This window comes from Oryx dammah, unplaced genomic scaffold (assembly GCF_014754425.2).
Source record: "Oryx dammah isolate SB20612 unplaced genomic scaffold, SCBI_Odam_1.1 HiC_scaffold_2, whole genome shotgun sequence".
Taxonomy (NCBI): Eukaryota; Metazoa; Chordata; class Mammalia; order Artiodactyla; family Bovidae; genus Oryx; species Oryx dammah.
This window is the reverse complement of record NW_024070186.1, coordinates 50,174,377-50,318,555: the sequence shown is the minus strand read 5'-3', so window position 1 is coordinate 50,318,555 and position 144,179 is coordinate 50,174,377. Positions and strand designations below refer to the sequence as shown.

General features: G+C 38.9%; 1 protein-coding gene and 1 non-coding gene across 2 annotated transcripts; both read left to right on the top strand.

Moving 5' to 3' along the window:
- Window positions 1–45,116: 45,116 nt before the first annotated feature.
- KPNA4 (karyopherin subunit alpha 4) lies at window positions 45,117–108,627 on the top strand. The gene is made up of 17 exons (XM_040247946.1): window positions 45,117–45,485; window positions 75,603–75,647; window positions 76,489–76,578; window positions 76,678–76,707; window positions 76,807–76,859; window positions 79,915–80,010; window positions 80,523–80,608; window positions 82,076–82,162; window positions 83,592–83,761; window positions 83,873–83,917; window positions 86,598–86,729; window positions 90,133–90,261; window positions 93,045–93,149; window positions 95,820–95,891; window positions 100,219–100,381; window positions 103,237–103,331; window positions 104,707–108,627. The coding sequence occupies exons 1-17, from the start codon at window positions 45,417–45,419 to the stop codon at window positions 104,803–104,805; spliced, it is 1,566 nt and encodes a 521-aa protein (XP_040103880.1). The 5' UTR covers window positions 45,117–45,416; the 3' UTR covers window positions 104,806–108,627.
- Window positions 90,477–90,819, top strand: LOC120860063. The gene has a single exon (XR_005720232.1).
- Window positions 108,628–144,179: the final 35,552 nt, after the last annotated feature.

Sequence of the window (144,179 nt, the reverse complement as noted above, 5' to 3'; positions counted from 1 at the left end):
AAATGTACAGTGTTGTCCTGGATGGGATCCTAGAACAGAAAAAGGCCATTATAGGAAAAACTAGTAAACTTCAAATAAAGTCTGCAGTTTAGTTCATAGTAGTATATCAATGTTGGTTTTTCAGTTGTGCCAAGGTAGCTTGCTAATGTAAGATGCTAACAATAGGAGAAACTGGGTGAGGGGCAGACAGGAACTCTCTGTACTATCTTTGCAACTTTCTTGTAAATCTAAAACTATTTGATATGCACACTGCTGTATTTAAAATGGATAACCAACAAGAACTTACTGTATAGCGGGTGGTACTCTGCTCAATGTTATGTGGCAGCTTGGATGGGAGGGGAGTTTAGGGGAGAATGGATGCATGTATATGTATGGCCAAGTCCTTTCTCTGTCCACTTGAAACTATCACAATGTTGTTAATGGCTATCAGTTCAGTTCAGTTCAGTTGAGTCACTCAGTCATGTCCGACTCTTTGTGACCCCATGAATCGCAGCACACCAGGCCTCCCTGTCCATCACCAACTCCTGGAGTTCACTCAGACTCACGTCCATCGAGTTGGTGATGCCATCCAGCCATCTCATCCTCTGTCGTCCCCTTCTCCTCCTGCCCACAATCCCTCCCAGCATCAGAGTCTTTTCCAATGAGTCAGCTCTTCACATGAGGTGGCCAAAGTACTGGAGTTTCAGCTTTAGCATCATTCCTTCCAAAGAAATCCCAGGGCTGATCTCCTTTAGAATGGACTGGTTGGATCTCCTTGCAGTCCAAGGGACTCTCAAGAGTCTTCTCCAACACCACAGTTCAAAAGCATCAATTCTTCGGCGTTCAGCCTTCTTCACAGTCCAACTCTCACATCCATACATGACTACTGGAAAAACCATAGGTTAATGGCTATACCCTAATACAAAATAAAAAGTTATAAATGATAAAACTAAATTTAAGGTTTAAAAAAACAAAAATATTCTAGCTTACCAGTTGTGTGTGTGTGTGTGTGCTGGTCACTCAGTCATGTTCGACTCTTTGTGACGCCATGGACTATAGCCCACCAGACTCCCTCATTCATGGAATTCTCCAGGCAAGAATACTGGAGTGGGTAGCCATTCTCTTCTCCAGGGGATTCTTCCCAACCTAGGGATCAAGCCTGGATCTCCTGCATTGCAGGCAGATTCTTTACCATCTGAGTCACCAGCGATGTTCTAGCTTACCAGGTACTTGTAATTTAAAATCAGAAACCAGAAAGGAAAAACATTGTATACAGATTCAGCAGGAGAGGAGAAAAGATATTATTTATTTTTCACATGAATTATTGTACACTTCCTTTTTAAAAATAGTTCTGTGATGATGTTACTGGAATATTGTAAATGAAGAGGAAAGCAGACATACAGGAGAGCAAGAGGCGAGATCAGAGATTAGAGTGAAGGCTAGGAAGCTGGAGTGAGAGGTCAGAGGCTGTGAGCAGGCATCACCAGTTCCAGGGAGCCCACAGTTGCACTGAGCAAAACAACTGCTTCACCTCTTTCCTGGGCAACACCAATCTTGCCCAACACAGTGACTTGGTGGAACTGAGCTTAATAATGCAGAAAGAGACATTTCAGTGTCTGGGGGATGTCATTAGGATATGGAAATCCCCATATCCCAGAATATCCAGAAATGTCTGGGTCAAAATCTGGATATTGGTGAGGGAAGGGAGAAGGCAAGTGACTGAGGGAAAAATTCAGCTTAGATTGTAAGCTGTTACTGTTTTCCCTGCAGGAGCTCACCACGGTGCTGTCCAGTTTTCTCAGATTCAAGATATTTGGAAATGGACAAACTGAAATATCATTTTCCCTTTCATGGAATGGTGGTGCTAGTTCATATTCAATAAACTACTAAGAAAAAGTACTTACTCCCACCAATAACACTGATTTTAATTGATTCTTGTAGCTTGTGTGTGTGTGTTAATCGCTCAGTTGTGTCTGACTCTTTGCGATGGGATTTCTTGTAGCTTAAGTGACTATAAATTCTACTCTGCAAGAAAATATTAAGTCAGAACTTAAAATTTAGTTTATCTTTACTTCCATGTTATAAATGGATCATCATATAAAGTTTATAGTTTAAAAAAATCTTAGCTGATTTTGCTATATCAGTCCAGTGGTAGAATAGATATTGTTTTCATCTTATAAATGAGAAAATGTGAGGATCTGAATAATTAAGTAAATAGCATACAGCTAGTGAGATCACGGTTTAGACGTTTAGGATCCAAGTCACCTGACTTTAGTTCTCACTCCATACTCTCAACCTGCCTAACCCTGCCAGTTCCTTTTATAGGCTCAAAACTTCTAGCTTGAATGGGTCAAAGGTAGATTCTGGTACACTATGTGAATAGGTTGTGCCTCTCACACTGGCGGGTGAGCTTAACCTCACAGTTCATGATGTCCTCATCATATGCTGTCAAGCAGTGGGGAACTGGCTTTTTGTATAGCCACAGAAAACACGGGCTTCCAGGAAAGGCAAAGGAGATTTCTTACATGGCATTAAAGTGTCTCCAGTGAAATGATATGTTGATTGATATTGAGATTTGCTTTAAAATAATTGAGGAGAGAGCAACTGGGGAGAGAGGATGCCAATGACATGGAAATGGTCATAAATACGTAAGAAATGGCGTGCGCGCGCGCACACACACACACACACAGAGGAAATAGGAATGGCCTGATAAACACAGTTTAGGGATGTTCAAAGGCCAGTATATTCCTCTGTGGTATCATAGTCCCAGGTGCCTTCTATTTTGATATCTTTAGCAAGTCCTTCCACCTCATTGTCTCAAGGTGGCTGCTTGAGTTCCAGCCATCTTTCCAGATTCTAGGGAGCAGAAAGTGGGAAGGGACTAAGAAAACTCTTAGACTGTCTGTTAGGGACACTTCCTAAAAGCTGCCGCATAACACTTTGGTTTGCATTCCTGGGGCTGGAATTTAGCCACAGGGCCACACTTGATGCAGGGAAGACTGAAAGGTTTGACTTTTAATGTGGGTGGCCACATGCCCAAGGCACCTCAGCAGTTTCCTCCTGAGGTGTAATTACCTCACTGTACTTCTCTGGTAGTGGTCACTAGACGAGGTTTGCAGAATATCATAATAGTAAATGGCACCCCACTCCAGTACTCTTGCCTGGAAAATCCCATGGATGGAGGAGCCTGGTGGGCTCCAGTCCATAGGGTCGCTAAGAGTCGGACACGACTGAGCAACTTCACTTTCACTTTTCACTTTCATGCATTGGAGAAGGAAATGGCAACCCACTCCAGTGTTCTCTCCTGGAGAATCCCAGGGACGGGGGAGCCTGGTGGGCTGCTGTCCATGGGGTCACACAGAGTCAGACACGACTGAAGTGACTTAGCAGCATAGGGCTTCTTTAGGGAGCTAAAGTGGTGCTAGTGGTAAAGAATCCACCTGCTAATGCAGCAGACACAAGAGACACAGGTTCAATCCCTGGGTCAAGAAGATCCCCTGGAGTAGGAAATGGCAACCTTCTGCAGTATTCTTGCCTGGAAAATTCCACGGACAGAGGAGCCTGGTGGATTATAGTCCATGGGGCTGCAAAGACTTGGACACGACTGAGCGACTTGAACATAGGGCTTTATTATAGGATTTCCTCTAATTTCATATGTTTGAAATTTTACAGAGTAAAAGCTAATAAATTACGAAACAGATACAGAAATAAATAATACCAAGACTAGAGCCTGGAGGGAAAATTAGGTATCTGAGTTTTGAAGAAAATAACTAATTAATTAGGGCAGGTTCACTTCTTTTCAAAGATAGTCACTTAATATAATGGAAGTTTATTTCTAACAAAGTTGTTCAGGGGGTATATTCCAGCCTGAGGGGCAGAGACTGTGCTCTGTGAATTCTTTCAGGGACTTAGCCAGCAGAGCTCTGCTATCTTCAATATGTGGCTGCCAAGTTCCTTACACTTGTCACCATCCTTTCCCGAGGAGAAGGAGGAAAGGAGTGTTAACAGCCACTTTCTTGATTGCACAGTCCAGCAAGGAACCTAGTACTTCTGCTGCATTCCATTAACAAGAGCTTTGCCACGTGAAACATTTAGCTGCAAAGGAGGCTGGACACTCCTGGCTGGATAGGCATGACCTAGTTACAGCCTCTATTGAAGAAAGAACAAATTATGCAGGGAAACCAGCTGTCTTTGCTGCAGCACTTTTACATTCAGAAAACGAAGATCATGGCATCCGGTCCCATCACTTCATAGGAAATAGATGGGGAAACAGGGGAAACAGTGGAAACAGTGTCAGACTTTATTTTTTTGGGCTCCAAAATCACTGCAGATGGTGATTGCAGCCATGAAATTAAGAGACGCTTACTCCTTGGAAGAAAAGTTATGACCAACCTAGATAGTATATTCAAAAGCAGAGACGTTACTTTGCCGACTAAGGTCCATCTAGTCAAGGCTATGGTTTTTCCAGTTGTCATGTATGGATGTGAGAGTTGGACTGTGAAGAAGGCTGAACGCCGAAGAATTGATGCTGTGGTGTTGGAGAAGACTCTTGAGAGTCCCTTGGACTGCAAGGAGATCCAACCAGTCCATTCTGAAGGAGATCAGCCCTGGGATTTCTTTGGAAGTAATGATGCTAAAGCTGAAATTCCAGTACTTTGGCCACCTCATGTGAAGAGTTGACTCATTGGAAAAGACTCTGATGCTGGGAGGGATTGTGGGCAGGAGGAGAAGGGGACGACAGAGGATGAGATGGCTGGATGGCATCACCAACTCGATGGACGTGAGTCTGAGTGAACTCCAGAAGTTGGTGATCGACAGGGAGGCCTGGCGTGCTGTGATTCATGGGGTCGCAAAGAGTCGGACACAACTGAGCGACTGACCTGAACACTGGCAGATACCAGTATCATGTATCGAACCTGGACTGGCGATTCATTTCATATATGATATTATACATGTTTCAGTGCCATTCTCCTGTTTGGGGTTGGTGCACTGGGACGACCCAGAGGGATGGTACAGGGAGGGAAGAAGGAGGGGGTTTCAGGATGGGGAACACATGTATACCTGTGGTGGATTCATGTTGATGTATGGCAAAACCAATACAATATTGTAAAGTAATTAACTTCCAATTAAAATAAATAAATTTATATTAAAAAAAGAATAGCACATTCAAAAAAAAATTGGCAGATACCAGTTTATTATAAAGCTTATGAAATTCAAACTTCTAGGCTTCTCACTTACATGGGCCTCTTCCAAGGCCCTGTGAGGGGCCTGCATTAGTTACTAATTTCTTGTCTTTTTAAAACATTTTTTATTTATTTATTTTTGGCTGTGCTGGGTCTTCACTGCTGCCCAGGCTTTGTCTAGTTGCGGAGTGCAGGGGCTGCTCTGTGGTTGCAGTGCTCAGGCTTCTCACTGAGGTCGCTTCTCTTGCTGGCGGAGTGCAGGCTCTAGGCTTCAGTAGTTGTGGCACGTGGGCTCAGCAGTTGCGGCTCCTGGGCTCTGGAGCACAGGCTCAGTAATTGTGACACAGGGCTTAGCTGCTTCACAGCGTGCGGGCTCTTCCCTCATCGGGGATCGAAGCCGTGTCCCCTGCACTGGCAGGTGGATTCTTTACCGTGAGCTACTGGGGAAGTCCTAGTTAGCAATTTCTGTATAACAAACGACTTCAAAACGTATCAGCTTAAAACAAAACCCTTACTATTCCACACAGTTTCTGAGTCTGGGACCAGAGGGCAGCTTTTCTGGGCTTTTCTGGCCTCGAGAGCCTCATGAGGTTGTAGCCAAGGTTGCAGTTATTCAAAGGCTTGACCAGAGCTGGAGGATCCCCTTCCAAGATGGCTCCCACGGCTGTGGGCTGGAGGCCTCAGTTTCTCACCATATGGGATTCTCCACAGGGCTACCTGAGGGTTCTCACCACAGTGGCAGCTGGGTTACCCAGAGTGAGTGAATGATCCAAGAAAGAGAGAGTCGAATTCATACTGTCTTTTATAGCCTAGCCTCCAAAGTGACATCACTTCTCCCATATTCAGCTGGTCTCACAGACCAATCTCAGTACAGTGTTAGAGAAGAATTATACAAGGGCATGAATACCATGAGATAGGGACTATTGGAGGAAATCTTCATAAGCAGAGGGTGGCTACCACCAGGCCCCCAGCAGTTTGTTCACAGGTTCTTGTAACATTTGCAAAAGATACTTTTATATTCTTTCTCTTAATGAGCCCCACCCTCACCTTAATTATATAAACTTTTGGCCCCCGTATTGGAAGGACTGATGCTGAAACTGTCCTTCTGAAACTTCAGCAGTATTGGATGCTGAAGCTCCAATACTTTGGCCACCTGATGTGAAGAATGGACTCATTGGAAAAGACTCTGATGCTGGAAAAGATTGAAGGCAGGAGGAGAAGGGGACGACAGAGGACGAGATAGTTGGATGGCATCACCAATTTGATGGACATGAATTTGAGCAAGCTCTGAGGGTTGGTGATGGACAGGGAAGCCTGGTGTGCTGCGGTCCATGGGGTCACATGGGGTCACAAAGAGTCAGACACAACTGAGTGACTGAATTGACTTGGGCCCCGTAAAATATGAATGGCCCTTATGTGGCCTTACTTGAACTTTAAGCATCATTTTAGAATTTGGTGAAACTATTCCATAAATCAAAGTCATAATAACTAAATTCTGAAGGGAATGAAGTAATTTTTTAAAATGTGTTTGTTTTGATTACCATTAATTTTACCTGATTTGTGCACTGCTGGTTCTGTTATTGATGCTAGACGAGAAGTTAGGAGATCTGGATTCCAATTTAGAGTCTTCCTCTAACATACTAGATGACCTCTTTTTCATAAGATGTAGCCTACTTTATGAGTTGGCTTTTTGTCAATATAGTGGGATTGCATTAACTAATCCATTCGGGGTACTGCCATCTAGTTCTTTAAAAGTCTTTCATTTAATGATGTCTCTCTGTGCCACAAATTCTTCATCCCTAAAAATGAGATAATAGTATCTACTTCATAGAGTTGTAGTGATAATTAAATGAGGTAGCCTACATAAGGTGCCTAGAATATGCCTGGCAAGCAATGCACACTCAGTAAATATTAACCATTCTTATTATCTTATGCCTAAAAAATAGCCTCAGGAAGCCTATTTTGAATGCTTTTATACTATCACAGTAAGTTCAGTTTTCATCTTAGTTGTATAAGTTTTTATAAGTTGGTAAAAGATAATATAAATATAAAGTAATATCAGGCTTCCCTGGTGGCCCAGTGGTTAAGAATCCACCTTCCAGGGACTTCCCTGGAGGTCTAGTAGCTAAGACTGTGCTCCCAATTCAGGGGGCCTGGGTTCAATCCCTGTTCAGGGAACTAGATCCCACATGCCACAACCAAGAGTTCACATGCTGCAACTAAGATCCAGAACAGCCAAATAAATAAATATTAAAAAAAAAAAAAAAAAAAGAATCCACCTTGCAATGCAAGGGACACAGGTTTGATCCCTGGTCCAGAAAGACTGCACATGCCTTGGAGCAACTAAACCCATGGGCCACAGCTACTGAGCTGACTCTCTAGAGCCCAGGGGCCAAAACTACTAAGCCCATGAGCTGCAACTACTGAAGCTCTTGCTTCTAGAGCCTTCAACAAGAGAAGCCACTGCAATGAGAAGCCCGTGCACCACAACAAAGAGCAGCCCCTGCTCTCTGCAACTAGAGAAAGCCCATGTGCAGCAGTGAAGACCCAGCACAGCCAAAGAATAAAAATAAATAAATCAAATAAAGTGATATCAAGGATGTGGGACAACTGAAACTCTCATACATTTATTGAGTATAATAAATTGGTATGACTTTAGTAAAGTATTTGATAATACATTCACTTAAGCTGAACTTACTACATATCCTGTGATACAGCAAATCCTCTTCTAGCTATACACCCAACATAATAAGTGCTTATGTCGATCAACAGACATATACAAGAATATTCATAATAGCTTTATTAATAACAGTCCAAACTTGAAATAAACCCAAATGTCTTTCAATAGTAGAATGGATAAAGTACCATGTAGTCATACAGTAAGATGAGTACAGCAGTGTAAAAGAACAAAACTCATCAATGTGATGTTGAGAAAAGGAAGCCCCTTCACTGTGTGGAGTTCAAAATCTGGCAAATAAATCTGCGGTGGTAGGAAGTCAGAAGCAGTTACCTGTGAGAGGATGCTCTTTGGCAATGAGGGAACCTTCTGTGCTACTGGAAATGTTCTACATATTAATCTGAGTAGTGGTTACCTTGGTGTAGAATATACAAAGGCCAGTCAAACTTTAGATTTAAGATCTGTATTTTTTAAGTTGTATTTCAATAAAACACTTTTTTTTTAAGTTGCTGTAGAGAAGCACACTGCTGATATCCTTGTTGTAGAAAGAAAGGCTTGGTTATTTAGATTTATACAACTCTGTTTCATTTTAGCTAACTCTTTGATAATTATGTTCACTAGCCAGTAATTGAAGAACAATTAATTATTTATTACTCCCCTGTCATTTACTACCTTATTGTGTCAACTGTTCACTCGTTTCACAAATATTTGAGTGCCCAAAACTCTGCTAGGTGATGGGACCACCAACAGTGAAAAAAAGAGACACAGCTCATGCTTCCACTGAGTGAGGTCTATCCGGGAAAAACAGAAAAGTAAATCAGGAGTTACAATTGCTTGCCACACATGTATGATGGAGAAGTAGAAGGCACTTCCCTGCAAGAGAGAGCAAAGCAGGGGCAACAACCCAGAAAGAAAGACTTGCTAAAGAAAATAATATCTAAGTTGAATTCAGGGCCTTTAGAGTAGGAATACCGTGCTGTTCCTCAGGCCAAAGAGAGTGTGGCATATTCTAGGACCTGAGAAGACTTGAGTAAGACTGAACACAAATTGCTGGAAAGGAAGCAAGCAGTGCAGTAAACGGTGCTAAAGAAGCCAACCCGTGGAAGACCTTACAAGCCCTTCTGAGAAGGGAGTTGCTGCTGCTGCTGCTGCTGCTGCTTCTGCTGCAAAGTCGCTTCAGTCATGTCCAACTCTGTGCGACCCCATAGATGGCAGCCCACCAGCCTCCCCCATCCCTGGGATTCTCCAGGCAAGAACACTGGAGTGGGTTGCCATTTCCTTCTCCAATGCATGAAAGTGAAAAGTGAAAGTGAAGTCCCTCAGTCGTGTCCGACCCTCAGCGACCCCATGGACTGTAGCCTTCCAGGCTCCTCCATCCATGGGATTTTCCAGTCAAGAGTACTGGAGTGGGGTGCCATTGCCTTCTCCAGAGAAGGGGGTTAGAATGTTATTTATTCTATGGACAGGGGAAAGACATGACTGCATATGTTCTGAATGTATCAGTCTATCTTTAATGTGAAGAATGGATTAGAAGGAGGAAAAGACTGGTTAGGAGTAAATAAACTAGGCTGGAGATGATGGAATCTAAAACTAAGGGGGACTTCCCTAGTGGTCCAGTGGTTAAGACTCCATACTTCCAATGCAGGGGACATGGGTTTGATCCCTGGTTGGGGAACTAAGATCCAACACACTGTGGGGAGCGGCCCAAAAAATAAATCCACAGATAAAATAGCCTATTCCCAAGCTCTCTTACAAAAACAAAAGAAAAAAAAAAAGACAACTAAGGCAGTAGAGGTGAGAGATGTTTGAGAAGTAGATTTTGTAGGACTTGAGGAATCATTGGGTAAGCACAGGAGAGTGAAGAGGGAAGGCCAATGCCCAGTTTCTGGCTTGAGCGCTCCTGTTGATGGTGGTGTTGGTGATCAGGGTAGGAAATATAATAAAGAAGTAGTTGGTTAGTTTGAAGGATTTTGAAGACGTGAGAGGAGGAAATACTGAGTTCTGTTTTATATATCTTACGTTGAAGGTGCTTTTGAGCCACTGAGGTAGAGATATTCAGAATGCAGCTGGTCCTGAGGAGAGGTAACTGTCCTGAAGAAATAAATTTGGAAGTCAGCATTGTACAGGAATTCATTAAAGTGGTGGGAGTAGAGAAAATCTAAAATCACCCCTGAATACTATGTAGAGTAAGAAGAGGAGAAGATTTGGTAGAGAACGCTGAGGAATACTCATCTAAAATGATCAGCAGTAGAGAAAGAAAGACCCTCAGAAAATACTGAGAAGGAACAGAGAAAAAGGAAGGAAACCAAATGGCACACACAGCAGTTAAAGGAAGGGAGATTTTTCTAGAACTTTTAGGTGGACAACAGGGTCAACTATTGCCAAGAGATGACATCAGGGAAGTCTGATGGAGCAGGGGAGGTAGATGTGAGATTTCAGTGGTTGAGGACTGAATGGGAGGTAAGGGGGTTATTGTGTCTGAATCACAAACATTCGCCCCCTCTCTGAAATTGGGGGGTTCTATTGCTCTTGCATTGACTGGTTTAGAAACATATTCACTGGAGTATTCATTTTAGACTACAGAGTACACACACTAGGTGAAGCAGAAGAGGATTTATTACAGGATACTGGTTAGTTTACAGGATGTCCAGAAGGCTAAGGAACCAACCTTGGCTTTTGCACAAGTTGTTGAGAGCACAGCCCGCTTTACATCCATGGTTTCTGGACCCATGTATTGTGGGCATGAAAGATATGCATTTACTGCATCCTGACTGATAACATTACCCTCAGAAAGTATTATTTTCCAGCCTGTACCTTTATTGGATTTCCCAAAGGACTGTCTATCTTCCTAAAAGTCCATCCACTTCTAGATGATGGACTACATGATAAGATCAGTGAATCGCAACAGTATTAGTTCAGTGCTTTACTTCATTCATCAATAAACAAATTCCCTGGTTAGAAGCAATGATTAAATGGATACCACAACAATGAACTAGGTACTTAGTAGGACTAGAGATAATGGTACAGATAAAAATCTGGCATTCAGGGTAAGTAAACCTATATCTATAGTAAATACATATTCACAGCAAGGAAATATTGCTGCCCACTCCATGATGGAAGAAGCCTATGTAACCAGTCTGCTACTTAGATGGCTGGCAAATATTCCAGGGCTGGGGCTGGATCAGGGCTCAGTTGCTTATCACTGCTGCAGGTATGTTAGGTACTCAGAAGGTGAAGTAGCCCAATCAGCCCTGCTAGAGGAAGTTGATGTTAGACCTACACGTAATCTCTTTCCCTGCCACTATGCAGCTTTTTTTTTTTTTTTTAACATTTTGGTCATGTAGCCTGGCATGCAGGATGTTAGTTCCCCAACCAGGGATCAAACCTGTGCCTCCTGCAGTGGAAATGCAGTGTCTTAACCACTGGACTGCCAGGGAAGTGCCTATGCAAGCTAAGTCTCTTCAGTCATGTCTGACTCTTTGCAACCCCAGGAGCCCTGCCAGGCTCCTCTGTCCATGGGATTCCCCAGGCACAAATGCAATACTGAAGTGGGTCGCCATGCTCTCTTCCAGGGGATCTTCCTAACCCAGAGATCAAACCTGCGTCTTTGCCTTCTGCATTGGCAGGCAGTTTCTTTACCACTAGCACCACCTGGGAAGCCCCCTTTTATTTTTTTAATTTATTTATTTTTAGTTGAAGGATTATTGCTTTACAATATTGTGTTGGTTTCTACCACACATCAACATGAATCAGCCATAGGGATACATATGTCCCCTCCCTCTTGAACCTCCCTTTCACCTTCCACCCCATCCCACCTGTCTAGGTTATGACAGAGACCAGTTCAAGTTCCCTGAGTCATACAGCAAATTCCCACCAGCCATCTATTTTACTTACAGTAGTGTACATGTCTCCATCCACTCTCTCCCCTGTGGAGCCTTTTGAACAATTAGATGCCTAGGGCAAGGCCGGAGAAGGCAATGGCACCCCACTCCAGTACTCTTGCTTGGGAAATCCCATGGACGGAGGAGTCTGGTAGGCTGCAGTCCATGGGGTCGCTAAGAGTCGGACACGACTGAGTGACTTCACTTTCACTTTTCACTTTCATGCATTGGAGAAGGAAATGGCAACCCACTCCAATGTTCTTGCCTGGAGAATCCCAGGGATGGGGGAGCCTGGTGGGCTGCCGTCTATGAGGTTGCACAGAGTCGGACACGACTGAAGTGACTTAGTAGTAGTAGTGAGCAAGGCCATTTTGTCCGCCTAATTATTGAGAACCTTCTCTGCAGGAGTCCTTGGCAAGCATCCACATGGGACAGGTATTCTCATAATCCAGGCACAATCTAAAGCTGTGTGTCCATGCACTTCCTTCCTCATATCTCTTGTCACAGTTTTCAATCTTCTTTTTCCATGACCTGATGTAGCTCAGGAATCAGTATAGATCCATACCTCAGAACATCTCCTTCCATACAAAATGGACCATGAGATGGTCCTTCTAAAACACACATGTGCATCTGCTTGGCAGAAAGAAGCTTCTTACACAGAAAACCTTGATGATGATTCCTTTTTCCCTGTAAAGAGGCAAAGTCACCTGATAAAAGTGAGGAAGAAAGAGACAGAATCAGAGATTTGAAGAATTCAGAAGTTTTAAAATAAGGAGAGAGTCAATTTGGAAAACAAATGATTTCGGGACCATTTCAAAGGTGCCAAGTTATATAGTTACATCATTTTTCTCCAGAAGCCCTACTGTAAGCCACTGAGAAGCATAAACCATGTCAGTGGATAAGTGAAGCCTGTTTACTGCAACTTCAAGACTATCCATTCACCTGTGTTTAAATCGAATTCCCATTTCACAATATCAATTTACTGGTTCTGACTAAATACGGTTATTATTTAGATATTAGGTGTGGATTTTTAACAGCAATTTTTGTTGACTAAGGCAAGGGGTAATACATAAAAATTATTTTTCTAAGTAAGGACTACTTGGGATAATCATCTTTTAATCTGTAAAATCAATTGATAACGATGGTTGCTTCTGTGGAGGAGTATTAGGTGGTTGAAATATAACAGGGGAGGTTCATGTTTGACGTACATTCCTTTATAGCTTTTGAATCTATACCTTTGAGGTCTGAATTTATATCAAGGTATAAAAATACATTGATAGTCCTTCAATGTGTCCAGCCCCGCTGGATAGAAGTACACTTTTCTGAGAGGATGGCTTCTGTGCACTTGTAGCATTCTGATCCTTCAGTTCAGTTCAGACACTCAGTTGTGTTCGACTCTTAGCAACCTGATGGACTGCAACACACCAGGCTTCCCTGTCCATCAGCACTTACAGAGCTTGCTGAAACTCATGTCCATCGAGTCGGTGATTCCATCCACCCATCTCATCCTCTGTCGTCCCCTTCTCCTCCTGCCTTCAATCTTTCCCAACATCAGGGTCTTTTCCAATGAGTCTTCAAATTAGGAGGTCAAAGTATTGGAGCTTTAGCTTCAGCATCATCCTTCCAATGAATATTCAGGACTGATCTCCTTTAGGATAGACTGGTTTGATCTTCTTGCTGTTCAAGGGACTCTCAAGACTCTTCTCAATACCACAGTTCAAAAGCATCAGTTCTTCAGTGCTCAGATTTCTTTATGGTTCAACTCTTATATCAATACATGACTACTAGAAAAACCATAGCTTTCACTAGATGGAAATTTGTTGGCAAAGTAATATGTCTGCTTTTTAATATGCTGTCTAGGTTGGTCATAGCTTTTCTTCCAAGGAGCAAACATCTTTTAATTTCATGGCTGTAGTCACCATCTGCAGTGATTTTGGACCCCCCCAAAAATAAAGTCAGTCACTGTTTCCATTGTTCCCCCATCTATGCCATGAAGTGATGGGACCAGATGCCATGGTTTTCGTTTTTGAATGTTGAGTTTTGAGCTAGCTTTTTCTCTCTCCTCTTTCACTTTCATCAAGAGGCTGTTTAGTTCCTCTTCATCTTCTGCCATAAGGGTGGTGTCATCTGCATATCTGAGGTTATTGATAACTCTCCCGGCAATCTTGATTCCAGCTTCTGCTTCATCCAGCCCGGCATTTAACATGATATACTCTGCATATAAGTTAAATAAGCAAGGTGACAATATAGAGCCTTAATGTACTCCTTTCCCAATTTGGAACCAGTCCATTGTTCCATGTCCGATTCTGACTCTTGCTTCTTGACCTGTATACAAATTTCTCAGAAGGCAGGTAAAGTGGTCTGGTATTCCCATCTCTTTAAGAATTTTCCACAGTTTGTTGTGATCCACACAGTTAAAGGCTTTATCATAGTCAATGAGGCAGAAGTAGATGTTTTTCTGGAATTCCCTTGCTTTTTCTATGGTCCAATGGATATTGGCAGTTTGAGCTCTGATTCCTCTGCCTTTTCTAAATCCAACTTGAACAACTCAAAAGTTCTCAGTTCATGTATTGTTGAAGCCTAGCTTGGAGAATTTTGAACATTACTTTCCTAGAGTGTAAGATGAGTGCAATTGTGCAACAGTTTGAACATTCTTTCACATTGTCTTTCTTTGGGATTGAAATGAAAACTGACATTTTCCAGTCCTGTGGCCATTGCTGAGTTTTCCAAATTTGCTGGCATATTGAGTGCAGCACTTTCACAGCATCATCTTTGACGATGTTAAATAGCTCACTGGAATTCCATCACCTCCATTAGCTTTGTTCGTAGTGATGCTTCCTAAGGCCCATTTGACTTCACATTCCAAGATGTCTGGCTCTAGGTGAGTGATCACACAATCATGGTTATCTGGATCATTAAGATCTTTTTTGTAGAGTTCTTCTGTGTATTCTTGCCACCTCTTCTTAATATCTTCTGCTTCTGTTAGGTCCATACTGCTTCTGTCCTTTATTGTGCCCATCTTTGCATGAAACGTTCACTTTCACTTAGTATCTCTAATTTCCCTGAAGAGATCTCTAGTCTTTCCCATTCTATTGTTTTCCTCTGTTTCTTTGCATTGATCACTTAGGAGGGCTTTCTTATCTCTCCTTGTTACTCTTTGGAAATCTGCATTCAGATGGATATATGTTTCCTTTTCTCCTTTGCCTTTCACTTCTTTTCTTTACTCAGCTATTTGTAAGGCCTCCTCAGTCAACCATTTTTCTTATGGATGATTTTGATCACCACCTCCTATACAATGGTATGAACACCAGTCCATAGTTCTTCAGGCACTCTTTCTATCAGACCTAATCCCTTGAATCTACTTGTCACTTCCACTGTATAAGTGTAAGGGATTTGATTTAGGTTACGTGAATGGTCTAGTGGTTTTCCCTACTCTTCAATTTAAGTCTGAATTTGGTAATAAGGAGTTCATGATGTGACCCACAGTCAGCTCCTGTTCTTATTTTTGCTGACTGTATAGAGAGCTTCTTCATCTTTGGCTGCAAAGAATATAATCAATCTGATTTTGTTATTGACCATTTGGTGATGTCCATGTGTAGAGTCATATCTTGTGTTTTTGGAAGAGGGTATTTGCCATGACCAGTGTATTCTCTTGGCAAAACTCTGTTGGCATTTGCCCTGCTTCATTCTGTACTCCAAGGCCAAACTTGCCTGTTACTCCAGGTATCTGTTGACTTCCACTTTTGCATTCCAGTCCCCTATGATGAAAAGGACATCTCTTTTTTGCTGTTAGTTCTAGAAGGACTTGTAGGTCTTCATAGAACCATTTAACTTCAGCTTCTTCAGTATTGGTGGTTGGGGCATAGATTTGGATTATGTGATATTGAATGGTTTGCTTTGGAAATGAACAAAGGTCATTCTGTCATTTTTAAGATTGCATCCAAGTACTGCATTTTGGACTCTTGTTGACTATGAGGACTACTCCATTTATTTTAAGGGATTCTTACCCACAGTAGTAGATATAATGATCATCTGAATTAAATTTGCCCATTCCAGTCCATTTTAGTTCACCGATTCCTCAAATGTTGATGGTCACTCTTGCCTTCTCCTGTTTGACCACTTCCGATTTACCACTTTCCCCCTCAGTCAGTCTCTCCCATCAGGAAGCTTCCATAAGCCTCTTATCCTTCTCTATCAGAGGGCAGACAGACTGAAAACCACAATCACAGAAAACTAACCAATCTGATGACAATCACCACAGCCTTGTCTAACTCAGTGAAACCATGAGCCATGCCGTGTAGGGCCACCCAAGATGGATGGGTCATGGTGGAGAGTTCTGACAAAACATTGTCCACTGGAGAAGGGAATGGCAAACCACTTCAGTATTCTTGCCTTGAGAACCCCATGAACAGTACAAAAAGGCAAAAAGATAGGATACTGAAAGATGAACTCCCCAGGTCGGTAGGTACCCAATATGCTACTGGAGATCAGTGGAGATATAACTCCAGAAAGAATGAAGAGATGGAGCCAAAGCAAAAACAACACCCAGTTGTGGATGTGACTAGTGATGGTAGTAAAGTCTGATGCTGTAAAGAGCAATATTGCATAGGAACCTGGAATGTTAAGTCCATGAATCAAGGCAAATTGGAAGTGGTCAAATAGGAAATGGCGAGAGAACATCAACATTTTAGGAATCAGTGAACTAAAATGGACTGGAATGGGTGAATTTAACTCAGATGACCATTATATCTACTACTGTGGGTAAGAATCCCTTAGAAGAAATGGAGTAGCCATCATAGTCAGCAAAAGAGTCCGAAATGCAGTACTTGGATACAATCTCAAAAATGAAAGAATGATCTCTGTTTGTTTCCAAGGCAAACCATTCAATATCACAGTAATCCAAGTCTATGTCCCTAACAGTAATGCTGAAGAAGCTGAAGTTAAATGGTTCTATGAAGACCTACAAGACCTTCTAGAACTAACGCCCCAAAAGATGTCCTTTTCATTATAGGGGACGGGAATGCAAAAGTAAGAAGTCAAGAAATACCTGGAGTAACAGGCAAATTTGACCTTGGAGTACAGAATGAAGCAGGGCAAAGGCTAATAGAATTTTGCCAAAGAACACACTGGTCATAGCAAACACCTTCTTCCAACAACATAAGAGAAGACTCTACACATGGCCATCACCAAATAGTCAGTACTGAAATCAGATTGATTGTATCCTTTGCAGCCAAAGATGAAGAAGCTCTATACAGTCAGCAAAAACAAGACCAGGCACTGACTGTGGCTCAGATCATGAACTCCTTATTGCCAAATTCAGGCTTAAATTGAAGAAAGTTGGGAAAACCACTAGACCATTCAGGTATGACCTAAATCAAATCCCTTACATTTATACAGTGGAAGTGAGAAATAGATTTAATGGCCTAGATCTGATAGATAGAGTGCCTAATGAACTATGGAATGAGGTTTGTGACATTATACAGAAGTCAGTGATCAATACCATCCCCAAGAAAAAGAAATGCAAAATCGTCTGAGGATGCCTTACAAATAGCTATGAAAAGAAGAGAAGTGAAAGGCAAAGGAAAAAAGGAAAGATATACCCATTTGAATGCAGAGTTCCAAAGAATATCAAGGAGTAATAAGAAAGCCTTCCTAAGTGACCAATGCAATGAAATAGAGGAAAACAACAGAATGGGAAAGACTAGAGATCTCTTCAAGAAAATTAGAGATACCAAGGGAACATTTCATGCAAAGATGGGCACAATAAAGGACAGAAGCGGTATGGACATAACAGAAGCAGAAGGTATTAAGACGAGGTGGCAAGAGTACACATAACTGTACAAAAAAGATCTTCATGACCTAGATAATCGATATGCTGTGATCACTCACCTAAAGCCAGGCATCTTGGAATGTGAAGTCAAATGGGCCTTAGGAAGCATCACTACGAACAAAGCTAATGGAGGTGATGGAATTCCAGTGAGCTATTTAACATCGTCAAAGATGATGCTGTGAAAGTGCTGCACTCAATATGCCAGCAAATTTGGAAAACTCAGCAGTGGCCACAGGACTGGAAAAGGTCAGTTTTCATTTCAATCCCAAAGAAAGACAATGTGAAAGAATGTTCAAACTGTTGCACAATTGCACTCATCTTACACTCTAGGAAAGTAATGTTCAAAATTCTCCAAGCTAGGCTTCAACAGAACATGAACTGAGAACTTTGAGTTGTTCAAGTTGGATTTAGAAAAGGCAGAAGAACCAGAGCTCAAACTGCCAACATCCATTGGATCATCAAAAAAGCAAGAAAGTTCTAGAAAAAGATCTACTTCTGATTTATTGACTATGCTAAACCCTTTAACTGTGTGGATCACAACAAACTGTGGAAAATTCTTAAAGAGGTGGGAATTCCAGACCACCTGACCTGCCTCCTGAGTAATCTGTATGCAGGTCAAGAAGCACCAGTTAGAACTGGACATGGAGCAACAGACTGGTTCCAAATCGGGAAAGTATGTCAAGGCTGTATACTGTGAATCTGCTTATTTAACTTGTATGCAGAGTACATCATGCAGAATGCTGGATTGGATGAAGCACAAGCTGGAATCAAGATTGCTGGGAGAAATATCAATAACCTCAGATATGCAGATGACACCATCCTTATGGCAGAAAGCAAAGAAGAACTAAAGAGCCTCTTGAAAGTGAAAGAAGAGAGTGGAAAAGTTGGCTTAAAACTCAACATTCAGAAAACCAACATCATGGCATCTGGTCCCATCACTTCATGGCAAACAGATGGGGAAGTAGTGGAAACAGTGACAGACTTTATTTTGGGGTGCTCCAAAATCCCTGCAGATGATAACTGCAGCCACAAAATTAAAAGACGCTTGCTTCTTGGAAGAAAAGCTGTGACCAACCTAGACAGCATATTAAAAAGCAGAGATATTACTTTGCCAAGAAAGGTCCATCTAGTCAAAGCTATGGTTTTTCCAGTAGTCATGTATGGATGTGAGAGTTGGACTGTGAAGAAAGGCGAGCACTGAAGAATTGATGCTTTTGAACTGTAATATTGGAGAAGACTCTTGAGAGTCTCTTGGGTAGAAAGGAGATTCAACCAGTCCATCCTAAAGGAAATCAGTTCTGAATATTCACTGAAAGGTCCGCTGCTAAAGCTGAAGCTCCAATACTTTGCAAACTCCAACACTTGATGCGAAGAACTGACTCATTTGAAAAGACCCTGATGCTAGCAAAGATTGAAGGTGGGAGGAGAAGGGGAGGACAGATGATGAGATGGTTGGATGCCATCACCAACTCACTGGAAGTGAGTTTGAGTAAACTCTGGAAGTTGATGACGGAAAGGGAGATCTGGTTGCTGCAGTCCATGGGGTCACAATGACTGAGCAACTGAACTGAACTGAACTGAACTGAATTTACCTTGACTCATGGACCTAACATTCCAGGTTCCTATGCTATATTGTTCTTTACAGCATCTGACTTTACTTCCATCACCAGTCGCATCCACAACTGGGTGTTGTTTTTGCTTTGACTCAGCCTCTTCATTCTTTCTGGAGTTATTTCTACACTCTTCTCCAGTAGCATATTGGGCACCTACTGACCTGAGAAGTTCATCTTTCAGCGTCCTATCTTTTTGCCTTGTCATACTGTTCACGGGGTTCTCAAGGCAAGTACACTGAAGTGGTTTGCCACTCCCTTCTCCAGTGGACCATGTTTTGTCACTCTTCACCATGACCTGTTCATCATGGGTGACCCTACACGCATGGCTCATAGTTTCATTGAGTTAGACAAGGCTGTGCTCCATGTGTGACAAGGGTGTGAGCCAAGTGATCAGTTTGGTTAGTTTTCTGTGACTGTGGTTTTCATTCTGTCTGTCCTCTGACAGATAAGGATGCTTGTAGAAGTTTCCTGATGTGAGGGAATGTCTGTATGGAAATCTAGGTCTTGTTCTGATGGGTGGGATCCTGCTTAGTAAATCAACAATCCAATTTTCTGTTGATGGGTGGTGCTTTGTTCCCTCCTGGTAGGGCCTGAGACTCCTTAGGGTCACTCTATACCAAATGACACATATTGGTGCTTTTCTAAGTCATTTCTTGACATCAGGTAACTGGAAGGATATTTTCCAAAATCTGTATAGTAGAAATGCAGATATTCCTGTGGTGAGAATATGAATTACTTATTTTCCCCTGTACTCTCCAAACTTTCTCTAATGTACATTATTTTTTTTGTTGTTGCTATTTAGTCACTAAGTCATGTCTGACTCTTTTGGGACCCCAGGACTGTAGCCCATCAGACTCCTCTGTCTGTGGAATTTCCCAGGCAAGAATACTAGATTGCCATTTCCTTCTCCATGGGATCTTTCCAATCCGGGGATTGAACCCTCATCTCCTGCACTGGCAGGCAGATTCCTTATCTGTGAGTCATCAGGGAAGCCCGTAGTATACATAATCAGGAAAAACTACATTATAAATATTTTGTCATGTATTCATTCATTCATTCATCCTTGTATTTCATTTTTTGAGGACTAGTGAGCATGTGTGTGGGGCTTCCCAGGTGGTTCAGTGGTAAAGAATCCACCTGACAACACAGGACATGTAAGAGACACAGGTTAAATCCCTGGGTCGGGAAGATCTCTTAGAGGGGGAAATGGCAACCCACTCCAGTATTCTTGCCTAGAAAATCCAATGGACAGAGGAGTCTGGTGGGCTACAGTTCATGGGGTAACTAAAAAGAGTTGGACAAAACTTAGCTACTAAAAAACAACAATAATCAGTTCAGTTCAGTTACTCAGTCATGTCTCACCCTTTGCGACCCCATGGACTGCAGCATGCCAGGCTTCCCTGTCCATCACCAACTCCCGGAGCTTACTCAAACTCATGTCCATCGAGTCGGTGATATCATCCAACCATCTCATCCTCTGTTGTCCCCTTCTCCTCCCGCCTTCAATGTTTCCCAGCATTGGGGTCTTTTCAAAGAGTCAGTTCTTTGCATCAGGTGGCCTAAATATTGGAGTTTTAGCTTCAGCATCAGTCCTTCCAAAGAATATTCAGGACTGATTTCCTTTAGGATTGACTGGTTCAATCTCCTTGCAGTCCAAGGGACTCTCAAGAGTCTTCTCCAACACCATAGTTCAATAGCATCAATTCTTCAGTGCTCAGCTGTCTTTATAGTCCAACTCTCACATCCATAAATGACTACTGGAAAAGCCATAGCTTAGACTAGATGGACCTTTGTTGGCAAAGTAATGTCTCTGCTTTTTGATATGCTGTCTAGGTTCCCATAGCTTTTCTTCCAAGGAGCAAGGGTCTTTTAATTTCATGGCTGCAGTCACCATCTGAAGTGATTTTGGAGCCAAAATAATAAAGTCTGTCATTGTTTCCTTTGTTTCCACATCTATTTGTCATGAAGTGATGGAACCGGATTCCATGATCTTAGTTTTCTGAATGTGAGTTTTAAGCCAACTTTTTCACTCTCCTCTTTCACTTTCATCAAGAGGTTCTTTAGTTCTTCACTTTCTGCCATAACGGTGGTGTTATCTGCATATCTGAGGTTATTATTTCTCCCAGCAATCGGTGGCTCAGATGGTAAAGCGTCTGTCTACAATGCGGGAGACTCGTGTTCGATCCCTGAGTCGGGAAGATCCTCTGGAGCAGGAAATGGCAATCCACTCCAGTACTATTGCCTGGAAAATCCCATGGACAGAGGAGCTTGGTAGGCTATAGTCCATAGGGTCGCAAATAGTCAGACACGACTGAGTGACTTCACTTCACTTCACTTCAATCTTGCTTCCACCTTGTGCTTCATCCAATCCAGCATTTTGCATGATGTACTCTACATAGAAGTTAAATAAGCAGGGTGACAATATACAGCCTTGATGTACTCCTTTCCCAATTTGGAACCAGTCTGTTGTTCCATGTCCAGTTCTAACTGTTGCTTCTTGACATGCATACAGATATCTCAGGAGGCAGGTCAGGTGGTCTGGTATTCCCATCTCTTTCAGAATTTTCCACAGTTTGTTGTGATCCACACAAAGGCTTTGGCATAGCCAATAAAACAGAAGTAGATGTTTTTCTGGAACTTTCTTGCTTTTTTGATGATCTAAAGGATATTGGCAATTTGATTTCTGGTTCCTCTTCCTTTTCTAAATCCAGCTTGAACATCCAGAATTTCATGGTTCATGTACTGTTGAAGCCTGGCTTGCAGATGTTCAACAACAATGGACTAAGAGAAATACCCTTTAATCTCACTCTTGGGAATTCCTTGGTGGTCCAGTGACTAAGATTCTGAGCTCCCAGCGCAGCAGCCCCATGTTCGATCCCTGTTCGGGGTCTAGATCCCACATGCTGCAACTAAGAGTTCACATGCTGTAGCTGAAAGATCTTACATGCTGCAGCTAAGACTTGGCACAGCCAAATAAGTAAATATTTTAAAAAACTGTCACTCTCATAGCTGCTGAGGGTTGGATTGGAGAAGAGGCAAATATGAACAGAGTGGCCAGTGAGACCTTTTTTACAGTTGTCCAAGAAGACACAACAGTGGCTTGGACCAGGGCAATGGCAATGCAGATGGAGAAGAGTGGACAAACTCAATACATATTTTGAAGGTAGAAATATCACTTATTGGATGTGAATAAGTGATCACAGGGAGATGGAATTTTCAAGCATGGCAGTCAGATTTGAGACATGAGCAACTGGGTGGACAAATTTACCATTCACCGTGAAGAACACCCATATAGGCATAGATAAGGAGAGAAATCGAAAAGCCTTCGGTTAAAAGATGTGAGATGTTCCCTTCTTTTGACAATAGTAATAATAATAACAATAATAAAAGAATGTAGTGATTAGGTAAGAATTGAGTCACAGGATTTTTCTTTTCAAAATGAAATATGCCTAAAGAGCTAGAAGGTAGAAGTCCTAGTGTTTAGATGCTGCAAAAGCAGGCAAGGAAGTTACTGAACAAACTTTGAACTTTGAACAACTTATTTCTGAATGGAAATGCTAATGACTGTATCTTAGGTTGGTAATATCTCATAATGAACTCAAGCAAGTTAGTTCTAAGCATACCAAGCACCCCCAGTTGACCAAACATACCCTTGTGGCTATAGTAGTTCCCAGAAAATAAAACCCTTGAAACTAGGACCAAACAACTCTTTCAGCATTTGCAAAAACACAAGTTAGAATCATGAATGACCAGACATTTCTCTTCTGAGTAGGACAGAAGAATATTTCTGAGCTCTCATCCAATGACCTGAGAATAGCAGGTGATGATTTCTCTAAGCAAGAATAAAGTTTATTCTACAAATATTCTTATAATGTTTCACTGCCAAGTGGTGTCCATATTGTGAATGTATTTTCTATGTTCAGTTCAGTTCAGTTCAGTTGCTCAGTCATGTCCGACTCTTTGCGACCCCATGGACTGCAGCAGGCCAGGCTTCCCTGTCCACCAAATGTTCTGTGTTAATATATCATAAAATTGATTTGCTCACGTGTGTTTTGCTTTCCCACATTGGTTGGCCTCTCAGGTCAAGCAATGTGAGGTTACTAGAAACAGCACTGTGTCTTACCCAACTTCAAGCCATAGTGGATATTCAATGAATGTTTGCTAGGTGAAGAAATGAATGTTTATTGATTGGAATAAAAAACACAGAAATATGATAAATGAATTCAATATAAATATTAAGGTAAATGCATTGGAAGAAAGTAACTCAGATAGCAGTAATGAAATAGTGAGTTCTGAGTTGTCAAAATACAACCACAAAAGTAATCTAGGACGTGAAAAACTAGTTTATGGGAAATATCTATCCTCTGTTTCTCTATGATAGCAGCTTAACGCAATGAACTATAAACAGAGACTATACTCACCATTATTTTAGATATATAATATTTAGATGTCAAAGACAAACAGGTACTAACCACAAAAAGACAATTTTTCATGTGAAAAAAATCAAACATTAGTGAACACAAAACAAAGTGACACACTTACAATTAGGTTTATAAAAATAGAAAATAGATTTATCTTGTAATATATCTATCTCTTTGGAAACTTCTATCAAAATTAAATAGTCATTCAAATTCTCTGATATTGAGGGAGGAAGAGTATTTCTTAAAAATATAAATTAAAAGGAAATCGTTTCAAATCTCTGATGAATAATTTACTTATTACAGTTTGTTTCCATAGTTTAGTTTCTTTAGCATGGTTAAATTGTAACCTACATGGTACCTATTCAGTGATCCACAACAGAGCACTCTAATTTTTATTGTGCAATCATTTATAAACCTTGGATCACAGCCACTTTACATGTAAATAACACCAACGATGACTCTTAGGGAACCACTGCTGTGTGGTTCTCTCCAATAATGCTGAGGCTATAGCCCAACATGTTTTTTTGGTCCTTAAAGACGAAGACTGAGTTTCAAAAAGGATTAATTCAGCACCTACTTATCAAGTTTAGCTTCAGAGACTATTGTATTTTTCAGAGGGAAATGAAGATTGGGAAGTAGATCTGGGACAAAGATTTGGTTTTTATTGGATAACCTCCTAATGTTTCATTTTCTTTATGTACCTTTATCACATGCATGTATTATCTTATAGTAAGCACAAGCCACAATTTTTTTCAAGTTAACTACATTTAAAAAAAACCTACATAACTGGGTTTTGGGGGTATTTTTTGGTTGTTGTTTGTTTGTTTGTTTTTTAAATCTCTTCCTTGGAGATAGCCAGTGCTTTCCCCAAAGTTCCTGAGAATTTACTGATATTCTTACTGTAACACTCTCTATTATATTATGTAAAAATAAAGCTGAACCTCTGCATAGTCAATAGAAATGAGTTAATTCTCTGTATTCCCAGGATCATGATACCAAAAATAAACTGGACTCTTCAAAATTCAGATCTCTCTTTAATCAAATGTTTTGATTCAACCTCTGTCAGACTTTTATTTTGGGGGGCTCCAAAATCACTACAGATGGTGATTGCAGCCATGAAATTAAAAGACACTTACTCCTTGGAAGGAAAGTTATGACCAACCTAGATAGCATATCAAAAGCAGAGACATTACTTTGCCAACAAAGGTCTGTCTAGTCAAGGCTATGGTTTTTACAGTGGTCATGTATGGATGTGTGTGTTGGACTGTAAAGAAAGCTGAGCGCCGAAGAACTGAAATGTGGTATTGGAGAAGACTTGAGAGTCCCTTGGACTGCAAGGAAATCCAACCAGTCCATCCTAAAGGAGATCAGTCCTGGGTGTTCTTTGGAAGGACTGATGCTAAAGCTGAAACTCCAATCCTTTGGCCACCTCATGCGAAGAGTTGACTCATTGGAAAAGACTCTGATGCTGGGAAAGATTGGGGGCAGGAGGAGAAGGGGACGACAGAGAATGAGATGGCTGGATGGCGTCACCGACTCGATGGACATGAGTTTGAGTGAACTCCAGGAGTTGGTGACGGACAGGGAGGCCTGGCATGCTGCAATTCATAGGGTCGTGAAGAGTCGGACACAGCTGAGCAACTGAACTGAACTGAACAACTTTTTGTTAAAGCTATTCATAGGAAATAAAACGAGGCTGAGATGAACTGAGTTAAATTGTCTTTTATTTCTTAACCTCAAGCTCCAATCAGTGTGCTGTAAGCAGTGGAAATGCATTTTTTAAAAAAAGGCAGAGACTCTGGAAAAGTCATGAAAGAATTCAGTCACTGGATGGATAAGAAAGGACTGGCTGGCTGTTTAAGGCAGTGATGTTAAGGTGCTAGGAAACAAAGCAAGTCGAAGACATCTGGGGTCCAGGGTCCAAATTCGCCCCGGAAATGAGCCCCAGATAAATCAACTAATCTTATCTGTGCTCATCTATGGCTCAGTTGTACTAGTAAATTAACTTATTAAAAATTACTGGAGATCTAGATCACCTCCACTTCCTTTCTTGATGAGGTAGGCCCACTTGGGGTTCCAAAGCCAGATCCAAAATTGTTATGGAGAAGTCCAAACCAGAACCTAGGACTTCTATGTTCATCAAAATTTGGTTTAAAAAATTCTTTTTCTCCTCCAGTTCTATATTGGTTCAAAAATATGGAACCAGTTGTGGAGAAAAATATTTTGCTGACAAAGTCATCCTTTTTTTTTTTAAAGACTTGTCAACATTCATTAGCCCAATGTTTTTGTGAGAAAAAAATTAGGGATAGGAAAGCTTTCTAGGATGATCTACACTAAAATATACAGCCTCTGCACATAGTTAAAATATCTCTCCAGTTAGCCTTAATATTTCATATTTGTGATTTTTCAGTCAGGGAGGGATTGGCTTGACCTGTGTACTATAGTTTGGAAAATATACCACAGTGATTTGAATATATCAAGTCAGTACCTATCCAACTCTAACGAACACTTTCATGTGCAAGCACTAAAATCAGGGTCTATGTCAATATGTCTCAGACTTTATCCCATTCCATTACAGTGCCTCTCACAGTTGAATAACTCATCCACAACTGAACAGATTTTATCAAACCTAATTCTCTAAGGTGGTATTAGGAACAGTTGTAGTCATCTTCAATACACTTTTAAAAATTACACATGCTCTCTCACTCTGAGAATAATTGTTCTAAGTTTACCCTTCAATTATTCTGCTAACAGCACCCTTCCTTAAGTATATTTCTCACACCTTTAGGATGGCAAAATTCCAAATTCATAATAATGCAATGTGACATTACAAAAGATTATTCTAATAAGTTTTGGGTGAGTTTCTACATAATGTTGCCATAATATATTGTGACATTTGGTGCCGCTTATTAAATTCCCTTTTACGGTTTTGACTTTCAAAAAAATTTTTATTCTCGTTTCACAAAACTCCCATGTAGTACAGCAGACTTTGCATGGGCTGGAGATTTAAATGATAATTTGCTACTGAATTACAAAATTATAAAGTGAAATTTTCATATTTTATCTTAAAATAATCATCTTTACCAAATTTATTATTTTAAATTATTTTAAAGCCACTTTGAAAAGTGCAGTTGGCCATTGAATAACACTGGAGCAAGGGATGCCAACCTTCCACGAAGTTGAAAATCTGCATATAGTCAGCCCTCCATTTAATTGGTAGGGCTTCCCAGGTGGCCCTAGTGGTAAAGAATGTATGCTTGTTAGTTTACTCCTTATTCTTTTTCCTTATAACAATTTTATATCACATCAGATCTTGATATGTTCTTGTTGCTCATTTTTATATGAATTCAGTTTTACTGAATTTTAAGAAGAAAGCTTTGTTCAGAAAGCTTTTATAGCTTTGTTCAAAATAGAGCAGCTTGCTCTCAGTTGTTTCCTGATATTTCCCCTTTCCCGTGTTAGTTTAGGTCTTCTTTTTCTTTCTTTCTTTTTTTAAAAATTGAAGTATGGCTAATTCAGAATACTCTGTTAGTTTCAAGTGTACAGTAAAGTGATTTAGTTATATATATTTTTTCAGATTATCTTCCATTATAGCTTATTATGAGATATTAAATATAACGCCCTCTGGTATACAGTAAATCCTTATTGCTTATCTATTCTATATATACTAGTTTCTATCTGTTGCTGTCATATTCCTAATTTATCCCTCCTCCCACTTTCCCCTTTGGTAACCGTAAGTTTGTTTTCTATGTCTGAGAGTCTTCTTCTGTTTTGCATACAGATTCACTTGTATTACTTTCTAGATTCCACACGTGATACCAAAGAATATTTGTATTTGTCTGACTTACTTCACTAAGTGTAATAGTCTCTAGGTCCATCTACATTTCTGCAAATAGCAAAATTTCATTTTTATGGCTGAGTAATATTCCATTATAGTCACATATACACCACATCTTCTTAAGCCCATAATCTTTTAATGGGCACTTGGGTTGTTTCCATATCTTGGCTATTGTAAATAATGCTGCTATGATCACTCGAGTGCATGTATCTTTTCAAATCAGAGTTTTCTTTTTTTTTTTTTCTTGAATGTATATCCAGGAGGGGATTTGTAGGGTTATATTGTAGCTCTGTTTTTAGTTTTTTAAGGAACCTCCATACTGTTTTCCAGAGTGACTGCACCGATTTACATTCTCACCAACAGTGTAGGAGGGTTGGTTCCCTTTTTGATGATGACTGTTCTGATCAGTATGAGGTAACATCTCATTGTGGTTTTGATTTGCATTTCTCTAATAGTTAGCAATGTGGAACATCTTTTTATGGGCCTGTTAGCCATCTGTATGTCTTCTTTGGAGAAATGTCTCTTTAGGTCTTCTGCCCATTTGTTGATTATGTTGTCTTTTTTTTTTAAATAAAATTGATTTTTATGAGATGGTTGTATATTCTGAATATTAACCTTTTGCTGGTTGCATCATTTGCAAATATTTTTTCCCATTCACTGGGTTGTCATTGTTTTGTTGATGGTTTCCTTTGCTATGCCAAAGCTTTTAAGTTTGATTAGGTTTGACTTATTTTTGCTTTTATTTCTTTTGCCTTGGGAGACTGACTTAAGAAAATATTGCTACAATTTATATCAGAGAATGTTTTGCCTATGTTCTCTACTAGTTTTGTTGTGTCATGTCTGATATTTAGACATCTTTCTTGACCATCCTTGTCCTGTTGGATTTCAATTATGCTTCCAGTCATTTCTCTTCAGTGTGAAGCCCCAGACTTGTGAAACTGATGGCTCAGTCTTGAGAATTCATGGACTTACACCACCACGTCAGCCTGTTGGCTTTACCTTGAGATCCTCAGTTTCCTAGGCACCTACTAGTTTTTTGACCTTGGACAAAAATTGCTGTACCTTTCTATGCCTCCATTTCTCCATTTGTAAGATGAAAAAAGTAATGGCCTAATGAGTTTTCATTCAAGGTGGTTAACACACTGACACTCAGTGATCACTTTTCAAATGTTTGCTTAATAAGGAAAATATCTATCTGCTCCTTCCTTATGAATTCATCTTTAAGCTGTAGAAGCACTCAGGTTATCCAGTCACAACTATCCAAAGTCCCCAGTGCTTCAGGGAGCCTGTTCATGAGCTGTGTGCTGTACTGTGCTGTCACTTCAGTTGTATCCCGACTGTGTGTGACCCCAAGGACTGTAGCCTCCCAGGCTCCTCTGTCCATGGGATTCTCCAGGCAAGAATACTGACGTGGATGGCTATGCCCTCCTCCAAGGGATCTTCCTGACCCAGGGACCCAACCTGCATCTCATGTCTCCTGCATTGGTGGGCAGGTTCTTTACCACTAGTGCCACCTGGGAAGCCCATTCATGGGCTGCCGCTGCTGCTAAGTCATTTCAGTTGTGTCCGACTCTGTGCGACCCGATAGATGGCAGCCCACCAGGCTTCTCTGTCCCTGGGATTCTCCAGGCAAGAACACTGGAGAGGGTTGCCGTTTCCTTCTCCAATGCCTGAAAGTGAAAAGTGAAAGTGAAGTCGAGGTTGTGTCTGACTCTTCAAGACGCCAAGGACTGTAGCCTACCAGGCTCCTCCATCCATGGGATTTTCCAGGCAAGAGTACTGGAGTGGGTTGCCATTTCCTTCTCCGATTCATGGGCTAGCCATAGTTTAATTTACCCACTCAACATACCTCACACAATGTCATCCTACTAAGAATACAAATGCCCTTACTTTGGTGTTGAGTCATTTGGTATTACATTTGTTTGGTTTTATTCCTCCTTAGGCTCTCTAGAACTTGGAAATAACTTTATTTTTATATAACCAAATAGGACTTCTCAACACCAGGTAATTCAGCACAAGTGCCAGTCTTTTTAGAACAGGCCTGGAGAAACTTTTCTTGAAAATCTAGAGCATTCCTAAAAGGCTTTTGAAGTTTTCATTTTGTATATATGATTTACTGCTGACAATTTGTATTATCTACAGCCAAAGTGTGCCACTTCTTTAACCTGTTTGATTGTATGTTTTCCCCTTTTAAGCAACTTTGCTTTAAAACATAAATACAAAAAAGGCTAACCAACCAGGTTTTTGGAATTCAAGTTGCCAAAAAGTATTTTTCTACATTAACCTAGGATTTATCTAGAAAAATATGACCCCAAAAAGTATGTGTGTAGAGGAACTCACAAGAACTAAATGTAATGTGTGGTCCAAGTTTGAACACTGGACCAGAAAAAAGAACTTTTCCTCTTTTTCTATAAAGTGTTGCTGCTGCTGCTGCTGCTGCTAAGTCGCTTCAGTCGTGTCCGACTCTGTGCGACCCCAAAGACAGCAGCCCACCAGGCTCCCCCGTCCCTGGGATTCTCCAGGCAAGAACACTGGAGTGGGTTGCCATTTCCTCCTCCAATACATGAAAGTGAAAAGTGAAAGTGAAGTCGCTCAGTCGTGTCCGACTCTTCGGAATTAATCAAATTTAAATAATGTCTATAGAAACCAATATTGCACCAATTTTCTTGAATTAGATAAGCACACTGTGATTAGATAAGAGAATGAACACAAAACATTTGGGGTAAAGGGGCTTCATGCCTACATCTAAGTCTCAAACAGTTCAGATAAAAGAGAGGATGTGAAAGTAAATGTGATAAAATGTTAACATTTGGGGACTCTGGGTGAAGACTATATGGGAATTTTGTGTACTGTTCTGTTGCAACTTAGTCAAAGTCTGAAACTGTTTCAAAATAAGATTTTTAAAGGTTAGGGGTTAAGAACAGAAACATAGTAAGATTAATGTTGGTAGGGGCTCTTTGAACATTTACAGTATCCATGAATATTACACATGGAAAACAAAAGCCTTGTTTTAATAGAAAAGCTGGGAGCTTAGAGTGCCTCAGATATCTTGATTAGGAATTCCAGCATAAAATCACCCCCGAGAAAGTATTCACTTTGATAGGCACACTGGTGCTTGAGTCAATAAACTGCCATTCCATGTTAGTTGAATCAGTGTTATCCTAGAGAGTTAATAACTCAGGCTAAGGCTATTAGAAATAGCAAGTACTATCAGATTGGCAGAGATGAAGTTATTATGATCAGTTACCAAGTGGGGCAGCAATAGTGCTTGTAATCTGTTGGTGGGATTTAGAATGGTATCAGTTCAGTTCAGTTCAGTCGCTCAGTCGTGCCTGACTCTTTGTGACCCCATGAATCACAGCACGCCAGGCCTCCCTGTCCATCACCATCTCCTGGAGTTCACTCAGACTCACATCCATCAAGTCCGTGATGCCATCCAGCCATCTCATCCCCTGTCGTCCCCTTCTCCTGCCCTCAATCCTTCCCAGCATCACAGTCTTTTCCAATGAGTCAACTCTTCACACGAGGTGGCCAAAATACTGGAGCTTCAGCTTTAGCATCATTCCTTCCAAAGAACACCGAGGGCTGATCTCCTTCAGAATGGACTGGTTGGATCTCCTTGCAGTCCAAGGGACTCTCAAGAGTTTTCTCCAACACACAGTTCAGAAGCATCAGTTCTTCGGTGCTCAGCCTTCTTCACAGTCCAACTCTCACATCCATACATGATCACTGGAAAAACCATAGCCTTGACTAGACGGACCTTAGTCAGCAAAGTAATGTCTCTGCTTTTGAATATGCTATCTAGGTTGGTCATAATTTTTCTTCCAAGGAGTAAGCATCTTTTAATTTCATGGCTGCAAGCACCATCTGCAGTGATTTTGGAGCGCAAAAAAATAAAGTCTGACATTGTTTCTACTGTTTCCCCATCTATTTCCCATGAAGTGATGGGACCAGATGCCATGATCTTTGTTTTATGAATGTGGAGCTTTAAGCCAACTTTTTCACTCTCCTCTTTCACTTTCACCAAGAGGCTTTTTAGCTCCTCTTCACTTTCTGCCATAAGGGTGGTGTCATATGCATATCTGAGGTTATTGATATTTCTCCCGGCAATCTTGATTCCAGCTTGTGTTTCTTCCAGTCCAGCGTTTCTCATGATGTACTCTGCATAGAAGTTAAATAAGCAGGGTGACAATATACAGCCTTGAGGTACTCCTTTTCCTATTTGGAACCAGTCTGTTGTTCCATGTCCAGTTCTAACTGCTGCTTCCTGACCTGCATACAGATTTCTCAAGAGGCAGGTCAGGTGGTCTGGTATTCCCATCTCTCTCAGAATTTTCCACAGTGAATTGTGATCCATGCAGTCAAAGGCTTTGGCATAGTCAATAAAGCAGAAATAGATGTTTTTCTGGAACTCTCTTGCTTTTTCCATGATCCAGCGGATGTTGGCAATTTGATCTCTGGTTCCTCTGCCTTTTCTAAAACCAGCTTGAACATCAGGGAGTTCACAGTTCATGTACTGCTGAAGCCTGGCTTGGAGAATTTTGAGCATTACACTACTAGCATGTGAAATGAGTGCAACTGTGCGGTAGTTTGAGCATTCTTTTGCATTGCCTTTCTTTGGAATTGGAATGAAAACTGACCTTTTCCAGTCCTGTGGCCACTGCTGAGTTTTCCAAATTTGCTGGCATATTGAGTGCAGCACTTTCACAGCATCGTCTGTTAGCTCAACGGGAATTCCATCACCTCCACTAGCTTTGTTCGTAGTGATGCTTTCTAAGGCCCATTTGACTTCACATTCCAAGATGTCTGGCTCTACATTAGTGATCACATCATTATGATTATCTGGGTCATGAAGATCTTTTTTGTACAGTCTTCCGTGTATTCTTGCCACCTCTTCTTAATATCTTCTGCTTCTGTTAGGTCCATACCATTTCTGTCCTTTATCAAGCCCATCTTTGCATGAAAAGTTCCCTTGGTATCTCTAATTTTCTTGAAGAGATCTCTAGTCTTTCCCATTCTGTTCTTTTCCTCTATTTCTTTGCATTGATCGCTGAAGAAGGCTTTCTTATCTCTTCTTGCTATTCTTGGAACTCTGCTTTCAGATGCTTATATCTTTCCTTTTCTCCTTTGCTTTTCGCTTCTCTTCTTTTCACAGCTATTTGTAAGACCTCCCCAGACAGCCATTTTGCTTTTTTGCATGTCTTTTCCATGGGGATGGTCTTGATCCCTGTCTCCTGTACAATATCATGAACCTCATTCCATAGTTCATCAGGCACTCTAACTATCAGATCTAGGCCCTTAAATCTATTTCTCACTTTCACTGTATAATCATAAGGGATTTGATTTAGGTCATACCTGAATGGTTTAGCAGTTTTCCCTACTTTCTCCAATTTGAGTCTGAATTTGGTAATAAGGAGTCATGATCTGAGCCACAGTCAGCTCCTGGTCTTGTTTTTGTTAACTGTATAGAGCTTCTCCATCTTTGGCTTCAAAGAATATAATCAATCTGATTTCGGTGTTGACCATCTGGTGATGTCCATGTGTAGAGTCTTCTCTTGTGTTGTTGAAAGAGGGTGTTTGCTATGACCAGTGCATTTTCTTGGCAAAACTCTATTAATCTTTGCCCTGCTTCATTCTGCATTCCAAGGCCAAATTTGCCTGTTACTCCAGGTGTTTCTTGACTTCCTACTTTTGCATTTCAGTCCCCTATAATGAAAAGGACATCTTTTTTGGGTGTTAGTTCTAAAAGGTCTTGTAGTCTTCATAAAACCATTCAATTTCAGCTTCCTCAGCATTACTGGCTGGGGCATAGACTTGGATAACTGTGATATTGAATGGTTTGCCTTGGAGATGAACAGAGATCATTCTGTCATTTCTGAGATTGCATCCAAGTACTGCATTTCAGACTCTTTTGTTGACCGTGATGGCTACTCCATTTCTTCTGAGGGATTCCTGCCCGCAGTAGTAGATATATTGGTCATCTGAGTTAAATTCACCCATTCCAGTCCACTTTAGTTTGCTGATTCCTAGAATGTCGACTTTCACCCTTGCCATTTCTTGTTTGACCACTTCCAATTTGCCTTGATTCATGGACCTGACATTCCAGGTTCCTATGCAATATTGCTCTTTACAGCATCGGATCTTGCTTCTATCACCAGTCACATCCACAGCTGGGTATTGTTTTTGCTTTGGCTCCATCCCTTCATTCTTTCTGGAATTCTTTCTCCACTGATCTTCAGTAGCATATTAGGCACCTAATGACCTGGGGAGTTCTTCTTTTGGTATCCTATCATTTTGCCTTTTCCTACTGTTCATGGGGTTCTCAAGGCAAGAATACTGAAGTGGTTTGCCATTCCCTTCTCCAGTGGACCACATTCTGTCAGATTGGTGGTCTGGTATAATCTTTTTAAGGAGCAATCAGATAGTATGTATTACATTTTAAATGTTCATACCCTTTGACTCAGAAATTTTATTTCTAGAAATGTACCCTAAGGAAATAGTAGGGTAAGTGAGCACAAATGTATGTATATTCTATCATAGCAAAGAACAGGGGACATCATGCATCCATCAGGAGGAGATTAAATAATGTTTATCCATACAAGAAACCCTTCTTCAGCTATCACAAAGTATGAGATGACTAACAGGGAGCAACACCTCTAATATATTAATTTAAAAATAGGCTGCAGAGTAGTACATATAGTATGACCCTATGTATACCTGTATTACTTATTTATATTTAAAACAGAGATATTATATAAGCATTTATTTTTAAAGATTGAAGAAACATATGCTAGAAAGAATTTTAGGTGTAGAAAGTTAGAAGAATATACTTGCACTATCCATGGCAGATTACACAATTTGCAAGCCCAGTGCAAAATGAAAATGGGGAGCCCCTCGATAAAAAATTAAGAATTTCGAGATAGGGGCAGCAACCACATTAAGTCCAATGTGGGGCCGTTTTGAGTGCAGGTCACATGTCCACGAGGTTGACCCTAGCACTATACTATACACTTAGGTATATACTTTACTTGTAGGTATATATTATACTACGATGTATATGCTAAGGTAAACACTACACTAAGCAGTAGTATATGGAAGGGTGGATGGAAATATACATGTTTTCTGTCTACTCCACACACTTTTTTGTTAATTTGGATATTATCATAAGGATAATACTTTGTGAGAAGGGCAACCCAGAGCATATTTAAATTATTCCTAAAAGGAGCTAGCACATCAAGGGTGCCAAGATTAGCAATTTGTCAGTGTACCTTTTAGATCACTGTGCATGCCACAAGAGTGCCTCCAAGAGGACTGCCAGAGATTCGATGAGGAGAGAGAGATGTGCAGCTTTCAAAAGATTAGTCTGTGGCAGATCTGAATTACTTTTAAAGAGCTTCCATTTTAATGATACTTTAATGACTTCCATATTAAATGATGAGTAATTTTTTTCCTCTTGTCAGGTGGCAAGTAAAATTTTAAAAAAAGAACCCAAAATATAAATGTGAATTTTTTATCTCTAGAAATTAAATAGCTCTTCAGGCCATCTGGGTATCCATAAATATTTTTCCACTGCTCTAATGGTTCTATGATATCCTTGAATTAAGCAAATAATAGTACTGCTATTTAGTTGACTTCATCTGTCTACAAGTTAAATGTTCCTCTGATACTTCTATTTATAAGTAGAACTAAAAACCTGGGAAGTCTAATTTGGGATCAGCATGGTAGCTTATGTTCTGCCATGTAGAACATCAAGATTTGATTAGGCAGATCCTAGGGATGTAGCCAAAAGGCAAGAGGATAAGACATTCTAACATCTAACAAGCTCTAAATAAGATGGTCTAACACTAACCAGGCTCTGATTCTTATTAGTTATAAAGACAGCAGGTTTTTATAGGACCTGATGAGTATTGGGATAAGCTTATAGGTAAAAGTACAAGGATCTCAAGGGTTCAACCGAGTGGGGAAGTAGTGAGGAAAACACTAAAAGATTTTTTTTTTTTTGAAGTCCATCATAAGGTAACTAAGTCTAAATGGCACAACAGGAGCTACAGACCTTTGACTCTGTAGGCATCTGGGAAGTCTGTTGAAACTATCTGGGAAGTCCAACAGACTTCAGGGTTTTGTATAACATAGTGACAGAACCAGAAATAGAAATCTGATAAATGCTTTGAGGTGTTGTGTATTTCAACACTAATTTCTATGTCTGTTTGAAGGTGTTCAATCTTGAACTATTTTAAAAGACATTTCCTAGAATTATATGTGTATGTATGGTACCATATGTTACATCTAATTTATAGTAAAGGGGGAAAAACAACTAATAAATACATCAGAGTTCTACTTATATGTGATTATCCAAGGCAGTCATCTGTTTTAGGGCATCAGTTCTGTCTTCATTAAAGGTATTAAAATCGCTCATATCCATGAGAATTTTCACCAGTCTGACTAGCACAACTATTCTCAAATTTCAAAATAGGACTCATAATCCAAGTGTTAGACATTACTAAAAAGGTGGGAATCTATCATTTTCATAAATCTTTAAAAAAGAGCTCTACTTAATGCATCTGCCCTTTGTCTTGTCTCTAGATATTTAACTGCTTCATTCTTAGATATTACAATGACTTTTTCTTTTAAATGATATTACATACACATGAGTTTGGCATGAACAACTTTCTAATGATATCCTTTGAAGACTGAATAGGCTATAATTCAAGAGATATTGAATTCCCCATTAACAAATGTGTTGCACTTGATGACAAAGTTGACATGAGAATTCAAGCACAAAATAGGGGGTTGAGCTAGCTAACTTGTGTGCATTTTCAAACTCTGAGACATCATGACTGTGAAACAACTCTCAGGTCACCAACAGGGCAGAAAATGGTCACCAGGAGAGGGAAAGAAACACCATGAAGATGTCCTATTCACATAATACAGTTTACCCTTGATTGGACATGGAATACAGGAGAAAAGGATGAGGAATCAATAACACAATGTTTTTAGTTCAAGAAACTAAGGCGAATAGCACCATTAACAAAAATGAGAAAGGATTAAGAATGAACAGGTTTCTCTTTGTTATGATTGTGAAGGAATCCCCTGAACAAGGTGACTAAAAACAAAGTTAACTCTGCATTTCTGTTTTGTTCGTTGGTATCAGAGACAGTTCCAGGAGACCCCACTCCTGATTGAACCTGCGCAGGCACAGCCCTGAGGAGGCAGCGATAGAGGAAAACCTAGCAAACAGGCTAGAATTCAGGAGCTGAGGAAGAACAGTTAATGGAGACACGTTCTGCCTGTTTGTCAATTGACTCAAGAACTAGGATGGGCCTGAGACTTCAAGGAGCTAGGGAAGGCAGTAGCAGAGAATATGAGATTTAAGCTAACCACAAGGAACTCAGAATAGATTTTACAGGTGCAATGGAGCTAATCTTTCAGAGCAGCAATCCTCAACCTTTTTAGTACCAGAGACCGGTTTCAGGGAAGTCAATTTTTCCATGGACTGGGGAGCAAGGGGTGGGGAATGATTTCAGGATGATTCAAGCTCATTACACTTATTGTGTACTTTCCTTTATTATCACATCAGCTCTACCTCAGATCATTAGGCATTAGGTCCTGGAGGTTGGGGGCCCGTTTTAGAAGAATGTCATCAGAAAATGGAACTTGAGAAAACTCAAGGGGAAAACTAGAGGCAGAAAGGAAACCCAGGAAAATACTGCATCAATTTATTCAGAAAGTAAATGGAATTGAATATTACTGACATGTATATTATATCCTTGAACCGTTAATTTTGCAGTACCTTTTCCAAGTAAGAGTCACAGAACCATTATTTTATACTTGCAGTACTTTGAAAATTTGCTGATATATCATCATCTATTACTGTGATGTCTGATCATCCTTATTTTAATTCTATCCTTCCCTTAGTCTGAAACCACCTTAAATGGGATGGCAGGCCAGATCTAGTAGTTCTCAAAGTATGTTCCGAGACCCAGTACCATCAGTATCAAGTGAGTACTTGCTCTTCCAGACCTACTGAATCACAAATTCTGCAGATGGAGTCTACCAATTGGGGTTTTAAGTCTTGCAAATTGGTTCTAAAACACTCTAAGGTTTGGCAGCTGCTGCCTTGGGTCTCAGACTTAGACCTCTTTAGAGCTTGCTTAGGAAAAAAAAACTCTTCTATTTTCTGTCTACTCACAGCACTTCTTTCACTTTTGATCGCTTAGTGTGTGATAGTTTTGTGTTTTTTTGCCCCACCAAACAATGCTAGCACACCAGCTGGGTGTCCTACATTTAAACTTAGTTCTGACACTACCCAGAGATATTGTCAGATCCAACAGGTTAAAATCTTGGGGGACTGAGCCCCGCCCCGATGAGTCACAAGTTCAAGTTGTTAATCTGTGCTTCTAATCCACAAGCAGTAAACTGGGGGTTCAAATAACCCCCTCCTGGGACTTGATTAATTTGCTGGAACAGCTCCCTAAGCTCAGGAAAACAGTTTACTTACTGGATTACCACAGGGCTTGGTGTGAAAAAGGGTGCAGAGCTTCCATGCCCTCTCTAGTCTCACCACCCTCTTAGCACCTCCATAGTCACCAACATGGAAGCTCTTTGAGCAAGTTGGTTTGGGGTTTTTTTATGGAGGCCTCATTAGCTATTGATTTAAGCTCCAGCCCCTCTCTCTCCTCCTCTGAGGTCCCTATCCTTAGGGACTTTCCAAAGGTCATATTTACATGAACTTAGAGGTGGCTGAAAGGACATGGATTTCATTCTGGAGCTATTTCAGAAGCTGAGAAGGAAAGATATCCCCAACATCCTTATCATTAGGAAACTGCAGAGGTTTTTGTGCCAGGAACTGTGGAGGAAGACCAAATATACATTTCTTAAATCACAATATCATTGAGGTCTGGCAGGGATTTGTGTTTAAAATCAGCGAGGTGGGAATTCCCTGGTGGTCCAGTGGTTAAGACTCTGTGCTTTCACTGCCAAGGGCCCAGGTTCAACCCACAGTCGAAACAAACTAAAAAACAAAACAGAGAGGCAAAAATAGATTTTTGTGTATTCAGGCTGCTATAACAAAATGTCATATAGAAAAAAATTCTGTAAAGCAATTATCCTTCAATTAAAAAATAAATAAAGTTTTTAGAAGTCATAGAGTGGGTGACTTATTTATAAACAACAAAAATTTATTTCTCATGGTTCTGGAAGCTGTGAAGTCCAAGGTCAAGGTGATGGTCAATTCAGGGTCTAGTGAGAACCTGCTTCCTCCTAGACTGCAGTCTTCTCACTGTAATCTTTTCACTTGATGGAAGGGATGAGAGATCTCCCTAGGGCCTTTTTTAGAGGAGAACTAATCCCATTCATGAGGGTTCTACCCTCATCACTTAACTACCTCCAAAGGCCCTACCTCCAAACACTGTCACATTGGGGATGAGGTTTCAAGATATGAAACACAAACGTTCAGTCCATGACAATGACCAACTAGAAATAGAGTGAAAAGTGTTTAGTCATGTCTGACTCTGCGACGCCATGGACTGTAGCCTGCCAGGCTCCTCCATCCACAGGATTTGGATAGAATACTGGAATGGGTTGCCATGTCCTTCTCCAGAGGATATTCCCGACCCAGGGATCGAACCTGGGTCTCCCACACTCAAGTAGACTCTTCACTGTCTGAGCCCCCAGGGAAGCCCAAACTACAATGAGCTTTCACCTTGCACCAGTCAGAATGTTGCGCTGTGCTTAGTCACTTAGCTGAGTCCGACTCTTTGCAACCCTGTGGACTGTAGCCCACCAGGCTCCTCTGTCCATGGGGATTCTCCAGGCAAGAACACTGTAGTGAGTTGCCATCCCCTCTTCTAGGGGATCTTCCCAAACCAAGGATAGAACCCAGGTCTCCCGCACTGCAAGGCAGACTCTGCGATCTGAGCCACGGGGGAAGCCCAAGACACCAATGGCCAACTAGAAATAGTGAGAGTTTGCAACTAGTCAGACCTGGAATCAAACTGGGTTCCAATAATTGTTAGCTGTATAGGATCTTGAGCAAATTGCTTAGCCTTTCTGAACCTCAGGTTCCACATATAGAAAACAGAAACAATAATACCTACCTTGAAAGGTTACTATGAACACTGAAGTCTATGTGTATCTACATGGCACTCAGGAGTGTTGGCTCCAGTGTCTGACTCAGTTCAAATGCTAGCTCTTCTATTTAATGTGTCTTGGGCAAATTACTAAACCTGTGCTTCAGATTTCTCAACTCTAAAGTGAGTAATGAGATACTTTCTTCATAAGGTTGTTGTGAGGATTCAATGAGTCAGTATTAACAATTGCTTAGAAGACTGCCTGCCCCATAATTGCTCAATAATTGTTATGCTTATAATAGTAAAAATGCAAATAACAATGATAATAATAATATACATCACATAGATAGAACACCTATACCTAGAATATGATAGGTATTAAATATTTGGTAGCAATTATTATTTTATTTTTTATTTTGGGGTCAATGCAAAGCTTGTGGGATCTTATTAATATTTTTCAACCCAGGCCCTTGGCAGTGAAAGCTCCGAGTGCTAGCCACCAATCACTAGGGAATTCCTGGTAGCAATTATTGTGTCATTATAAAATTCTCTTCAAGCACAGGATTATAAAAGGCTCCAGTATATAGGTACCCCCGATCATTTCTATAGTTTTTACATCCTAATGATTCCCCTCCCCTCTGAATAAGCTCTATGAATTATATCAACATTAATTTTCTCATTTGCCTAGTGTACTATCATTACCCAAGATGCTACCATTGGGAGGAGATGGAGCTGAGTAAAGAACATATACAGTCTCCTTGTACTTTTTTTTTTGGCAGTTCGTGTGAATCTATAATTATTAAAAAAATAAAATAAAAAGCCCCCCTGCCAAAAAAGATAGGAGTTGGGGCAAAAGGTTGGGCCAGTTCCTTATTTCTCAGCCCCTAGAATCTGAACATTCCTTTCCACTAGTTGGGGCTAATGGAAACCATAGAAGCCTGACTAGTGAGAGCGAGGTAAGGCTCTCCTAACATTGGGTAAGATATGGATTTGCAGAATCTCTGATACATGTAAACAACACTGTAACTTTCTCACCTAACACAGCTTCTGGTGCATAGAGGTAAAGACAAGGAATGTGCTCCTCCCAACCGAAGTTATAAGTCCAAATATTTTCCTCATAGAACTATTGCCACATATTGTCACTGGGTTCCATGACATTCATATAAGTACTTTATAAATTAAATAAGCCCTGTGGGCTAACTTGAACACCTACTCCCTAGTCATGACCATGCTCTTATGTAAATATTTCAAAGAACTAATCTTCAAGCAAACTTTTGAAATACTAATCATTTGTAAATCACTATACTTACAAACTGGTGTTATTAACACAAAATTTAACACAAAATAACTGAAGAGGAATCGTGACCCTTCTAGGTTCACTTATTTCAAGTTTCCAAATAATGTTCTGCTTAACACCGACGTCTTGAAGTTCCTACTTCCCCCAACCTACTAAGTTCCTAAAATTGTTAGGCCAGCAAAAGTGTGTGTGGTGTGTTTAAGGAACACTTACTAACATCTAGATCTGGGGAACTCTGTTTGAGAAGCACTGCTCTAAGTCATATAATCAGTATCCTTGACTGTTCCTTGACTGTTCCTCAGTATCCTTGAGGTTCAAGTGGCTCCTTCTGTTTTATTTACTTTTTAAAAGTTAAAAATGAAGAGTACGTATCCTTTCATTTTCCCAATATTTATGTCAAAACAAAAAGCAAGTGAAAAAAGTTTTAGAAAGTCTATGGATGTTTGCCTCATGGCAATACAAATAGATATTTACCAATAATCAATAATTTGTACACATGAATTATGAGCATTTCTCCAATTACTAATAATTAGTAAAAACTAAGCTTTAAAACAAACAAAAATCTAACTTAAGCAAAGCTCATGGCTCATCTCTCTCAATCAGATTATTATCAACAGCTAGCCTTTTAATCTCTTACCATTCAGAGCCCTGAGTCAAAATAAGAAGTCAAGTCTGAAAAACTCAAATCTGAAAAATCCTGGCAATAAAGAGGAATAAATAAAGTCCCCTAATACCTGATCAGTTCCGTTTTCCTAAGAAAATAAAATTGTGTTAACAAAGGTTCAGTGCTTTTTGTTCTCTCTCAAAAAAAAAAAGAAAAAGAACCACTCCAACTATAAAAAAATATAAATTACATTTTAATTAAGATTTAGCAACATATAAAGCTGTTTCTTCTTTCAGCAAATACTGCCTAGAGTTTTGCTCAAGAAATTGCACATAACTCCCCAAATAGTAACACAAACTATAAGATTCATACTCTAGATTAAAGACGGATTCTACATTCTTCAATTTAATGTATGTATCATGAGAATACTCCAAACTGCTTAAATGAAATTATGATCAATTATAATTGAAATTACATTTGATCAACTAAAACACCATATAAAGCTTCACAAATCCTTTTCACAAATCTCTGCTGTAGAACAGAGAAATAATAAAGAAAATGAAGAAATAAATTTCTTTATTCAGAAAGTGACTCTAAGAAGAGAATTTCACAACACGTTGAAAGTTAGTATCTCCACAAAATATTACACTTTCTTATACCAAAGTAACAATGTCAGGATATTAAGTATTGAACATCCTATTTAAAAATAGGTCTTATGGGCCTTCAATGGCTAAGTCAAAGATCTCTCTTGGTAAACGTTGTTTATTTTCAACTATCTTTTGATATTGATTTCTAACATAATTCTACAGTGATAAGAGAATAGACTCTGTATGGTTTCAATAACTTTAGACCATGAAATTTTTGCACTTTATGTCCCTGGATATGTTCCAGTGTCTCCTGGTTTATAGTCTAAGGGAACTTGAATAGAATTTGTATCTTGCTGTTGTGTGAAAATTGTATAAATCTTAATTATGCAGAATTGGTTCATAGTGTTTTTCAAGTCTACTCTATTTTTCTACTTTTCTATTTGTTAATTTTTGAGAGTTTGATACTGAAACTCCAACTAAAAATCCTAATTTATCTACATTAAAAAATTGTAATATATAGTAGAACTATGTGTAACTTTGTTCTGTACTTTCCAAGTCTCCTGTTAAATGTGTTATCACACTTTCATAATTAAAAAAGAAAATAGGCCTCATGTAGAAGTCTTATAGTATTTGGTTATAATTATATTTCATATACACAAAAACACTTATTAATCTATGTTGAAATGATATTAATGGCTGCATTTTACTATTTCCTTAGTTCAGCAAGTTAAATTTCTGAAACCTCCTAACTATGCTTAGAGCTACCATATCTTGCCAATTAGACTGCCAATCTGCATTTAGATCTATTACTAACTCCAGGGAAAACAATGTACCCCTTTTATAAATTATATGTCTTCTGTCTGGAAAGAGGGCTTCCCAGGTGGCGCTAATGGTAAGGAACTCACTTGTCATTGCAGGAGACATAGAGACAAGGGTTTGATCCCTGGGTTGGGAAGGCACAGGCAACCCACTCCAGTCTTCTTGCCTGGAGGATACCATAGAGAGAGGAGCCTGACAGGCTACAGTCCATAGGGTTGCAAAGAGTCAGACGCTACTGAAGTATCTAGAACACATGCACACATCTGGAAAGAACTACATGTAAAGTGAGAGGCAATGGGTAGGGATAATTTCAAATGAATAATTTAGGCCAACAGACAGACTACCTATCCTTATAATTAAGGATAATTGTTCATTTTGGAAAAGTATGTTTCAACTCCTAAACATGTAGGGGGTTTGCCCTGAAGCCTATGTCTGAATCTACTCCCTTAACTTTAACCCTAGAATGAGCATGATACCAAATTAAGAATTCTTAGAAGGAACCCAGTGTAGATTAGAAACTGTAACAACTCAGTCAACATTTTTAATCAAGAAGTGTTAGCTGGTCTCTTAACTTAATGAAACATACACTCACAGCAGTTTAGCTGTAGGTCCTGACTTGTCACTGAGTGCACAATAAGGGTGCCAAGCACGAAGTGCTGGGAATATAGAGAAAAAACAAATATGGCCCTTGACTTCAGAGAGCTTATTGTCTAGAGAGGGAGAGGGACCTTAGATAGACATTAAACAAATACGGAAGACCAAAATTACAAGTTGTGGTTATTTCCTGTTTATATTGCATCTCTCTTAGTGATTACTGTGATCACACCCTTTTAGGAGTACGGTATTCTGAACTGAATTTTCTTATTCTAAACTCAGTTTCAAGACATCAGTGCTACCGTGTGCAATGTTACCTCAATTAAATGGTTCTATGGGGAATAAAATTTATAATGAACACCATTTTAAACTTAAAATCGGCACTGAATTTACATTCAAGTTAATGTACAGTGTGAATTGTTTCCAAGCACAGCTTTTGTGTGCCTAAGTAGCTGAAAGCATACAAAGTATTGAGGACTTTAAAGGCATTATTCTCATTTTAAACGTTTTAAAATATATTTTAAAACCGTTTCCGTCTCCCGTTTTCTGAAGTATTTTTAGTACATTCTTTCGTAGATTGTGCTATTTCTATCTCTGGTAATAACATTTCTGTTAGAGATGTGTATCTTTGGAACTCTTTTCCCTTCTCAGCAGAGTCACAATATTACATTTCCTATGTCTGGTGCCACGGTTCCCGCCTTTCAGAAGTTAGTACTGTGTGGCCGAGAAATTCCTTTAACTTTGCAAGACGAAGTATCTTGGAGGATGGAGGACTTCCCTGGTGGCTCAGTGGTAAAGAATCCGCCTGCCAAGCAGGAGCCACCGGTTCGATCCCTGGATTGGGAAGAGCACCTGGAGACGGAAAAGGCAACCCACTACAGTATTCTTGCCTGGGAAATCCCATGGACAGAGGAGCCTGGCGGACTACAGTCCATGGGGTCGCCAGGAGTCCTATACCTTTACCACTGAGCCACCAGGGAAGTCCCTAAGAGTCCGTTAAGTCTTAGCAACTAACCAACAACACAAGAATAACCACAGGATAAATCAGCGCTTCCCAAGTTCCCACCTGTTGCGGGACTTGGTCAGAGGGGATGAATCAGATTCCTCTAAAGCGTCCTTTTCCTTTTCCAGCCACTGACCCTCCCGCTGTCTGCTGCGACTCCGGAACGCAAGTCACTCTTTCCAGTCCAGGCCCCAAGGCCAGGCCCCCAGACAGCAGAGACCCCTGCTAGGGTAGGGAACTCGGTTGAGAATAGGGGGCTGTCCCGATCAGGCATGGAACCGAGGCGCGGATCTCCTGCAAAGCACCAGGAGCCCGTAAAGAATGCCCTAGGAAAGAAGACGCACGGAAGAAGAAAGAACGTACTTTGACGGAGCTTTGGCCCGGGAACTCCAGACGTCTGGGGCGGGTCCTACAACAAGAACAAACCAACTCGTTCCCGGGCGTCTCCTTCCCCCTTCCCCTTCCCGCCTTCCTTTAAGCCTCCTACTTCTCTTTCGCTTCCTCCCCCCTGCTCCGGGGGCACGTGGTCCCTCCCTACTCTTCCTCTCCACACCCCCTCCCCTCCGGGCCCATCCCGCGGCCCCTTCCTCCCAGCGTCTCCCGCTTCCCCTTTCCATTCGCTCTTCCGCCCCCGCTCTCCATCGTTCTTTCTGATTGGTCGCGCGCACCGGAGTCTGGTTGGCCAATCGGCGAGCGGGACTGGCGGCGATGGGCGTGGCCGCGGCGCCGGGGCCCTCAGATCGAGGCTGCCTCCCCCTCGCAGCCGGCAGCACATTCCGCCGCCGTTGCCGCCGCCCGGCTCCGCAGTTGTCTTCGCCGGAGCTGCGGTCGCGCTGGGGTTAGGGCGGGGGGGGGACGGGCGGGGAGAGGCGAAGACCGCGGCGGAGGCAGGTGAGGGGAGGAAGGAAGCGGCGGGCACAGCAGCTCAGGCAGCGGCCCGGTTCCTGGGAGTGTCGGTGCGGCGTGGTGGTTGGGGCGGATCCCGCGGGGCCCGGGCGGGGGAAGGAGTCACCGGCCCGGCCATGGCGGACAACGAGAAACTGGACAACCAACGGCTCAAGAATTTCAAGAACAAAGGCCGCGACTTGGAGGTAAACTCGGGGACGCCGGAGGGGTGAGGGCCGTGGGCCTCGGGTCGATCTCCGCCGGGACTCGGAGTGTGGGGAGTAGGGGCGGGAGCCTCGGCCGCCGCCGGGCCGCAGGGGAATGGCGCTGGGGGCCGGCCCGTCCGTGACGCGTGTGCTAACGCGCCGGGAAGTTTGTGTCGGGCCTGGTCCGCCTCCGCGGGGAGCGAGGTGCCGGGGTACGGCCGGCGCGGCCTAGGCCTGCCCGGCGGAGCTGGCCCGGCGCGGTTGCGAGGGGCTGGGCCTCGCGGCAGGGAGGCCGGGCGCGGTGAGTGTGGAGGAGGCGTGCGTGTGCCGCGCCGCCTCGGCCCGCCTGCGCCCCCAGCCCAGGAGCGGCGGCGGAGATTCCGGCTCTGGCTCCCGCAACGACGTCTGGGGCCGAGGGTGGGGAGGGAGGAGGGACTAGCGTGTGGCGACCGAGTGGGGCTCGGAACTTCCTCAGCGAGGCCCGAGTCGTCTCCACTTAAAGGCACTTTCTCTGGTCTTTCCGACTCCCGCTTTACCCCTGCCTCCCCCCAATATCCAAACTACAGGAGTCAACTTCTCCGTTGAAAAAAAACCACCCCCGGCGTGAGAGGCCTTCCTGGTGATGCTAACAGTGCCTTCCAGCGGCCTGTGTTTTACTGTGGATATAGCTGATGTGGATGAGCAAGATGTGGCTCACGGTGTGCGCTCTTCCTGGCAAAGGATAACCCTTATGTCAGCTTGTCCACAAATCTTTTTACCCCTTCCTGAGAGACCACCAGCTGCATTCTTACCTATAAAGTCCAAAGGGTTATTCAAAGCTGTCTTCCTCTAGTCTACAGTATCCTTTCCCTCCACCTGCCGGTGGTGGTGGTAATGGGGGATGGGGTGGGCTGCGGAATGGCACCATCACAGTTTATTATTCTAAAAGGGTGAAAAAAACCCTTCATTATTTTTAGATAACAGCTGCTTTTAGGGTTTTTAAGGGCCATAACGTGTGAGTTAAACACCTATTACAGATTTTTGATATTAGACTTTTTTCCTTCAGTTTTAGGAGTCTAGGTGAATAGGGGTTCTTTTGTTTGCTTTTTTTTTTTAATTTTTAAATATTTCCATTCTGCATCTGAATCAAGAGTTTAGCTTTTAAAAGAAGGTGGTCTAGTAGTATTTTTTATTTTTTGTACTTTTTTATACTGAGATCTTCAAATTCCCATCATCTGTTTCTGAACTTTGAGCTTTTGCCTGATTGAGATAGTGACTATTTGAGGGGCTTTCCACAAAGCCATTTACTCTCCAAGGCAGTTAATGCTGTCTCAGTGGGTTTCCTAGTTTGAGGGACTTAAATACTATCTGGTTAATTCTGTGATTCTTTTAAGGTTAACATCAGGCATAATTTTTATAACACCTTTTTTTTAAAAAATGAAAAAAATTTTAACTTTATTGAGATGATTCACATGCTATTGAAATTGCCATTTAAATGTAGAATTTATGATTTTCATTCTTTATCTAGTGTAATGATGTGATGAAAAAATTTTTGACTTTTATGAATATTTAAAATAAGGGGGGATCACAAATTACAAAACCTAAAAGCTTAAATATGGCAAAATTAGAAAAACCTAGAGAAATATCCAGTGCTTGACAATCCTTCTAATCTCTTTCCCTTCTACTTTTCTGGCTGCTTTTTATTTTTTAAACAACTTCATTAAGATGGACTCACATACTATACAGTTCACCCATTTGAAATGATTTTTGGTATTTTCACATAGTTGTACAGCCATCAGCACAGTCTTAGAGCATTTTCATCACTCTCCAAAAGAAACCCAGACTCACTAGCAGTCATTCTGTCTTTTTAGATTTACCTATTCCAAATATTTCATATAAATGGAATTATACAGTATGTGATCTTTTGTGACTAGCTTCTTTTAGGTAGCTAATGTTTTCAAGGTTTATACATATTGTAAAAATAATGTATTAGTGCTTTATTCCTTTTTATAGCTGACTATTCCAGTGTGTGCATATACTACTTTTTGTTCATTCATTCATCATTTGCATTGTTTCCACTTTTTAATGATTAATGCTGCTCTGAATATTCATCTACACATTTTTGTGTAGACTTGCATTTTCATTTCTCTTTAGTTTTACACGTATGGTAACTTTATGTGTCACTTTCTGTGGAATTGCCAAGCTATTTTTAGGTGATCCTTATTTTTTAAATTGATGTTCTCCCCTCACTGTGTATTTCTTATTATTTTAGCCAAAATAAGATTAAAGGCTGATTTTATATTAGAACCATATTTGCTTTGTGATTTTTTAAAAATAGCTGCAAATACACATTAAGTAAAATGTTTTGAATTCATTTTGCCTTGTGGGCATCCTTTAGTGACTTTGGTAACTCTGCATGCATTAGGAATATGAGTATTTTCATGTTTCCACCTAGAGAAATGGAATATGATTTTAAGAGAAAGTCATCCTTTCTCCTCACTTGTAATTTATTCTGTCACATATGCCTGCAATGAAATAAAAACATCTTTTATTATCCTTGGAGAATATTAGAAGGCCTGTGTGTGTGTGTGCTTAGTCGCACGATTGTGTCCAACTCTTTGTGACCCTATGGACTGTAGCCCGCCAGCCTCCTCTGTCCATGGGATTCTCCAGGCAAGAATACTAGAGTGGGTTGCCATGCCCTCCTCCAAGGTATCTTCCCAACCCAGGGATGGAACTCAGGTCTGCTTCATTGCAGGTGGATTCTTTACTGTCTGAGCCGCCAGGGAAGCTCTAGAAGCCCTGTTGTGTGTATTTATTAATTACATACATGCCTGTGTCCCTCAAAATACTAACTATGCCCATTTCTTCCCCTCAAATATGGTCGATTAAATATTTCATGTTGTTCTTTTCATACAAGTCTTCAAAATCTGGCCTTTTACACTTAACCGAATATCTCACTTTGGACTAGCTCCATTTCAGGTGCAGCTGTGGCTACCTTATTGGACAGTACTGATATAGAGGATAGCAAGTAGAGTAAGATAACTAGCATTTTGGTTTGATCTAACATTGTTTGGTTCCAAATTATGGGTATGAAATCCTGGAATTTAGTTTAATATCTAATTTTGTGTGTGACTTTGGGAGAGTCAGTTAATCTTATGGTTCTTTCATTTGTAAAATTAGAGGTACTTGACATCTACTTCCTGTTGTGAAGATTAATAGGTTTAATGTTAGAAAGGTGCCTGGCAATTCCCTGAGTGTTTTATCACCTTCAGGTTTTCTTTTTAGAGGGAAGAAGGGGGTTTAATAGGATTTAGTGGAATTGATTCTCTTGCTTCCTTATTTGCGGTTGGCTCCTTGTTTTTTCCTCCATGTGCATATATCTTACACTGAACTTAAAATTAATGGGAACATTTTTAACGTAGAGATATGAATTGCCCATAGAAAGACAGTTTCGGAACAGGGAATTAGTGACCCTTCTAAAGTCAGAATTTCTGTTAGAATTGAAACTGATTACGTGACCTTCAATCTGATATTCATTCCTATCATTTATTCTGGCGTTCTGGCTCCTCCAAAATATGGTCATGCTAACTTCTTGAAAGATAACAGCATTAAAGAAGGTGTATGTCAATATCCCTTTAAAATAACTTGTCACCTTTTATGTAGTGTGATGGAGGATCATCATTAGTTTGAGATAGTAACCATAGAGAGGGTATGCACAGTTTAACACAGGAAATGGGTAGTGACCAAATTTCAAATTAAAAAATGAGTCAGAATAAAGCAGACCGAGTTCATCTAGCTTAAGTTTTAAATGTAGAGAGGTAGAGGGGAAATTCTCTTGTAGACTTCCTAATAAACCTGCATAATTTTTATAGAAGTTCTGAGATTATCCAGGTTTGAATAGAGCATAAGTTTTGTTAGGTAAAATAATTAGATTTTATAAAAACTGCTTTGAGAAAAATGATTACCCTAAAAATAAAAGAATATTAAAATACTACATAATTGGAAACTTACAATTGTCCACGCAACATGAAATATGAAGTCAGCTTGAACTTTAGGAAAGAATTACTTGGTTGGCAAGAGTTTAATAAATTGATCAGCTGTTTTGTTATTTAGAAATGGCCTTGGTGATTTGTTAAACCCTACAGAGTGAAAGGCATTGTTAAGCTATTAAGTCTTGTTAACTTTTAGAGACTGACCTCTCTCATCACAAATCTTGGAACATATTTACTATACTTAAAATAACCACTGTCTAATTTTTCATATAATAGTCCAGGCATGTGACAATATGAAATATCTGATAGAAATATGGTTGGGAATTAAATAGTGTGCTTTCTGCCAGCTTTCCTAGTTTATAAGGCAACCAATTTCAGAATTGCTTCATTGGTAATTTTCTTAGCAATATCAAGATCTTTGTTTTTCATAGAGCCTAGTATGTCAGATGTGAATATAACAAGATTGGGAAGAGTTGTAGGAGTAATTTAGCTTTAAAAGAATGAAAATACTTTAGAAAAAAATGCGTAGGTAATTTTTAAACATTGATCTCTTGTATCTGATAGTGGTTGTGGGTCCTTAAGGTATTTTTTAATGTTGCTGAAACAGCATTCATCTACTTGAGGCCTATAATAATGAAATGAGAGCTTGTCAAATCTAACCTTGAATGATAACTGTGATACAGGTTTCGTTTTGGAACAGAGGAGAAGTTTGATTAAAGAGAACTAACTTCTTCAGCATCTGCTGTTTATATACTTGTACTAGTATTCTCATTTCTCTCAATCATAGAAGTAGGGATTACTATTCATTATGTGAAGAAAAAATGCTAGAGTTACATGACATGATAGCATAACATTCAAGGGAATGACTTTCACTCGGATGTTGCAAAGTGAGATCTGTACTATTTGTATTATGTTTAGGACCTCCCTTTAGCTTCTCTCAGCCTGAATACAAATCTCAAAGTTGATTAAAGGGTAAATGTGAAAGCACCTAGTATATAGTCCATGGGGTATAATAGTCATTCACTAAGGGTATTTTGTTGTTGTTGTTGTTTTTACCAGAGATATTTCTGGAAATTGTGTTTCATTTGTAGACTTTAAACTAGAGAACACAATCCATTTACTTACAGATCAAATGAAAACAATCTTTATATTGGCACCTACTAAATAAGGACAAAATATATGTGGTTGTAATGGCCTTAGTTCAGAAATTTTCAGAGCATTGGGTTTCAAGACCCATTTATGCAGTTAAAAATAAGGACCCTCAAAAAGCCTTATTTGCAGGTTTCTATCAATATCAACTTTTACCATTTTAGAAGTTAAACAAGAATTTTTAAAAATATTAATTCATAAAATAGCAATAATAGAGCAGTTTTATATAAACATAAATTTCCAGCCAAAGAGAACTGATATTTCAAAACCCTCCAAAATTGGTGAGAAGAATGGTCATGTTTAACACTTTTCTTGAGTCTCTTTAATATTTGGCTTTAGAAAAGATAGCTGAATTCTCAATTTTTGTGATATACTCTTTTGGTTGAAGTATATGAAGAATTGCCAGCTTTACACCATAGGCATTTGAAAAAGAGAAGAACACTTGATAATCTTCTTAGATAATTAGAAAAATTACTTTGATATACCATATCATACCATATAAGCCCAAGCTCCAGAAATAATAGTTTCTTTAAAAAGTTAGTTGCAGTATGGAATCTGAAATCACTTAGCAAACTTCTTACTCTTAGGTTAAAATCCACTGGTATGTTAAAATCCACTGGTCTGTCTTACACTTGGACATTACTGATTCTGTAACATCATGTGTTGGTCATTTGGAAAATATTAGTTCACTGAGTTATGTAGATCTTCCAGATGCTGACACACTTGATTATACAGTAAAAATTCACAGTTAGCATCACCACATAAGTTCATCAGAAAAATCTTAAATATTGGAAGTCTGTCAAGCTCACAGTAGTAGCGAGAAGTTTTCCAAAGTTCTTATCTTCACTTTAAAGCTCAAACTTTATCATTAGCAACGAAGACTGAAAGTTGTTTTTCTTGAAGCCATAAGCTCACTTTGCTCATTTTTGTGAAAACATCTGCCAGATACTGAATAGCCATAATTTGTCTGTCAGTTGTTCTTTCAAGTAAAAATGATGTTCCATGAAAAAAGTGGCTAGTTCAATTAGCAACTCAAACAGTCCCACAAATACTTTTTCCTGAGATAGTCATCGTGCTGCAGGCGTATTCTGTAGAAATGGTTTATGTGTGTTCCCCATTTTATCACAAAATTTTAGAAAGAAAAGGCTTTTTTATTTTTTAATAAAATAACAATTTTTTTTTACTGTTTTATCAAGGACATTGTCAAGTGAGCCGCCGCCTTTCTTTTTAACTAAAATACAGTGCTTTACCCACTGCAGTGCAGTACAGTGCAAATGTTAACTGAATAAAAACAAGTATCAGTAGTAATTTAAGAAAATAGTTTTGCCCTTGTGGACCCTCTGAAAAGGTCTCACTGTCCCCACCAGGGGCTTGGTGACCACACTTGGAGAATCATTGTCTTTGTGTATCATTGTAGGTTCTGTTACAGGTGATTGTCACTTTTAATTGATAACAGGCTCTTAAAAGGCTTTATAGTGTCACAGTTAAATAACATGGACTGTGGAGTCACACCTGGATTTGAACCCTAGTTCCTCTGTTCAGTAGTTACAGAAGTTAACTTAATATCTTTAAACACTTAATATTGCAGGCAGAGTGAATGGTGGCTCTGTTTGTATTAACTTGCTTCATCATACATTACATCCAAATAACCCCCCTCCCCCAACTGTGTTCCCTGTCAGAGTAACATTTTGTTTGCAGTTCCTTTTGTACCACTGTGCACCATGATTCAAATTACATCACATGAATTGGAGAAGCCGCCTTTTCCCCTTCATTAGCACTCAAGTGAAAGCCTATTTTCTCCTGCATGCTTAACCAAATGGTCACAAAATTACTGATTTCTGACTTCATTTCTCTAATCCTGTGTTGTAAGTAGGTTTGTAAATAGGTAGATTTTGTTAACTGATGGCCCACAAAACTAAATTGAACCAGAAAATAGCTCAAATTTGGTACACATAATGAAAAATGGCTTAAGGCCATAGACATTTGCTGGTACTATAAGATTAGCTTGATTATAAAATGCTAAACTTTTACTGTTTATGTATTATTAGGATAAAATTTGATTAACTATCACTTTTACCCTCAATTAATTTACATTCAATTAATGTAAATTAACATTTTCAATAATGATGTGTTTTGGCAAACTTGAAACTTTTTAATTAACAAAAGTCAGAATCCTAAGATAATGTGGTGTTCCATAATTTTGTGATAGACATTTTTAATATTAGAAAGCAAATTATGTTCTGCTTCAGTTTCCAGTTCTTTAAATGAAAGCTTTAGTTGCCTGGTAGCTACTGTTAATACTTGTTCAGTGTTTTTATGGCTGCACCACATGCGGAATCTTAGTTCCCCCACCAGGGAATGAACTCAAGCACCCTGCAGTGGAAGCACAGAGTCTTAACCACTAGACCACCAGGGAACTACCTTGTTTTAGTATTTAAAGCATGTCTTTGTGGTTCCTTAAAGTAAATGTTACATAAATTTAGTTACAGTAGTTTTATCTATCTGGTTGTATTAAATAACCCTACACTTTTTGCCACCCATCCTGCCTATCTTCCTGTTCCTCTTTAGCCACTTTGAGCTTTTCAGGTCCAGGGGTAAAAAACAAAATAAAGTTTTGAGATTTTTGAATAATTGTTACATTACTCTAGGTTCTCTAGTAATTATTAAGCCCTATATTTTCTGGCTTTCTTTAGAATAGTGACTTTAAATACCATAAACTTTTTCCATAATGTTGATATTAAAAGTTAGGTCTGATAGCTTTAGGCTAAAAAGGTTGGGTTTTTTTAATATTCAGAGCCCAGCTTGAATTAGTTTAAGCACAATGAGGGAATCTGGCTCTTAAAACCCAGTAAGTTCAGAGCTGTAGCTCACTTTATAAGAGCTCTAATGAAAGTCTAGGGAGGACTCTGATCAAGATTTGATTGCATGCTTGTACCTGAATTTAGTCACTGTGGGCAGAGGAATATGGCTTTGTGATTGGCCAGTACAAAGTCATGTGCCGCAGGCCAGGTGTGTGTGGGGGGGTGGGGGTGGGGATTGATTGGGAAACGTGTTGGTGTGGTGGTTTAGTCGGTAAAGTCGTGTCTGACTCTTTGCAACCTCATGGACTGTAGCCTGCCAGGCTCCTCTGTCCGTAGGATTTCTTGGCAAGAATACTAGAGTGAGTTGCCATTTCCTTCTCCACGGGATCTTCCTGACTGAGGGATCAAACCCGCAGACCCGCATCTCCTACATTGCAGACACATTCTTTTACTGCTGAGCCACCAGGGAAGCCCCAGTTAAACCACAGGTTTCCCTGAAGAATGAGGAGAGGCCTATCTGTTTTAAAAAAGGAAGAAAAAGCCTATTGAAGACAAGTATAAGGCACTGCCATCCAGTATAGATGTAGTAGAATGGTTCCTTATTTTGCCTTTGACTTTTATATAGAGATGTTCACAGGTATAGCTACAGATTTGAGTTCATCTTTTTTTTTACATAGATGTTTGTAGAAACTGTAGTAGCCTCAAATTGGAAACATCTAAACGTTCATCAGCAGGTTAATGGACAGTCTGTGGTATATACATACAATGGGTTAGCTCAGCAATAAAAACAAATGATTAATACAGGCAAAATGTGAATCTAAAAACTATCATATTGAATGAAATAAGCCAGACCAAAAAAGAATATACACTATAATTTTGACTTCATTTGTTGATCAACGGTTTTCTTAAACATCTTATATCAGTGTTCACATTGTTTTCTCTTAATGTCTTGAATAATTTTTCTCAATTCCCTTTTGTTCCCCAGCTTTAATATAGTAACAGTATTATCTTTAAATTATGAAAAAGCTTATTTAGGACCAATAAATGCAGTGTGTGATCAACATCATTAATCATTAAGCTGAAAACCATAATGAGATACCACTTCATACCTACTAGTATAGCTGTAAGCAAAAAGATAAACAAGCGTTGGTGATGATGTAGAGAAAGTAGAACCCTCATACATGGCTAATGAGAATGTAAAATGGTTCAGCTACTTTGGAATGCAGTTTGGCAGTTCCTCAGAAAGCTAAACAGTTAACATGTGACCCAGCAGTTCCACTCCTAAGTATAAACCCAAGAGAATTGAAAACAAGTGTCTGCATGAAAACTTGACCAAGAATGTTTGTAGTAGCATTATCTAAAATAGGCAAAACATGGAAACAACCCAAATATCCATCAACTGGTGAACTGATAAACAAAATGTGGTATATGCATACAGTGGAATATTATTCTACCATAAGGAAGATTTTAACTACTGCTGCACATTACTACATGGGTGAACCTTGAAAACATTATGGTACCTGTAAGAAGCCAATTAGAAAAAAATCACATATTCTGTAATTCCAGTTATATGAAATTTACAGGATAGGGAAATCCAGAGAGACCCAAGTAGATTAGTAGTTGCCAAGGCCTGGGTTAAGAGGCAAATGAGAATGGCTGCTAATAGGCATGGGGCTTTTTATGGTGAAGATTATGATCTGGAATTAGATGGTGGTGATTTATGTGCAACTTTGTGAATATACTAAAAACCACTGAATTTTACATTTTGAATAGTAAATTGTGTCATATGTGGTTTATATCTCAATAAAGTTGTAGCTTAATTAAGAGAAATAAGTAGGAATTAAAGCAGCTTTCTACTACCTAAGGGTCACAGATGAACTGTTGGCAGCTCTTTTTCACTTACTTCTTCATCTCCTTTTCCCTGAATTGAATTCATTTGTTTAGCAAATATTTATTTAGTTTCTTTGTCTGAGGTTCTGTTGTAAGTGAGGCTTGAGCAATGAGTAACACAGGCTAAATTCCTCTTCTCATGGTTTTTGCATTCTAGCAGGTCACGATTTCTCAGAGCCCTGCTCTGAACTGACCCTGTGGGGATATTTAGCCACTGTGAGCTAGTGTTGTAGATTGCTTATCTTTCTTTCCTAAACTCAAATTTATAATAAATAATATACCTCAAATTTGAAGAGAAAGAACATCCTAAATGTTTGCCATCCAGTAACTCTTCCCTTGAGATTTATGAAGACGTTGACTTTACGAATGAGAAGACCTAGGATTGCATCTCATTAGCTATATGCCATTAGGAAAGCTTTCTCTTTTTTTTTTTAGCCTCAATTTCTGTAAAATTGAGGGAAATTAATGTAAAATTGATTCTGGGAAAGATTGAAGGCAGAAGGAGAAGAGGGTGACAGAGGATGAAAGAGCTGTATGGCGTCACCAATTCAGTGAACATGAACTTGGGCAAACTCCAGGAGATGGTGAGGGACAGGGGGGCCTGGCATGCTGCAGTCCATGCGGTGGCAAATAGTCTGACATGACTAGCAACTGAACAACGAATTCTATAAAATTAAAGTCTCACTTTAGTAGATACTTATTTTGAGTAAGCTTTTAAGAATGCAAGGAACAGGGAATTCCCTGGCAATTTAATGGGTAGGACTTGATGCTTTTGCTGCTGAGGGCCTGCGTTCAGTCCCTGGTTGGGGAATTATGATTACACAAGCTGCAAGGCACAGCCAAATAAAAAGAAAAAAAGCAAGGAACACCCTATTCAGACTATGTCAGATAAGCATGAGGCATTAGGAAAATTAAGGAACCAGTGGTCACATTATCCAAGATTATTTCAGGTAGGAGTATCTTGGTAGGAATTCCTGGATCTTTGCTCTGCTGCTCTTCCAGCCACTAATTCAGCTGGTAAATTGTATTTTTCCTAGATTCCCACTCTCTTAGTCTTTATGTAACTTCTGTGTTGAATTGCTCAGAGAATCTGCTTGCACTAATAAGCTGTGTCCAAACTGAGGCAGATTGTTTTTACTGCTGGCCTGATTATGAATTGGCTTTTCCCCTTCACCTCCTCACCTGTCATGTGTGGGGTCAGGGAGAGTGGTGTCACATAAGTAACATCCTTTGCTGATGTTGCAACAACATCCCTGGAAAGAAGTTTCTTTTAGATAATGTCTTAAGTTTGATACTAGTTAATGTCACTCCATTCTTACTTTCCTGTTAACTTTCTCCTCACTGTTAAAATCTTGGGCAAATGTGGTTGCCTTATTTCTGCTGCTGCTCTTTTCTAATTCACAATAAACCAGCGTGATTCTTTCAGAATAGATAAATCCAGTCACACTCTTCTACTTCAGTTGCATCCCACCACATTTAGCTTACAAACTCCTTACTGAGACCTTTAAGGCCTTGCCACATCTGGTGCTTGTCACCTTCTTCTACCTCTCTCAATTTATTATCTCCCTTTACTATTCTCTCATTCATCTTTTAATTTCTCTAACATAGTAATAGTCCTCTCTTGAGGCCTTTTACACATGGCTTTCTGTCAGAATGCCCTCCCCACTCCCTTCACCTTCATCCCCTTTCCTTCACCTGCTTTGTTATTTCTCATCTTTTGAATCTTCAATATCATTTACCTGAAGAGGCCATCCCTGAACAAGCTGGTTGAAAGTTAAATCCCTCTGTTGTTTTCCTTAAGAATATTTAGCATAATTTGTTAGTGTATTAACTCAGTGTTCCTTTCTCCCATCAGACTATAAGCTCCCTGAGAGTATGTACCTTGTCTGTTTTGTACACCACTGTCTTCTGAATTCTCATCACAGAGTCTGGCATATAAGTAGCACTTAAACAGTATTTCTGGGAATCAAATGAAACTTTAAAAACAAAAAGCCATGGACTCTGAAGGTTAAAATTAGCAACCAAATGAAAAAATTTTTTTCAAATCAAGTTAATTTTTTTCTCTTGGAATGGTAATGGCATGGTAATTGTAGAAATTGAAATAGGAAAAATAACATAATCCTCTATAACCTTGCTGCTATTATCTTTTGAAATGTTTTCTTTTTTTGTGTGTACATTTTTCAAGTATATTTGGCCTTAATTTGGGTTTGTAGTTAGAATATAGCAAAGTTTTTCAGCCTTGGCACAGTTGGCATCTTCAGCCAGATAATTCTTTGTTGTGGGAAACTTCCCGTTGTAGAATATTTAGCAGTATCCCTTGCCTCTGTCCATTTGATGCCAGTAACATATCCATCTGTTCCCTACCACCTGCAAGTTGTAAAAAATCAAAATTGTCCCCAGAAATAGCCAAATGTCTCACAAGTGACAAAATCACGTTGGTGAGAACCACTGGAACGTAGTCTTGTGGGTATAGAATTAACAAAACACTAAGAAGGAACAACCTGAAAAGGAAATTGAGAGGCATACATAGCATTGAAAGGAATAAATTGCTTAGGAATAAAACTAACCGATGAGAAGAAAAACTTTAACATGGGAAACTGTAAAATGTTGCTGAAAGAAATTAAAGAGGACACAAATAGAGACATAACTGTATTCATGGATTAAAAGACTTACTATTGTTGAATGTCAGTACTACGCAAAGTCATCTACAGATTTAATGCAATCTCTAGCAAAATCTAAATTGTGTTATTTGTAGAAAAATCCATCTTAAAATTTATATGGAATCTAATGGGCCTAAATAGCCAAAAATAATCTTGGGGAAAAAAGAGATAAAGTTGGAGATGTCATACTTCTTGGTTTTAAAACTTAGTATTATACAAAGCTACAGTAGTGAAAACTGTGGTATTTGCACAAAATCAGGCATATAAACTAGTGGAATAGAATGGGGAGCCCAAAAATAACCCTTGCATATATGGGCACATGATTTTTGGTGAGGGTATCCAGAGCATTCAATGGACATTCAAAAGACAGTCTTTTCAACAAATGGTGCTGAGAAAATTTGATATCCACAAGTAAAAGAATGAAGTGGGACATTCACCTAACACCATATACAAAAATTAACTCAAAATGTACCAAGGGCACACGGGGATGACCCAGAGAGATGTTGTGGGGAGGGGAGTGGGAGGGGGTTCATGTTTGGGAACGCATGTACACCCGTGGTGGATTCATGTCAATGTATGGCAAAACCAATACAGAATTGTAAAGTAAAATAAAAAATAAATAAATACATTAAAAAAAAATGTACCAAGGGCATAAATATAAGACAAACCCATAAAACTGTTAGAAGAAAACATAGGACAAAGGCTTCGCGACATGCATTTAGCAGTAATTTCTTGGATATGACACCAAAGGCAGAGGTAACAAAAGAGAAAATAGATAAATTGGACTACATAAAACTTGAAGATTTCTGTACATAAAAGGATCTGGCCAACATAGTGAAAAGGCAGCTGGCAGAAGGGAGAAAATATTTGCATATCTAATATGTGATTAATATCTTGAATATATAAAGAATTCTTCAGTTCAGTTCAGTCGCTCAGTCGTGTCCGACTCTTCGCGACCCCTTGAATCGCAGCACGCCAGGCCTCCCTGTCCATCACCATCTCCCGGAGTTCACTCAGACTCACGTCCATCGAGTCAGTGATGCCATCCAGCCATCTCATCCTCTGTTGTCCCCTTCTCCTCCTGCCCCCAATCCCTCCCAGCATCAGAGTCTTTTCCAGTGAGTCAACTCTTCTCATGAGGTGGCCAAAGTACTGGAGTTTCAGCTTTAGCATCATTCCTTCCAAAGAAATCCCAGGGTTGATCTCCTTCAGAATGGACTGGTTGGATCTCCTTGCAGTCCAAGGGACTCTCAAGAGTCTTCTCCAACACCACAGTTCAAAAGCATCAATTCTTCAGGGCTCAGCCTTCTTCACAGTCCCAACTTTCACATCCATACATGACTACTGGAAAAACCATAGCCTTGACTAGACTGACCTTAGTCGGCAAAGTAATGTCTCTGCTTTTGAATATACTATCTAGGTTGGTCATAACTTTTCTTCCAAGGAGCAAGCGTCTTTTAATTTCATGGCTGCAGTCACCATCTGCAGTGATTTTGGAGCCCCCCAAAATAAAGTCAGCCACTGTTTCCACTGTTTCCCCATCTATTTCCCATGAAGTGATGGGACCGGATGCCATGATCTTCGTTTTCTGAATGTTGAGCTTTAAGCCAACTTTTTTACTCTCCTCTTTCACTTTCAAGAGGCTTTTTAGTTCCTCTTCACTTTCTGCCATAAGGGTGGTGTCATCTGCATATCTGAGGTTATTGATATTTCTCCCAGCAATCTTGATTCCAGCTTGTGTTTCTTCCAGTCCCGCGTTCCTCATGATGTACTCTGCATAGAAGTTAAATAAGCAGGGTGACAATATACAGCCTTGACTCACTCCTTTTCCTATTTGGAACCAGTCTGTTGTTCCGTGTCCAGTTCTAACTGTTGCTTCCTGACCTGCATACAGATTTCTCAAGAGGCAGGTTAGGTGGTCTGGTATTCCCATCTCTTTCAGAATTTACAACTCGATAATAACAAAAAAAACCATTTTTAAATGGGCAAAGGATTTGAATAAACATTTCTCCAAGGGAAATAGATACAGATGGCGGTAAAGAATCTGCCTGCCAATGCAGGAGACGAGAGTTTGATCCCTGGGTCAAAGATCCCCTGGAGAAGAAAATGGCAACCCACTCCAGTATTCTTTCCTGGGAGATCCCATGGAAAGAGGACTCTAGTGGGCTACAATCCATGGGGTCACAAAAAGAGTTAGAGGCGACTTAGCAACTGAACAACAAACATATGGGAAGATTCTCAGCATTACTAATTGTTGAGAAAGTGCAGATCAGAATCACAGTGGAAAACCACCTCATGTCCATTAGAATGACTGCTTAAAAAACAAAATAAGTGTTGATGACGACGTGGAGAAATTGGTACTCTAGTACACTGTTGGGGAGAATGCAAAATGGTTCAGCCACTGTGGGAAATGATATGCTGATTCCTCAAAAAATTAAAAATAGGGTTACCATATGACCCAGCAATTCTACCTCTGGGTTGGGAATATACCCAAAAGAATTGGAAAAGACTTGAAAGAGATATCTGTACACTTGAAATATATATCTGTACACTTAATATCTGTAGCAGCATTATTTATAGTAATCAAAACATAGAAGCAAACCATGTGTTGTTCAGTGGGTGAATGGACAAATAAAATGTGGTATACGCATACAATGAAATATTCTGACCTAAGAAGAAAGAAAATTCTAGTACATGTTACAATGTGGATAAAACTTGAGGCCATTATGTTCAGTCACAAAGAGCAAAAATTAATATAATTCCACTTATATTAGGTAAAAGGTGGAGAAGCTCTATACAGTCACCAAAAATAAGACCGGGAGCTGACTGGCTCAGATCATGAATTCCTTATTGCCAAATTCAGACTTAAGTTGAAGAAAGTAGGGGAAACCACTAGACCATTCAGGTATGACCTAAATAAAATCCCTTATGATTATACAGTGGAAGTGAGAAATAGATTTAAGGGACTAGATCTGATAGAGTGCCTGATGAACTATGGATGGAACTGTGGACATTATACAGGAGACAGGGATCAAGACCATCCCCAAGAAAAAGAAATGCAAAAAAAGCAAAATAGTTCTCTGAGGAGGCCTTACAAATAGCTGTGAAAAGCAAAGGAGAAAAGGAAAGATATAAGCATCTGAATGCAGAGTTCCAAAAAAAAAGCAAGGAGAGATAAGAAAGCCTTCCTCTGTGATCAGTGCAAAGAAATAGAGGAAAAGAACAGAATGGGAAAGACTAGAGATCTCCTCAAGAAAATTAGAGATACCAAGGGAACATTTCATGCAAAGATGGGCTCAATAAAGAACAGAAATGGTATGGACTTAACAGAAGCAGAAGATATTAAGAAGAGGGGGCAGGAATACACAGAAGAACTGTACAAAAAAGATCTTCATGGCCCAGATAATCATGGTAGTGTGATCATTCCCTTAGAGCCAGACATCCTGGAATGCAAAGTCAAGTGGGCCTTAGAAAGCATCACTATGAACAAAGCTAGTGGAGGTGATGGAATTCCAGTAGAGCTATTTCAGATCCTAAAAGATGATGCTGTGAAAGTGCTGCACTCAGTATGCCAGCAAATTTGGAAAACTCAGCAGTGGCCACAGGACTGGGAAATGTCGGTTTTCATCCCAATCCCAAAGAAAGACAATGCCAAAGAATGTTCAAACTACCGCACAGTTGCACTCACCTCACACGCTAGTAAAGTAATGCTCAAAATTCTCCGAGCCAGGCTTCAACAGTACATAAGCTATGAACTTCCAGATGTTCAAGCTGGATTTAGAAAAGGTAGAGGAACCACAGATCAAATTGTCAACATCCATTGGATCATCGAAAAAGCAAGAGAGTTCCAGAAAAACACCTATTTCTGCTTTGTTGACTTTGCCAAAGCCTTTGACTGTGTGGATCACAACAAACTGTGGATAATTCTTCAAGAGATGGGAATACCAGACCACTTGGCCTGCCTCTTGAGAAATCTGTATGCAGGTCAGGAATCAACAGCTAGAACCAGACATGGAACAACAGACTGGTTCCAAATCGGGAAAGGAGTACATCAAGGCTGTATATTGTCACCCTGCTTATTTAACTTCTATGCAGAGTATATCATGAGAAACGCTGGACTGGAAGAAGCACAAGTTGGAGTGAAGACTGCCAGGAGAAATCTCAATAACCTCAGATATACAGATGACACCACCCTTATGGCAGAAACCAAAGAAGAACTAAAGAGCTTCTTGATGAAAGGGAAAGAGGAGAGTGGAAAAGGTGGCTTAAAACCCAGCATTCAGAAAACTGACATCATGGCATCTGGTCCCATCACTTCATGGCAAATAGATGGGGAAACAGTGGGAACAGTTCCAGATTTTATTTTGAGGGCCTCCAAAATCACTTCCGATGCTTGCTCCTTGGAAGAAAAGTTATGACCAACCCAGACAGCATATTAAAAAGCAGAGACACTACTTTGCCAACAAAGGTCCATCTAGTCAAAGTTAGGATTTTTCCAGTAGTCATATATGGATGTGACTTGGAGTTGGAGTATAAAGAAAACTGAACACTAAGGAATTGATGCTTTTGAACTGTGGTGTTGAAGACTCTTGAGAGTCCCTTGGACTGCAAGGAGATCCAACCAGTCCATCCTAAAGGAAATCAGTCCTGAATATTCATTGGAAGGATTGATGTTGAAGCTGAAACTCTAATAATTTGGCCACATGGTGCGAAGAACTGACTCATTGGAAAAGACCCTGGTGCTGGGAAAGATTGAAGGCAGGAGGAGAAGGGGACGACAGAGGATGAGATGATTAGATGGCATCACTGACAATGGACATGGGTTTGTGTGGACTCCGGGAGTTGGTGATGGACAGGGAGACCTGGTGTGCTGCAGTCCACGGGGTTGCAAAGAGTCTTGACACGACTAAGTGACTGAAGTGAACTGAACTGAATAATAGCAAAATTCATAGAAACAGAAAGTAATTTAATGGTTGCTGGGGCAAAAAGGAAATAGGGAATTGTTGTTTAGTATGTATGGAAAGAAGAAAATGAAAGTCACTCAGTTGTGTTTGACTCGGCAACCCCTTGGATTATACAGTCCATGGAATTCTCCATGCCAGAATAGTGGAGTGGGTAGCTTTTCCCTTCTCCAGGGGATCTTCCCAACCCACATAAGGAGTTTTAATTGACATTTTAAAAAATAACTTCATTCTTATAGAAGTAATTTGGGAATATATGTTAAAATGTAATCTACTTCATTGACTACATTGATAGAGGAAGAACCGTTATTTACACAAATTTAGTCTTTTCCTAAAATACTGTGACCTACTCAGAAATGAGAATGCCTGCACAGTGACTTAAGAGAACAAGGATGGGCTAGAGAGTGAGGTTTATTTTCATTTGAAGAAATCTGTATTTTGTAGATACCAGAGCTCACCTTTAAAAGTTCTGTAACTTACTCACATACAGTACTGTAGCACAGTAAAGGAGATGTGGATTAGAATCTTTGATTCTTGGGTAGTATTTTTTACCTTTTTAAGTTCCCAGAAATGGCGATAAATGATAACAGGAACAGACCAGAATTCATAGTAGATTTGGGGTGCAGGTATTGTTTCTATGATGTTGAGCCATATTACAAAGTAAATATACAATAATCTGATGGTTCTCAGTCATCATCTTATTTTCCCTAAAACCAGCATTTGACATAGTTAATTGTGTATGTGTCCTTGAAAAAATAATTTTTTTACTTGATTCCAGGTTTGCACAGACTCCTATTTTCTTCTGTCTCACTGAGTCTTAGTCTTCTACCCCTTAGAGTGCCTGAAGTTGTGTTCATTCCATAGATAATTATCAGATCACCTAGTTTTAAATACAGTTTATACACAGCCAGCTTTTTAAGTTGATGTTTTTAGTCCTAACTTCTTCCTTGAACCCTCTGTTCAATTGACTGCTTGATGTCTCATTTTGATTAATTATAAGCATGTTCAGCTTAGCATTTTCAAAAGTGATATTACCCTCTAAACCTGCTCATCATTCAGTCCGCCCCATCTCGGTAAATGGTAGTTCTGTCTTTGACTTACTTGGACCAGAAACCTTCCAGCTCTTATTGTTTACTCTCTTCCCAGTCTTATCCATCCCATTAATTAGCACATTTTGTAGGTTCAGTCTTCAGAATCCACATCTCATGATCTCCACTGCTGTGCTCCAAACTATCATCTTTTACTGGAATTCTATAGCTATGGTGTATTCCCAACACAGTAGCTGGAATGATTCTATTCCTGTCAGTATGTCTCCCTATGCTCGAAACCCATCAGTGACTTTCTGCCTCACTAAGTAAATGCCAAAATCTTTACAGTGGCCACCATTTCCTGCTCCTTAATTCATTGCATATCAGCCAGCTGGACTCTTTGCTTTCTTTCCTCTCATGTCATTTTTTATTTGCTAATTCCTCTGCCTTGAATACTTTCTGCCAAGTTACCCACATGGCTTGCTCACTCATCTTAAGGTCTTTACTTAAAAATAGCCCCCTTCTTGACTTTATATTTTTTCTCTATAATATTTTTCACTATCTAACATACTATATATTTTAGTTTTTATTTATTGTCTTTCCCCACTCTAGGTTCCATGAAGATGAGATTTGTGTCCTTTTGTTCCCTGCTATGTCCTTAACTCTGAAAACAGTTTGTGGTACATAGTGATCAGTAAACATTTGTTGAGTGAATGACTGACTTTCTGTGTAGATGTACACATCTGTTATAGTATGTGAACATTATTAGAGTTAATGTTTCTCCAATGATGTTTTAATGGAGTAATTCAGTGATTTGCCTTTCAGTGAAGTTTTTCTGTTGACAGTGTAAAAATCTTTGAACTTTAGTTCACAAAGAAAAATTACTATTTTGAAAATACTGAGGAAAAAGAAGGAAAAGTAGCTTATTTGAAGAGAGATGCCACAGAAGCAGACCTAGAATGAAAAAGTAGTATGATCTAGTATAAAGAACATTGGTCTGAGACCAGAATAATCTGAGCCTTATTGTTCTTGGACAAGTCGTTGTATAAAATGAGACAGTTGATTTCTATTTTTTCCAGTTGTAAAATCCTATAATGCTTTTTGTATAGATTTTTCTGTAACAAAACCATAACTTTGATTATATTCATACGCTATACATACAAGGAAAATACTCCTTAATCTCTTACATCTCTCATATTTTATTTTAATCAGATGCTATTTTGTAAGTGGAAAAAACTAATTGGTTTTCTCATCTGAGAATGCAGCAGATAAGCAGAAAAAGCAGATTTAACTCAGCAGTCTGATAAGCTTAGGTTCTGTTGACTTCCTTAACTTGGTTGAATCTTGTTTAGATTCCTGTTCATCATAATTTTTTCCCACTGTCTTTGCCATATGTTAAGTTCTCTTCAGCCTGTCAGTCACTTCCTGAAATTGTATTTCTTCTATAAAGTACTCAAAACCTTTGAAGAGAAATGATCATTCTTGCCAGGATTTGATCAGTCTCATTATAAAAGAGAAGGGAGTACATTCCCTTTTGCTCATGTAAAATTTGAATATGTATGTGTTTGGTATAACAGGTTTTCTCTCTGCATTGTCCGTAATCACTTTCTGTGTGATTCTGAAAGTTTACCTTGCAGCATTTACCATCTTTTGAGAGGGTTGGTTTTATGTGTCTCACCAAACTTGTCATTTCTTAACCTTTTTTCTTTCCCTACCAAATATGGGACTAGTAGCCATATACTAATAAAGTAGTTTAGTCATATTATAGTAACCCATCTTGGGAGAAGACATATATGTATTCATATGTTTTCTCTTCTGCTGTGTGTGTGTGTACGCACCCCTTGTACAAGATGTTGTGCTTAGTTGCTCAGTTTTGTCCAACTCTTTGTGACCCCGTGGACTGTAGCCCACCAGGCTCCTCTGTCCATGGGATTCTCCAGGCAGGAATGTTGGAGTGAGTTGCCATGCTGTCCTTCAGGGAATCTTCCCAACCCATAGATTGAACCCAGGTCTCCCACATTGCAGGCGGATATTTTACTGTCTGAGCCACCAGGGAAGCCCCTTGTACAAGATCAGTTCAGTTTAGTTACACATTCATGTCTGACTCTTTCTTGACCCCATGGACTGCAGCATGCCAGGCTTCCCTGTCCATCACCAACTCCCGGAGCTTACTCAAACTCATGTCCATTGAGTCAGTGATGCCATCCAACCATCTCACCCTCTGTCATCCCCTTCTCCTCCCACCTTCAATCTTTCCCAGCATCAGGGTATTTTCCAGTGAGTAAGTTCTTCACATCAAGTGGCCAAAGTATTGGAGTTTCAGCTTCAGCATCAGTCCTTGCGATGAATATTCAGGACTGATTTCCGTTAGGATGAACTGGGTCTCTGAAGAGTCTTCTCCAATACCACAGTTCAAAAGCATCAATTCTTTGGTGCTCAGCTTTCTTTATAGTCCAACTCACATCCATACATGACTACTGGAAAAACCATATCCTTGACTAGACAGACCTTTGTTGACAAAGTAATGTCTCTGCTTTTTAATATGCTCTCTAGGTTGGTCATAGCTTTTCTTCCAAGGAGCAAGCATCTTTTAATTTCATGGCTGCAGTCAACCACCTGCAGTGATTCTGGAGCCCCCCCAAAATGAAGTCTGTCACTGTTTCCATTGTTTCCCCATCTGTCATGAAGTGATGGGACCAGATGCCATGATCTTAGTTTTCTGAATGTTGAGCTTTAAGCCAACTTTTTCACTCTCCTCTTTCACTTTCGTCAAGAGGTTCTTTAGTTCTTCACTTTCTGCCATAAGGGTGGTGTCATCTGCGTACCTGAGGTTATTGATATTTCTCCCAGCAATCTTGATTCCAGCTTGTGCTTCATCCAGTCCAGCATTTCTCCACATATAAATTAAATAAGCAGGGTAACAATATACAGCCTTGACGTACTCCTTTCCCGATTTGGAACCAATCTGTTGCTCCATGTCCAGTTCTAACTGTTGCTTCTTGACCTGCATATAGATTTCTCAGGGGGCAAGTCAAGTGGTCTGCTATTCCCATCTCTTTAAGAATTTTCCAGTTTGTTATGATCCACACAGTCAAAGGCTTTGGCATAGTCAATATAGCAGAAGTGTATATTTTTCTGGAACTCTCTTGCTTTTTCGATGATCCAATTCACTTGTACAAGATAGGTGACTATAGAAAACTTCAGAAATTCAACTTTTTCGTATTCTTCTTACCTTTATTTTCTAACTTTTCCAAATATAACTTTTGAATTTAATCTATTTCCTTATTGTTTGAATATTGAGTAAATAATGAAACTCTAATGTCTTTCCTTAGAGTTAACAAGTGTTAATGGTTTCTTACATTTTTGTGATTTAAAAAAAAATTTACATTCATGTACTAATAAATTTCAATACTTATAATTTAGATGTGGATCATTTTAAAGTATAGTATCTGTAGGTTAGAATTGTTTCTTAAAACTGCTCCAAAAGCTTGCCAAGCTTTCACATGGCCTCCTACTATAAATTTACTTTTAAACTTCTCTTGTACTGAATCTGCATTCATCTTTATACTTGGCAGAGATAAGAACTTGATTCTGCTTGTGAAGACTTGCCTATCACTAGTAGTGCTAATAAGAACTTTTCTCTCATACTGCTCCTATTATTTATCACTGAGAAATAAGTCCACAGAGGAAGCATTTAGTGTTAAGCATTTAACTTTTTATTGTAAAATTGAAATGTGAACTTGAAATTTATTTGCTAGCAAATAAATAAGCACTATAATGACTGCTGCTGCAGAGATCAACAGGTGGAAGTGAGAAGAGGAGAAATAGGTAACGAATGGAAGACAGATTTTTTATAGTTATTTTATCTTTCACATTCAATTTACTGCATTTATTGGGTTAAAGAGCTGTTGTCCTTACGGAGTATGTTTAGGATGTAATGGTTATTGAGGTTGAAAACAGTAGTAACTCACTTTGCCCTGAAATGTTGTGTAGGTCAGCTTTTCCTGTCATGACTTCTTGCCTATGTTTCTGTTCCTGGCTTCTCATGTTCTTCAACAGATCCTGCACATGACATCTTTTATGCATCTCTGTTTTTGTATGTGCTGTATTTTCTACCTGGGATGCCTGTCTCTAACCAAATTTCAATTCAGTCTTAAAGATTCAGTTTATATTTCATCTTTATTACATAGTCTTCCTGCTGCTAAGATCAGTTTGCATGTTACAACACATTGCATATATTTAAATGAATAAAGTCAAGTAACCTGTTTGGAATGGTGTTTGGCACCCAATGTTTGCTAAATGTTAGGCCTTATTACTATTTTATTAAATTATATTTCACTGCCATAAGAGTACTAGCTTCTTAAGGCCATGGATATACTATGTCCAGTCCATATTTATATTTCTAGTGCTTGGCATATATATAGGTGATTAATAAATATTTGGATGGGTGAGTGTATTCATTTTAGCAGGCTTAAAGTGGTCATACAGTAGAATCCATGTTGTGGGGAGGATGTGTGTGTGTTTAACTTTTTAAAACTTACTGGGATATAGCTTACTTTGCATAAACCTCATCCATTTTAGGTGTACAATTTAATTATTTATAGCAGATTTTCAGAGTTGTGCTATCACAATCCCGTTTTAAAATATATTTCATCTTTTCACAAAATATCTTATGCTGATAAGTTTTTTTATTCTTTTTCTTTTTTGTGCTGTTACCTAACCGTCAAGATTCCTAGGGTGAAAATGACAGGCTAGATGACATAAAGTCAAAGAATTATATTCCTTATCTCTTGAATGACTAACTAGAATTTTCTTTAAACATTTAAGTTTCATACAGTATGTTGTTATACTACTATATCTTTGATTAATACCAGTGACTGGATTTCCCTGGTGGCTCAGATGGTAAAGCGTCTGCCTACAATGCGGGAGACCCAGGTACAATCCCTGGGTAAGAAAGATCCCCTGGAGAAGGAAATGGCAACCCACTCCAGTACTCTTGCCTGGAGAATCCCATGGATGGAGGAGCCTGGCGGGCTACAGTCCATGGGGTCTCAAAGAGTCGGACACAACTGAGTGACTTCACTTTAGATTAATAGTTTTTAAAGAAAACTGTACATTGATAAAGGTGACTTAGAAATTAAATAGCCATGAATTAGAAAGAAAGTACTATACCCTACACCCCATTAGAGCAGAGAAAGTATTTAATCCCTAGAACCTAGCTTAGTAATGGACATACAGTAATTATTTGTTAATTTTAAGAACCACATTCCTTCTAAATGAAAGTTCTGTGTTCTGTAAGATTCACTTGTTTGAATTTTTTGGCAATTTCTTGTCCCCTTTTGCCTGAATTTAGAACTTTGAAGCTGTATTACGAGCAAAAAAATACAGAAATTCTGGGTGATTAGATCAGCCTGAACTCTATCTACTCTTTATTGGGGGAGGAGGGGTGGAGGGAGGCACCCTCTACAGGCTTTGTCCTTTAGATAGTCTTTGGCCTATAAATAAGCCTTTGGCCAGTTTGGCAGCCTTTTGGAATTCTGATTGACAGCTTACTGCATCAGTGTAAATCATGTGACTCCATAACTATTATGTTTGCATGTAGGGTGTAAAAAACTGCCCTTTAGAATAAGTTAAAATTGAGAAAAAGAAACTTTATGTATCCCTTTCATGTGACCTCAGGGAAAAAAATCCTTGATTTGAGATGGGGTTGTGATTTGTAAATATCTAATATTACTTTTAAGACATTTGTTTTTTTTGCAATTAAAAAAAAAAAAATGGTAAATGCTACCAGGCTGGCTCATGGGATGTCTTTCTACTATTTCATTCAGTTGTCTCTTTACCTCAATCATTCTCTTAAATGAAAAAATCTTTTTTGCTTTATTATGAAAAAGATTGTCACTTCTCTTATTTTGTATGTTTCTATGGCTAGTAATAGCCCAAAGCTTATGTCATAACTGTAGTACTAAATTAGTTTGATAAATCCTTTAGTAGTGGTTCAAATTATCAGAAACTCTAAATTTAATAAATAAGATAAATTAAAATGAGGGGAAATTTTGTGTATATATAGCAGTTGTTTAGGATTTATTAATAGCTTGCTTTGTTAAAAAGAAGTTACAGCCCGTTGATTATACCTTAATCCCACTTCTTTAAATGGAATGAGAAACCAGACTAGAAATAATCTCTGTTCCTCAGAAGTCTGCCTTTTACTGGACAAACCTTAGTACATTTTACAGGTTTTATTTTCAGTGGGTGAGACATAGGGCATTGTTTTTTGTTACTGTTTACTTGAGTTGTTTATTGTTTTAGTATTGTGATACAGTGAAAAGCCCGTTGTCTTGATAGTGGTGCTTCTGCTTTAGAATGAACCATTGGCTCTAAAAACTGACTTGAACTCTGCTTGACTAGTGGGAGACAGTATCGCTTAGTGGTTAATTGGCTGTGTATGAAACTCTGAATTTTGGGCCTCCCTGGTGGCTCAGACAGTAAAGGATCCTTTACTGCCTGAAATACAGGAAATGTGGGTTCTACCCGTGGGTCAGGAAGATCCTCTGGAGAAGGAAATGGCTACCCATTCCAGTATTCTTGCCTGGAGAATCACATAGAGGAGCCTCACGGACTAAAGCCTATGGGTCAGAAAGAGTCAGACACAGTTGAGTGACTAAGCATGCACACAGGCTCTAAATTGTAATACTGGGTGTCACACTTCTAGCCATGTAGCCTTGGTCAAGTAATTTAACTTTTCTAAGCCTCAGTTTCCTTATTTGCAAAAAGAAAGATTTCTTCTTCTTACCTCTGAAGGCTGTAATGATGGAACCATGGTGAATATTGAAAGTCTTATCATAATATTTGGCTAATTGTTTTTACTCATTTGCAGCATACTATACAATACTAATACTTATTAGTATTTTCAGTTGTCATATTTTTAAATTCCATAGCTTTACCAAAGCTCAAATGATCACTTAAACAAAGATGGGATAAATTGATTTGGTCAAAAATTGAGGTAAAGATTTCCACACATTTAAGATCAGTACATTTTGAGAAGGAATAATATTTATTCCTCATGTTATTCCTAATATATAGAACATATATTCTAATGGAGGAAGGGGACAATAAGCAAATAAAGTTTTACATAGTATATTAAAATGTTGTAAGGGCTATGGAGAAAAATAAGACAGAGAAGCCCAGTACCCAGATATATTAGATGTATAGTTGCTGGATAGTTAGGAAGAGGAAGACCTCATCATGGAGGTGACATTTGAAGCACTCGAAGATGAGTGAACACTGCAGATATTGAGGGAAGAGCATTACGGCCTGAGGATATAACAATAGCAATACTAAATAGTGTACTATGTGCCAGAAATTTTATGTACTTTATATGTGTTTGTTTAATCCTTACAGTAATCCTATGATGTAGATATTTTTGTTATTGTTCTTCAGTTGCTAAGTCATGTCCAACTCTTTAGCAATCCCATGCACTGGAGCCTGCCAGGCTCCTCTGTCCATGAGATTTCATAGGCAAGAATACCAGAGTAGATTGCCATTTCCTTCTCCCAGGAATCTCCCCGACCCAGGGATTGAACCCTTGTCTTCTGCATTGGCAGGTGGGTTCTGTACCACTGAGCTACCACGCAAGCCCATAGATGGATTTTTGTTTTTTTTTTTATTAATCCCTGTTGTATAGATGAGGAAACTGAGGCATGGTAACAAGTATTATGGCTGAAAATTAAGCCCAATCAGTTTATTTCTAGAGTCCATTTTCTTGTAGTTGCTATATGGTATGTTAGAAAATGCCTTGAAGAGAGAATTTCCAGTGTGTTAGAAGAATAGTGAAGTTAGTGAAGATACAGCAGAATGGATGGAGAGAATCATAGGAGTTGAGATATAGCAGGTGATAACCAGGGAGGGGATGAGATGGGAATACTGAAGCCATTGCAGTGATTTGGCATCTACTCCAAAGTGGAAAACCATTGGGTGGTTTTGAAGAGGGGAGTAAAATGATCTGATTGACTTTTTAGAAAGGGTTTCTTTACTGAATCTTTCTTCCCATGAAGTCTATGGGTAGAATTCAAGAAAACCTGGGAACTTAGAAAAAAAAAAGAGCATCCTTGTTTTCACTAACTTTCTAACTGAAAGAGTATTTCATTCAGTTAATAATGTAGCCAGTAAACCTCCATATTTATTAAAGTTACCTGTGATTTTTGTTACCACCTATAAAAATCAGTTTTGTTGCAAGATATCCTGAAATACTATTCATGATCATTACTTTGAAAGTATAGTAATTATTATGGAACTGCTAGTTTCCATTTGATATGATAATGAAGCATATGTATTACAGTTTGTTGTTTCATGTTTTCTATATTTTGGGAACAATACGTTTAATTGGCTTTTTTTGTAATAGTCCATATTTCATTTCTATATTTAAAACTACTATCTGAGTTCCAGAGAATAGCAGGGAGGGATAAGAAAGCCTTAAGTGAACAGTGCAAAGAAATAGAGGAAAACAATAGAAAAGGAAAGACTAGAGATCTCTTCAAGAAAATTGGAGCTACCAAGGGAACATTTTCATGCAAAGATGAGTGCAATAAAGGACAGAAATGGCAAGGACCTAACAGAAGGAGAAGAGATTAAGAAGAGATGACAAGAATACACAGAACTATACAAAAAAAGGTCTTAGTGACCCAGATAATCACAATGGTGTGGTCACTCATCTGGAGCCAGACATCCTGAAGTGTGAAGTCAAGTGAACTTTAGGAAGCATTACTACAAACAAAGCTAGTGGAGGTGATGGAATTCCAGTTGAGCTATTTTAACATCCTAAAAGATGATTTAATGACATGCTGCACTCAGTATGTCAGCAAATTTGGAGAACTCAGCAGTGGCCACACGACTGGAAAAGGTGAGTTTTCATTCCAGTCCCAAAGAAGGGCAGTACTGTATGATTGCGCTCATTTTACATGTTAGCAAGATAATGCTCAAAATCCTTCAAGCTAAGCTTCAGCAGTACATGAATCGAGAACTTCCAGATGAACAAGCTGGGTTTAGAAAAGGCAGAGGAACTAGAGATCAAATTGCCAACATCTGTTGGGTCATAGAAAAAGCAAGAGAATTCCAGAAAAACATCTACTTCTGTTTCATTGACTCCACAAAAGCCTTTGACTGTGTGGATCACAACAAACTGTGAGATGGGAATACCATACCACCTGACCTGCCTCCTGCGAAACCTGTGTGCAGGTCAGGAAGCAACAGTTAGAACCGGACATGGAACAACAGACTGGTTCATAATTGGGGAAAGAGTATGTCAAGGCTGTATATTGTCACCCTGCTTGTTTAACTTCTATGCAGAGTACATCATGTGAAATGCTGGGCTGGATGAAGCACAGGCTGGAATCAAGATTGCTGGGAGAAATATCAATAACTTCAGATATGCAGATGACACCACTCTTATGGCAGAAAACAAAGAGGAACTAAAGAGCCTCTTGATAAGGGTGAAAGAGTGAAATAGGTTGGCTTAAAACTCAACATTAGCCTCCAATTAAAATAAATAAATTTATATTTAAAAAAACCTCAACATTTCAAAAAGCTAAGATCATGGCATCCAGTCCCATCAGTTCATGGCAGATAGATGAAGAAGCAATGAAAATAGTGACTGATTTTATTTTCTTGGGCTCCAGAATTACTGGTGACTGCAGCCATGAAATTAAAAGACACTTGCTTCTTGAAAGAAAAGCTATGATAAACCTATACAGTGTGTTAAAAACCAAAGCTTTCACTTTGCCAGCAAAGGTCTGTATAGTCAAAGCTGTGTTTTTTCCAGTAGTTGTGTACGGATGTGAGAGTTATTAGACCATAAAGAAGGCTGAGCACTGAAGAACTGATGCTTTTTAATTGTGGTGCTGAAGAAGACTTTTGAAAATCTCTTGGACTGCAAGGAGATCAGACTGGTCAGTCCTAAAAGAAATCAGTCCTGAATATCCATTGGAAGGACTGATGCTGAAACTCTTAAACTTCGACCACCTGATGCCAAGATCCAACTCAAAAGCCCCTGATGCTGGGAAATATTGAGAGCAGGAGAAGGGGGCAACAGAGAATGAGTTCGTTGGATTGCCTCACCAACTCAATGGATGTGAATTTGAGCAAACTCCAGGAGATACAGGACAAGAAAGCCTGGCACAGTTCATAGGGTCGTAAAGAGTCAGACACGACTTAGCAGCTGAGTAACCTCAACAGTCTGAGAAGGTGACCATTGATTGCACTAAGCTGCCAAAGAAGTCTGTGGCACACAAAAAGCAAGACTCCCGATGAGGATTACTTTGGTTGCTGTGATAATAATGGACTGGAAGAAAGATGGAGTGCAAGAACAAAGAGAGGGATGCAAGTTAGGAGTTGCAGTTATCTAGAGGAGAGATAATGGTGAGTTGGATCAGAGAGTGGCAGAGAAATCATCATATGTAGTTGTATTTCAGATAAGTTTTGATGATTGAACCAATATGATTTACTAACAAATTGAGTGTGTAATATGAGAGAAGAATAATTAGGGATGGCTTTAATATATAATTTGATCTGTGCAACTGGAAGAATGGAGTTGCCATTTGCTGAAATTCTTTTTGAAATTATTAATAGACCTGGAGTATTGGATATATTGCAAATTTTTAAACAATAACATAAGGCTTATAAAAATACAAAAATACTAAGGGTAAGAGAATTCATAATCTCACCCTCGTATGAACCATGTGAGATGGGGTAGAACATATGTTTGTTAAAGATCAAAAGTTGGTTTCAGATATGTTTGTATTTATTAGACATTCTAAGTATTACTTCATGAATTGCTCTCTCCACTTAATATGTCTTGGCATATGCAGTTATTAGAAAGAATGAGTTGGTCCTATATATAATGTGAATTGGTATCGTTTCTGAATGTCTGAATGTTTTACAGTGAACATGTATCCATGTGTTAGGTAACTTTAAAGTGAGAAAAACACGTTAAAAAACGGAATGGTTACAGTATGTGATAGAATAATTATGTGCTCTTTCGGAAGAATAAAATAGATCTGCATATACCATCATGAAAGATCTTCCAGATCTTTAAATAAAATAAATAAAAATAAGGTAAAGAACAGAATAAGTGTATCAGAGTCATAGTAAACCTAGCTATGTTTATCTTTAAAGAAAGAAGCTGTGAATTGTCAGGAAGGTTTTTGCCCCCTCCCCCACCCCCCTTTTTTAAAGCAATTCAGTTTACTAACCTTGTACATATATTCCTTTTTAAATAGGGGGTTCATGTGGCAGTGAGATTACCTTGTACATATATTACTTTTTAAATAGGGAATTCTTACAGGGGGTGAGATTATGGATTATTCTTTGTACCTTTATGTTTTTAATAATTCCTGTGTTACAGTTTCAAACTTTTATGATATATCCAATATTATAGTTCCAGTAATAATTTCAAAGAGATTTTCAGTATTTAAGAATGTGAATATGAAATGAAGATAGGAAATCATCATATAATCTTTATTAGGAGTAAAATATGACTTTATGTATATATATGACTAGAAGAAAAGATTAGGGGGTGTACATCAAAGTGTTAATAGCAGTTTTCTCTGGGTGATGGAATTTGAGGTGATTTTTTTAAAACAATTTTCTTTAATTTCTTGTAGACTATGAGAAGACAACGAAATGAAGTTGTAGTTGAATTAAGAAAGGTGAGTCTGATTAATATTGTGTACTTTCAAGTATAATTACAGCAGCCATATATAGAGAAATAAGCAAATGTATATGAATCTCAAGTGCTTAAATGAGCATTTCTTTTTTCTTTGAAAATGGAGATATTGACTAAATTTGACAACTATTGAAGTTGGCAAGGTGCATTTTGTCAACTATCTAAAATAGAGGTAAACATTATCTAACGGTTTTTTCTTCTGTAATTTTAAATGGTTTATATAAAGTGTATGTCATAGTTATACTAAATAGTTCTGCTATTTACAGTAATTTACTCCATAAAAGGAGCTTGGTATTTAAAAATTTTGTCGACTTTTCAAGTATTAAAGTAGGTTAGTTGAGAATATATTTTAAAATTTGTCCTGAACATTTTAGTGAAATTCAAGTGGCCCTTAATTTTTGTAAGACATTGTTAATTTTTGTCTGATTTTTGAACTGCCCAACTTTTGCTTTGACTTTGCTTTTAGGTGATAAAGAGAAGCTCCCAGATGATGTATAAAATGGTTCAGTACTTTTAAATAAATATGTATGTTTGGTTCTGGCTTAAACTCTCTTATCTTTTTTTAATCAAATTATTTTTTTTTTTTTTTTTTTTTTTTTAGTTTGTTTTTACATTGTTCACAGTTCATTAAAAATGTAATGTTTGGAGTTTGGGGGCTCAAATAGGTGTTGCTTCCATGTTTAATTCACAATTTGGTTTAATTGTCTGCATTTGCATTTTACTTTGGAAAGTCACTTTGTATTTTTTGTAGGCACAGGATTGTCTAATTTTTATGTGAAACTACTTAGCGTTTTAAAATTTAACTGAAGTTCTGTTTTTTTAAGAATAAAAGAGATGAACATCTCTTAAAGAGGAGAAATGTACCACATGAAGATATCTGTGAAGACTCTGACATAGATGGTGATTATAGAGTGGTAAGTTATTGTTATTCTGGTAATTTAAAAATTCTGTGATTTTTACATAAATACAGAATTACAAGGTGAATTTTTAACTTAATTTTCTCTTTTTCCTAGCAAAATACCTCTCTAGAAGCTATAGTTCAAGTAAGTTGATTTCCCCTCCCCCACCCTCATTCATATTTCTTGTACTTGTCAACTAATTATTGTGTATCTGCATCAAAAATTGTTTGGTTTTTTTTATAGAATGCGTCAAGTGATAACCAAGGAATTCAATTAAGTGCAGTTCAAGCTGCTAGGTAAGTTAAGGACATATTTAATGTTTATAACTTAGGTTTGGGTTTTTACTATATAGTAGTCCTGTTTCTTATATTAACTTTGATGACAAATAATAAATAGTCATAGACCTAATGAATTTATTTTAAAAATTATTCTCTAAGATTATTCTCTAATTTAGAGTATTAAAATTAGCAAATTTCTAATTCACTAAGAACCGGAAGCTTTAGTGTACATTTAAAATGTGCAAACACTGAAGAAAGGTTGATTTGACATGTTATTGCTATAGACTAATAGAAAAACATTGTAAAACTTTTCATTCTTTACTGAATAATAGGTTTAATTTTATTAAAAATCAGATTCTTCAGCTCCTGCTTGGGTAGCTGATTCTTCTCACAATTTTCATAATGATCAAACAATAAGTTGAATTAAAGCTTTAAAAGACGCTTACTCCTTGGAAGGAAAGTTATGACCAGCCTAGATAGCATATTCAAAAGCAGAGACATTACTTTGCCAACAATGGTTTTCCCAGTGGTCATGTATGGATGTGGGAGTTGGACTGTGAAGAAAGCTGAGCACTGAAGAATTGATGCTTTTGAACCTGTGGTGTTGGAGAAGACTCTTGAGAGTCCTTTGGACTGCAAGGAGATCCAACCAGTCCGTCCTAAAGGAGATCAGTCCTGGTTGTTCATTGGACGGACTGATGCTAAAGCTGAAACAACAATACTTTGGCCACCTCATGCGAAGAGTTGACTCATTAGAAAAGACTGATGCTGGGAGGGATTGGGGGCAGGAGGAGAAGGGGATGACAGAGGATGAGATGGCTGGATGGCATCACCAACTTAATGGACATGAGTTTGGGTGAATTCCGGGAGTTGGTGATGGACAGGGAGGCCTGGTGTGCTGCGATTCATGGGGTCGCAAAGAGTCAGACATGACTGAGTGACTGAACTGAACTGAAGGCTGCAAGATGTTAAGATTTAGGACTCCTACGTATCATTTTACATATTTCTATTGTAAAACCTGTGCACTCATATTTCAAAGGAAAAGCCAGAGAAACTTAACTACTGAGACATTTGTATTAATAAATAGCTTGGGGAAGACATGGTTGTATCATAGTACAATATAGTGGTTCCTTTGTTTTTTTAATATATGTAAGAATAATACCCTATGTTCTAATTATCAGTAGGAAAGAAACACTTGAGCAAGAAATTAACTTGTTATAAAATTTTAAAGTAGAAAAAGACTTCACATAATAATATAATATCTTACCCAGTGCTTTTGAGTCCCTTTTATGTTTATTAGACTTTGCTACTTTTGTATATTCACTGTAAGTGGCCTAGAACAGATAAAGAAATTATAAGATTACAGTGTTGTCCGCTACAGGTTAAAGAACTTATTAGAAAGGTCTTTGTTAATATAGGAAGAAAGTCACAGAAATTTTCATATCTCAAATAGCAAATTAATGTTAATAGGAAGAATGATTAAGAAATTAATACATTATGCTCACCATTGTCAGTGTTAATTGTAATATTGGAGCAGCTCTTCTCAACATGAGTTCTGCAAGATAATGAAAGTCGTAAGGCAGGGTATCTGAAAATACAGTGTGTGGATCCCTAGGAGATCCTGAGATAACTTTAGGGGCTGTTATTTTCACAATAATTCTAAAAAAGAATAAGACTTCATTTGCCATTTTTTAAAAACTGTGTTAGCATTCACATTGATGTTGCAAAATTGGCTGGGTAAATTACTGGCACCTTAGCACAAACCAAAACAGTGTCACCAAACTAATGATACATTGTATATATGGTATGTACCATTTTGCAATCAAAGAAAAAACATCATTTCTCTTTAAGAATGTCCTCAGTGAAGTAGTAAAAAAGTTTTATCAACTTTGAAACCTTGATTAACAAAGGCTGGGTTAAAGACTGGCTTATTTCCTACTTTGTATAAAGAATTGTGCCATATATTATGGAAAATACTGTGAGGAAGCATGTGGAATAATTGTTGCTCTGTAAGAAGTTTAGAAGCTAATTGGGAAGGCAAAACTATATAAAAAATAGTGATGCTCAACAGTAAGTATAGCTGTATGCCATGTAAATATTCTTGGAGTTTAGAGAGAGTAGCTCAGATGGTCAAGAATCTGCTTGCAGTGCAGGAGACCTGGGCTGGAAAGATCCCCTGAAGTAGGGCACAGCAACCCACTCCAGTATTCTTGCCTGAATCTCTCCCGATGGACAGAGGAGCCTGGTGGCCTACAGTCCATGGGGTTGCAAAGAGTCTGACACAACTGAGCAACTAAGCATACACACACAGATTGTATAGATAGAGTTTGAATAGACAGAGAAGAGAGCACTCCAAGTGTGGGAAATAGGATTTGAAGGGCCTGCAAATTAGATTGAAATGTTGGGACAGACACCCGATCCTTGAATTACAGAGAATTAGACAAATAAAATGGAGTCAGTTTGTGGAATGTTACAAAGCTCAGTCAGGGAGTTTACATTGATAGGATAGTAAATTAGCAGCTATCACTTGGTTTATATAGGGGAATAACATTTCCTTTAGTTGTTGAGCATGTTGTTGAGCTTTTATGGTCTTTAATTTAGTGTATAATGAAAGTGAAGTCGCTCAGTCATGTCCGACTCTTAGTGACCCCATGGACTGTAGCCTACCAGGCTCCTCCGTCCATGGAATTCTCCTGGCAAGAATACTGGAGTGGGTTGCCATTGCCTTCTCCAATTTAGTGTATAGAGTAGGATAAAGAATTAGAAACTGGTATCAGCTATAAACTTGTACCAGCACTTTTGCCCTAACTTAAAAGAAGTGGTAAAGTGTTCATGTCTTTATGGTTGTTAGAAACATATGTAATCGTTCATGTCTACCATTTTTCCTAATTATTAATAATTTCTTTGAATTTATACATTAACCTTTTTATAATAGGAAAAATTGCATTATATAAATTTAAAAAGTAACTTTCAAGAAGAGTGTGGCAAATATTCAGGTTATTGTAATCAAACGTGAATTTGAATTTAATTATGTTTCATTAAGTTTCATAAGGAGTATGTATATCTCTTATAGGAAGCTTTTGTCCAGTGATCGAAATCCACCAATTGATGACTTAATAAAATCTGGAATATTGCCTATTTTAGTCCATTGTCTTGAAAGAGATGACAAGTAAGTACATTATTTTAAGAAATAATTTAGAGTGTGTCCTTTGCAGAAGACATTTTCTTAGTAGTTAATTTGATCTTCAAACGAAAAAAAGGGGATGTAAGATGGAGTTGAAAAGCCAATGTGAAAAACAATGTAAGATATGTTTACACCAAGAGAAGGTAAAGAAGGGAACTTGCGAGTGATATATTTAGTTAGCCTTTAAGCTTTGAAAATTAGTAAGATCTAGTTTATCCAGATAATTACTTGAGAAAACTGTTTAGTTAGTAATGTGCGGGTATCTTAAAGAGTTCTTAATAAAAGTAAGGACACCTTGAGAGGGTTATATGCTTTTTATACCAAAGAGATATTTTAAATAGTCATTGGAAGTTAAAAAGTACTAGTTATATAGATCTTTTACATCAAAATACTTGATACTTTTAAAATGCTGGAAGGAAGGAATGGTTAGTAGATATTTTGGGCCAGTGTAGAAATTCCTGCTGTTTAAAACAATTTGTTTTTTTTTTTTTTTGTAGTCCTTCTTTACAGTTTGAAGCGGCATGGGCTTTGACAAACATTGCATCTGGAACCTCTGAACAAACTCAAGCAGTAGTTCAGTCTAGTAAGTTGGTTATTAAGAAACAAAATTGTAATTTTCCAAAAACAGGTTATTTAAAACACTTAGTGCTTTTTCTGAAAGAATAGAGCTATTAAATTATAAAATAATTATTTTGAATTCAGTAATACATAAGGCAGTTGAAATAAGCCAACTTAAGTATGTTACTTTAATCATCTTATCCCAGTTAGTGATATTTTCTATTTTATAAAGTAGGCCTTTGAGAAGATGGCTTGAATTTTTTTTCATTGTTATTATAGGATTGGTTGTTTATGTTCCAACAAATGTAAGTAGGAAATAATCACTGAGTTATGTTATTGTAACTTGAGTTATTTTCCATGAATGTTATTTGATTCTGCTTCCTGGGTAGTGCTACTGGTAAGAACCTACCTACCAATGCAGGAGACAGTAGAGATGCAGGTATTCCCTGGAGAAGGGAATGACAACCCACTGCAATATTCTTGTCTGGAGAACCTGAGGGACAGAGGAGCCTGATGGGCTATAGTCCATAGGTTTGCAGATAGCCAGACACAAATGAAGTGACTTAGCACACACTACACAAAGAAATTCATAAGTTTAAGAAGGTACTTTGAAAATCCCCTTCAAATATATAAGCAGTATTCTTTGTCTAAGGACTTCCCAGGTGGCTCAGTGGTAAAGAATCCACCTGCCAGTGCAGGAGACACAGGTTCGATCCCTGGGTTGGGAAGATCCCTTGGAAAAGGAAATGGCAACTCACTCCAGTATTCTTGCCTGGAGAGTTCTATGGACAGAGGAGCCTGGCAGGCTACAGTCCACAGAGTCACACAGAGTCAGACAAAACTGAATGACTAACACACACACACACATAAGTATACCTGCCTGATCTCTGTGTACTTACTTAAATAGCATTTTTCAGAGCAGTATAAGAAGGAAAAGAAATGAAAGAATCATGTATTCAGTGCAGTATTATTCTGTTAAATGTCTCTCTGTATTTCCTTGTTAAGCAACAGAAGCATTTTCTGATTCAAAATGTCTCATGTGGCCAGGTTAAAGACCTATGTGATACTATTTTACATTTCTGTATTCAAAAGTTATTTTAATTATTGGAGGGTTTTTTTTTTTTTCAAATTTGAAGATAATACTTACTCTATAAGGAATTAATTTTTTTAATTTAAATCCAGGTTTAATTGTGAATAAAGTTTTATCAACTTAATTTGATGTTTGTATGTTGAAGCTGTCATTTTGATGGTGACAATTTTGTCTGCTACTCAGAAATTTTGTACTACTGTTAGTCTAATGAAAATCATTTAGTGAGAATATATTTTATATATGTATATTTTCTTGATAGGTTCGTTTCTTTTGAAATTTCAGCAAAGAAACAAGTTCAGTTTTCAATTTACAGTATTGTCAACTTTTTTTTTCAATTTTTAAAAAATCTAATTGATATATAATATCTTCAGACTTAAATGATAGCATATTTTCTTCCTTCAGATGCTGTGCCACTTTTCCTGAGGCTTCTCCATTCACCCCATCAGAATGTCTGTGAACAAGCAGTGTGGGCCCTGGGAAATATCATAGGTTTGTCTAAAACTCATAATGCTAGTCCAGCAATTGTTGTGATCATGTACTGTGTAATACAAATGTCTACTAGGAGTTGAAAAGGAAAAGCAGCTTGTCGTTTTCAGTTCTATAGTCAGCTCTTAGTTATTTGTAATAATTACAAAGTATGTGTATGATTTAGGTATTTTCCTCATCCTCCTTCATTACAGTGGGGTCCATTTTATTCCTCAACTCTCTTAACTGTCCTAGGAAATATTAAGAAAAAAGGAGGTGGTAAAACTTAAACCAAATTACAATAGCAGTTCTGAGAGGAATCTTAAGTTGAAATTTTTTATATTTCTTATAGATTTTAGTACAGTAATGTCCACTATTATCATGAGGTGGTCATCATACAAGTGTCTATATGACTGTCATATAGACAGTCTCGTTAAATGTTGACAACCATGATTACCGTACCTTTCTGATTTTCTCTGATAAATAATTGCAAGAAGAATAATTAAAGACAGCTCCAGTATTTCAGGAATTTGCTTTTTAACTATAACATTAAGTTTACCCAAACTCAAAAATTCAAAAAGCTGGAGAATGGAAAAAATCTGGGGTCTGAACTGTATTGTGTACCATTATATTACAAGTTATTTCTGCCACAGATTTTTTTTTGCATGGAAGTAATCAGCCTTGCTCTAATAAAGCTCTTCTTTATTACCCTTTTGGGGGCCAAGATGGAAGGTGGAGTGTGGTTAGTGCCCCACAGTTGTTGAGTTTTCAGATGGGGAGGTTTCCCTATAAACTGTTCTTGGCATACAATATATTGCTGTTAGGAATGCTGTCGTTTGTATATCCAGAGTCCCTTACTTTATATCAAATTTTAGATTTGTAACTATTAATAGCACATCTTGATCTTTGGTTTTTAATTCCAGTGACATTATAGAATAAATGGCAAAAAGAACAAACATTTCATCTTCAAATACTGTAGACATAGTTTACATAGTTTAAGTGTATAGAGTAATTTATAATACTCTCTGTGCTTTGACGTCAGGTCATCAGTATAAATTCTAGATATTTTTCTCTGTAATGGTATTCCCATATATTTCTTTTTATAACATGAAGGTTTCTTAGAGTACCATTGAGAGAGAAGACAAAAAGCAACAATTCTGTGTTCACAAAGTACTTGAAAACCTTATTTAGGCTTCTGGCATTTAGATGCCATAAAAACATTTTATAGGTGAGCAGCATATAAACCTGAATACATGAATAATGTACAAAGGAAGTCTTAGTACCATATGTTACACCTCTTGCCTCAAAGAATAAAATGTGAGCTAGGTTATTATTGTCTAAAACTGCTGCATATATCAAAATATATGGTTTAAATACAATAAGCAGCATATTGAACCCAGTGCTTTATGTTTTCTGAATTACTTATTGTATTAATAAATCTTCCTTCCTACAGGTGATGGGCCACAGTGTAGAGATTATGTCATAAGTCTTGGAGTTGTGAAACCTTTACTTTCGTTCATAAGTCCATCTATTCCTATAACATTCTTAAGAAATGTTACTTGGGTTATGGTCAACCTATGTCGCCACAAAGACCCACCACCCCCAATGGAAACCATTCAGGAGGTAACAAGTGTTTTTTGTTTTGTTTTGTTTTGTTTTAATTAAAGTAGATATTATTATGTGTATATTTTTATCTATGTGTATTTTAAAATCTATATATTTCTCCCTCTTTAGATTCTTCCAGCTCTTTGTGTTTTAATTCATCACACAGACGTAAATGTGAGTAAATGCTTCCCATCATATAGTTTTATGTGTGTATATATTTAAGGCTTCACCCTAGTTCAAGAGCTGTTTATACATAGTTTGGTATTTTTGTATTTACTCTGTGTTTACCCATATCACAAAATGTAAATTTCAAGTGAAATCAAGCCTGTTATTTTGGTCTGGGCAGTAATGTGTGTGCATATATTATGTATTTGTTTTGCAAACACTGATATTAGAAGTTGTTAAAGTTTCCAGTTAGTAAGCTCTCACAAAGATTATATCTTTGACTGTTCATAATCTTTCTATGAAAGCTCATTTTGACAGCTGGCCGGTGAGAGAAACACATACACCTAGTGGTATTATTTTTTGAAAGGTAAAGAAAAGTATGTGTGCCTTTATGTATGCGTTTGTATTCATATACCATTCTTAGACTGAAACATTAGCATCAGTTGCTCTTTAATTTCATTATTACTCTGTTAATTCATTTATAGTGACTTTGCTAATGGCCTCACTTGGTATAAAGATAATTCTTGAGTATCCAAACAACAGGGGGAAAAAAATCAGTGCAAACTAGATTTTAAACATAATAAATATATCCTACTCATTCTTTCTAACAAAGAGAGCAAAGGAAAAAGCAACTCAGGAAGAATGAATGACTAGGAAACAGATCTATCTGCTTATAAAGTCAGTCTAGCCTTCCTGTGTTAGAGGAGGTAGAAATGTTACGGGTAAAAGGAAATCACATGGACAAAATGCATAGCAACCATCAGAAACTTGTGTAGTTCTTTAAAAACACAGTTTGGTATGATCAGTGTGTGACAAACTACTTCAGTTTCTTAGGTAGTAATACCTTTTTGCCAGGATCTCTCTAAAGATATGGAACAATTTAAACTTCAAATTATACTACATTAAGTTAGAATTATATTATGTGTTTGACATTCATAGAGGAACATGATCTTTGCTCTAAAGATATTTTTCATAGCTCCAAATAGTCTAACATCTTTAAAAGCAAACAGAAAACACACATGTAAGCAAATTTTGGTTTGGGGTTCTTATAGTCAAATTTTTCATATTTTATTTTAAAAGATTTCCAAGAAAGATTAATCTCAAAGTTTATAAGTCTACTGGAAAAACCAGACATCTTGGTTGACCTTATTCAGAGCTGTATTGTGTTCTTTCCACTTGTTTATCCCAATCCATATGAGATTGTAACTCCATTTTTCTTACTCTTGATATTATCTTAAATTCCCCAAGCCAGTTTGCATTGTTCTTTTTTTACTAGAATTAGTAATATTGTTTGCTAAATAATAATGTTTACTAAAAATAAAATCTTCTTGGGTTAATACTTAGGAGCAAGTTCTTAAATCAGGCCATCAAAGAAGTAAAAATAACTGAACAAAACTGTTTCCACAAACCATAAGTGAAATATTGAAATTACACAAGAGTTGTAATTAGTAAACTTATCCATAGACTTAACTTTGCTGACACAAAAAGTGCATATGAAGTTACCTTTGTGAGTTGAAATTTAGTTGTCTCATGTTTTGATACTTCCTTATGTGTGTGAATTTTTTCATTCAATGTCGTCTTATTACATTAAAAAATATCCATAGTGCTTTCGTGAATTTTTGAAAGGAAAAATGACAAAAGTGCTGTTTTCTTCTGGGGGCTTCTGGGATGTTATAAATATACCATTGATTTAGAATGTAAAGATTTCAAACTTCTTTGGCATGTCTTTTGACATAGAGTTCATATTCTAGACAGGCTTTGAAAGTAAAGTTTCAGGCATAATTATTTATTACTGTGTCTTTGTCAATAATTGCATTATTTAGCAGCTTAACAGTTGTTTTTCATACTTTGTTTTGCCATAACTTCTACTTAGGACTTAACATACAAAGATGAAACACAGTAGCCTGTTGTACTTTGAAATATAATCATAATAAGTTAATTACATGAGCTTTTTTAAAAAAAGTAGTTTTGGCAGCTGATGTAAATTATAGTTTGGTGGTTGGTTCATTGTTTTGTTTTTTTTAAACTAGAACATGTTTTTTGATTATAGATCTCACAGGCTGACCTATGGTTGCTTTTAATGTCTTTATCTGTAGCTGTGGGAGACTTGCACTATTTGGAAAGTTGCCTCTAGTTTTACAAAGCAAAGCACTGGTTGGAACAGATGAAAGTACTATAATCCTAATACTGGAGTGTTGGCTTTAGACCAACCAACATGTTACTGATGTGAGAACACCTTGAGTACATTCACCTACCCCAGATATTTTTAATGTGTATACTTATAATGTTGGATACATATACTCTTTCCAGCTGTATGCATTTATCACAGTGTCCTTGGGCCTATTATCCCTCAATCTGAGCATTTGGGAAAGAGAATGTCTTTTTCTCATATTTTATGTGCTACATAGTATATTTGTATCTTTGTGATTGAGGAGTGGCTGTCAATCTGTGATTGGGATCATAATTAACCTAAATATCCTAAATATGACTGGAACATGAATATACTTGATATAGACATTCATAGTTGATGATGCTTAGTATAATAGAGAAGACTAACATTCCAGTGATTTTAAGTGAGAGCAAACAGAAGAAAAAAGATAGTAGAACAATCACAGGTTAGTCCATATGGTTAAAAATTTTTGAAATGAGAAAATATTCAAGGATTACTTGAATTTTTTTTATTCATTAGATATTGGTAGATACAGTCTGGGCCCTCTCTTACCTTACTGATGCTGGCAACGAACAGATACAGATGGTAATAGACTCTGGAATAGTCCCTCATTTGGTTCCTCTCCTCAGCCACCAGGAAGTTAAAGTGCAGGTGAGTTATTTACTAATAACATGCTACTATCTGCTTTAAACATGATATTTGAATATGGATAATATCAATAGTTAAGTATTTTTTAGTCTAATAATAACATATCTGTGATGGAAAAGAGTGAATTATTATATCCCCATTTTAAAGAAGGAGAAAATGAGGTATGATTACTACAAGAATATCCCTTTTCCTAGAAAAAAAGCCAAGATGACTTCTTTGTAAATTACTGATCTCTAACGTAGAGCAGGGCAGTTCTTAAAGCAACTTGGGTAGCATCTGAAATAAGTTTTGATGATTTTATTTTTCCTACTTTCCCTATTTTTCTTCTTTTACTCTCCTACTCTTTTTTTCCCCCTATAGCTATCCTTTTTTACTCTTCTTCACTGCACTTGGCAAGTTTAGTTAATGCTCAGCCTCACTGGCACTGTGATAAAGGCTCTGTACTGAAATGTGCTGCTTAGGGGCTTCCTAACTTGTATTCTTCCAGTTATTTAAAATCATTTTCTTTGATTTTTGTTTTATTGTATTATTTTAAAATCCTTCCGTAGAAATATCCCAAAAAACCTGCATCTAGAAAGAGCTAATAAAGAGAAGATGAGAAGTTCACACAGTTACAAGCAATAACTGTCAAACTACGGTGGTAAAGGGAAGTGCAGCAAGCTCTCCCTGTCCTTCGGAAGTAAATAGCGTGTTTTAATCGTAGAATGACAAAGAACCTATAAACTACAATAATAGCATAAGGAAAACTGTTAACCAGATTCATTTTATCAGCCTTGGCTAGATGATAAAATCAAGTGTGTGAAGCTTAAAGAAAAAAATTGGTTTCCCTTGCCCAACTTTTAGAATTTGTTTCAGTAAATCTGCTATATTTCCTAGAAATCTGGGCTTAAAAATCTCTTTAGGTTATTCATATGCTGTCAAAATGAAAACTCATCTCTAAAATTTAAAGCACTTTAAAGAAAAGAAGGAACGCTTAGCTAAATTCAGAAATAATTGATTAATAGAATACTTTGTCATTTAGGGGTATTTGTAGTCTATTTTAAATGTTCTTACTAAATTCTTACCATGAAGTTTGCATTTCTTAAGTGTGGTACTTAACGTCTTGGTATAGGTTTTTGGTTTGCATTTTGTTTTTGTTTTTTTCTGAATGCATCTTCACTTTTAATACTAGACTTTGAGAAAATAGTCGTTAGACTTTTACTTTAGCCAGCTCGCAAAGAAATTTAATGTTCTATACCTTACCTGATAACTAATGTAGATTTTGTAAAACTTTTTAAATTTTTCATGCCATAAATTTGGAATATAGAAAGAATAATGTAATGAACTATGTAGGTTTCCTGTATATTTCTACTTCCCCTCCAGATTACTTTGACACAAATCCCAGATATTGTATAATTTCATCCAGCTTGCATCTGTAAGAAGTAAGCCTATTTTTTTTAACATTCACAGTACCGTTAGAGCACTTACGAAAATCCAATCAGTATCTGAATTTTACTTTTTGCCTCATTTTTTTTCACAACTTGACCAAATCAGTAGGTCTTCAAACAAGGTCAGCACATTACATTTAGTAGCTATGCCCTTATGTTTCTGTTACTCTTCCTTTATTCTTTCCCTTATCAAATTTATTTGTTGAAGAAACTGGCTCACTGCAAAACATTTTTGAAAGAAATTAAATAAGACCTAAATAACTAGAAAGGTACCTATGTTTGTGGATTGAAAGATTCAGTATTAGGGTGGCAATGGTCCCCAAAATTATATACAGATTAAATGCAGTTCTTGTTAAAATCAATATTGAAAGTACAGTGGACCCAGAAATAGCCAAAACAGTCTTGAAAAAGCAATCAAGTTTGGGGACTTCTCACTTTAAAACCTGACTACAAAGCTAGAGAAAACAAAATTTTGTGATTCTAGTATAAGGATAGACATACAGATCAATGAAATAGAATCAAGAGTCCAGAAAGAAACTCATACATTTGTGATCAATTGATTTTCAACAAGGGTGCCAAGAAAATTCAGTGAGCAAAAACAGTCTTTTCAACAAGTGGTGCTGAGGCAACTGGATACCCATGTATATAAAGGAATGAAGTTGGATCCCTATTTCATACCATATTTTTAAAAAATAAACTCAAAAATGAATCACAGCTATTATGAAATGAAAACAGCTATTAAACATCTGGAAGTATAAACCTCTTACAAGGCATAAATCTTCATAACCTTGAATTAGGCAGTAGTTTCTTAGATTTGACACTGCAAGAAGCCAAAGAAAAAATGCCCCCCCCCCCCAAAAAAAATTAGACTTCCAAAATTTAAAACTTCTAAAGAGACCATCAAGAAAGTGAAGAGACAACCCACACAATGGAAGGAGATATTCACAGATCATATATGAAATAGGATTTGTGTCCAAAATACATAAAAAACTCTTAAAACTCAACAAAAAATGGCAACCCAGTTCTAAATGGTTTTTAAAAAGTAATGTTTTCCAAAGAAGACATACAGATGGTCAGTAAGCACATAAGATGTTCAACATCGTTAGTCACTAAGGAAATCAATCCTGAATATTCATCAGAAGGACTGATGTTGAAGCTGGAACTTCAGTACTTTGGCCACCTGATGCAAAGAACTGACTCATTTGAAAAGACCCTGATGCTGGGAAAGATTGAAGGTGGGAGAAGAAGGGGACGACAGATGATGAGATAGCTGGATGGCATCACCGACTCAATGGACGTGAGTTTGAGTAGACTCCAGGAGTTGATGATGGACAGGGAGACCTGGCATGCTGCAGTTCGTAAAGAGTCAGACACAACTGAGCAACTGAACTGAACTGAATACAAACACAAATCTCTATGTAAATGTCACGAATGTAAATCAAAGCCACAGTGAAGTACCACTTTATACTCACCAGGATTGCTATAATCCAAAAGACAGTAACATGTGTTGGCAAGAATGTAAAGAAAATATGATCCTCATACATTGCTGGTAAGAATGTAAAATGGTATAGCCTCTTTGGAATATAATTTGACAGTACCTGGAAAAGTTAGAGTCATTATATGACCCAGAAATTCCACACCCAGGTGTATACCCAAGAAAACTGGAAACGTGTTCACACAAAAACTTCTGTATTATCTTATTTTCTTTATGGTCATAATTATTATCTAAAGTTATCCTTCATACTTACTTGTTTATTGACCATTTCCTCTTACAGTAACGGAGGCTCCCTAAGAACTGAGGTTGTATGTGTCCTATTCACTACTCTGTTTCTAAATCAGTGTCTGACACAACTTGCTCAAAAATATAGCTTGCCATGAATGAATGAAGATATTTCTCATAGCCTGCCTAATACACCTTTGTGTATAAGGAGTGATTCCTATAGAACAACATCATCTCATTAAATATTTTTATGTTTCAGACAGCAGCACTTCGAGCTGTAGGCAATATTGTTACTGGAACTGATGAGCAAACACAAGTAGTTTTAAACTGTGATGCTCTTTCACACTTCCCTGCACTTCTGACACATCCCAAAGAGAAAATTAATAAAGTAAGTATTTTTAAATACTGTTTAATAAATAGCATGTGAAGAAGTCATTTTCATTTATGAAATTAGGTGGTTGAGTATCTTTCATATTTATTAATATAAGCTGTCATTTAGACATTACGAGAAAGTAAGATATTTTACTCTTTATGATATGGACTGGTACATGATTTTCCATTTTTACAATAAACCAGTTGCAAACAGTGCAAACTTGGCTCTCCTGGAAATGATGAAATAGAGATAATTGGGTGTTAAATGTTGTATGATTAGAAAATTTTAATATCTAAGTTAGGTAATCTTAAGTTTAATATTTTTTAACTATCTGATAGTGTGTGTGTGTGTGTGCGTGTGTGTGTGCATGTGTGTGTGCTTGTGGAGGCTATGAAAAGGGGGCACTGACTGGTGATGCTGATACTGGAGTGCATCTGAGGCTGTTGTAGAAGTGCATGGGTTGTTGATTACAACATTGCCTATGATTATAGCCCAAGAGCAGCTCACCTAAGTAGCCTAGCACCCTGAAATCTCTGACAGGTTCACTAAACGTGGTCCTGTGATCTGATCCAAAAGAGCCTTCTGCACATTAGGAGTAAAACTTGTTTGCTATTTTTTTAAAAGAGAGAAAATATTTCCTTTAGTAAATTCATATGTTTAATAAATTTATTAAGTTTGTAAATTATAGTAATAGCCTACATAGGACACTAGGCAGACATTTTGTCTCATTTCATTCTGTGTTTTCAAGTGGCTTTTATTTTCTGTGAGGAAAAGCAACTTGTAATCTTCTTGGTAGCAGTAGTACCATTGTGGTATAAAGGGTAACATAAAAAGATCATTGAAGTAGATCAGTAAAGCCGTTGAACATCTGATTCTATCTTTGAGAGAGATGGTGCAGTGAATGAATATTACAAATAAGTATACAAAAACAATCCGTTGTTTGATTTTTGTGTGTTTCAATCATCATGAATAATTGAGATACTCATCCGTTTTGGCTAGGACTCTTGATCAGAATAGAAGAGGGAATAAATAAGATTTGTGTTTGTATTCAGTTCAGTTCAGTTGCTCAGTTGTGTCTGACTCTTTATGACCCCATGAACTGCAGCATACCAGGCCTCCCTGTCCATCATCAACTCCTGGAGTCTACTCAAACTCATGTCCATTGAGTCGGTGATGCCATCCAGCTATCTCATCATCTGTCGTCCCCTTCTTCTCCCACCTTCAATCTTTCCCAGCATCAGGGTCTTTTCAAATGAGTCAGTTCTTCGCATCAGGTGGCCAAAGTGTTGAAGTTCCAGCTTCAACATCAGTCCTTCTGATGAATATTCAGGTTTGATTTCCTTTAGGATGAACTGGTTGGATCTCCTTGCAGTCCAAGGGACTCTCAAGAGTCTTCTCCAGCACCACAGTTCAGAAGCATCAGTTCTTCAGCGCTCAGCTTTCTTTATAGTCCAACTATCACATCCATACATGACTACTGGAAAAACCATAGCTTTGACTAGACAGACCTTTGTCAGCAAAGTAATGTCTCTGCTTTTTAATGTGCTCTCCTAGGTTGGTCATAGCTTTTCTTCCAAGGAGCAAGTGTCTTTTAATTTCATGGCTGCAATCACCATCTGCAGTGATTTTAGAGCCCTAAAAAACGAAGTCTGTCACCGTTTCCACTGTTTCCCCAGCTATTTGCCATGAAGTGAAGGGACCAGATACCATGATCTTAGTTTTCTGAATGTTGAGTTTTAAGCCAACTTTTTCACTCTCTTTCACTTTCATCAAGAGACTCTTTGGTTCTTCTTCACTTTCTGCCTTAAGGGTGGTGTCTTCTGCATATCTGAGGTTATTGATATTTCTCCCATCAATCTTGATTCCAGTTTGTGCTTCATCCAGTCCAGCGTTTCTCATGATGTACTCTGCATAGAAGTTAAATAAGCAGGGTGACAATATACAGCCTTGACATACTCCTTTCCTGATATGGAACCAGCCTGTTGTTCCATGTCCAGTTCTAACTGTTGCTTCCTGACCTGCATACAGATTCCTCAGGAGGTAGGTCAGGTGGTCTGGTATTCCCATCTCTTTCAGAATTTTCCACAGTTTTTTGTGATCCACATAATCAAAGGCTTTGGCATAGTCAATAAAGCAGAAGTAGATGTTTTTTCTGGAACTCTCTTGCTTTTTCGGTGATCCAGTGGATGTTGGCAATTTGATCTCTGGTTTCTCTGCCTTTTCTAAAACCAGCTTGAACATCTGGAAGTTTACAGTTCACGTACTGTTGAAGCCTGACTTAGAGAATTTAGAGCATTACTTTACTAGCATGTGAGATGAATGCAATTGTGTGGTAGTTTGAGCATTCTTTGGCATTACCTCTCTTTGGAATGGGAATGAAAACTGACCTTTTCCAGTCCTGTGGCCACAGCTGAATTTTCCAAGTTTCCTGGCATACTGAGTGCAGCACTTTCACAGCATCATCTTCTAGGATTTGAATTAGCTCAACTGGAATTCCATCACCTCTGCTGGGTTGTTACAGTTCATCAGTTCCTTAGTATTTGTTCAGCCAAGCTTCTTTATAGTCTTAGTGCTTGGAACGTTTTCAAGAAGTTTTTAGAAGGTTAGTTTATTTCATTAACAATTTGTCCAAGGAAAAATACAGAAAAGGGGACAGAGAAATACAGATTCTGAAATTTTTTATTATGAAAGTCATTCATAGTAAAAATCATTTGGTTATGGTAGTGAATGCTTTTTCCTAGTTCAGCTGCAGATTTTATTTTTCAGTAAGAAATATTAAAGGAGTGTTTTTTCTACAGGAAGCAGTGTGGTTCCTGTCTAACATCACTGCAGGAAATCAGCAGCAGGTTCAGGCAGTAATTGATGCCAATCTTGTACCAATGATAATACACCTTTTGGATAAGGTAAGAAAGTCATCATGTTAGTATCTGTGTAAGAGGAAAAGAACTTAATATAACTAAGTATGTGTATATATTTTTTTCTGTTTAATTAGAATTGATACAGTGGCATGAGTTGACAGATAAAGAAACTGTAGTATAAACAAATAAACTGCCCAAGATCAAACAGCAAGTAATTGTGCTATTTAGTCATATGCCATGTCATCACATGCTTACATTAATGTTTGGGAAAGACAGTTTAAAATGTCACAATCAAAAAATAAAATGTCACAATCACAGCATGCGGGTGTTTTCCTGAACACTGATCTGTTAATTAAAGAGAAATTATCTCTATCCTCTTTTCCTCCATGTTTCTTACAAACTGCTAGATTGGGTTCAGTTTTTAGGGAAAAATATTTAATGTTCTAATGATTCACATGGGGAGATACATTCTGTTTATCCTACATTTAGTGATAATTTAGATTGATAACTGAGCTCAGCTGTTACCAGACTGTTCCACCCATTATTATAATGTTATTCATCATTCTTTCACATAGTGGTTTTTAAGCAGTCATGATGAACATTACCTAGATCCCTTATTTTACTACGAACTGCAAAATGATGACTTTGTAATTGTGTCATTCTTTATGTATTAGGCGTGATTCTTCAGTAAAGAAGATTAAAGAGCGTTTCCTTATCAGCTGTTTGTTTACTTCCTTATCAGCTGTTTATTTACTCTGAAATATATTTCATATAGGAAAAGCAAGATAAATGTTTGATTCCTGCTTACTATCATTCAGTTTTTAGAATGACATGGTTCCCTAACAACCTCAAAAGGAGATGAGTGCAAAGTTATCAGTGTCATTAGGAAATTATGGATTTACATATATCTATTTTTATTATAAGTTTCAGTCCTTTGTAGTTTTTGTTTCTGATGCTCAGGTTGTCCCTGACCGATGAGAACCTATTTTAAGTTTGGTGCCCGTCTTTTTAACATCACCCGAGTATTTGAGAGCTTCCTACCTTTTGGATATGACATGATTCCTGGGCCTTTTTTTTTGGATGTATTTTCTGACCTAGACCTGGAATTAACGATTTACCGGGTGTCTTGGTTCCCTTTTGTAGCAAGTGGTATTTAAAGGTCATAGTTCAGATACTAAGGATGATCATTGCTGCAAGATTGTCATGGTATCTAGGCTTGAATGAATAAAATAGGAAGTAATTTTTTTTTTTTTTAAGAAAATGAAAGATATACATATTGTAATTTTTGTAAACATGAGAATTCATAAAAACAAATCACAAATGAAAGAAAGCTATCAGATATCACTGAGTAAGATATTTTCACTTCTTTGATTTTGTGTTTTTATCTCGTCTATGCTGGAAATCTTTCTGTAGACATAGTTACTTGACATATTGAGGTATATAATATAAAATCTGTCAAAATAACAAGACCACATTGATACTAATAACATAACTACTCCACTTTTGGGATTTCCTTGAGGATTTTTTTTCTTTAGGATATATTCCATCAATGATGTACTTAAAAATAATGTCACTTGAAATTTCTATATGTGTAGTTAAGCCACCAGCTTCATATACAGTTTTTTGTTTCTATGTTCTCTTTTATTTGGGGGAATTGCTTCAGTTTGGGGGTTTTATTTTTCTTTATTTTTGCGCATGCCAAGAGGCTTATGGTTTGTTAGTTTCCCAGTCAGACCCTCAGCAGTGAGAGTGTGGAGACCTAACCACTGGACTACTAGAAAATTCCCTTGTTTATTTTGTTTTTGGTTATGTGAAGCATTTATAGTTTCCAAGTAAAAAATAAGTACCTTGTCTTCAAGGTAATACACAAAGGTTCTGTTTCTGTCTGTTCTTCCCTATTTTTTCCCTTAATTTTTGGATTATTCTTCTACTGTTTCTTCTTTAAACAAATGTCTGTGTAAGGTTTTTTCCACGTGCCAGGTTATATTTAGGATCACTGGATCCACAAATAGACATAGATATAAATTTACTATATAATGCCCATTTCCTGCAAGAAAGGTTGTGTACTGTTTTACACTCCTACCAGTCTTACTGACAGATACTTGGGTTTTCTCAATCTGATAGGTAAAAGTAGATATCCTACTGCAGCTTTTTGTTTGTTTGTTTCGTTGAAGTATGGTTGATTTACAGTATTTAGTATTAATCCATTGCAGTTTTTTAAATTTTCTTGGTTAACTCTCAAAGATGAGATTCTTAAATATATGACTTTTTAGGTGATTTTTAAATTTATTTTTTAATTTGTATGAGAGTAACCTTTATAAGATAGTCTTTATTACAGTCTCATTAATCATGGGTAGTTTTACTTTTAAAACTATGTGTTTAAAAAGATACTTTATTTTACCTTGACATTTCTTTGACTAAAGTAAAATTGTAACTTCCTTATTTTTTTTAACTGATTTTATTGTATTTTATCATTGACTTCATTTGATATTATGAACAGCAATATCAAGTCAGTTTGTTGTTGGGAAAGTTCACAAAATAGAATCCTCATTTGTTAAATTGGGTAAACTGGGTTCAAAGCCTTATCTTTATTATATGAATACATAAAGGCTAGAAGAAAACCAGGGGGAGTATGCAGTTGAAAAATCATTTCAGGAAACCCCTTTTGCAGTTTATCTTATATTGCAGTTTATATCCTTTACTTTGCTTTTATAGGGAGATTTTGGCACTCAGAAAGAAGCTGCATGGGCCATAAGTAACTTAACAATTAGTGGAAGAAAAGATCAAGTAAGTTCAGCTCTTATATATTTCTCCAAACTGATAAGTAACAGTACTAATAATTCTAAGATTTGTATTTCAGTAAATCATAATTTAAGATAATAGACATCCTGTGATATATAAAAGTGTCACCTTGACTTCCTTTAGTTATATTTCATAGATGTGAAGTGTTCACTTTCCAGCTTCTTGGAGAATTTTTCTAATCCAGTGTAAGATGAAGCACTTATCGTCAGGGTTGTTTTTGTTTTTTTAATGTTAAGGAAAAAACAAGACTTTTTAGGTTAATAGAGCAGAATGAAACTGCCTCACACATTCTCCTAACAAATGAACAAAAACAAAAATTATCTGACAGTAAACCAAGTAAGGAACTAAATTCAACTTAAAAGCTGGGGCTAGGAGCTAGGGTGAACAATGTGAGGTGCCTAGGGCATAAAATTTAAAGAAACACTTAACTCTCAGAGTTGTGCAGGTAACAGAACTTTACATTGTGCCAACTGACAAAAAAAATGAGTTTTATTTATTTTTTATCTTCTGGCCACACTGCACAGCATGTGGGATCCCAGTTCCTGGACTAGGGAATGTACGCCCGTGCCTTCTGCATTGGCAGCACAGTCTTAACCTCTAGACTGCCAGGAAAGTCCCAGTCCCAGATATGTTTCACAGACAAGTAAAAAGGGGAAATTTGGAGCGCATAATTGTCACAGATAAGCCATAGACTGAATCCACTCAAATATGAATATAGAACAGAATATAAATGTATTACATGGCAATAACTAATAAAGATGATAGAAAATTTGCAAATTTGATGGAACCATAGAATAGCAGATTGAGAGAGAGGTCGCCAGGTATATGACGGTGCTAAATGTTAAAGCAAAGAGAGGATGCTGTCACACTGAACAATTGTAATTAAAAAAAAAATTATTACCTGGCCTCTTAACTGACTTCATAATTTAATATTAAAGGAGAAAGGATCTCTGAAGGAAGTACTCCTTATGGCAAAGAAATGTGTCATATGAAGTTTAGTGATTCCTTCATTTTCACTTCAGTTTTTCTTTTCTCTAAGTTAGTGAAGAACAAACATAATGCATTAAAAAGAAAAGGTTAGTTTAATGTAGGCTAACTTTACATGGAGAAGGGAATTCCACTGGAGAAGGGAGTGGCAAACCACATCAGGATTCTTGCCTTGAGAACCCCATGAACAGTGTGAAAAGGCAAAATGATCGGATACTGAAAAAAACTCCCCAGGTCAGTAGGTGCCCAATATGCTACTGGAGATCAGTGGAGAAATAACTCCAGAAAGAATGAAGAGATGGAGCCAAAGCAAAAACAGTACCCAGCTGTGGATGTGACTGGTGATAGAAACAAGGTCCGATGCTGTAAAGAGCAATATTGCATAGGAATCTGGAATGTCAGGTCCATGAGTCAAGGCAAATTGGAAGTGGTCAAACAAGAGATGGCAAGAGTGAACATCGACATTCCAGGAGTCAACGAACTAAAATGGACTGGAATGGGTGAATTTAACTCAGATGACCATTATATCTACTACTGTGGGCAAGAATCCCTTAGAAGAAATGGAGTAGCCATCATGGTCAACAGAAGAGTCCGAAATTCAGTCTCAAAAATGACAGAATGATCTGTTCATTTCCAAGGCAAACCATTCAGTATCACAGTAATCCAAGTCTATGCCCCAACCAGTAATGCTGAAGAAGCTGAAGTTGAATGGTTCTATGAAGACCTACAAGACCTTTTAGAACTAATACCCAAAAAAGATGTCCTTTTCATTATAGGGGACTGGAATGCAAAAGTAGGAAGTCAGGAAACACCTGGAGTAACAGGCAAATTTGGCCTTGGAATACGGAATGGAGCAAGACAAAGGCTAATAGAGTTTTGCAAAAAAAGAACACACTGGTCATAGCAAACACCCTCTTCCAAACAACACAAGAGAAGGCTCTACAGATGGACGTCACCAGATGGTCAACACTGAAATCAGACTGATTAATATTCTTTGCAGCCAAAGATGGAGAAGCTCTATACAATCAGCAAAAACAAGACCGGGAGCTGACTGTGGCTCAGATCATGAACTCCTTATTGCCAAATTCAGACTGAAATTGAAGAAAGTAGGGAAAAGCACTTGACCATTCAGGTACAACCTAACTCAAATCCCTTATGATTATACAGTGGAAGCGAGAAATAGATTTAAGGGACTAGATCTGATACATAGAGTGCCTGATGAACTATGGACAGAGGTTCATGACATTGTACAGGAGACAGGGATCAAGACCATCCCCATGGGAAAGAAATGCAAAAAAGCAAAACGGTTGCCTTACAAATAGCTGTGAAAAGAAGAGATGCAAAAAGCAAAGGAGAAAAGGAAAGATATAAGCATCTGAATGCAGAGTTCCAAAGAATAGCAAGAAGAGATAAGAAAGCCTTCTTCAGCGATCAATGCAAAGAAATAGAGGAAAACAGAATGCGAAAGACTAGAGATCTCTTCAAGAAAATTAGAGATACCAAGGGAACATTTCATGCAAAGATGGGCTCCATAAAGGACAGAAATAGTATGGACCTCACAGAAGCAGAAGATATTAAGAAGAGGTGGCAAGAATACACGGAAGAACTGTACAAAAAAGATCTTCACAACCAAGATATTTACGATGGTGTAATCACTCACCTAGAGCCAGACATCCTGGAATGTGAAGTCAAGTGGGCCTTAGGAAGCATCACTACGAACAAAGTTAGTGGAGGTGATGGAATTCCAGTTGAGCTATTTCAAATCCTGAAAGATGATGCTGTGAAAGTGCTACGCTCAATATGCCAGCAAATTTGGAAAATTCAGCAGTGGCCACAGGACTGGGAAATGTCAGTTTTCATCCCAATCCCAAAGAAAGGCAATGCCAAAGAATGCTAAAACTACCGCACAATTGCAGTCATCTCACACACTAGTAAAGTAATGCTCAAAATTCTCCAAGCCAGCCTTCAATAGTATAGGAACCGTGAACTTCCAGATGTTCAAGCTGGCTTTAGAAAAGGCACAGGAACCAGAGATCAAATTGCCAACAGCCACTGGATCATGGAAAAAGCAAGAGAGTTCCAGAAAAACATCTATTTCTGCTTTATTGACTATGCCAAAGCCTTTGACTGTGTGGATCACAAGAAACTGTAGAAAATTCTGAAAGGGATGGGAATACCAGACCACCTGACCTGCCTCTTGAGAAACCTGTATGCAGGTCAGGAAGCAACAGTTAGAACTGGACATGGAACAACAGACTGGTTCCAAATAGGAAAAGGAGTACGTCAAGGCTGTATATTGTCACCCTGCTTATTTATTTAACTTCTATGCAGAGTACATCATGAGAAACGCTGGGCTGGAAGAAGCACAAGGTGGAGTGAAGACTGCCGGGAGAAATATCAATAACCTCAGATATGCAGATGACACCACCCTTATGGCAGAAAGTGAAGAGGAACTCAAAAGCCTCTTGATGAAAGTGAAAGAGGAGAGTGAAAAAGTTGGCTTAAAGCTCAACATTCAGAAAACGAAGATCATGGCATCTGGTCCCATCACTTCATGGGAAATCGATGGGGAAACAGTGGAAACAGTGTCAGACTTTATTTTGAGGGGCTCCAAAATCACTGCAGATGGTGACTGCAGCCATGAAATTAAAAGATGCTTACTCCTTGGAAGGAAAGTTATGACCAACCTAGACAGCATATTCAAAAGCAGAGACATTACTTTGCCAACAGAAGTCTGTCTAGTCAAGACTATGGTTTTTCCAGTAGTCATGTATGGATGTGAGAGTTGGACTGTGAAGAAAGCTGAGCGCTGAAGGATTGATGCTTTTGAACTGTGGTGTTGGAGAAGACTCTTGAGAGTCCCTTGGACTGCAAGGAGATCCAACCAGTCCATTATAAAGGAGATCAGTCCTGGGTGTTCTTTGGAAGGACTGATGCTAAAGCTGAAACTCCAGTACTTTGGCCACTTCATGCGAGGAGTTGACTCATTGGAAAAGACTCTGATGCTGGGAGGGATTGGGGGTAGGAGAAGGGGACGATAGAGGATGAGATGGCTGGATGGCATCACTGACTTGATGGACGTGAGTTTGAGTATACTCCAGGAGTTGGTGATGGACAGGGAGGCCTGGCATGCTGCGATTCATGGGATTGCAAAGAGTCGGACACGACTGAACAACTGAACTGAATTGAAACTGAACTTAACGTGAGAAATGAGGTCATATTTCCAAATTCAAGATTATAAATCAAAATTATTCTAGTGAGATAACAGGGTGCACAAATGAAATTCACTGAACATTCATTATATCATGGTGTTTGTCTTCTTCAGGTGGCCTACCTAATCCAACAAAATGTTATCCCACCTTTTTGCAACTTGCTGACTGTAAAAGATGCACAAGTTGTGCAAGTAGTACTCGATGGACTAAGTAATATATTAAAAATGGCTGAAGATGAGGCAGAAACCATAGCCAATCTTATAGAAGAATGTGGAGGTAAGTTTTATTATATGCTGTTATTCCTCATTTTAATATTCTTTTTGTAACTACTTTTATTTTCAAATGCAACACTTCTATATTTTTCTGTCTTAGATAATCAAGTAATAGAATCAAATAAATACTATATTCTCTATGTACAGTCCTGCTCAGCTTGCTGCATATGCGTAGGTAACTGAATTGCTGCCATATATTGAGCAGGCACTGTGCTAAGATACTGGGAAAAGTAGTAAACAAGACACAATCCTTGCCCTCAAGGCATATAGTCCAATCATGGAGATAAACATGAACTGATTTAATGTGCTGATTACCCTAATAGAAATGTGCAACAAAGTGAAATACCTAATCTGTCCTGGAAGAAGTAGGAAGTGACCTGAGCTAGATTTGAGAGATGAATAAGGATTAAGAAAGTGAAAAGGGATGAAAGGTATTCCAGGCAGAGATAACACCATGAGCAAAGTCTGAGGTGTGAAATAGCATTCAGCAAATTATAAGTAGTTCAGTGTTGCTAAAGCACAAAGTGTGAGGTAGAAACCACCAAAAGATGAGACTGTGGAGTTAGCCATTGATCAGGCCCCTACAGTCTTAGAAGTTTTGTAGCACAGCAGATACTTTAAGGTAGTGGTTCCCAAATCTGGCAGCATACCAGAACCACCAAGAAGATACACAACATGCCTTAGCTTTCAGCTGTTAAGATGAACATCTAGACACAACATGGAAGTTTCTGATGTGGGTGTGGAACAAAATATGTTATCAACCTAGGTAAGCATAAAAGTAAAGCTGTTTCTGATAGAAGTTGAGAAGTGAAAGGAGAGGTAGCTAAGAATAGGAGAACCAGTATCTTCAATTTATTTAGTAGAATTTGGAGAGTTGAAAATTAATAGGAAGTAAGTGTTTTTAAAGTTACTTAAGTGATAACGCAGGACACAAAATGACAGAACAACAACAAAATTCATAACTATCAAGTTGGGAACAGGAAATGGGAAATACTGTTAGGGAACTAATTAGGAAGTGAGTTCCAGAAAAATTTAAAACTTAAAAAATTTAAAATTTGAAAGGAATAGTTAAAAAATTTTTTCCTACTTGTGTATTTTTTTCTTTTACCATGTTTAATAATTAAAATTTTATTTTGTATATTAATATAAAATATAGATCTTGAGCATTGCCTATTTCACTGGAAGTAAAGCCTAGCTTACAAATTTCCCAAAGGATTCTCTGCCATAGGGTACGACAAGTCATTGGAAGATTTTACCAAGGGAATTGATATGTTTAAATGGAGCTTGGATATGAGGGGAATGGAACCCTGGTAGAGACTGGCAGGAAACCACCTAGGAAAGTGTATAGCGATCACACCACAGTAAATGAAGGCAGTGATAACAGAGACAAGGGGGAGATGACAAGATTCAAGAAATGGATAGGATAGGCTTTGATGTTTTTGAGATTTTGTTATAGAATTGAGGGAAAGGGGAACTTTAATAATTAGTCTTTCTCTCAGATTTCAAACTGTTGTTGATTATCACCAGTAAGAATACAGTAGAATAAACTGCAAATGAAGAATGGCAGATAATATTGTGTTTGTACAGCTTGAACTTTAGGTACCTATAAAATATCCTCATGGAATTATCAAGCAGGTTTAAAGTTTTAAGTATCTGGAGCTCAGAAAAATGAAGCCATGGATGAGTATAAGTCCTCAACCTATATGTAAATAGTAGTTAAACCTTTTCGTGGAAAGGCCCCATAAGGAGAGTGTGTAAAGTGAGAAATATGCCTAAAGCAATTTCCTCCACTTAAGAAATAGAGGACAAATACTCATGAAAGGGCAATTTCACTTTAATTCAGAGATTTTAAAATTAATTATTACTCCTATTAGGCTCCCCTGGGGGCTCAGTTGCTAAAGAATCCGCCTGCAATGCAGGAGACCACCTGCAGGAGGCAAGGGTTCAATCCTTGGGTCAGGAAGATCTGGAGAAGGGAATGGCAACCCACTCCAGTATTCTTGCCTGGAGAATCCCATGGAAAGAGGAGCCTGGTGGGCCACAGTCCATGGAGTTGCAAGAATCAGACATGACTTAGTGACTAAACCACTACAAAGCAAAACAGTATTCAATTTTTATATCAATAGGTTGTTTACATATTTTGATTATGATTTAATACATTTGTTAGTATTTACAGTGGAAAATCCTCTTTCCCCTGAAATACTGTTGATCATGATCATTTTTCATTATACTTAATAGCTGTCTTAACATTCATATTTGTTAATCATGAGTACTTAAAAGTTTTTTCTTACATGCTCACTAGAAAAATTTGGCAAATGCTACAAAATAGAACTTGCTTTTAACTTTTTTTACTTTTCCTGCATGTTTGGGTTTTACTGTTTGTTTTGGGGTGTTTTGGGTTTTTTTCTTTAGACGTGGCTCCTGGGATCCTTGGTTTCAACCAGGATTGAAACCAAGCCACATGACAGTGAAAGCCCAGAATCCTAACTACTACACCACCAGGGGTTTCCCAGCTTTTAACAGAGTAATTTTACATACATACATTACTCCTTACAAACACTGATGTATGATATATCATTTTCTTCTGAATAGATAGATATCCCATTGCTTAATTTATATGTAGTTAAACACTCAAGTGTTTGGGGTTGGTTTGTTTTTTTTTTTTTTTTTTTTGACTCCAGTGTGCCATATGGCATATAAAATTCTTTGTAAATAAAACCTTACTGTGTTTAAGATTCACCTTTAGAATAGATACCCCAAAATTGAATTATGTGTTCCCAAGATTATTATAACCTTTTTGCCACTGTGGTGTTGTTGTTTTAATATTATTATTATTTCACTTCATAAAATGTCTTACAGGACTGGAGAAAATTGAACAGCTTCAAAATCATGAAAATGAAGACATCTACAAATTGGCCTATGAGATCATTGATCAGTTCTTCTCTTCAGATGATGTATTTAATAATCTTATCATTTTCTTAGTTTTACTTAATAAACATAAGTCTGGATGAAATTTAAGCTAGGGCATATATGTATGCATTTTAGAGAATGGAATTGAAATAGATACATATTTTAGTATTTTAAAGTCCTTTGGGGTATTAAAAAGTAGTATTCAACCTCAAATGGCAAAGAAAGATGAGAATTTTTTGACAGTGAATAAATTAGGCTTTATTTTCCTTTGATGTCTCTATAGTTATCCTATTTTATATTGCTAATAGCCTATATGTGTTTATGAACGAAATAGTGAAGCTAGTATATCCTATAATCCATTATGACAGTAATTAGTTAATCTGTATTTGACTATATTGCCACCATTAATTTTAGTTGGTGACCAAAAACAAATATGAAGATAAATATACAGTGAAAAAAAATATCAAGAAATGTAAGTTACTATATATACTATAGAAGAATGTTTTCAGATTGTCAGTATATAGTAGTTGAAATTAAAGAATTATTTTTAGTATTATCTCTTTGGGAATGTTAAATCTAAAATTACAGTGATCAGATATAGCCAGCAGTAGATTTCTTGATTGATTTTATCAACTTTTTTTAAAAAATGGAATATTATTAAATATTTTGTTAAGCGTATATGGTTTGTAGATTAACTTGACAAGGACAGTACTAAAAAAGAATTAGACTATTTATAGCTACAGATTATCAAGCTAAGTCCTAGTTAGAATATAATATTTGTTAAAAAGCTTACTTTTTTAAAAGTAGCTTTTATCATGTATTAAAGTTGGATATTTTTAGAAGTCCTAATTGATAATTAGGTATACACAAAGCCATAATGATTTTTAATACTTCAACATGCAAGTCTTGCTTACTCTGTTACATTGTGAAAAAATAATAAAGATGATGTGCCTCTTTATAGGAACTATACTATAGGCACATAATTTCGTGGTATTTCAACCATTAGATAGAAAGCATATAGAAAGAATATCAGTTATCCATTTTCATTGGGCTATTATGTTACACTTTAAGCTCAAAAGTTGTCTCCAGTTGCTATTAAAATATTAACCGAAGAATACACTTAGCCTCCAAAAGTGGTAGCATTAAAATGAGTATTCTCTCTGAATTTGAGACATAGTACCATCTCCAATCATCATTCTTCAGAAGATATCCATTTTGCGTATTCTCTTCAGTTTCTTCCCTTTTGGCATCTCTTACAAAAAAAACCTTTATGAAGTGTTTTTAGGGTTCTCAAGGGATGGTAGGACTATGTTGGCCACCCATAATCTCTCATACTTTTTAAATGGAAGTGTTAACTACAATTCTATGTTTTATTATTTAAAACTAACCATCACCTTCTTTTTTTCCTCTCCCCCGTAGATTGATGAAGATCCTAGCCTTGTTCCAGAGGCAATACAAGGTGGAACATTTGGTTTCAATTCATCTGCCAATGTACCAACAGAAGGGTTCCAGTTTTAGAAAGATGTTGTGGAAGTTAGGTACAATGCAGCACTGGGATATATATATATATATACATATATATAAAAAGGTTTGATCCATCAAGCTTGGCTCATGGGATCTGCTGCTGCATTAAATCGGGAAAGAAAATGTGAAGATTTCATTTGGAATCACAGAAAATGCCCAAATGAGGTCAAGATGGCGAGTGGGTGCGAGTGAGAATGAGTGGCAAAATGTAATGAAAACTCTACATGGATGCTTATTTAGGTTGTTCAAAGTAAAAAGGGCTACAGGTCACAGATCTTCAGTGCCTGAGAAGGAACATTGACTTTGTATCAATTGAGGGGAAAGTGCAGTACTGTCATCTTCAAGCCTTGTAAGCATAAAAGAGAATAGGATGCCCATAAAAGTCAAAGGAAAATGAGCCCAGGCCTTGCTATGAAGCAGTGTGTGAGTGGACAATGTTGAATGAATGTCTGGCTCAGTGTTGGAGAGCCACGTTCATCTTTCAAATCTAGGGCTCTTCATTCATGAAGCAGACTCCTAGTCCTGGAGTGACTGTGTACGAGAGTATGGTTGTGGTGCTGTATGTGAACGCATGCAAGCTTGATTTGCCTTCAGGGGGCTGATAACAAACCTAGTAAAATCATCAGAGTGAGATCATAAGTGTTACTGTACACTGGACATGAAAACAAAGACCAGTTCAGCAGCAGACATTGGTGTACTCTGCAGCCTGTGTTTTCTATTTCCCTTCCTCCCTGTTCCCACCCCCTCCTTTTTTTTTTTTTTTTTAGGTTTTTTTTTTTTTTTTTGTGGGAGTTTTTTGTTTTGTTTTTAGTTTTTATTTACTTTACCTAGTATGGCTTTTTAGTTGCTTCTCAAGTCAGAAAACTTTCAGGAAGGTTTCCCTGTGCATTTGCACCAGATGAATGTTTGATGCTATGAAAAGCTTTCCATATCATCAAAACTAATTTGTGTAGATTTTTGCATGAAAAAAAATCATAAATTTCCCTCAAAATAGACTGTGTTGCAGTACACAAGTTGCCATAATAGTATAAAACAGTAAAATGTGCTTTTAAAAGCCATCCTTTTCATTTTCAGAGATAACATAAAGATCTTTGCATGAGGTAAATCTACAGCCTAGTTCATTTTTAGATTTTGTTGAGTCCTGTAAAGAAGAAGAAGAAAAAAGTTTCAGTTGTGGTAGAATACCGTGCTGTGTTTAAATGTTACTTGTTTTCAAACTTTGTTTTCTATGAAAATGATATGGAAACTTCTAAAATGGAATTTGGTGCATATGTACTGCTGAATAAAGACCGATGAAGAGGTTTGAGTAGATGTACAAATCAAGTAATGGTTTGAACACCTTTAATAATATGCCTAATCTGTTCAATTGTTTTAGAATCTTTTTATCTTAGATGTAGGCAGCCATGAACAATCTATTTTGAGCCACTTTAGGGAGAAAACTTTGTATTTTTAAAACTTGCATAAAAGTTATGCAAGTGGTTTTTATAAATTGGAATAATACCTCAGTTTTGAGGTTATGCACACTAAATTAAATGTGACATAAATTAATTTGTACAAAAAGAACTCTTTATAAGGTGGCTCATTGTAGGAAATCCTGTGCCTTCCCCTTTGAGCACAAGTGTTGCATGAACAACAGTTTGCTATAAGAAACATACCAGATTAGCCACCATTAGCATCTATATCTACTTTGTGTTTAAAAATCAACTGGTAATTCTGAAACACTGTAGAATGGATAAAAATTATTTTGTGATCATAACTCTTTGTTGAACTAGAGTATTTTTGCAGCATTCCTTGTCATCAGAAACATGGTTAAAGTTTAAAACTAGAAGCAGCAGAAAACTAGCTTGTAAAATTTATCCAAGTAGAGTGCAGGCTAGGCTATCTTGGGGAAATAAACATTAAAACTCAAAGCAATGTTTTACATGGGGCATGTGTGTGTGCTGTGTGGATTTTTTATATATATTAATGTAAAGTTAGAGTACAACTCAGTGGCTTGTGTTTGCTTGTCTTTCATAAGCTTTTAACATTGATCCAGCATTACGAAAGAAATTTCTTAAAATTTTAAATTTCAGTATAGACATGTTAATATTCCAACTGACTGAATTTGTTCAGCTGATGCCATCTGTGCTTCTACTTCTTCCCTGTCCAAACCAAGATTCTGACCTTCTTTCACTCTTTCAGCAAAGTGGACTGCGAGAGACACCTGAGATATGTTTTAAGTATTTCTATATCTTCAGCATATGGCTGCAAATGATAGAGTGCACACAAAGTATGATTTTACAAATGGCATAAGTTACTAGAAGATAAACATAACAGTGCTCTGCATAATTTTTGTTTCTTAGTGTACAAAAACCTGGTTAAAAGTAAGCCAGTGAGGTTATAATAGGCCAAATGATTTTATAGAGTAATTTTCTTACGAGTGCAGGACTCATATCAGCTTGATTAGTCAAGGCCTGCAGAAGAAGCTGATCTCAGAGAAGAACCTAAGCTGTCTTTTAAAGGGGCTCACCTGATTAAATCAGGCCTATCCCTTATTATCTCCCTTTTAATTGACCGAAAGCCAAACTGATGAGTGCATTATTATACCTGCACTATCCCTTCGTCTTTACCCTATGCGTGCATACTAAGTTGCCTCCAAGTCTTTGTGACCCTGTAGGCTATAGCCCACCAGGCTCCTCTGTCCAGGCATGAATACTGCAGTAGGTTGCCATGCCCTCCTCCAGGGGATCTTCTGATGCAAGTGTTTTGCATTGGCAGGTGGATTCTTTACCACCAGTGCCACCTGGGAAGCCTACTCTTTGGCCTAGTCACAGAGTGATATCCATCATGCTCAAATAATCCTGTCAACACTTGAGTAAATGGAATTATAAAGGGTATGTTACATCAGGGAATCTTGGAAGCCACCTTAAGAGTTCCTATACCGCAAAGAAATACTAGCATTTAGAGCTGGAGCAGTTTAGACGTGATCATCTAACATATCACAAGCTTATTTTTGGATGAAGGTCCCCTGTGAGAATCTAATGAAAACTGCCCCAGCTTCCTTGCAAAATGCATATACATATAGTTGGGAGCTCAGTAGGAGTCTGAATTTCAGGATATGAACTGTCCGAGTCCTCCCTTTCAGATGATAGAGTTGCCAAGAGGTGACTTGACCAAGGTCACAACAGCTACTAAGGGCTAGATAAGACTCAGAACTCAACTCATACAATAGGGGGCTATGCTTTCAATTACTGCTGCAAAACTCATTTAAATTTGTGAGCCAATGCAAAAAAGCATTTATGCAGCATTTCCTATTGTAGTTTGATAAATGACTAACACTAATTCTTACAGAAGCTTGTCTGTGAGTTTTGAAATTACAGTTGATGCTTGAACACCATGGACTTTGCAGGCCCACTTAATATGCCTTTTTTCCCCACTAAATATGTACTACAAGGTCAACTGTACTTTAAATCAGCTGTCTCTAGATTACTTGTAATACCTAATACAGTATAGCTGCTATGTAAATAATTAAGTACAATGTAAATACCATGTAGCTAATCCCTTAAATACAGCTGGGGTTAGGGCCACTGGCCCTCATCGATGGTTCTGCATCCAAGGATTCATATAAACAGACCAATTTAGCTTGAACTAGAGAAGTTACCAGTTTTGAATTCCTGAGGCCTAATGGATTATTTATCTCTTAACACATGACATTTTAAACATTTAAGGAGAAAATGGTTTTTCTTTTTAGCAGACACATTAATGAAGTGTATGCTTTTTAAAAATATAAAGAGTAATGAAATTTATATGCCTTTAAATAAAATCAACGTGCACATTCATAGTCTTACTGTATTCAGTTAATTCCTAAATTAAGGTGAAAAGAATGAAAATTTATAAAGGCTATATTCTGGTGTGATCAAGCAACTGAACTGTAGTGTCACAGTGAATATTAGCTGTCATATCAATAATGTACAGGAAGGTAGGTTTAATGTTTTTTCTGTAAGACTTAACCTCCAGTACCATTTGATTTGAACATGTCTTCTAAATGCAGGTTCTTTAAGTGACAAGTTTGGTTCAGGATGTCTGTGTCAGGATGTGCTGTTTGTAAAGTTGACTTGACAGCAGCTACTTTGTGTGTAAGGGCAGCTGCTGCCCTGAAGATGCTTTCAGATTTACCTCTTACCAGAGACCTACACTCGTATATGTTGTCCCAATTTCTGCCTTCTCCACAAATTTTGCATCTTTGCAGCTCTAAATATGCTGCTTGCTCCAGGTTACTTAGTTTTTCCAAACTGTCAATTCTTCCAAGTTTATTCTTCATGAAGAAAAACTTTCATAACCTTTTCATTTCTATTATTCAAGCATGAATCCTGCTTTCCCTGACCATATATCTTCTGATTTGTATAGCTCATGGATTCCTTGTTACTCTGTGACCTTACCCAAGATTTCCTCATCTATTTTTGCTCTTCTAACAACTGATAATCTGCTTAAATCTACATGCTGTTTGTTGCAATCAGTCTTCAGTTACCTGCCTTCCAGATCATTCCTTCAGTGTCCTGTCTTTTCTAGTCCTCGGATTTTTGAGCTTTCCAAGCCATCTTTCCCCCATACTTTGTACCTGGTTACCTTTTGACTGATGTTATAATTGGCTATTATAACGCTAATATCCAAACACTTGGACTCAGGAGGGTATTTCTCTTACCTCAAAAAGGGGGACTTCCTGGGGGTTCAGTTCAGTCCCTGATTAGGACTCGGCTTCCATTGCAGGGAGCACAGATTTGAACGCTGGTCAGAGAACTAAGATCCCACATACTGCACAGCCAGAAAAGATCATTCGGGGTCATAACTGGATTTGGGAAGGAGTGGATGCAGTGGTGTTCTCTGCTGCCTTACTCCACATTTGTTATTTCTTAGGGGTTGTCCCCCTGTTCAACTCATTAGCAGAGAATTTATCAGTAATATGTTATTGGTATTTTCTACTTCCAACCACTTCCCTTTGTACTTGCTAGTGTGCTTCCTCCATAAACAAATTATACTTTGCCTCAAATCTAGTAGCTCCCAATGTGGTCTACAAGATCCCCCACCTGTGTGTGTATAACTGGTACAGAGAAACTGGTTTTCACCTTTTTTTTTCTTTGAACCTGTTTAACAGGATGGTCATAGGAAAGCTGTTAAAGAGCTCCTATTAAAATACCTAAATGGTAACTTTGCTCCGGTCTGAGTCCTCTAGTGATCAGAGGTGCTGAAAGAGGACTGAGAAGTTTGTTTCCCCCTCAGCTCTGTGCACAACTTTTGTGCAGTTCTCCCCAGCTGCAGAGAGTAAGGAGAGCTCGAAGTAGCAGATAAGGAAGTTTCTTGTTTGGATCCCTATATTCCCAACCACCTTACATGTTAACATTCAGATGCCTGTCTTCAGGAAGCCAAACACATCCCATACTGTCTACTACCCTCGCCATGCCCATCAGCGCTCATTTGACAGTGTTGTAATGTTTCTGTCTGTAGAGTCGGTTCCACTAAATTGTAAGCTCTTTAAGGGCAAAGTCAACAACTAAAGCTCTGTAAATCCCATGAGAGTGCCATGAGTTCTGTGGGCACTCAATAAAGGTTTGTGACTACAATGCAACCTCTCACATGAACTGATTATAGTGACTATTTCTAAAATGCTTCAATTTGGAAATGTCCCATTTGCCTCATTGCATCTAAACTTTAGGATGTTTTCTATAGGAAGAGATACTTCATTCCTTGTCAGATGAATGCTCATTACTTCCTTTTCATCACTTTTGACCATTTACCAATGTCAGATCTGGATATCTGTCGCTCGCAGGATATTGCAATGCATCCTCGTGTCTTTAAAATGCTCTGCATACTATAAAGCAGAGGGTGACCTAGTATCTAATACTATTGATGCAGTTAATTTTTGAAATGTCATTTATTGAAATATATTTGCATCATAATAGTGTTTTTACAAAGTAGCCAAACCATAAAGGTAAGTGATTACTATCTTAGTCTATAGTATGAAATCAGAATGCTTTTTGGTTATTGATGTTGCAGTGTTCTTTACATAATAAGCTTTCTTATACCCGACTAGCAATTACACAAATTTTTGGATGCTAAAAATAATTAGGAACAAGCACAAGAACTCTCTCAGTTTTATGTAGTCCTGATCTAAACAGTTGGATAATCACCATGGTATTCTCTTTTTTTTTTTTTGCTGGTCGGTGTCCCCGGAGGCCTTAAGAACAAATACATGCAGTGGCCCCTTTGACAGTCTTTGGCTTCAAATCCTTGCTTTGCCGCTTACCTCCTGTGGAACCTTGTAAAATTACTTTATGTGTTTCCTAGTTGTTCATCTGAAAAAATGGAAAATGTAATAATACCTATCCCAATGGGTTACTTTGTGGCTTAAATGAGTTAATTCATGTAAAACACTCAGAATAATCATGTAAATAGTAAAACAGCAGCAAGAGAAATTCCCTTTAGCTTCTGCTGAAGATAAAAGCAGAAGCCTAATTCTTTACATTTGACAAATACCTGAGAACCCACTTTGGGCTAGGCATTAAATCAGGAGTTAGGGATATGAAGTTAATTAAAATGTATACTTGTTCTCAGTTTACTGAGGAAGAGGCAGTCATAAATGGAAAAACCAAAACTGCGATAACAGATGTGCATCATATTACCTTTGGTAAACCCCACGGTTTGGGGACTACATCAGCTTTTGATGGAGCATACAAAAAAAATTCCTGTCTCAAATTCATTATTTCCAACTTTAGACTTTATTTGGCTATTCAGGCTTTTTTTTTTTTTTTCCTCCTTTTTCCCCAACCCCCCCCCCCCAACTCTGTTTTTCTCTCGTTCTTAGTAGGTTACCTTTCCTATTTTAGGTGACAAGAGAAAGTAGGAAAGAACCTTCCTCACCCCACTTCTAAACCTAACAGATTACTCACCCACTCCATCCTCTGTTAGAGGAGGTAGGTATCTTTCCTCATAAATAGGCCGTCTTCAGTCCTATCTCCTGCTGCTACTCAGGAGCCTCACGCTATGAATCACCACTCTTCTCTCCTTTGTATTCAACTATTGCCCTTCAGATTGATCCTTCCCATTAACATTTGAACATGCAACAAATATTTCCCAACCTAAAAATGGGAGTGCAGCCCTCCCTCTCTCTCCAGTTCCTACCGCACCCTCCCCTTACCATCACAGCAAAAATTCTTTTAAGAAGTTTGCTCCATCCAATTGCTCAAGCCTCATTCTCAGCCCATTAGTCTCCTTTGCCCTCGTCACCCCATAGAGCCCTTGACATGATGCCTAAATCAGCAATTTTTGTCCTTGACTCCCAGAAAAATTAGACTCTTGACCTCTCCCATCTATCAATCACAGCCCTTTTCCTCGACCACTGCTACCTCCTTCCCTCTATCTCTCCCCTGCCCCTCAAACTCCTACCCATCATTTTGTCTCCTTTCTAGCACGTATGTTTCCTTTTCATTAAGTGTTTAAGAGGTTTAACTCTCAACCCAGGGTCCTCTCACACCAATCTCCTTTAATCCGTGCAAGGATACGATAGTCACACCACTTAGATGCCTGAAAAAGCAACCACAACTCAAACTTGTCCAACACTAAGCCTTGTGCTCTTCCTCTCCTATCCCCAATTGTTCCCTATCTCAGTGTCAGCTCCCCTGAGTTCTAAATGACTCTTGGCATCCTTTCACTTATCTCCATTTCTACCTCAGTCCAGCCATCATCTCTCTTCTCGAACCATTATATTAAAATGATCTGCCTTGACCACTCTGGCTCCCTTTCAGTTTGATCTCTGCATTAAAGCCAAAACGTGGGTTCAATCCCTGGGTGGAGAAGATTCCATGGAGGAGGGGATGGCAACCCAACTCCAGTATTCTTGTCTGGAGAATCCCGTGGACAGAGGAGCGTGGTGGGTTACATTTCATGGGGTTGCAGTCAACACAACTGAAGTGACAGCACACATGCACAAACTCTCTAAAAATCAAATCTGTGCGCCAGTGTTGTTACTTAGAACACTACATATCTTCTCATTGCTTTTAGAATAAAAACCAACATTCTTTTTTCTTGGAGATTTTAATCATGCACAAAATAGAGTAAGATAATAAATCCTTAAGTGCCCATCACCAAATTTCAGCCATCACCAACACATGGTCAGTCTTTTTTTTTTCTTTTTGCTCCACCTTGGGGATCTTAGTTCCCCAACCAGGGATCAAACCCACGCCCCCTGCAATGGAAGTGCAGAGTCCAAACCACTGGACTGCCAGGGAAGTCTGATACATGATCAGTCTTGTTTCCTCTCTGACCCACCCACATTTCCTATCTCGCTAGTATTATTTTGAAGCAAATCCTAGGTGTTATGTATCTCCAAAAAATTAAGAACTTTAAATTCAAATCTTTAAAAGCATTTAATAGCAAGTATCTAATCCATGTTCAAATGTCATTGTCCTAACTAAAATCTTTAACATGGCCATAGCCTTTCATTTTCTGGCCCCTGCCTGCTTCTCTAGCTGTTTTTTCACTGACACCACTCTTCTCTGTGCTTTGACTGCACTGGCTTTTTAGCGTCTCTCATGAGGCCTTTGATTTTTTTTGCTTTGCTGGAATATCACCTTCCCATTTCTTTGTTATCCCTCAGCTTGAGCATCACATTCTAAGGGACACCTGCACTTACTACCCAACTTAAAATTTCGTTATTCAAATACAACTCCATTCCTCTTTGGGACACCTTCAAGTTCACAAGACTAACATAGGAACCATATAGCACATTGCCTAGAACCCTGGGGAAACACTCTTGGAGGACACAAAACCTTGTGTGCACCAGGACCCAGGAGAAAGGAGTGACCCCACAAGATACTGAGCCAGACTTGCTTGTGAGTGTCCAGGAGTCTCCAGTGGAGGTGTGGGTTGACAGTGGGCTGCCGTGGGGTCAGGGGCACTGAATACAACCGTGTTGGCATAAGTCCTTTTCAAAGAGGTCGACACTGCGGCCATTACCCCTACTGTCATTTGGCCTGAGGCCAAACAACAGAGAGGCAACATAGCCCCACCAATCAACAGAAAATTGGATTAAATATTTACTGAGCATCCCCCGCCCGCCCGCCCCCCCCCATCAGAACAAGACCCAGATTCCTACAGCCAATCCCTCCCATCAGGAATCTTCCACAAGCCTCTTAGCCTTATCCGTCAGAGGGCAGACAGAATGAAAACCACAATCACAGAAAACTAAAAACTGATCACATGGAGCACAGCCTTTTCTAATTCAATGAAACTATGAGTCATGCTGTGTAGGGCCACCCAAGACAGATGGGTTATGATGGGGGGTTCTAACAAAACGTGGTCCACTGGAGAAGGGAATGGAAAACCACTTCACTATTGTTGCCTTGAGAACATCATGAACAGCTTGAAAAGGCAAAATGATATGACACTGAAAGATGAACTCCCCAGGTCAGTAGGTGCCCAATATAACTCCAGAAAGAATGAATAGATGGAGCCAAAGGAAAAAAAAAAAAAAAAACACCCAGTTGTGGATGTGACTGGTGATAGTAGTAAAGTGTGATGTTGTAAAGAGCAATATTGCATAGGAACCTGGAATGTTAGATCCGTGAATCAAGGCAGATTGGAAGTGGTCAAGTGACTGCAGCCATGAAATTAAAAGACGCATGCTCCTTGGAAGAAAAGTTATGACCAACCTAGACAGCATATTGAAAAGCAGAGATATTACTTTGCCAACAAAGGTCTGTCTAGTCAAGACTATGGTTTTTCCATTAGTCATGTATGGATGTGAGAGTTGGACTGTGAAGAAAGCTGAGCACTGAAGAATTAATGCTTTTGAACTGTGGTGTTGGAGAAGACTCTTGAGAGTCCCTTGGACTGCAAGGAGATCCAACTAGTCCATTCCGAAGGAGATCAGCCCTGGGATTTCTTTGGAAGGAATGATGCTGAAGCTGAAAGCCCAGTACTTTGGCCACCTCATGTAAAGAGTTGACTCATTGGAAAAGACTTTGATGCTGGGAGGAATTGAGGGCAGGAGGAGAAGGGGACGACAGAGGATGAGATGGCTGGATGGCATCACTGACTTGATGAACGTGAGTCTGAGTGAACTCCGGGAGTTGATGATGGACAGGGAGGCCTGGCGTACTGCGATTCATGGGGTCGCAAAGAGTCAGACAAGACTGAGCGACCAAACTGAGCTGAAACAGGAGATGGCAAGAGTGAGCATCGACATTTTAGGTATAGGTGAACTAAAATGGACTGGAATGGGTGAATTTCACTCAGATGACCATTTTATCTACTACTGTGGGCAAGAATCCCATAGAAGAAATGGAGCAGCCCTCATAGTCAACAAGAGTCCAAAATGCAGTACTTGGGTGCAATGTCAAAAATGACAGAATGATCTCTGTTCATTTCCAGTGCAAACCATTCAATATCACAGTAATCCAAGTCTATGCCTTAACCACTAATGCCAAAGAAGCTGAAGTTTAATGGTTCTATGAAGACCTACAAGACCTTCTAGAACTAACACCAAATATATATATATATATATATATATATATATATATCCTTTTCATCATAAGCAACTGGATGCGAAAGTAGGAAGTCAAGAAATACTTGGAGTAATAGGCAAGTTTGGCTTGGAGTACAAAATGAGGCAGGGCAAAGGCTAATAGAATTTTGCCAAGGGAATACACTGGTCATAGCAAACACCCACTTTCAAAAACACAAGAGATGACTCCACATGTGGACATCACTAGATGGTCAATACTGAAATCAGATTGACTATATTCTTGGCAGCCAAAGATAGAGAAGCTCTATACAGTCAGCAAAAACAAGACTGGGATCTGCTGTGGCTCAAATCAGTTCAGTTCAGTTCAGTCGCTCAGTCGTGTCTGACTCTGCGACTGCATGAATTGCAGCAGGCCAGGCCTCCCTGTCCATCACCATCTCCCGGAGTTCACTCAGATTCATGTCCATCGAGTCAGTGATGCCATCCAGCCATCTCATCCTCTGTCGTCCCCTTCTCCTCCTGCCCCCAATCCCTCCCAGCATCAGTCTTTTCCAATGAGTCAACTCTTCGCATGAGGTGGCCAAAGTACTGGAGCTTCAGCTTCAGCATCATTCCTTCCAAAGAACACCCAGGGCCAATCTCCTTCAGAATGGACTGGTTGGATCTCCTTGCAGTCCAAGGGACTCTCAAGGGTCTTCTCCAACACCACAGTTCAAAAGCATCAATTCTTTGGCACTCAGCCTTCTTCACAGTCCAACTCTCACATCCATACATAACCACTGGAAAAACCATAGCCTTTACTAGACCTTAGTCGGCAAAGTAATATCTCTGCTTTTGAATATACTATCTAGGTTGCTCATAACTGTTCTTCCAAGGAGTAAGCGTCTTTTAATCTCATGGCTGCAATCACCATCTGCATTGATTTTGGAGCCCCTCAAAATAAAGTCTGACACTGTTTCCACTGTTTCCCCATCTATTTCCCATGAAGTGATGGGACTGGATGCCATGATCTTCGTTTTCTGAATGTTGAGCTTTAAGCCAACTTTTTCGCTCTCCTCTTTCAAACCTTATTGCAAAATTCAGACTTAAATTGAAGAAAGTAGGGAAAACCACTGGATCATTCAGGTATGACATAATGATTACACAGTGGAGGTGACAAATAGATTCAAGAGATTAGATCTGATAGAGTGCCTGAAGAACTATTGATGGAGGTTCATAACACTGCAGGAGGCAGTGATCAAAATCATCTCCAAGAAAAAGAAATGCAAAAAAGGCAAAATGGTTGTCTGAGGAGGCCTTACAAATAGCTGAAAAAAGAAGAGGAGTGAAAGGCAAGGAGAAAAAGATATATCTGAATGCAGAGTTCCAACAAATGACAAGGAGAGATAAGTAAGCCTTCCTAAATGATCAATGCAAAGAAATAGAGGAAACAATAGAATGGGAAAGACTAGAGATCTCTTCAAGAAAAGAGAGATACTAAGGGAACATTTCATGCAAAGATGGACACAGTAAAGGACAGAAATGGTCTGGACCTAACAGAAGCTGAAGATATTAAGAAGAGGTGGCAAGAATACACAGAAGAACTCTACAAAAAATATCTTAATGACCCAGATAACCATGATAGTGTGATCATTCACCTAGAGCCAGACATTCTGGAATGCAAAGTCAAGTGGGCCTTAGGAAGCATCACTATGAACAAAGCTCTTGGAGGTGATGGAATTCCAGCTGAGCTATTTCAAATTCTAAAAGATGATGCTGTGAAAGTGTTACACTCAATATGCCAGCAAATTTGGAAAACTCAGCAGTGGCCACAGGACTGGAAAATGTCAGTTTTCATTCCAATCCCAAAGAAAGGCAATACCAAAGAATACTCAAACTACCGCACAATTGCACTCATCTCACACACTAGTAAAGCAATGCTCAAAATTCTCCAAGCTAGGCTCCAACATTATGTGAACCAAGAACTTCCAGATGTTCAAGCTGGATTTAGAAAAGGCAGAGAAACCAGAGATCAAATTGCTAACATTTGTTGGATCATAGAAAAAGCAAGAGAATTCAAAAAAACATCTACTTCTTCAATGACTATACCAAAGCCTTTGGTTGGATCACATTCTTAAAGAGATGGGAATACCAGACCACCTTACCTGCCTCCTGAGAAATCTGTACGCAGATCAAGAAGTAACAGTTATAACTGGACATGGAACAACAGACTGGTTCCAAATGGGAAAAGGAGTACATCAGGTTGTATATTGTCACCTTGCATATTTAACTTACATGCAGAGTATAGCATGCCAAATGCCAGGCTGGATGAAGCATAAGCTGGAATCAAGATTGCTGGGAGAAATATCAATAACCTCAGATATGCAGATGACACCACCCTTATGGCAGAAAGCAAAGAGGAACTAAAGAGCCTTTTGATGAAAGTGAAAGAGGAGAGTGAAAAAGCTAGCTTAAAACTCAGCATTCAAAAAACTAAGATCATGGCATCTGGTTCCATCACCCCTTAGCAAATAGATGAGGAAAACAATGGAAACAGTGACAGATTTTATTTTCTTGGACTCCAAAATCACTATAGGTGGTGACTGCAGCCATGAAATTAAAAGAAGCTTGCCTCTTGGAAGAAAAGCTCTGACTAAACTAGATGACATATTAAAAAGCAGAGATATTACTTTGCCGACAAAAGTCCATCTAGTCAAAGCTATGATTTTTCCAGTAGTTGTGTATGAATGTGAGAGTTGAGCCATGAAGAAAGCTGAGCACCAAAGAATTGATGCTTTTGAACCGTGGTGTTGGAGAAGACTCTTGAGAGTCCCTTGGACTGCAAGGAGATCCAACCAGTCCACGCTAAAGGAAATCAGCCCTGGATATTCATTGGAAGGACAGATGCTGAAGCTGAAACTCCAATACTTTGGCCACCTGATGCAAAGAACTGACTCCTTAGAAAAGACCCTGATGCTGGGAAAGATTGAAGGCAGGAGGAGAAGGGGATGATAGAGGATGAAATGGTTGGATTTCATCACCGACTCAATGGACATGAGTTTGAGCAAGCTCCGGTAATTGGTGATGGACAGGAAAGCCTGGAGTGCTGCAGTCCAAAAGAGTGAGACGCAAGTGAGTGGCTGAACTGAACTGAACTAGAACGTAGAGCATAAATATTCTCTAGATAAATGAATAAGTGGATTTATGGGAGCAAAGAGTTTGGGTACTTAATCCAGATTGGGGAAGAGTCACTAGGGAAAACTTCTTGAAGGAAGTAGGACCTCCTGACTGACTCAAGAGTTAGCCAGATGAGGTGGGGTCAAGTGCCTTCCCCTGACAGGGAAGGAAGGGGAAGAACTGAATCACTTTTAGTCTAAAAGTTTACATCAGGATCGGTGGGAAGGGACCAGAAGAAGACACAACACAAAATATGCTTTATTTAGGAGCACAGACAGGGATTTTAAGTGGGAGAGTGACATTGTCAAATCTGAACTTACAAATCACTTTATCAGCTTTGTTGAACATGGATTTCAGGAAGAAAAGAAAAGAGACATGAAGACCAATTAGGAAGCTCTTAAGAGTTACTGGGCAAGAAAAAAGGAATTATTGAAGAGAGGTATGCACAGTAGAAATAGAGAAGAGGGAATAGCCTTAAAAATGTAAGATATTGTTGTTGTTTAGTCACTAAGTCGTGTTCGACTCTTTGTAACCCGTGAGCTGTAACCTGTGAGCTGTAACCTGGCGGGCGCCTCTCTCCATGGGATTTTCCAGGCAATACTGGAGTGGGTTGCCGTTTACTACTCCAAGGGAGCTTCCTGACCCAAGAATCCAACTCGTGTCTCCTGATTGGCAGGCAGATTCTTTACCACTCAGTCACTTGGGAAGCCAGTTAAAGGTATGTCCATTATCAGTTGACTTTCAGCTCCAAGTCCACCCTTTTTTGCCCGATTTTATGACATTGGAGCTGGACCATGTAAACGTTTTCCCATTACCAGCTAGCACAGTGTTAGGCTTTGTCAATAGAGAACGCTGGAGTAACACCACAGACTACTGTAGTGGGAAGACATTTCAGGATGCCTGTTGTCCATTTTTATTACTCACACTAGAGCCCAGAGAGCCTGAGGGACTGGCTTGTGCTGTGCCTTCAGGTCACACACTCAGCATGGCTGCTGCCTCAGAGCAGCTCCAACAGTCTGCTTCCACAGCAATGTAGGAATGTGCATATCATACAGGAGATAGGATGAAAATTTATGTATAGTTGGAATGTTATCTGGGCTTCCCTGATACCTCAGTTGGTAAAGAATCCACCTGCAATACAGGAGACCTCAGTTTGATTCCTGGGTTGGGAAGATCCCCTGGAGAAAGGATAGGCTACCCACTCCAGGTATTCTTGGGCTTCCCTTGTGAGTGAGCTGGTAAATAATCTACCTGCAATATTTGATTGATTATGCCAAAATTATTGATTATGCCAAACTTTTAACTGTGTAGATTACAACAAACTGTGGAAAATTCTTCAAGAGATGGGAATACCAGACCACCTTACCTGCCTCCTGAGAAATCTGTTTGCAATTTGAAACAATGGACAGGTTCCAAATTGGGAAAGGAGTACATCGAGACTATATATTGTCACCCTGCTTATTTAACTTATATGCAGATTATATCATGCAAAATGTCGGGCTAGATGAAGCACAAGCTGGAATCAAGATTGCAGGGAGAAATATCAATAACCTCCGATACGCAGGTTATACCACCCTTATGGCAGAAAGCAAAGAGGAACTAAAGAGCCTCTTGATGAAAGTGAAAGAGGAGAGTGAAAAAAGCTGGCTTAAAATTCAGAAAACTAAGATCATGGCATCTGGTTCCATCACTTCATGGCAAATAGATAGGGAAACAATGAAAACAGTGACAGACTTTATTTTCTTGGGCTCCAAAATCACTGCTGATGGTGACTGCAGCCATGAAATTAAAAGACGCTTGCTCCTTGGAAGAAAAACTCTGACCAAACTAGACAACATATTAAAAAGCAGAGACATCACTTTGCCAACAAAGGTCTGTCTAGTCAAAGCTATGGTTTTTCCAGTAGTCATGTATGGATGTGAGAGTTGGACTATAAAGAAAGCTGAGCACTGAAGAATTGATGCTTTTTAACCATGGTGTTGGAGAAGTCGCTTGACAGTCCTTTGGAGTGCAAGGAGATCCAACCAGTCAATCCTAAAGGAATTCAGCCCTGAATATTCATTGGAAGGACTGATGTTGAAGCTGAAACTCCAATACTTTGGCCACTGATGCAAAGAACTGACTCACTAGGAAAGATCCTGATGCTGAGAAAGATTGAAGGCAGAAGGAAAAGGGGTTGATAAAGGATGAAATGGTTGGATGGCATCATCAACTCGATGGACATGAGTTTGAGCAAGCTCCGGGAGTTGGTGATAGACTGGGAAGCCTGGCATGCTGCAGTCCATGGGATCACAAAGAGTCGGACACAACTGAGTAACTGAGCTGCACTGAACTGGAATGTTATCCAAAGAATAACTTTATAAGAAATGTGCCAGATTAAGATAAAACATTATATGCCATTGCAGGAAATTGATGTAATCTCAAATTATATAAAATCTCAAATGTCAATAATAAGAAAACCCAATTTAAAATGAGAAAAAATTTGCACAGACATTTCAGGAAAAGTGACATGTGGATAACAAACACATGAAAAGATGTTCAGCATCATTAGTCACAAGAGAAGTGTGACTAAATACCACTAAACTCCTATATTAGAATGGTTAAAATTTAAAAACAAAACCAAGGCCAAATAACTGACAATACCAATTATTGACAAGGATGCAAAGCAACTTGCACTCCCTTACATTCCTGGAGAGAACCCAAGATGACCCAGTCACTTCAGAAAACCGTCTGGCAGTTTGTTATAAAGTTAAACACACACTTCACCCTGCAACCAGCAGTCTACTCCTAGATATGCCCTCAAGTGAAATGAGAACTTCATTCACAGGGAAACCTGCATGTGAATGTTTATAGCTGCATTATTCATCACCACCCAATACTGCAAACCACCCCCAATTCCTTCAACTGGAGAATGGATAAACAAGTACATCCATATAATGGATTATTCAGTTCAGTTCAGTTCAGTCGCTCAGTCGGGCCTGACTCTTTGCGACACCATGAATTGCAGTACGCCAGGCAGGTCCATCACCAACTCCCGGAGTTCACTCAGACTCACGTCCATCGAGTCCGTGATGCCATCCAGCCATCTCATCCTCGGTCGTCCCCTTCTCCTCCTGCCCCCAATCCCTCCCAGCATCAGAGTCTTTTCCAATGAGTCAACTCTTCGCATGAGGTGGCCAAAGTACTGGAGCTTCAGCTTCAGCATCATTCCTTCCAAAGAAATCCCAGGGCTGATCTCCTTTAGAATGGACTGGTTGGATCTCCTTGCAGTCCAAGGGAATCTCAAGAGTCTTCTCCAACACCACAGTTCAAAAGCATCAATTCTTCAGTGCTCAGCCTTCTTCACAGTCCAACTCTCACATCCATCTCATCCATCACATCCACTGGAAAAACCATAGCCTTGACTAGACGGACTTGTGTTGGCAAAGTATTAGTCGTCAATAAAAACAAACTGATAAAAACAACATGAACGAATTTCAGATGCACTATGCTAAGTGAAAGCCACTTGATTTTCACTCCAATTACGCGACTATCTGGACAAGGCAAACTGTAAGGACAAAACATTGATCAGTGGTCTCCTGGGACTAGGTGGGAGAGAAAGGGGCACAAGGGAAATTTTTAGAGTGATGAGAAAGTGCTATATCTTGATTGTAGTGGCGATTACACAAGTGTATTCATTTGTCAAAATTCATAGAACTGTCCACTAAAAAGGATTAAATTCACTATAAAATATACTTAAAGTTTTTTTTTTAATGCTATTGCTTGCTGAACACAAGTGGAGATTTGAATTAAAAAAATCTCTTAAGTTACCAATATGTCAGTTCTCCTGAGTTGATCTTTTAAAAGAAAAAAATATGAACAGAAATATGAAAATTCTGAAAAGGAGTACTTACTAGCTCTGCTATGTTGTAAAATATATATAAAATTTTAATTAAAACAGTATAGAACTGGCTTATTAATAATAATTTACAAGAGGCAAATTTTCTGAAAGTCCAGAAATAGATCTAAACACATTTAGAAACATAGTGCTTTATATTAATAGCAGCATCTCAAATAAATGGGAAATGATGAATTATTCAATAAATAGTAATAGAAAACTGAGTAGCCATCTGGAAAGAAAATTGGTTTATATATCACACTGCATATCAGGAAAAAAACCAGATGAATAAAAGTAAAAAAAAAACCAACAAAACACTGATACTATGGAAGTGCTAGTGGAAAGCCATGAAAGGGTTATTTTATAAATGTAAAGGGGGAGTTTTTATTGTTGTTGTTTGTTCACTCATTCACTCACTCAAATATTTATGTCTCAAGGGGGGATTTTTTTCAAGTATAATACAAAAACTCAGAAACACCATAAACAATAAATTGATTACTTGCATAATAATTAAAGAAATCTCTGCAGGAAAATCTTCAGAAGAAAGAAAACTTTAAAAGAAAAACAACGGAGAAAAGTACTCATAATCATCCTAGAGGAAGAATCCATCTTTCTAACATGAAAAGATCCTACAAATCAGTTTTTAAAGGTTCAGTGGAAAATAGATAAAATATATAAACAGTTTAGAAACTATAAATGGCTCTATTTTGACTTAAATTGAGTCCTCCTAAAATTCATATGTTGAAGTCTTAACACTTGGTACCACAGAATATGACCTTATTTAGAGATAGGTTCCATAAAAATATAATTAAGTTAAAATGAAGTGATTTCCAGGTGGTATTAGTGGTAAAGAATCTGCCTGCAGTGCAGGAGACTGGGATTTGATCCCTGGGTTGGGAAGATCCCCTGGAGGAGGGCATGGCAACCCACCCCAGTATTCTTGCCTGGAGAAGCCCATGGACAGAGCAGCCTGGCCAGCTACAGTCCATAGGGTCGCACAGAGTCAGACACGACTGAAGTGACTAAGCAGCAGCAGCAACAACATTCATATAATGGAATATTCTACACTTACTAATAAAATTAAGGAAGACTGTTTGTGTACTGATACAGAAAAATTTCCAAAATATTGAAAAAGCAAAATATATAACTGTGTACAGTGTTTTTTTGTGTGTGTATGTCTATATATAAACATTTGCTTGAATATGTTTAAAATATCTCTGGAAGGTTTGTTGTTTTTGTTCAGTTGTTCAGTCATGTCCGACTTTTTGTGACCCCATGGACTGCAGCACACCAGGCTTCCCTGTCCATCACCATCTCCCGGAGTTTGCTCAAACTAGAAGGGTATGCATAAGAAAATATTAATACTGGATTCTCTTTGGAGAGGAACTGGGATCCTGAAGGGCATGGTTGGAGAGACACCTTTTAAAACATGACGCTTTTAAAAAATTATTTTTGAATTTTGTACCGTGTGTGTACCAAATGGCTTGTTGGGTGGCTCAGCAGTAAAGAATCCACCTGCAATGCAGGAGATGCAGGAAAAAACCAGTTTGATCCCTGGATTGGGTAGACCTCCTAGAGGAGGGCATAGCAACCCACTCCAGTAGTCATGCTTGGAGAATCGCATGGACAGAGGAGCCTTGCAGGCTACAGACTGTGGGGTCACAAAGAGTCAGAGACAACTGAAGCGGCTGAACACACAACACAGACACATCATGTGTGTAATATAAATAAATATTAATATATAACTTCTACATAAATACACTTTCGCTGTTTTTCTGCCACAAGGTGGCAGTGTGAAAAAGGCTTTATGGAAGCCTTTTGAAATTGGTCTCATGACAAATTTTTATTTGGCTTATAATTTTCAAGGATCTAACTGGAGGGTTGAAAATATATAAAATATATTCTCATACAAGACAATTATTTTGGGAATCATGTAAGTATTTTTCCTTGAGTTCCCTAGTTTTTTAATCATAGTCAATTTTGTTCTCTTTTTGCTTTAAGCAAAGCACTGTAGGTCCTTGGTAAAATAAACAGTGGATAGGACAAAGGGCTTTTTATGAAACATCAGTCTTCCTCTCCATTCCAGTTTCATTCCCCAGGGACAACTATCTTTATTATAATTGGGGTCACACACAAAACTTTGCATAGTATGCATATGTCTCTGGTTTTTATTTTACCAACATTAGATAGTATGTGCTTCCTATATATGAAAGACAAACTCTACTCCCTCCAATTACCCTCTCTTCTTTTCTTACCAATTTTTGATAAGTTGTTTGTGAATTCTCCTATTGGTTACCTTTATACTTTAAATTGTTCGTTTAAGTCTCCAGTTCTTGTCAACTTTCAACATTGTCTCTTAACCTCCTGACATATTAGATAAGGGTGTTACCATCTCAGCTCTTTTCTCCACTCCTCTCATCCACCTCCCAACTTTTGTTAGCTTTACTTTAAAAAGAAAAAAAAAGCTTGGTTGAGATATAATTTACAATTTAAGGTTGACCCATTTAAAGTGTACAACTCAAATTTTTTGTGTGTATTTACAGTTGTGCAACATCACCATAATCTCAGATTAGAATATTTTCATGACCCTTCAAAAGAAACCCCATTTCCATTAGCTCTCCATCCCCATTTCTACACAGCTTTATGCATCCCTAACCTGCTTTCTGTCTTCATAGACCGGCCTATTCTGGACACTTCTTGGAACTGAAATCATGCAATATGTAGTCTTTTGTGACTAGTTTCTTTCACTTTGCAAAATGCTTCTGAAAAAAAAAAATGGAGTAGGAAATGGCAACCCACTCTAGTACTCTTGCCTGGAAAATCCTATGGATAGAGGAATCTGATGGGCTATAGTTTGTGGGGTTGCAAAAAAAAAAAATGCTTCTGAAGCATGTACCCTATTCCTTTTTTATTGCTGAATAATACCTCATTGTGTGGATATACCACATTTTGTTTTTCCATCTTGGTTGATATACATTTTTTGTCATTTGCACTTTTGTTTTGCTATTATGAATAATGTTGCTATAAACTATTAGACTTATTTTTCACTTTATTCTGTACCTGTATCCTGTAAATCTGTCTTTAACCATGTATTATAATCACATAATCATGTGTTATAATCATCTTGTCTGTCTTGCCTATAGTTTGATTCTAAATGTTGCTCTACTACAAAGCCACAGTCATCAACACAGTATGGTACTGGCACAAAGACAGAAATATAGATCAATGGAACAAAATAGAAAGACCAGAGATAAATCCACACACCTATGGACATCTTATCTTTGACAAAGGAGGCGAGAATATACAATGGAGTAAAGACAATCTCTTTAACAAGTGGTGCTGGGAAAACTGGTCAACCACTTGTAAAAGAATGAAACTAGAACACTTTCTAACACCATACACAAAAATAAACTCAAAATGGATTAAAGATCTAAATGTAAGACCAGAAACTATAAAACTCCTAGAGGAGAACATAGGCAAAACACTCTCCGACATAAATCACAGCAGGATCCTCTATGACCCACCTCCCAGAATACTGGAAATAAAAGCAAAAATAAACAAATGGGATCTAATTAAAATTAAAAGCTTCTGCACAACAAAGGAAACTATAAGCAAGGTGAAAAGACAGCCTTCGGAATGGGAGAAAATAATAGCAAATGAAGCAACTGACAAACAACTAATGTCAAAAATATATAAGCAATTTATGCAGCTCAATTCCAGAAAAATAAATGACCCAATCAAAAAATGGGCCAAAGAACTAAATAGACATTTCTCCAAAGAAGACATACAGATGGCTAACAAACACATGAAAAGATGCTCAACATCACTCATTATCAGAGAAATGCAAATCAAGACCACAATGAGGTACCATTTCACACCAGTCAGAATGGCTGTGATCCAAAAGTCTACAACCAAAAAAAAAAAAAAAAGTCTACAAGCAATAAATGCTGGAGAAGGTGTGGAGAAAAGGCGACCCTCTTACACTGTTGGTGGGAATGCAAACTAGTACAGCCACTATGCAGAACAGTGTGGAGATTCCTTAAAAAACTGGAAATAGAACTGCCTTATGACCCAGCAATCCCACTGCTGGGCATACACACCAAGGAAACCAGGATTGAAAGAGACAAGTGTACTCCAATGCTCATCACAGCACTGTTTATAATAGCCAGGACATGGAAGCAACCTAGATGTCCATCAGCAGACGAATGGATAAGAAAGCTGTGGTACATATACACAATGGAGTATTACTCAGCCATTAAAAAGAATACATTTGAATCAGTTCTAATGAGGTGGATAAAACTGGAGCCGATTATACAGAGCGAAGTAGGCCAGAAAGAAAAACACCAATACAGTATACAAACGCATATATATGGAATTTAGAAAGATGGTAATGATAACCCTGTATGTGAGACAGCAAAAGAGACACAGATATATAGAACAGTCTTTCGGACTCTTTGGGAGAGGGAGAAGGTGGGATGATTTGGGAGAATGGCATTGAAACATGTATACTGTCATGTAAGAAACGAATCACCAGTCTAGGTTCGATACAGGATACAGGACGCTTGGGGCTGGTGCACTGGGATGACCCAGAGAGATGATATGGGGAGGGTGGTGGGAGAGGGGTTCAGGATTGAGAACTCATGTACATCCGTGGTGGATTCATGACAATGTATGGCAAAACCAATACAGTATTGTAAAGTAAAATAAATAAATAAATAATAAAGAGCAAAAATAAATAAATAAATAAACGTTGAAACATAATGGATATGGTTATATTATTGTGTATATGTTGCTCACTGTGAGAGCCAAATAGTGCACTAGGATTATATTAACTTCGCTACAAAACTGACATGAAGTTCTTTATCCCCCTGAAGTATCTCTTCCAGAGCCTTCTACTGTCTGTCCCAATGTAGGCTCACTGCAAGAGGTAATCTGGGGATTGATAATTTATGGGAAGAGCCCACATCTTTCTCTTTTTTGTTTATTCTTTTTGTTTTAAGGTCATTCATCCTCAGGTAACTTCCTCAGAAATAGTTGATGGAGATAAATTTTTGACGTATTTGAATGTCTGAAGATATCTTTACATTACTTTCACATTAATTTGACATATAATTCTATAATGAAGTATAGAATCCGTCACTCAAATCTAGAATTCTCAGAGCCTTGAAGAAATTACTCGTCTGCTAGCAACTAATATTACTGTTGGTAGTTCCTATAACAGTGGGATTCTCATTCCCTTTTTGGTAATCTGTTTATCCTCCTTCCCCTCTGAATCTTTTTATGATCTCTTTTTACCTGGTGTTTTGAAACTTAATGATGATGGTGTCAAGCATGAATTTTGCCTCATTTATCATGTTAGGCAGACTCATGTCTTCAGATTTTGGAAATGTTTTGTCCTTTTTTTAAAAAAAAATAATTTCTTCTCCATTTTCTTACTTCTCTTTTTTTTTCTTTTGGTGGAGGACGTAAATGTTGACCCTTAGACGCTACTTTTCATCTCATCCCTTGTCTGTTTTTTCTTGACGTCCTGGGAGGGTTGTTTGTTTGTTTATTTTTTACTTTGTTATTTGGTTAATTGTTAATTACCCCTCAAGGAAATACTGTTGTTGTTTAGTCACTAAGTCATGTCCAGTTCTTTTCTGACCCCATGGACTGTGTAGCTTGCCAGGCTCCTCTGTCCATGGGATTCTCCAGGCAAGAATACTGGAGTAGGTTGCCTTTTCTTTCTCCAGGAGATCTTCCTGACCCAGGGATTGAACCTGAATCTCCTGCATCTACAGGCAGATTCTTTACCACTGAGCCACCAAAGAAGTATTTTCCTTTAACAGTTCTCTAATTTTCTTTATTCACTTTGGCAATTTTTGTTTCTCATTTTCAAGCAGCTTCATTTATAGTTTTGAATGTTCCTTCTTCGTTGCATTCTATTCTTGTTTTATGGATTACTGACTTCTTAAATCTCTTTCAAGTGTTAATTAGAGAGCCATTTACCCCTCTATTCCCCAAATTATATTTATTTTCTCTGTGATCAGGTGCTTTGCTTACCTGGATCCTTATCTTTATTGCCATTGGTACTTAAACACAGTGATCTTTGATGTTCTGCTCATCTTTAAGACTGAAGGATCAGATTGATTGTTCTAGGTCACTGATGTGTTTTCTCTACTATTACACTGTAGGTCTTTTTCCCCCCCAAGATATCTCTTCTTAAACTGACAAGGCTGAGAATTTTGCATGATTTAAGGAGGTCTTGTTGACTGCAGACTTGCTTTAAAGTGTGTGGCTAAGATGCTGATCATCTACCCAAGAGCCTCAACATTTCAGACTGAGGAGGAGGAAGCCTTAGTTCTTCCCAAGCAGATCCATATCTCTGGGTAAATGCTTGCTTGTTTTTGTTTTCAATTTGTTGCATTCAAGATAAATGTCAGTTGTTTTACTTGCATATACACATAGGGAGGGCATTGAAGGGCCAGATGTTCACCTTCAATGTACCCTTGTTCCAGACCCACCTCATCTCTCTCTCCACCATCCCATTTCCTGGCCTAGCGTCTCCCCAGATTTCTGCCCTAGCGTTGGCTCTTACCTCCACTTCAGTCTCTTTAGACTTGCACTGTGGGCTTCCTCCACTCTGATTAGCCCGTTCCTGCTTCTCATCTTCTTGAAATCACTTGATGCCCCTCTTCTGATGATGCACCCTTTCACTTACCCTCCTTACCTGTAAAGGTTTGTTTCTTTTTGCTCTTTTACATGGTCATTTTAATTTCAGCATTTCAACAAGTTCTTATATGGGAATACATATGTTCCATCACCATATTGAAGTGGAATACTCTGGTGATGACTCTTAGTTCTCCTTTTTTCTCTTTTCTCCAGATCATGTGTGTGCACAAGTATGTGTGTAAGTATGTGTGTGTGTGTTTATAGCAGCAGTTTGCAACCCTAGTACATGTCATCCTATAAAATTTGGAAATATGGGAAAATAAAAAATGTCTATTACTCGTAATAATTAGTTGCCATTATGATGTATTTATCTTCAGTCTTTTCAATATGCATATGATCTATTTGTAAAAACAGACTTAATGTTATATCAAGTACAATTTTTTCTTACCAAGTACAACTTTATATCCTGCTCTTTTCACTTGTATCATGAACAGTTTCTCAAGTCACTAAATGATCTTCTCTGATATGGTTTGTAATGGTTACATAGTATTTCACAATACGGATAGACCATCATTCACTTACTAATTCTGTTGTTGACCATTCTGCTTGGTTCCAGGTTTTTTTGTTTGTTTCTTAATTTGTTATCATAGAATATATCTATCACCCCTAGCCTTTCTTGTGTGCTTTGATTTTTTATTTATTTATTTATTTTTATAAGTTCTTTCTTAATATTTATTTGTCTTTGTTGGAATTTAGTTGCAGCTCAGTTGCCTCACGGCATGTGGGATCCTAGTTCCCCAACCAGGGATCAAACTGATGTCTCCTGCTTTGGAAGGTGGATTCTTAACTATTGGACCACCAGAAAAGCCCCACTTTTGTGTTTTTATACTAGTCTTAATTGCAGCTCAGAACTGTACTCTGTTTGATTTATACAGTGAAGAACTTATTAAAAGGAAAGCAGATATCCCACAAAATTACCACAAATCACAGGGAATTTCTGATTTATTAACATGTGTATTGCACAAGTTCAGGTAAGGGCTTCTCTTCTCTTAGTCACGGAGAAGAACCATCACTGTCGCCTTCCTGCTCCGAGGGGTCCCCTGTACCTATCGCGTGGAGCTCCCTGGGTAGCACGGCTCCTAGATGTTCCCCTTTTCATTCCATTCCCCTCCTCCTTCCCCTTCCCCATCCTTTCTAGTCAGGCTTGCCCCTGAAACTTGTCAGGTCTGGGGCAAAAGTACAAATTTGAATCAGTATTACTATGTCTAAATATCTAAGTGTTACAAATTATCCTAAAATTTTTTAAAAATTTGTTCTATCTTCCTTCCTTGACCTTCCTAGTAATCTGGAAGGCTGAGTTCTAAGTTAGAATTCTTGTTCTGCACCAGGATGTGATGGTACAGGATAAACCAGCACCAGTCTGCAGCCTCAGGCCCTTGGTCCACCCTGCTTCTTTTCCACCTTCTACTCAACCCTTTGCCTGCCTGCGGCTGCCAGGAAATAAGGTCCTGAAAGTGGCTCCAAGTTTGGCCAGAATCCTGGGGCCGCAGTACACAGCATGGTCCAGAAGAGGGGGGATGTATACCCCCACACTCCTTGCTTGTGTGGGGTATATAACCAAAGAAGCACCGGAGGTGATCCACGTTGGTCCAAAGTGAAGCTATTTGGTCCAGTTCAGACTTACTTTTTCCTGAAGCCTCCTTTGTTGCTGAGAGTTCATAGTGATCTCAGCTTTACCTTTGATGTTCCCAGAGCATTCAACATTGCTATCACTCATCTGAGCTTTTAATCACATGTTCACTGTGCTGTTGTTCAGCTATTTCCTTACAGTGTAGGTTTCCTGGCTTCCCAGCTAGAAGACCTGGGTTCATATCTTTTAAGTGTCAATATTTCAGTCTTCATAAATACTTGATCAATTAAATGGCAATAAACCCCACCAGTAGACTAAACCAATAATAGAAACTTTGTTCTCAACTTAATGCCTTATTTGGTATTTCAAATATGACCATTTATGTTTTTGCCATCACTGCACGGCCACATCTCTTGATTATGGGAAACACACACACATCCTGGAAAAGTGTCTTTTAATAGATGGAAACTAGTGTTGTAGTAAAGTTGTTATATATCTAAAGTACAGCTCCAAAATGTAACTATTACATAGAAAAATTTGGAGTAAGCCAATACACTATAGAATTGTTGTCTTCAGTATAGGATATGCTGAGAAAAAAGTTTCATCATAGCACAAAATAATCAGTTAAAGTGAAATCGCTCAGTTATGTCCGACTCTTTCTGACCCCATGGACTGTAGCCTGCCAGGCTCCTTCATCCATGTAATTTTCCAGGCAAGGACACTGGAGTGGGTTGCCATTTCTTTTTCCAGGAGATCTTCCCAACCCAGGAATCAAACCTGAATCTCCTGCACTGCAGGCAAACTCTTTACCATCTACCTTCTGGTTAATAGATGTCTGTCCAGGGTCCTGCAGGAGGTTCAATCAGTTAATCAGGCCACAAATATTTCCCAGACACCTTCCATTTACTACATGCTGGACTCAGCTCTAGGCCCTAGGAGTATTGAGTAGCAAATAAAATGACAAGGTCCCTTCTCTCATGGACCTTATATTCAAACTGATTATAACAGAAAACTGTTTTAGAAGATTCTGGACAATGCATGGAACTAGCGAAGAGATTCTGTACCCACCCTGGAGATCAGAATGGTGACTTTGGATTGTTTATGCAGTGATGACCAAGGGACACAAATCTGAGTTATAAAAGACTTTTGTATAAAAGTAGATGGCCACACACTATCTCACAGAGGCTCCACGCAAGGCCATTACTCTGGAAAGTAATCAAGCTGTCTTGTGCTTCATGACGTACCCTGAGACTGGCTCTCACATTGTCTCCTTTCTTTTCCTCAAATTCCACTGTAGGAAGTTGTAATGCCAGCTAGTTCAAATACACAGATGTTCCTCTTCCTCATTTCTCTCATTCTTGCCACTTTTGTGGGAGAGCACATTTTGAATTCCAAATGATTTAAAAGCAAACATCTAAAGAAAATGAGAATTTTCTCCCTAGACTCAGGGAACTCACATTGTTATTTATTTTAGTATAGCTTTAGTCATCTTTTCACACCTGCAGGTACTGAACATATGAAAAAATAAAAAGAATTAATATATGTTCTAGTAAATACATATATAGTATCCTTATTTATTTATTATCCTTAAAGACCTGGGTCTGTAAATTCCATGAGAACAATCACCTCACAGCTATGATATCAAGAATCCAGTTGAGCTTTTAAAAAAGAGTTTTGTTTATTTTACAATTGCTTACATTCAAACAGAATTATAATAACATTAATAACCTCTTTCCAAAATAGACTGTGGAGGAGAGAACAGGGAGAAATTCAGGACAATGTTTCACTGTGTATAACGTTTGTGTCTTTGTTACAGCTAGTGGTTTCACTAGGACTTAATCACTGGAGGGAGAAAAGGTAAAGGAGAGGAGATAGCTTCTGAGCGACCCCAAATAGCTCAGGGTTCCGGTGGCCACAGCATTCTCTTCAGACCTCTTATCCCATTTTCTTCTCTTTTAAACATAATGGTAACCATGATAAGAAGCAAGTCAACTCCAGACTGCTTTCTCTCCAGCTCCTCCTCCACCTCCAGCCCACACCAAGGTCATCCACAGAGGTGTGGGTTTGTTTTTTTAGATTTTGTTAATGTGAATCATTTTTAAAGTCCTTATTAACTTTGTTATAATATTGTTTCTGTTTTACGTTTTTGGTTTTTTTGGCCCTGAGGCCTGCAGGATCTTAGCTGTGTGTGTGTGTGTTAGTTGCTCAGTAGTGTCCAACTCTTTGCAACCCCATGGACTGTAGCCCACCAGGCTCCTCTGTCCATGAAATTCTCCAGGCATGAATACTGGAGTGCGTTGCCATTTTTTACTCCAGGGGATCTTCCCAACCCAGAGATCAAATCCACACCTCCTGCATTAGAAGGTGAGGTCTTAACCATTGGACGGCCAGGCAAGTCCCAGACACACAGTTTTGACTGTTCAAATGAGATGTTTGCAGGGCAACAGACAAAATGCCTATGAAATTTTAATTCTTTAAATTCTTGAAGATGGGTTTCACATGAACCAAAGGATTTTAAAGTGTATAAATCTTCTCCCTTTCCATTTGCAAATACCTTAGGGCTCACCCTATTTGCAAGGGTCTGATCAGGAAAACACTCATGTCCACTCTGCCCGGATGGGTGTTGCTGCCCTTGTGTCTCACTGGCGTTCAGTATCTTTTTCTGAGGCTGGCCCTCCCTTGTCACAGGTGGTCACAGTTGCCCACTGAGTGACTGTGCCCCACAGATCGGGTGGGACCCAAGCCTAAAGTGATCCTTTTAATCAGGACTCTCCTTGCCTCAGCCCTGGCTTAGCCAACGAGGCCCCTCAGTGGGGTGAGCCCAGTGCAGGACACCCCCACCCTGGAAGCTCTGTGTCATGGCTGGTTCTGGCATTCACCTCTTGGGGACCAAAATCACTGCCCCCACTCCCTCCCAGGCTGCTCAGTTCCCTTTCTCCAGCTTTGGGAGCAGAGCGGACGGATGACCCTACTTCCTGGACACAGCGTTCTGGGCTCACTTTCCTGCAGACACCCACACTCAGAAGCAGGTATCTCCAGACCACGCTGGCATCTCTCGCTCTGAAGTTGGAAGGAAAGTCATTTTATCTGCAGGGACACATATGGCAGATAAGCTGCTGCTGCAGGAACTCATTTTAACTATCACACCTCTCCTCAGCCACTTTACTCAATTATCACTCTTCATTCTCATTCCCCAGCCCCAATAATTGTCTTGTTTCTAAAGTTTCTCAGTCCTTCAAATCTCAGTGGGGTATACTAGAAGATATTAAAAGAAGCAAATGTGAGTGAGAGTGAAATAAATATAAAGCTGCAAAATTTAAAGTACTATAGAAATAAAAATAATTATTAATAGATTTAGGTTCAATACCCGAAGGGTAGTTATGTGTATACATGTATGTGTATGTGGTTATTATTATGATAATTTTTCTCAACTAAACAACATAAATGAACAAGAATCCTATCGCATAGGATTCAGTTTGCCTACAGTGGATACAACTCAGTGGGTAAGCATTCAATAGCTGAGCGACTTCCCTTTCACTTTGCACTTTCATGCACTGGAGAAGGAAATGGCAACCCACTCCAGTGTTCTTGCCTGGGGAATTCCAGGGACGGGGGAGCCTGGTGGGGTCACACAGAGTCGGACATGACTGAAGTGACTTAGCAGCAGCAGCTTCCATTATATGGTGAGCATTATTATTAGCATGGCCTTTGAACTATAAAATTTCTACCTGGCAGAAACCCCAGCAAGAACAATCACTTTGATTTGAGACTTGGTTTAAGTCCTAACCATGCTGACAGAATTTCAAGATGAAAGATCCTTAAAAGTGGCTGAGTTTCTTATGTTCTTTTCCATGGGAAGATTGACATTTTCCTTTCTTCTTGAATTGGGTCATTTATTAGCATCTTTTTCATTTAGAGTCACACTGCCCAGTATAAAGTGTAACATTAATGTAACGCATTTTCTTCTTGATGACTAAAGCTTTTTGTTTGGTGACTGTGATCTGGGAAGATCAGTAGAATCTTGAAAGGACTTACTGAAGAGCCTGCTTCAGACCTTGTGTTACCCACATCTCCACCTCCACCCGCCTTATTTCACAGTCAGCCTTGAAGGAAACAGTGTACCTGTTTGTTTTGGGGACCAAATGACTTGGGTGGAAGAAGGATTAAAATGGAATGAAGTCAGGAAAGAAGAAGACACAGGGATGCTGAGACCTTCCCTCTTCTGCAGCCCTAGACCTCACTTCTTCCTGCTGAACATCAAATATTAGAGGTGGGTGAATTCAGGTTTGCTGCCCTCTCCAAATTTGGAAATTTTTAAAAGACACTAATCATATTTAGTTACATTCTAATTTCCTCTAATGCAGATATTTGTAGTAGTTGCTACAAATTTGAACCTTCATCATTTGCAAAGGAGAAGAATTGTCTGGGTTTGCAGAACTGCTGGGATCCAAAGAGCCGTGGGAGTAACAGCCTTTGGAGCTGGAAGGGAATGCCAAGATCAGGGCTCTCATTTGATGATGAGAAGACTGAGGTGGCTCAGTGGGTTAGTGGCATGGCTGGGACCCAAGTTTCTCCTCCCCAATTTTAGTACTCCATCACAATATCTGACTCATTCTTAAATAAGTATTTGGGTTCTTATTATGTGTCAGACACAGCTCTTTTTTGAAAACAATTTTAAAAATATGAAACATTTTCATATTTTAAATATTAAATAATAATTATAACAATAAAATATTGTAATTTTAATACATATAATAGTAATAATATTTTTAATTTATTTATTTGTTTATTTTTTGGAGGCTAATTACTTTACACTATTGTATTGGTTTTGCTATACATTAACATGAATCCGCCATGGGTGTACATGTGCTCCCCATCCTGAACCCCCCTCCCAACTCCCTCCCCATCCCATCCCTTTGGGTCATCCCAGTGCACCAGCCCCGAGCACCCTGTATCATGCATTGAACCTGGACTGGTGATTCATTTCACATGTGATAATTCACGTTTCAATGTCATTCTCCCAAATCATCCCACCCTTGCCCTCTCCCACAGAGTCCAAAAGACTGTTCTATATGTGTGTCTCTTTTGCTGTCTTGCATACAGGGTTATTGTTACCATCTTTCTAAATTCCATATATATGTGTTAGTATTAAAAGATGCTTACTCCTTGGAAGAAAAGTTATGACCAACCTAGATAGTATATTCAAAAGCAGAGACATTACTTTGCCAACAAAGGTCCATCTAGTCAAGGCTATGGTTTTTCCAGTGGTCATGTATGGATGTGAGAGTTGGACTGTGAAAAAAGCTGAGCGCTGAAGAATTGATGCTTTTGAACTGTGGTATTGGAGAAGACTCTTGAGAATCCCTTGGACTGCAAGGAGATCCAACCAGTCCATTCTGAAGGAGATCAGCCCTGGGATTTCTTTGGAAGGACTGATGCTAAAGCTGAAACTCCAGTACTTTGGCCACCTCATGCGAAGAGTTGACTCATTGGAAAAGACTCTGATGCTGGGAGGGATTGAGAACAGGAGGAGAAGGGGACGACCGAGGATGAGATGGCTGGATGGCATCACTGACTCGATGGACGTGAGTCTGAGTGAACTCTGGGATTTGGTGATGGACAGGGAGGCCTGGTGTGCTGTGATTCATGCGGTCGCAAAGAGTTGGACACGACTGAGCAACTGAACTGAACTGAATACTGTACTGGTGTTTTTCTTTCTGGCTTACTTCACTCTGTAAAATATTACACATATTTAAACATTTAACCAGGTCTTAGTTGCAACATAGTTCCCTGACCAGAGATTGAACCTGGAGTCCTTGAACTGGGAGCACTGAGTCAGCCACTGGGAAGTCCCATGCGCAGTTCTGGGCTTGGTCCCCTTCCTCAGTGAATTTACGTTAGATGGTGAAGAGTGCTGTCTTCAGGGAGGTACAGGGTGCTGTGTAAGGGGTAAGGATGTCTAGAGGTAGACTTCTAGGTAATAATGACAAGTCATTTTGGTGTGATTGGAACATGAGGAGAAGGTGAGAGGAAGTGAGATGGCTAGCAAAGGAGGCAGGGTCGGCTCTTGAAGAGCTGTGGAAGCTGGTGGGCAGCCACACAAGGATTCTGAACAGAACAGCGAGATGACAAAGTCTGTGTTTAGAACAGCCTCCCTGGCAGCAAAAGGGTGAAGAAATTACTCCAGAGCTGTCTGGTGTGGCATGAATGGCTTTGAAGTAAGCCCAGATTATGAAACTTTAGCCTCTGAGTCAGGAGGCAGGACCTAACAGCTTTTTTCCAGCAGCTTTGAATGGCTGTTCCAGTGTACTGTACAAAAGTTGCCATTTTCCATGTTACTGTGATGAGAGACAGACTGCAAACCACTGCCATGGAGGAGAGCAAAACTCTAGGTAGGGAGTGGCTCAGATAGGAAATCTGAGAGGTAAACATATTGATCTGGACCAAGAGGTGAGGACCCGACTCCAGACTTTGGTTGTAGAGAGTGAGGGGAAAGTAAGAGTAAGAAACCCCTAGCCTTGGGCAACAAGAAGGGTGATGGTGCCATTCGCTGAGATGGAGAACACAGGCAAAGAGCTCATCTGTGGGGAAGGGCTATGTGTTGGGACAGGCTGCTTCTCTAGCTGCTCGCTAAAGAACATGCCTGTGATACAGGAGACTTGGGTTTGATCCCAGGAGACCCTGGGTTGGGAAGATCCCCTGGAGAAAGGAATGGCAACCCACTCCAATATTCTTGCCTGGAGAAATTCTATGGACAAAGGAGCCTGGTGGGCTATAGTCCATGAGGTCTCAAAGAGTTGGACACGACTGAGTGACTAACACACACATTGATGAGGTACCTGAAAGACATCCAAGAAGAGATATCCAGTGAGCAGGAAAGTCTGTGGCTCTGGAGCAGAGAAGGGATCTAGGCTAAACTGTAGACTTGGGCATCCTCGGCCTGTCTATGAGAACCGAAGATACCACAGTGAATAAAATGGCAAGAAAAATGTATGGAGTAAAAGGAAAATGGGGTCCAAGAAAGGAGCACCAAAATCTTGTTGTTGTTGTTCAGTTGCTCAGTTGTGTCTGCCTCTTTTCTACCCCATGGACTGCAGCATGCCAGGCTTCCATGTCCTTCACTATCTCCTGGAGCTTGCTCAAACTCATGTCCATTGAATCAGTGATGCCATCCAACCATCTCATCCTCTGTTGACCCCTTCTCCCCCTGCCTTCAATCTTTCCCAGCATCAGGGTCTTTTCCAATGAGACAGTTCTTCACATCAGGTGGCCAAAGTATTGGAGCTTCAACTTCAGCATCAGTCCATCCAATGACTATTCAGGACTGATTTCCTTTAAGACTGACTAGTTTGATCTCGCTGGAGAAGGCAATGGCAACCCACTCCAGTACTCTTGCCTGGAAAATCCTATGGATGGAGGAGCCTGGTGGGCTGCAGTCCGTGAGGTCACTAAGAGTCAGATACAACTGAGCGACTTCAATTTCACTTTTCACTTTCATGCATTGGAGAAGGAAATGGCAACCCACTCCAGTGTTCTTGCCTGGAGAATCCCAGGGACAGGGGAGCCTGGTAGGAGGCCACCTATGGGGTCGCACAGAGTTGGACACGACTGAAGTGACTTAGCAGCAGCAGCAGCAGCAGCAGTTTGATCTTGCAGTCCAAGGGACTCTCAAAAGTCTTCTCCAACACCACAGCTCAAAAGCATCAATTCTTCAACACTCAGCCTTCTTTATAGAAAGGGCTTCCAAAAGAGAAGATGTGGCCAGAGTGAAGGAGGAAGGTCAAAGGGGTGTCCTGAAAGTCAAAAATAGAGCCTTCTAGAAGGTAGAGAAAGTTAGGGGTACAAAATGCTATAAAAGCTTGCATTTTGTGGGGCTGTAAATGACCTCTAACCCCTGGTTTGCATTTGTATTCTCAATATGCATGAGACTACTGGAAAGAGAAAAAGGCAAAAAAGTAGGTGATGTGAGGCGATGTATGTCCACTAGCCTTATGAGGAAATTGAAAAGATGAGGTCATCATTGAAATGGTTCGTCATCATTTCACAATATACACACATGTCAACTGTCACCTTGTACACCTTAACCTTACATGTCATTTGTCAATTATGTCTCAATAAAGAGGAAAAAACATTGTTGCCTGGGTATGTGGGAGAAAAGGAGAAAGATAAGGGGAAAAGAGACCCTGAGAGGGTCAGTCAGAGCTGCAGGGACTGGGTAATGAGGGGCCTTGTGAGACTGTGGGTCTGAGGGATAAAGGACTGGAGACCTGGGTCTCACTCCTATGCCATACCAGGACCACTGTCTGGCTGGGCCCACAGAGCAGAGGGCCCCGCTTGGGGGTAGCATCAGGACCAGCATCTGCTGGCTTAAAGAGGCAGTGCTCTCTATTTAAGATCTTGGAGAGAAGAGCAGGAGAACATATGAGTTTTCTCTGGGGCCACGACAAATCCCTGGGGAAACTGGGGGCAGTGCTGAAGTTTTGCTGGCGGGGTGAATGAAGGAGTGAGAACAGAGTGTCTTCTCTGTGTGCACACTGAAGAGACTAGGGTCTACCTAAGTGGGGGAGAAAGAGCAGCATTCTTAATGAGAGCCGCAGGAAACAAAGCTGCTCAGGGAAAGGCCAGCTTTCAGAAGCGGATGGAACTTTCAGAGGAAAGACAGAGTATATCAGGGAGTTGGTTTTCTTGGAAACAAGTTTTAGAGGCCTCCATGGGGAGAAAGGTTCAGGAGGGAATGGAATGGTAGAAAACTAGGTCAAAGAAAGAAAGACCGGAGAAATACGGGGTTGAACGTGCATAGAGGAAGGGTGATGAGAAATGGCTCTGACGAAAGATAATCAGGACTGGAGGGGTGGGAAAGACAGTTTGGAGGTGGGGTGGGAAAGTGAATTCAGATCTCACAAACAGCCAGCCATGCTTCCAGAAGAGCCTCAGCCCAGGAAAGTCTCAGTCACTCTCCATTCTTTGGAAAAGGCATCAGACTCTGGGGAATCGGGTATCCCCTCCTTCTGGGGAGAATTTACTCGTGACCTGGTCTGCAGACTTGCAAGGCAGGGCGAGGGTTGCTGCGTGTCTTTTCCCTTCCCGTGTCTCCTTTGTCTACCAAAGTAACTCAAATCCTCTAAGTTAACTACCTATTGGTAGTAAGAGTGCTTCTAGTTTATGTTAACCTTTCAACCTCTCATCTTAGAGTTTGCTTTTTGCTAGTTAATTCCATGGGCTTCCCAGGTGGTCCAATGGTAAAGAATCCGCCTGCCAATGCAAGAGCTGTGGGAGATAGGGGTTCAAACCCTGGTTTGGGAAGATCCCCGGAGTAGGAAATGGAAACCCACTCCAAAATTCTTGTCTGAGAAATCCCATAGACAGAGGAGCCTGGGCTATAGTCCATGGGGTCACAAAGAGTCGGACATGACTGAGTGACTGAGCATGCCTATAGTTAATTCCTTGCATACCTGGTTCTCACACGCTTTTACACGTGAGGACATATGTGTCCTGTTGTGATCCCCTGCCTATCAGACACCCACAGGCTGGGCCCACCCAGGTTCCTCTGGAGTGTCTTGGCAACTCAGTGAGTCATGGTCAAGGGGATGGTGAGGCCCCTGGCTCCACCTTGGTGTTCCATAACTAGGAAAAGAAAGGGTTTGATCAGAAGGGAATGACAAGAAAAGCAAGAAGCAAATGTAGTATAATGGATACGGTGTGCAGTAAGATAAGGACATATTCTCAATAGGTGGGTGAGATTTCTCTTTTGGTGTATGGGGTGCCTCATCACAGAGTTACTTCAGAGGCAGGTGTGGGGCAGAGTTTAAATCTTGGATCTGAGTGCAGAAGTTCTTAAACTTTAGCAGATGTCAGAACCCCTGGGCAGGGTTTATTAAACCCCTGAATTGCTGGCTCCCTGCAGAGTTTCTGATTTGGTAGATCTAAGAGCTTGTATTTCTAACATTTTCTAACATTTTCTAACATACTCTTGGGTGGTGTGATGTTGCTGGTTTGGAGATCAAATTTGGGAAACCATTAGCTTACAAGAAACAGGAGATTGCCTGGATAACTAAAGAGGAAGAATTTGGGGCTGAGGAAAGGAAAGATCCAGGAGGAGAGAAGATAGAGGCAAAGGGGATGGTGGAAGGCTGGGTGCTGTTCTTTGTAATTCTCCAGGCTCTGCTAAAGACCTTTTGAATATAACACGCTTTGGGCAAAGGGATTTCTTGTGGAAACTGGAAATGAGGTTGAGCTCTGCATTTGGGGGTGAAATGAGGGTGAAATAGAGACATCACCCATGAGCCAAAAGGACTTTAAACCTACAGAATGTTTCAGAAATCTCAGGAGAATGCTTGAGAATTTCCCCAGGTGATGGAAATGGAGGGTGAGAGGTGGTTTAAACGAATTGCACTTTATTTATTTATTTTTTATTTTATTTATTTGGCTGCACTGGATTTTAGTTGCAGCACAAGGGATCTTTGATCTTTGTTGCAGTATGAGATCTCTTAGTGACAGCATGCGGTAGGTATCCAGTTCACAGGCTAGGGATTGAACCCAGGCTCCCTGCATTGGGACTGCAGAGGCTTAGCCACTGGGCCACCAGGGAAGTCCAGAGGAATTGCACTTTAAAACTCAAGGGATGGATAAACAAACAAATAAATAAAGTTCAAAGGTTGGGGGCCTGGGTTTTCACACTCCGGCTGATGTCTACACTGTGTGTCTTCTAAGAAGTAGTACTCTCTGGGGAGAAAGAAAGTATCCGAGAGAGAGAGAGACACGTTATACATTATCTTTTCTTGGGGAGAATGTGATAAAGCCAATGTTCACAATCCATCAAATGTTAGCAAATACACAGAATGCCTGGAAAATATAGAAGTTGCTCCACTTAATAAGAAAGGATTCAAAAATCTTTTACCAGGGCCATGTGTTCATTAAGTCCAAGGTGACGTTAGTATGCAGATGTCCACTAACTGCATCCCTTGGTGACTGGGAGAGACAATGACGTTTTTACTCTGATGTATCTTTCTCCCATATTTGTCAAAGTTTGAAAGAGGCAACTTTTTACATTGTCACATTACAGCTTACCACATTGTTAACAGTGGTTACTCTAAACAGTGGGATTATTACATTTTCCACTTTCTCCATTTCTGTACCAATTTTTTAAAAATAGGGAGTTGCATTATGTTTGTGAACATTTTTAGAAAGCAGATTTATTTCATAGTTAACTGTTCATGAACCTGATTATTTTTTCACTTGAAAAGGGGAAAAAGGACAAAACAACTTTATTGTAATGATGACATTGAAATAAAATTTAAATTTACCGTGTTGATACTCAACAGGTATAGATGATCCCTTGCAAGTGTGTATTTGAAATTCAACTGAACTAACCTGTCTGGTAACAAGTTTATTTTAACAAGCTTCCGTCAGAAACCTGTGATGAATGCAGCCATGTGGGCACACAGACTGCCTTTCTTGCCTTTGTTTCACTCCACAGCCTGTATACAGACATCTTCTCATCTGGTCACAAGTCAGGGCTAACCTGCTAACAAAGACAGGCCATTTTAGTAATATTCAAAACTGTCAACTGTAGCTCAAACGGTAAAGAATCTGTGATGCAGGAGACCAGGGTTCAGTCCCTGGGTTGGGAAGTTCCTCTGGAGAAGTGAATGGCAATCCACTCTAGTATTCTTGCCTGGAGAATTCCATGGACAGAGAAGCCTGGTGGGCTACAGTCTGTGGGGTCTCAAAGAGTCGGACACGACTGAGCAACTAACACACACATACACACAAAACTGGCAACGTAGTTGTAACATCAGGCAGTTAATAGCATACAAATGCAGTTCAAGCAGGGACAAATGCTGACTTTGCTCTTTGTATTTCCAACTCCCTCAAACTGACCTTTTTGAAATTTTATTATAAGTAACAACATTTGTTTCATTATGTATTTATTTTTTAAATATTTTTCTTTCTTTCTTTCTTTGTCTGCACTGGCTCTTAGTTGCAGCACACAGGATCTTCTATCTTCATTGCATCTTGCAAACTCTTGGTTATGGCATGTGGAGTCTAGTTCCCTGACCAGGGATCGAACCCCGGGCCCCCTGCGTTGGGAGTGCAGAATCTTAACCACTTAACAACAGGGAAGACCCTCATTACATATTTAGTTTCTTTATCAAAAGTCCAGATGACGTCTCATTTGTAGAATAAATAGCCTTCTTTCAATAATCATTGGTACTTCATTGCATTTATAGGATTTATTTTTGTATATACATATTTTTAAAAAACAATTCTGGCAGGGCTATTAGGGCCCATCCCAGCCCCCTTGATGTCCCTCTGTCTAAGAAGAATGCTGAGGAGTTGCTGGAAGACCTTTTCTTTCCTGATGAAAGGGGCAGCTGTGGCTGGCACCTCCTCTCCTCTCTTCTTCCTTTTCTAAAAGGCAGGCAGATTTTATGTCTGGAGCCTGAGACACCTTGCTGCCCAAGGGAGAAGCTGAGAGGACTGCAGAGGGCAAGTACTGCTGTCGCTGAGCTGCTGAACAAACAGGGGAGGACCACTCTCACCTCAGAGTTCCTGTTCTGCGAGAAAATGAAGCCCTTATTCATCTAACTCTTGTTAGTCCTTACTTGGGAGCTGGTTTTCTCTTTATTTGCAACCAAACTAATTCCTAATTTATTTACAGTCCCATCTAGGTGTCATGGCAGTGAGATTGCAAATGGGCAACACATGCAGAGCCAGGCAGGCAGGGCGTTGGTACCCGGAAGCTGAGTAGCAAGTTTAGCTGCCCCAGGATGGAAGCTCAAGGGCGCCAGCAGAGTAGGAAGCAGAACTTCTCTGCGGAACTGGACCCCTGATGTGTTATCAAGCCAGGGCTTCAGGGTAAAAAAAGACAGGAACACACATGTGGGCCTAAACACAGGGATGAGGTGCTAGAATTAGAAAAAAGGGAAAACTCACTTCACAATACGATTCTGAATTCTAGTTCTCTTTTAGTTCTTTAGGACTTAGAGGAGGGCTGGCTGTAGATATTCAACTCTGGACGACTGGAAGAAGGTAGGAGTTGATGGTTCCAGTCATTAGTCAGTGACTACTTCAGGGCCCAGGATCTGATAATGCCCAATGAATTGTTTGTGGAATTCTTAACTGCATTGTAATAATCATGGGTTAGCCATCTTCTTTAAACAGTTCTAGTTTCTAAAACTGTGTTTTGGACACTGTTGGTATTCAAGGATAAGGAGGGTTATTGATGACATTTGTTACCACACTGATTTTAGAGTCATTTTGTGCTCAGGACTCATTTGGTTGTAAGTGACAAGAACTCGGGGGAAGAAAAAGTGAACTGATGGTTTTTATAACTGACTGACATACAAATGCAGTTCAGGAACAACTGGATCCAAAAATTAAACTAATGTCATTTATTCTGTCTTCCCATTCTGCTTTCTTCTATAGTGATTTTATTCTCATGGAGGCTCCCAGAGGCAGAGAGGGCTACATACACCTCAAGACTCTATTACGCCAATGGTGGGGGATGGGTGGGATATTTTTCTTATAACTCCAGCACAAGAGTCTTCCTGGGA

Bases quoted from the DNA above. Each gene is read 5' to 3' on its own strand.
- KPNA4 (XM_040247946.1), top strand. From the start codon at position 45,417: ATGGCGGACAACGAGAAACTGGACAACCAACGGCTCAAGAATTTCAAG. The intron at 82,163-83,591 runs GTTTGTCTAAAA...TCCTTCCTACAG, and splicing joins GGCCCTGGGAAATATCATAG to GTGATGGGCCACAGTGTAGA. The intron at 83,762-83,872 runs GTAACAAGTGTT...CTCCCTCTTTAG, and splicing joins CAATGGAAACCATTCAGGAG to ATTCTTCCAGCTCTTTGTGT.